Source organism: Panthera tigris, chromosome E2 (genome assembly GCF_018350195.1).
Source record: "Panthera tigris isolate Pti1 chromosome E2, P.tigris_Pti1_mat1.1, whole genome shotgun sequence".
In the NCBI taxonomy this organism is placed as follows: domain Eukaryota; kingdom Metazoa; phylum Chordata; class Mammalia; order Carnivora; family Felidae; genus Panthera; species Panthera tigris.
The window spans coordinates 17,822,833-17,927,602 of record NC_056674.1 but is presented as its reverse complement, the minus strand read 5'-3'; the positions used below and the strand labels follow the sequence as shown (position 1 = coordinate 17,927,602).

The window sequence follows — 104,770 nt, the reverse complement described above, 5'->3', positions numbered from 1 at the left end:
CCCTCTGAAGTAAATAATTTGTCTCTCCCCTACCAAACTTCGAGGCCTTTAGTGGTAGATATTCTGTGTTACAGACTGAATTGTGTCCCCTCCAAAATTCCTATGTTGAAGCCCTAACCCACAACATGGCTGTATTTGGAGAGGGGTCCTTTAAGGAGGGAATTAAGGGTAAATGCGGTCATAAGAGTAGGGCCTTAATCCAATAGGACTATGTCTTAGTCTGCTCAGGCTGCCATAATAGAACACCATGGGCTGGGTAGCTTATAAACAACAGAAATCTATTTTTCTGGAGGCTGGGATGTCCCAGATCAAGGCACTGGTGGATCTGGTTCATGGATGACGGTCTACTTACTGAACATCGCATGGTAGAAGGGGCAAGGGGGATCTCTGGGGCCTTTTTTTTATAAAGGCGCTAATCCTATTCATAAGAGCCCCACCCCTTGATGACCTAATCGCCTCTCAAAGCCCCCCCATCTCCAAATACCACATTGGGGATTAGGTTTCAATATGTGAACTGACACAAACAGTTTACTGACACAAAACAGTTTACATGGCACCTCATAAAAAGAGGAGGAGACACAAGGAGTGTGCGTGCATAGGGGAAAGGCCATAGGAAGACAGACATCTGCAGGCCAAGGAGAGAATCCTCAGGAGAAACCAACTCTATTGGCAGTTTGATCTTGGACTTCCAGCCTCCAGAACTGTGGGGAAAAAATTTCTGTTGTCTAAAGGACTCCCTCGGGTGCCTGGGTGGCTCAGTCAGGTAAGCGGCGACTGTAGCTCAGGTCATGATCTCACAGTTCATGAGTTCGAGTCCCGCGTCCCGCTCTGTGCTGTCAGCACGGGGCCTGTTTCGGATCCTCTGTCTCGCTCTCTCTTTGCCCCTCCCCCGCTTGTGCTCGCTCTCTCTCTTTCTCAGAAATAAACATTAAAATTATCCTTTCCCAGAATGCAAATGCATTTACCTAAAAGTTTGAGGACTTGAGCATATGTACTGAGTGAAGCCTTCAGGATCAGATCCTAGTCCAAAACCAAAACCCAGACACCTTCATGTATGGACGAGGTAAGCCAGGGCCAAGGTGATCACATCAGCCCCCACCCCACATCTACAAGATCAACCCTACTTAATCATGGTGTAGCTCGAATGCCGGACTCTCTAGAACAAGGTCGGAGTTCCAGCAATGCCGGCTCTCACTGTGGGCGACAAATGACCCTCGGAGGTTAATCGGCAGAGTAACAGGGTTATTTAGAAGGAGTCAGTGAGATGATGCACACACAGCGGTCCACCAAAAGGGCTCGGTGAGCGGGAGCTGCTGTTACTACTACTACAGCACCTGACTCTTCCAGCTTTTTGAGGGGTTTGCACCCGCCGGTCCGCCACTCGCCTCAGTCGGTCTCCATCCCGACTTGGAGCTGCAGCTACAGTCCCAGGTCCTCCTGCCCCCGTGTTCCCTCCCCAGTTCCTCAGCTAGCTGCGGGGAAGTAGGCGCCAGACAACACTCCACCGAGCCCTGAAGCTGAACTTTCGAAGCACAGGGACAGAACTCCCAACTGCCGCCTGAAACCGTTGAGCTGGGCTCCCGCCTCCCGCCCCTCTGATCGATCAAAAGAGAAGAGGCAAGCCCCTGGACCAATCAGAAGTGGAACCGGTCGAGCAATGCCCGCCTCCTGAAAGCGCCCTCGCTCCTCATTGGATGTGTCCCTGCGCGAACGCAAGGCTAAGCCACTTAGAAGAGAGTGGAGCCAGCCAATCAGCAGTGCAACCGCAGCGGAGCTCGTGGAAGGAGGCAGTAGTGCTCTCGGACTGGCGCCGTTCGAGCTAGTCGCCTGTCGGCACTACAGCCCTTCCTGGGTAGAACGCCAGCTGGCTGGGCTCTTAGCTCTGACCAATCTAATGGTGGGGCAAAGCAATGGGACATTCTCTCTGGTGTGTTGGCTGGGGTGGGGTTGTGGGGCGGGCAGGGGAGGCTGGTACGTGAAGTACGCAGTTAACCCTGCCTCAGCTGACAGACAACGAGCATTTGACCAATCGCGGGTCAAGGCACTGCCCCTCTGGTGCCTTCCCTGCCCCCGCATACTTCCAGGTGAGGCAGGGGGCGTTCTGCAGCCAATCAGCAGTGAAGCAAGGCAAGAGGCAGGGAAGGGGAGCTGCCCACAGGCACCTGAATCCCGGCTGGCTCTTGAGGGCCCCCCAACCAAACACAGACATACATTTCATAGGCTGTCAGGGATTGAGAGAGAGAGATGAAAGGGTTTGCAACGAGAGCCACTCGTTGGCAAGACAGGAGCAAAGAACTGGTGGTATCCTGAGCCCTTGCAGAGGAAGATTCCAAGGCTGTTAGCGAAGGAGGTTCGGGGCCTAGTTTTTTCATAGGGGGGCGGAGGGAGAGCAAATTCCTCAGCCAATTAGAAGGGATGGGGGACGGGCTGGAGGATAAGATCTCAGTCTTAGAGACCTGAAACCTGAGTCCGCGGTCCAATTAGACTCAAAGCCCTGCCACTCCGCACAGCAAGCAGGGCGGGAGGCTGGAGGGAGCAAGTGGAGCTGTCCTAGGTGCCGCCTAGGATGTTGAGAATGCTCGGTAGATGCGGTCCACACTGCAGCCAATCAGCGTCCGCCTCAGGGAGACAAGCGAGCTGTGCACGCGCCCAGGCTTCGAGCTCCTGGCCTCACGCTCATCCCTACTTTCTAACGGACACTGGATCTTGCACTGCCCTCAGTGTATGTGAGGCTGTGAGAAGAAGAACAGGGTCTGAGTCAGTGAGTGCCATGGTTTTTCTTACACTTCTTCAGGCCTGAGCTGACCCAGGCAAAAGCTGGGGTGTGGGAGCTTGAGTGGTGGCCGTGAGGGTCGGGAATTGAGGACTGAGGGCTTTTAGTCCCTGGAGACTTCCTTTGCCCCGGTGAGGCTGGGAACGGAGCCTCCTGGGCACCCTTGGACCCAGGCTGGGCAGAGGCTAGGCCAACATGCCCTATGAGTTGGTCCATGGTCCCTGAGGCTAGCTTATGAGGCAGTTGAAAGCCTTTGGAGCTCTGCATGGTGTCATTGGCCATGAGGTATGGCCTCTGAACTGTGAGAAGTTGTCTGAGGTCTCTGGTATGAGTCTGGATCTGGTGACTTGGAAGGAGAGACCTGTGACTCTCCAGAGGTTGTTGGGAGTCACTGGCCAAAAGATGAAACTGATGTACACTTGAGAGGTTTTCTGGAGCCTTTGGATCCAGCCTGGGCTGAGAGTGAGTGTTGCTGGGGTTGAAAGCCTGATGAGAAGTTGTCAAAGGTTATTGCATCCAGGCTGTGCTGAGAATATGTGGTTGCAAGGCTTTGCGGTGGGGGGGGGGGGCGGCAGCGGGGAGAGTTCGGGTCTCTGGACTCCAGCTTGAGGTGCTGTTGGCAGGTTTTCCAGTACCGGGTCCAGGTTAGACAACCTGGCTAGGAGGTTAGGCCCATGGTCTTCTGGAGGTTCTTGAGGAGGGAGTTTCTGAATCTCAAATACGTTGTTTGACCTCCATGATATACTATTGCCATGTGATGTCTCTGGGAAAAAAACAGGATTGGGTCACATTTAGAGCCTTTCACTCCCTGTCCCCACTCTTCCCCAAACTCTGGTCATTCCCAGAAGATACCAGGCTATAAAAATGGGGCCAGATGCATAAGGAAGATGGATATTGTACCGGAGCATAGAAAGAGGTGTGTGAGACATCCTGCTCCTTAGGAAATCACCCAGGTTGTCTTTACAGAAAATCTTTTATACTTAGGGGGCAGGGTGTTTATATCTAATTTCACTCAGCTGTTCAAATTCTACATGGTATTAAAGCTTTCAGAGTGCTTTCATGTACACCCAGAGTTCTTAAACCTTGGGTGGGGGAATGCAAGGAAGTGGTCTATGAGTGGATTTCAGGGGGGTTTGAACTCCTGGAAATCATAAGAAAAACTGTATGCATATTGTATTGGAGGGGGTGCAAGGCAGCCACACGGATGAGCAAGAAACATCTAACCTGTCCAAGGACTGACTGCAGAGCAATCTGTGAATCCCTTGTCATTCACATGCAAAATGGTATGAGTATCTACAATTTTCTAGTGTAAACAGTTGATTCCATAGCTTACAATTTTAAAAGGAATGGTGACCCCCTTAACCTACGAGGTTAAGAATCATTGGAATAAAGTAGGCTGCTGTATTATATACAGGGACCAGACAAGACTAGAAATGATGTCTTCTTTTCTTCCCAAACCTGGTGTTGGCACACACTTCAAGGCATTTCATATACTAGACTGCATGTCTGAGCTCAGTCTACCTACCAGGGCCTGGGGTGTGTACATCAGTCACACAATTCACTCATGAGTATGGACCTGGGGTTGAGGGCCATGTAGGTCCTAGAAGTGGGCCATTTGGGTGAGAAGGTTCAGGGTTCCAAACTCCTAGAGAATGGCCTAGAATTGGGGGAACATATGTTCCAGGTGGGGTCTTCCTAGATGTCCTTGGGATCCTTAGCCCAAGGCGAGGGACACAGCCAGAGGGGGTCAGAGTGGGGCCTTTTGCCTGGGTTTAAGGAAATATTGGCATTCAGTTCTGGTCTTGAAGACAGCCCCTGTGAGGAAGTTGAGGGTTTCAGAAGAGTTAGCTCCATATTAGGGCTGAAAAAACAAAGGCCATCCAACAGGGAGGATGCAGTGGAACCTAAGTGTTTTTGTTTTTGCTTTTTCACTTTAGTCTAGTTCTTTTCCACTTAATCCACAAAAGATATACTATGATAAGGTCTCTATGGCCTAGATTCAGCTCACTGGCTATGATTATATCTGGTTCTTGAGTTATATGAAACAGATTTGAAGGAAGAAAGAAACTAATTTATTCCGTGGTGTCTCTTCTCTGGTATATATTGGATGAACTTAACTAGAAAGAGTGGGCATTTGAAATTTTATGTTAGATTTAGATAATTGGTCTTAAATCTGTATGAAATGCTGTGGGGGAGTTTAACCACCTTAATTTGCAGAAAGAGTTGTGTTCCTGGAGAGTAGAAAGTTCATAGAATTTTTCTAATTTGAATCTTGTTTACCTTGGCTTTGGAGGTACTCAATATTTAAAATAAGTGAGATTGGGGCGCCTGGGTGGCGCAGTCGGTTGAGCGTCCGACTTCAGCCAGGTCACGATCTCGTGGTCCGTGAGTTCGAGCCCCGTGTCGGGCTCTGGGCTGATGGCTCGGAGCCTGGAGCCTGTTTCCGATTCTGTGTCTCCCTCTCTCTCTGCCCTTCCCCCGTTCATGCTCTGTCTCTCTCTGTCCCAAAAATAAATAAAAAAAACGTTGAAAAAAAAATTTAAAATAAGTGAGATAGGGGCAACCTGGGTGGCTCAGTCAGTTAAGCATCTGACTCTTGACCTCAGCTCAGGTCTTGATCTCAGGGTTGTGAGTTCAAGCCCTGTGTTGGGCTCTGCACTGGGCACGAAGCCTACTTAAAACAAACAAACAAATAAATAAATAAATAAATAAATAAATAAATAAATAAATTTTTTAAAAGTGAGATAAAGAGAGAACATTTTTCATAAAACAAGTAATCATACCTCTAACTGGCCTATTCTGATGGTTTAGTTTTAATTATATTTGAGGAGAATCCATACCTGTATTGCTGTGTTGACATTTTTATATAAAGCTGGATTGTACCTGCAGGGGCTTATGAAGGAGCTTATCATCAAGCCTATCAGTGAGAATAAAAAATATCAGATTTTAAACTTTATTTAGTAAACTTTATTAGGACTGAGAGGCAAAAATCATACCTCATTTTCCCACATACTTCCTTCCAGTTATGCCCTACCTAATCTCTTCTACTCACTGTACCCTCTCCCAGGATGCAGGTTTGTGTCCTCAAAACTCATGGTTTCCTGTGTCCACCCCATAAGACAACTGCAAGCGATTTCTACAGAGTCAACCTGGGAAGTGGAAGCTGGACAAGAGTTTTGAGACTGTGATGGGAGACCTTTCAAAAATAGACAGTTAGCAGTGTCCCTACCCTTCCAAGTCAAAGTGCAATTTGTTCATGCTTCTGCTGTTACTGCTCAGTGCAAGAAGTCTTGGGCTGTGTAGTCAAGAATGTAGGTAGAGAGAAGGGCCTGAAGTGTCGCCAGCGTAAGGGCTAAGGTGTAGAGGGCCCTGGAGATACCTCCAAGGAGGCGGTCTCTAAAAGGATATCCTTAGGTCGGGTAGACACCAGATGGGAGGCAAAATGAGGCTTCCCATTCTTGGGGGCTTTTGTTCACCGGATGGGGAATCTCCTTGCGCCTTCTCCATGTTTCCCGGAAGCCTGCTGACACTCCCCGTCAGCTACAATTGGCTTACAGAGAATTCTGCCCTTTGAGCACAGTTTCCAACATTCTTGATCATCAATGGGCAGATCATACCAGTGAGAGAGCTGAGTCATAGACCCAAGAAGTAGAGCTGGGAGGCGAGGGGTGATGATGTAATCGTCCAGACCCCTGTACCTTCCTTCTACACGTGGGGTTTCTCTCTCATGGCTTTCCCCACTTATTCCATACCTCCAGGGATTGTGTTTCTGTGTTGAAGAAAGGATGTTTTTCTCTGTATGCATACATATCAGGGATTGGTGCTTTTATATGTTCAGGCCAAGTGGCTTTAATATGGGTGTCTAATGAGTCCCTGGGTGTGGTGGTACGAGGAGTTAGAAAGCTCAGAAATGGAAAATATTTAACGTTCAGAGTAGCACATGAATACAGCCTGTCCATTTGCATTTTCCCTTTCACTCTGACTCATCTTCCCCTCTCCCCACCCTATTATTGCCCTCCACCAGCCTCACCCACTGGCACACCCTGTCTGTATAGAAAGGATTAACATCTGCCTGCACCCAAGCTAGAACAAGAAGTAGAGGAAAGGCATGTTTGGTCTGGAGGGAGAAAGTAGAAGGCTGGTCTGAATATTTTGGGGTCCTGAACGAAAGGGAGAAACAGGAGTTTAGAGACAGAATATTTGGGTCTAGGAGGGGACGAGGATCTAAGGGAGAAGCCCGGGGGAACCAGACTCTGCCATGTCACCAGAGCAGCCTACCAGTGCCTGACTTGCACATCTTCCAGTTATTTACTGGGCACATACGATGCAGCAGGCACATATCATAAATGATCTCTCTACGTTTGTTGAAAGAATGAAAAATGTGCCACAGGATGGGAGATAATGGAATAAGAAAAAACAGAAAAAGAAATTTGAGTCTCTCGGACCTCCTTTCCCCAGGTTAACAAGCACTAAAGTGTGAAAACAGGGGAAATCTCCTGAGAGCTTGACCCTTTTGGCAGGAAGTGAAAGAAACCCCAGGGTTCTGATTTCAGAGAAATGTCATTTGTCATCAACCCAAGAAAAGGGAGTTTTCTCTTCGAAGACCACCGCAGGCCCTTCCTGGGGTTGCCCCCTTCAAAGCTTGATGGGAGAATCTGAGTCACTTGCACATTCAGTCCCCAGTGGTGGCCCAGATGACAGGGGTCATTTCCACAGAGCAGTTAAAGCTTCCCTAGTACTAAGTCAAGGCAAGGAAGGACGATGCGTGCTTTTGGCCCTCTTTCACTCTCTCCTTGGAATCCAGATGTTTCAGCCCTTTTTGCTTCTGAGGTAGTAGAAACAGCTTCCAGCTGCTGGAGCTCTACTGATGCTTCTCAGTAGCAGGATTAATACTATTTGAATGATGTGAGGTACTGACAAACCACTTTCACATTTATCATGTCATTTTATCTTTATCCTCACCTCCAAATGCGGTCAGCAAAGGTTATCCCTATTTTGCGGATGAGGTAACTGAGGCTCAGAGAGGCGACTTGCTCAAGGTGACTCAACTAGTAAATGGCAGAGATGAGACTCAAATGCAGGTCTGATTATTCCAAACTCCTTGTTGCCTCAAATGAACTTTTTTTAAAAAAGATTTTTTATTTTATTTTTTTAAAGTACTCTCTACACCCAACACGGGGCTCGAACCTACAACCCAGAGATCAAGGGTAGCATGCTCTACCGACTGAGCCAGCTAGGCACCCCTCAGATGAACTTCTCTGACTCTAGAAGTTCACAAATGAAATAAGGAGACAGGGAGCCAGAATGTCTTGAATCTGGAAGTGGAGAGGGTGTTCTCTCCTGGGGAGAGGGGAGTGAAGCAGAGCCAGGGTTATAAAACCACACCCCCTTGGGGGACTGTGGCAGACTGGTACTTGGGACACCCAATGGAAGACTGTGAGGTCAGGGGCGGGGCTAGCTCCAGGGGGGCCCCAGGAGCCCCAACAGCAGTTCAGAGCATGCGGTGTCCAGGAGGAAGCTACAACCGGTGAGTGGTTGCTTCTCCCCAGCTGAGACTTTCCTCCCATTACACCCCCTCTTCTGTTCACTTCTTGCCAATTAGTAGCCTTCTCCCCGAGGTGTCGCAGCAGTAATTCTCCCAATAAGGGTCCTTACTCACAGTGAGCCCACGCTTAGGAATATGCCTGCTGAGACACTTAGGTCTGTTGATCTCTTAGTACCTCAGTTCCCAGTTCTCTTCTTAAAAGCCAACGTGGTAGTTTTGATATGTGATAAATTTCCACCTTGTTTGGACTCTATCTATTCTTTGCTTTTGGTTTGTGGGGAACAAAATTAAACCATCTCCTTACCCTAATCTGGAAAGGAAATCCCTCCCCCTCTACCGTTCCCATTTCCCTTTCTCCCACTTCCTCAGGGGTCAAAACCTTCTCCAAAATCTCTCTCCATCCTTGAGTTGGGAACCGTCTCTTCTGTGGCTTGTGCACCTGTTCTCTCAACCCACTGGAGGGGATTCTTTGGTCTCTTCTAGGTCCTTCTCTGAGGACATGTTCTAGAAGTTTCAGCCATAGGGAGATAATTTATTGATGCCTTTGAGCATGCCCTTCTGCAGCTATGACCTCAGTCTTGCTGCCCTTTCTGCCTCTCAGGACTACTCAACTTCATGTGATGGGCTTGGGGTGGGGGTGAGGGGATGGCACGCTAGCTTTCTAAACTCTCCCGTGAAGCAGTGTCGTGCTCCATCCCTAACTGCCAGGGCTGACTGGGTCTTATGGTGATTTCTTTGTCTGGAAAGAAGACAGCCTGGCCTGCTCCAAGGTCTTTCCCCACAGAAAGGCTTGGAGTAGCGTAAGTATCAACCTCTGCTATCTTTTAAGTCAGAGACTGCTAATTGACTGGACCCATCTTACGCCAGCCTTAAACCCACCATTTGATATGGTTGCTAACTGCTTGGTCCTTACTCTTTTAAGTCCCGAATTTGGTCTAATTTCCATTCTCCTGCCATCCCCACCCTCATCCCTACCCCCTGGTCTGTTATGATTCTGGGTAAGCTCAGATCCTCTCTTGGGTTAGTTTATGTGCCTCATTCAGGACACAGAGAGCTCTGAACCTGCAACTCACTCTTTCTCCCCTCACCTCCACAGGCTTGAGAATATGCCGTTGCTCTCTTCCCTTTCCACCATGGACCCCACACTGTGGCCTTTCTTTCAGATCCTCTGAGACTGGTACCCAGGCAAGGCACGATGCCCTTGTTCCGGACAAGACTGCCTAGCCCCTACAGCTCTGATCGGCTGGTACGGCTAGCAGCCAGGCTCCGGCCAGCATTATGTGATACCCTGATCACTGTGGGGAGCCAGGAATTCCCTGCCCACAGCCTGGTGCTGGCAGGTGCGAGCCAGCAGCTGGGCCGTAGGGGCCGCTGGGCTCTGGTGAAAGGCATCAGCCCTTCTACCTTTGCCCAGCTTCTGTACTTTGTTTATGGGGAGACTGTAGAGCTGCAGCCGGGGGAACTGGGGCCCCTTGAGGAAGCGGCCAGGGCCTTGGGGGTGCAGTCCCTGGAAGATGCATGCAGGAGGGCTCGATGGGATGGGGTTAGAGAGCTGGGTCCAGGGCTGAGGGAACATCAGGAGGAGCCAGAGAAACCCACAAGGGATTCTGAAAGAGGACTGGGGGGACATGGAGAGCAGAGACCAGAAAAACGTGTTAGTGCTGGTAGAATAGAATGGGAGACACTGCATGAGCAAAGGCCACCAAGAGAGAGCCCTGAGAGAGCAGAACCACTGCAGGAGGGTGAAGGGGAGGAGATGAGATCAAAGGAGAAACTCAAGCAATCCCCTCTTGGCCATGGGGGAATAGATGGAAAGCAAGAAGTGATTATGTGGGTGACAGAGAGCCCAGGGAGTTCTGATGAAAGACTTCGGGAGTTCCCTGGCCCCCTTCCCCCACCAGGCTCCCTCCAAAACAGCGTCATTCCTAGGCCCTGGTGGGCTGAGACCCCTTGGTTCGGGGAGGGCCAGCCTGCCCTGTGGAGCATCCTGCTGTTGCCACCCAGATATGGCACTCCCTTCTCTCATAGCACCCCCATCACTGGAGCCTGGCAGGAGGTCTGGCCTCAGGACCAGAGGTGAGTGAAGAGCCTAGTGGAAGACCTCCCTGGCTGGGAGGGAGTGGCTCAGGACAGGCGGACAGTGATGGGTGGAAGGGGTACCACATCTCTTATCTCTACTGTACATTTCCTGAGCTGGTGATAGGACAAGAAGCTTTCACCACAGGGGAAGTCAAAGCCCAGCCCCTGAGGAGGACTCCTGATTCCTCTCTCCCCAGGATGGGTCTGGCCAGGTTTTGCCAAGGCTAACTCTTCCCCACCCCCTCCCCAGGATCCCACTGTCCCTGAATCCTGAGAAAGGTCTCTGGAACCACAGCCAGTTGGCCTCCTCCAGTCCTGCCCCAGGTAAGCCCCTCAGTGACCTGTACAAATATTATAACATGCTCTCTCTCCTGAGGCTGGGGCTCCAGAAGTCCAGCTTGAGTAGGGCACCAACTTCACTCTGCTCTCTCCAGGTTCCCTCCCCCAGGGCTCCGAAAAGCTCAGCCCTGGGGACATGGAAGACTGTAATCAGAAGCACACAGGTGAGTAGGGTGAGGGCACCTTTGCCTTCAGTCCCACTGTCCCTCCTGATGTCTTGCCTGGGAGTACCAGTGATCCAGCTCTGGGATTCCCAGCCATGCCTTTTCTGTCCCCACAGGTGCACTTGCAACCTGTGTGAGTCAGGTGAGCACAGCAGGCCCGCCTCGCCAACAACCTCCCCCACCCCCTCCTGCTCGGTCTCGGCCCTATTCTTGTTCTGTCTGTGGAAAGAGGTTCACACTCAAGCATCAGATGGAGACACACTACCGAGTCCACACAGGTATGGGCCCCCCGCCCTCCGTGAATTATCTGCTCCCTTACAAACTCCAGTCTGTCCCTGAGTCCTTCGCTGGTTGCTTGGCTCCCACACAATTCCTTTGTCCAGTTGCCCAGATCACCCCCTAGGCCAGCCTCCGCCCCTTCTTTCCTTCACCGCCCTCCCCCTCCACTTGCCCTAGGAGAGAAGCCCTTCTCCTGCAGCCTATGTCCCCAGCGCTCCCGGGACTTCTCAGCCATGACCAAACACCTGCGGACGCATGGGGTCGCACCCTACCGCTGCCCTCTGTGCCGGGCGGGCTGCCCCAGCCTAGCCTCCATGCAGGCGCACATGCGCGGCCACTCGCCCAGCCAGCTCCCACCTGGATGGACCATTCGCTCCACATTCCTCTACTCCTCCTCTTCAAGGCCATCCCGGGCCTCGACTTCTCCCTGTAGATCCCCTTCCTCCACCACCTGACGGTGTCGGTACCTTCTCTGGCTTCATCCAACAACAAAATTAAATAATGAAAGACGGGCCGCCGGGCTGGATAGGCTTCTGACCCAGCACCGCAGGTACGGCAGCGTAGCAAATTTGGCTCCAAGAAGCACTGCAGCAAGGGCGCCGAGACCTTCTCCCAGATGACCGCTGGCCCTATGAGCCTGGGCAAGCGAGTCCGTGTGGGGTGTGGGAAGTGAAGTCTGCACGAGTGAAAATTAACTGTGCGGGGACTGGCGATCTCATCACCAAAATAAAGAGTTTTCCTGTGCCCTCCTCTCAGGACAAGCCGAGTCCAGACTTCAGTCTGTGCGCAGGGGAGAGGGAAGGACAGCCTTGCCTCTTGTCCTGTAGCGGCCCCTGGTGGCCGTGCATCCACTGTCAGCGGGGCGGGGCGGGGCGGGGAGCACCTCCATCTCCCGGGTCTATCAATCCTCCCCCAGAGGTAGGGGCCGAGGGCCGCGAAGTCCAGGCTGACTTAGCAGCAAGCCCTGTGGGGGAAGCCTGTGAGACACCCAAGTTATTCCCCCCTTCCACAGCAAGCAACGGCGCGCAGGGTCTGAGTCTGGGACCCCCAGTCCAGGGCTCGAGGAACGCGTGCTCTACCCTGCTTTCCGCCACCCGCCTCCACTCCTTGAGCACAGGGTGTGCAAAGCCGGGGTCTCTCAAGCACCTTCCCTCCATGCTGCGCAGAACGACCGCCGGGTCGCACCTCTAACTGACACTAATCCTTTGCCGCGGCCCCTTTAGCAGCCCACGCCTCTTGCAGTCGCAAACTTCATTTCCCAGTGTCTTTGGGATTTCCCAGGGTCCGAAGCCACTGCACCCTGGGAGTGGTAGTTCAAACGTGCCGCTGGCCTCTATAGAAACCATGGGAGGGGTCTGCGGCGAGAACCACACTTCCCGGCAGCCCCGGAGATGGCTTTCTGAACTCTATAGTCCCAGCTCTCGCGGCCCTAGCTCCCGGCGGAAGGAGCGAAGCGGCCGAACTACATTTCCCGGGGCCCCCTGCGCCTTACCCCTCTCGGGCCGCAACGCGGGGTCTATGCTCTTCAGGCGCGGTCTAAGGGTGACGGCCGACTGGTTTCGGACTCCCGCTCCCGTGGTGCCCCGCGCGTGGTCGGCCCAGCCCCCGGCTCCCGCTAGCCCCGCGGCGGCGCTGGTTGCTGTCGTGAGCCGCAGCCGCCCCGCCCCACCTCTCCCTCCCCTCCCCCCGGCCCTGCGCACGGGCCGCCCCTCCCCCCGCCTCCCCGGCCCCTCTCACGGTGCCAAGATGGCGGCGGCGGCGGGCGGCGGCAGTTGCCCCGGGCCTGGCTCCGCGCGGGGCCGCTTCCCGGGCCGGCCGCGGGGCTCCGGCGGGGGCGGGGGCCGCGGCGGACGGGGCAGCGGAGCCGAGAGAGTGCGGGTAGCTCTGCGGCGCGGCGGCGGCGCGACGGGGCCGGGCGGAGCCGAGCCTGGGGAGGACACGGCCCTGCTCCGTTTGCTGGGGCTCCGCCGGGGCCTGCGCCGGCTCCGCCGCCTGTGGGCCGGCCCGCGCATTCAGCGGGGCCGAGGCAGGGGCCGGGGCAGGGGCTGGGGCCCCAGCCGGGGCTGCGTGCCTGAGGAGAGCAGTGACGAGGAATCCGACGATGAGGTGAGGCAGTCAGAGGCGTCCCCAACGCCGGGCGGGGCGGAGGCCGGGGGGCTTCCTAGGGTCGGGGTGGCCCCGAGGGGTGGCGTGAGGAAGCGAGGTTCTCAGGGTCCTTGCGGAGGGATGGTGGGGCCCTGCGGATAGGCCTGGGAGGAGATAGGCTGCACGGAGGTGTCGGTGCAAAAGGCCTCCGAAAGTGGGTAGAGAAGCCGGGCTGCAGCTGGGCACTTGGGCCCGAGGCACATCCTGCTGAAGTGTCCTGGGATGATGATCTTGGTAGTTGGCAAAGCCATGCCAGTAGAGGTTTGAGCGAGAAGACTGTGGGTACCGCATGCCCAACCAGTGGTGGTTGACAGCAGCAGCGTGGCTTTAGTGGACCTAGGCTAGGGCTCTCTGGGCTCTTACCTGTAGGCTGCTCCGCCTGGCCTCACAATTTGACACATCACTGGTTTCACCCGTACCCTGATTCTTTCTCTTAAGGTGGAGGGATGGTAGCCTGGTGGAAGGCTTCCTCTCAGGGGCACAGATTGAAGAGAAATGGAATAAAGGCTGAGGCTGGGAGCTCTAGCAGGTCTGAGTTCAGCTCAGGATTTATCCTCAGCTTCCCAGAAAAGTCAGGAAGGTGTGGGTTGTATTACTTAGGACAGTGCGTAGTAACCTGAGGGCTCAGAGTAGAACCTATTACAGTAAACCATTTGAAACACACACCCCACTTGGGTGCCCCGTTCCCATCTTCATTCAGGAAGAAACTACATTCTGAGAGTGAGTAAACAAGTCCCACCGTTTTCTGAGTTAGAGGATGAGGGAATCTGAGGGTAGTGTTTACTTCCTGGCCTGGGAAGACCCCGCTCTCTTCCCTTTTGGGCCAGTGAACCACTGGTGGCTGTGCTGATGTGGTCCGGCACAGGGGATGGGGGATCAGAATACCCTGTGCCTCTGTCCCTAGGGAGAGACCCTGTTTTCTATTCCTCTCACATCTTCCAGTTTCTTAAGTTTTTCCGTAAATAGGTAGGCGTATGTTAAGAGGGAAACTGGGGATGTATCTCCATACCTGAGTCTCAGGTGAAATGAGGGCTTTGGCACTGACTGCTGTTTTTTCCCCTCCACCTCTGGTCCCCTAAATCAGGAGTTTCAGGGTTTTCATTCAGATGAAGATGTGGCCCCCAGTTCCCTGCGCTCTGCGCTCCGATCCCAGCGAGGTGAGTGATGGGGAAACTCTACCTCTGTAGTTTTACAGGAATGTGATTCTTGCTCTTTGTGTCAGCTCTTCCCTGTTCCGCTAGAGTCTCCATCAGTTACAGAGTGTGTTCTGTGTTCAAGCCCAAGCTAGGCTGGGCTGTGGGGGAAACAGACAAGTAAGACTTAGTCCTTGCCTTCCTGGAGTGCCTTCTTCGGTCTGCAGGGCTAGCTTGACCCATCTCCCCACACCTATTCTCCTTTTAGGTCGAGCCCCCCGAGGTCGGGGCCGCAAGCATAAGACGACCCCCATTGCGCCTCCTCGCCTAGCAGATGTTGCTCCTACCCCCCCAAAGACTCCTGCCCGGAAACGGGGTGAGGAAGGCACAGAACGGATGGTACAGGCACTGACTGAACTTCTCCGGCGGGCCCAGGCACCCCCAGCCCCCCGGGGCCGGACATGTGAGCCTTCCACTCCACGTCGGTCTCGGGGACGGCCCCCAGGACGGCCAGCAGGCCCCTGCAGGAAGAAGCAACAAGCAGTAGTGGTGGCAGAAGCAGCTGTGACAATCCCCAAACCCGAGCCCCCACCTCCTGTGGTTCCAGTAAAACACCGAACTGGCAGCTGGAAGTGCAAGGAGGGGCCCGGCCCAGGACCTGGGACCCCTAAGCGTGGAGGACAGGCTGGGCGAGGAGGCCGTGGAGGTAGAGGCCGAGGCCGAGGCGGGCTCCCTCTCGTCATCAAGTTTGTTTCAAAGGCCAAAAAAGTGAAGATGGGACAGTTGTCCTTGGGAGTTGAATCAGGTCAGGGTCAAGATCAACGTGAGGAGAGCTGGCAGGATGCCCCCCAAGGAAGAGCTGGATCTGGACAGGGAGAGGGCCCCTGCTGGAGGAAAGAGCAAAAGCTGGAGGAGGAGAGAGAGAAGGAGACAGAAGAGGAGAAAGGCAAGGAGAAGGAGGAAGAGAAGGTAGAGGGAGCTGGACCTGAAGAGATGATGCTAGCGGAGGAAAAGGAAGAGGCAGGGCTGCCATCCCCAGCCTCGACTCCTCCAGAGCCTCCAGCGCCTGCAGCCCCTGCAGCCCCTCCACCCGCTCCACCCCCTCCACCCCTTCCATCCCTTCCATCCCTTCCATCCCTTCCATCCCTTCCATCCCTTCCATCCCCTCCATCTCTTCCACCTCCTCCACCCCCTCCACCCCCTCCACCCCCACCACCCCCACCACCCCCACCACCCCTTCCCCCCCTCCCTCCTCCCTCAACTTCTCCTTCGTCCCCACTTTGTCCTCCACCACCCCCAGTGTCCCCTCTCCCCCCACCATCACCTCCACCACCTCCTGCCCCAGAGGAGCAGGAAGAATCCCCTCCTCCAGTGGTTCCAGCTACATGCTCCAGGAAGAGGGGCCGGCCTCCCCTGACTCCCAGCCAGCGGGCAGAGCGAGAAGCTGCTCGGGCAGTGCCAGAAGGTACTCCTCCCACTCCAACCCCCAGCACCACCACGGGAGGCCCTCTGGAAGACAGCCCCACTGTGGCCCCCAAAAGTACCACCTTCCTGAAGAATATCCGGCAGTTTATTATGCCCGTGGTGAGTGCCCGCTCCTCCCGTGTCATCAAGACACCCCGGCGATTTATGGACGAAGACCCCCCCAAGCCCCTAAAGGTAGAAGTCTCACCTACTCTGCGGCCTCCTGTCGCCATGTCCCCACTCGCCCCCCCAGAACCGGCACCAGCTCCCTCTCCACCGCGTGCCCCAACTCCCCCCTCTACCCCAGTCCCGCTTCCTGAAAAGAGACGGTCCATTCTAAGGGAACCCACATTTCGCTGGACCTCACTGACCCGGGAACTGCCCCCTCCTCCTCCTGCTCCTCCACCGGCCCCACCCCCACTTCCTGCCCCTGTCACTCCATCCCGGAGGCCCCTGCTCCTTCGGGCGCCTCAGTTTACCCCAAGCGAAGCCCACCTGAAGATCTACGAATCGGTGCTTACTACTCCTCTTGGGGCCCCTGAAGCCCCTGAGCCAGAGCCTCCTCCCGCCGATGACTCTCCAGCTGAGCCTGAGCCACGGGCAGTGGGCCGCACCAACCACCTCAGCCTGCCTCGATTTGCCCCTGTGGTCGCCACTCCTGTCAAGGCCGAGGTGCCCCTTCCTGGGGCGCCAACTCTGAGCAATGGGCAGCAGCCTCAGCCTCAGGCTCAGCTACAGCAGCCCCTACAGGCCTTGCAAACCCAGCTGCTGCCCCAGCCATTACCACCACAGCAGCCACAATTACAGCCACAGTTACAACTGCAGCCACAGCCGCCACCACAGCAGCCGCCGCCACTGGAAAAGGCCCGTGTTGCAGGCTTGGGTTCCTTACCACTGTCTGGTGTGGAGGAGAAAATGTTCAGCCTCCTCAAGAGAGCCAAGGTGCAGCTGTTCAAGATCGATCAGCAGCAGCAGCAGAAGGTGGCGTCTTTGTTGCCGGTGAGCATGGTGCTTTGGCCAGGCTCCTGCACCCATCGTCCAGCCTTGCTTCTCTTAACTCTCCTTAACTGCCTGTCTCCTCAGTCAGCCTCCAGTATTTCAGGGAACGCTCAGAGCCAGTCCTTGCCTGTCTCTCAGCTTCCTATATTCCTTCCCTGGCCCCGTCCCTCCCCCACGCTAGTCCGCTGGTCCTATCTTTCCTCACTTTCCAGCCTCTGACCCTGTTTATTCCCCCCACCAGCCGAGCCCTGGAGGGCAGATGGAGGAAGTCGTGGGGACTGTCAAGCAACTCTCAGATAGAGGTTCTGTCAGGTCTGAAGATGAATCGATGGAAACTAAGAGAGAGAGACCGTCGGTATGGAGTGGGAGGAAGGCCCTCTGAAGAAGGCTGGTTGCAGGAGCACAAGGGGCTACTTCCACATGTATTCCTGGTTTCTCCTCCCCTAGGGCCCCGAGTCCCCCGTGCAAGGCCCCCGCATCAAACATGTCTGTCGTCATGCTGCTGTGGCCCTAGGTCAGGCCCGGGCCATGGTGCCCGAAGACGTCCCCCGCCTCAGTGCTCTTCCTCTCCGGGATCGGCAGGACATCGCCACGGAGGGTAGGGGCGGGTGTGTTGTGGGAAGATTTGACAGCTGTGTCAAGTTTGGGGGCGAGCAAATGCACCAAGAGCCTAGGAGGGTGGGCGCTGAGTTGGATGCTTGGGGCAGGTGGCAAGTGGGTTGGAGTGCTGGGTCTTAGAGCAGATTTGGGGCACCAGGGACCTGAGCACTGTGGGAAAGTGGAGACCAGAGGGCCAATTGAATGGGATCTAGGTAAAAAGCCCAGTGGCTTTGTGACTCCATTCCTTCCTCTGCGTTACGCTAGATACATCATCAGCATCTGAGACTGAGAGTGTCCCATCACGGTCTCGGCGGGGAAAGGTGGAGTCAGCAGGGCCTGGGGGAGACTCAGAGCCTGCTGGGTCTGGAGGGACCCTGGCCCAAACGCCCCGGCGCTCGCTGCCCTCCCATCATGGCAAGAAGATGCGGATGGCACGGTGTGGACACTGTCGGGGCTGCCTGCGTGTGCAGGACTGTGGGTCCTGTGTCAACTGCCTGGACAAGCCCAAGTTTGGGGGCCCCAACACCAAGAAGCAGTGCTGTGTGTGAGTAGCCTGGGCGGAGCCTCTGTTCCCACCCATGGTTGTCAGTCACCCAGGCCTCCTGCCCCGCCAGAGCAGTGGGATTGGCATCCTTGTGGAGAGCTTCCTCTCTTCCCCCAGACCACCAGTCCCCTACCCTGGTGACGTGCTGCTCCCCTCCCCAGATACCGGAAGTGTGACAAGATAGAGGCTCGGAAGATGGAACGGTTGGCTAAAAAAGGTAACAGGACTTGAGGAGTATTTCTTTATACAACCGTGTTTAGATCCGTGGTGTGGAGGAAACTATGTTTTCTTTGTTCTCTTCTCCTTATCTTTGCAGTCTCCTACCTTTGTTGTCTTTCCATCGTGTGCTTTCATATCTCTCCTGTACTCGTTCTCTTCTGCCCCACTTCTTTTTGGCTTTTGTCCATCCCAGTGTCCCATGTCCCTGGCTGAGCTCAGATCCTACTAAGTCCCCTGTTCCCACAGGCCGGACGATAGTGAAGACGCTGTTGCCCTGGGATTCCGATGAATCTCCTGAGGCCTCCCCTGGTCCTCCAGGCCCACGCCGGGGGGCGGGAGCTGGGGGGCCCCGGGAGGAGGTGGTGGCCCCCCCAGGGCCCGAGGAGCAGGACTCCCTCCTACTGCAGCGCAAGTCAGCCCGGCGCTGCGTCAAACAGCGACCCTCCTATGATATCTTCGAGGACTCGGATGACTCAGAGCCTGGGGGTCCCCCTGCTCCCCGGCGTCGGACCCCCCGAGAGAATGGTGCGAATTGCTTGTTGCTTCCCCTTTCAGTTAGTCCCGTGTCTTTTGTGTAGAAGGGGCGGGGTTTCCAGACCCGGGGCCCTACCAGTATGTTAGAGAACACAGCTCACTGCAAGGAAAGGAGGTAGTTTGGTGTGGATAGGGAGAACTGGTGCGTGAGGTTTTCAGTAGCTCATTGAGCCGGGTCATCCTAGTGGGTCTTAGTTAAAGATGGCCCTGGGGATCCAGGTAACATTAGGGGGTTGTGGAGAAAGGGGAATAGGGAAGGAAGAACCTCACCTATTTAGGGTGAGGAACCTCTAAATAGGGGAACCTCACCATTTATTTGTCCTGCCTAGAGCTACCAGTACCAGAACCTGAGGAGCAGAGCCGGCCCCGCAAACCCACCCTGCAGCCTGTGTTGCAGCTTAAGGCCCGAAGGCGCCTGGACAAGGTCAGCAAGGCCCCACACCAAGAACCCTGAGCCCCGTGGAAGGCATGGCTCCTGCCCTTCGGGAGCTTCCTAGCAAGTCAGGGTAACGGACTCACCTGAGTGCCGTGTTTTCCACACCAGAGGACAGGCCCTGAGGGGTAAGGCAGGCCTGTCCTTCTGGAAAGCAAAGTAGGATCTGGGCAAGAGACAAGGCTGGACAGACTGGGGGAAATGGCAGTGTGGAGGGAAGTCTGCAGAGGGTGAGCCTTGGCGGCCTTCCGATCACCACCTCCCTTTCTAGGACGCTCTGGCCCCTGGCCCCTTTACTTCTTTTCCCAATGGTTGGACTGGAAAACAGAAGTCCCCTGACGGAGTGCACCGGGTCCGTGTGGATTTTAAGGTATGGCATTGAGGAAGAGGGTCTCAAGGACCGTGTTTGGAAGAAACTTGATCGTATATGAGAAACCAGGGCTTTAAGGAAGAATTTGGCTTGTGTTCCTGGCTGCTCTCTGACCTGTGTCCTCTCTTCCCCTCAGGAGGATTGTGACCTGGAGAACGTGTGGCTGATGGGCGGCCTCAGTGTGCTCACCTCCGTGCCAGGGGGGCCGCCAATGGTGTGCTTGCTGTGTGCCAGTAAAGGCCTGCATGAGGTTGGATCCCCGCCTTTTTCCACAGCCCCTCAGGTCTCCATTGGCCCTCCTTGCCTGAGTTCTTGGGCCCTCTCAGCAGGGTCTCATCCCTGGCCTCTTGGCCTCACACTGTGCCCATTGTTCACTCTCCCCACTCCCAGCTGGTGTTCTGCCAAGTCTGCTGTGACCCTTTCCATCCATTCTGTCTGGAGGAGGCCGAACGGCCCCTGCCCCAACATCATGACACCTGGTGCTGCCGCCGCTGCAAGTTTTGCCACGTCTGTGGACGCAAAGGCCGGGGATCCAAGGTTTGGGCACGGGAGCCGTGCGAGTGGGTGGAGGCGTGGAGGAGAGGGATGTTCTTGTGTCAGTAGGTTCTGCCATTGTTGTCTTTCTCGAACTTCCCAACAGCACCTCCTGGAGTGTGAGCGCTGCCGCCATGCTTATCATCCAGCCTGCCTGGGGCCCAGCTACCCAACCCGGGCCACACGCAAACGGCGCCACTGGGTGAGAGACGAGGCCCACGCCCCTTGCTTTGGAGCTCTAATTAAGGCTGCTACCACCCCCAGACTTACTCTAGGCCAGGGCTTCCATGAGGAGGGAAAGGTCAGAGGTCCTTGTGAGAGTTTATCTGATAAACAGCATTTTCTCTTCTGAAATTTCGTATAAACGAGACTTACGTGCAGAACTTACACAGGATGATTGCAGGGGCTCATGGATTCCAAGGTCCTGGGCTCAGAATCCCCTGCTCCTGCCTGATCTCCACTCCTCCCTGTCTCCCTGTGCCAGTCTCCCCCACTTCATTCCTCTCCCTCCTTCCTCCTTGCTTCTCTTGCTCACTTTTTTTCCTCTTACCCGTCCTTTCTCATTTGTCTCCTGCCTGCCATCCAGTCTTCTTTGCCCATCTCCTCCCACTGTACCCCCCAACACTGCTCCAGGCTGCTCCCCCTAATGTCACCCTGCCCCCCCTGCCCCCAGATCTGCTCAGCCTGCGTACGCTGTAAGAGCTGTGGGGCGACTCCAGGGAAGAACTGGGACGTCGAGTGGTCTGGAGATTACAGCCTCTGCCCCAGGTGCACCCAGCTCTATGAGAAAGGTGGGGACCTGTCAGGGGACCTGGGCCCTGGGGGACACCGGGCAGTGGGCCAGGCTCCTAGACAGGCAGGACAGATGTGTTTTTCTAGTGGCTTTGTATCCTCCTCTAGCCGCGGAACCTTTCCTTCCATTCATGGTACTTTCCCACGGAAGCCTAGCCAGTACCTCAGATAGAAGGACATACTTTCTCTGAGGGCAGTGGGAGTGGAGGGCCTAGATCCCATTGTTGTGGTGGTCCCTGACATGTCCCCTGGATCCTCAGGACTCCACTGAGCACTTTGAAAACCCAGGCTTTCCCCATTTGCTCAGGCAGCATATTTAGCAAGGTTCTTTGTGAGGCATTGGGGTCACAGGATTAAAAGAGGCTTTATCCTCAGCCAACGATTTGAGAATAGTAGGGACCCAAGATGGAACATAGCAAAGGCAGCCCTCACGGCAGCCAAGAGGTGGTGGCCCCAGAGAGACCTCCAGGGGACAGGTAGTGGCCCCAGCTCCTCTGACTTGCCCTTTTCTTCCCTCTTCTGCAGGAAATTTCTGCCCGATCTGCACACGCTGCTACGAAGACAACGACTACGAGAGCAAGATGATGCAGTGTGCACAGTGTGACCACTGGGTGCACGCCAAGTGCGAGGGACTCTCGGGTGAGCAGCAGAGTGTCTGGGCTGCTGCCTCAGCCCTGAGGGGGTCCCTGTCCTACCCACAGCACAGGCCCTTATGGGACAGGTGGGCTTAATATCCTTGGCAACCTCTAGGGGCTGCTGAGAGCCAACTCTCACGTCCTCCCAAACCATTCTCTCCTATCCTACTTTGGCTGTTTTAGATGAAGATTATGAGATCCTTTCTGGGCTGCCAGACTCCGTGCTATATACCTGCGGACCGTGTGCGGGGGCCACGCACCCCCGCTGGCGAGAGGCCCTGAGTGGGGCCCTGCAGGGGGGCCTACGCCAGGTGCTCCAGGGCCTACTGAGCTCCAAGGTGGCGGGCCCATTGCTGCTGTGCACTCAGGTCTGGGGGCTCGGGAGGTAGGGGGGGGTGGGGCCAGGCCCAGCACCAGCCCTGCTGACTTCCTGTCTCTGCAGTGTGGGCAGGCTGGAAAGCAGCTGCACCCGGGGCCCTGTGATCTGCAAGCCGTGAGTCGGCGGTTCGAGGAAGGCCACTACAAGTCCGTGGTGAGTGGGACACAGAGGAACAGGTGGGTGTCAGGAGGAGGGGGGTTGGGGGCGGGGTGGGGGCTCTGATCCTGACAAGCTCCCTTACAGCACAGCTTTATGGAGGACATGGTGGGCATCCTGATGAAGCACTCAGAAGAAGGAGAAACCCCAGAGCGCCGGGCTGGAGGCCAGATGAAGGGGCTCCTACTGAAGGTGAGAACTTTGGGGAAAGCCTATAGGGTGGCTTGAATGGAAGTGGGGAAGAGAGAGTGGGTACTTCAGACCCTGCCCCCACCAACTTGCCTGGGGAAGCCAGTTCTTCTCATTTTGTTAACCCACTCCCCAGCTGCTAGAGTCTGCGTTCGGCTGGTTCGACGCCCATGACCCCAAGTACTGGCGACGGAGTACCCGGCTGCCGAAGTGAGCAAGGCTGGGTAGCAGGAGGGGATCTAGGGGATGAGGGCAAAAGCAAGGGCACATGGGAATCCAGGATCAACCTGGGCTGAGAATGGACGAGGAATAGAGTTAGCATCTAGAGGGTGGTGGAGCCAGGAGGAGCGTCCTTGGGGATTCTAGGTCAGCAAAAACTCAGATTGTGCAGTTAGCCCGCTCTGTTTCTACTTTGTGCAAGGTAGTGTTGGGGACAGCAATGAGTTAGCCATGTTTGGGGGGTGGGAGTTGAGGTTGAACAGACATTAATGCCTGATAAGCCAGGTTGTCAGGGTGGTGATGGGAAAGTCCAAGGGGATATGAGAGCCCAGAGAAGGTTCCTAGGGCCTAAGACTCTCCAGAAGAGATGACAGCTGAGATGTGGAAAAAGAGTTATTACAGACATGAGGAACAGCATTTCACGTGTCACAGGTGGCATGGGGGGGGCCCCGGCTCATTTGGGAGACTGGGAGAAATGCCACATGGAGAGAGGACCAAGTGTGTCATGGCATGTTTAGGCTAAGATTTGGGTGGCCACCCATGTTAGACGTGTCAGATGCTGACCCTGCCTGTCCACAGCGGAGTTCTTCCCAATGCCGTGTTACCTCCATCCTTGGATCATGTCTACGCTCAGTGGAGGCAGCAGGAACCAGAGACCCCAGAATCAGGGCAGCCTCCAGGGGACCCCTCGGCAGGTACTGGCAAATGGGGGCTGGAAGCCAGGGCCCCTGAGTTGGTGGAACAAACTCTAGGTCCTGATTCTGGAACTTCCCTTTCCACACCCCTTCCAGCTTTTCAGGGCAAGGATCCAGCTGCTTTCTCACACCTGGAGGACCCCCGTCAGTGTGCGCTCTGCCTCAAATATGGGGATGCAGACTCTAAGGTGAGGGCTACCATGTGAAGTCCCGGGTTTTGGGGCTTAGTCCCTGGGGCCTCCCCTCACACCATTTCTCCTCTGCCCCCAGGAGGCGGGACGGCTTCTATACATTGGGCAGAATGAGTGGACACATGTCAACTGTGCCATTTGGTCAGCTGAAGTGTTTGAGGAAAATGATGGCTCCCTCAAAAACGTGCATGCTGCTGTAGCTCGAGGGAGGCAGATGGTGAGAGCCCGGGCCTAGAGAGGTGGGCAGCCCTGGGGTCTCAGGTAGGGCCCCCTGCAGGGGAGACAGCTCCTGTTTCACAGTCTTTACCCCAACGTGTCCTTTCACCGCTGGTCCTGGGTATCATTTTTTGGTTGTCCCAGGACTCTGGTGCTGCAATGATAGCGGCTACCCCCCCACCCCCATTTGAGCTTGAAGTCTGGGAGATTAAAAGTTGGAAGATCTTTTGTTGATTCAACCTGTTCTGGATGCTTTCTATGCAGTGTGGCACTTAGCTCTTACTGTGTCCCTATGAGATGAGGTATTGACTGGGCTAGAACCTCTCCTCACCAGTGTGGGACCTGGGTTAGGTGCCGTAGGATGCCTCAGGATTAGGAAGTGAAGCACGGGGGAGATCTACTTGGTGGGAGGTCAGTGAAGATTAAATGAAATGATACAGGTTTCACATTAAAATGGTGTGAGAGGGACATCTGGCTCAGTCAGAAGAGCACGCAACTCTTGATCTCGGGGTCTTGAGTTTGAGCCCCACGTTGGGTGTAGAGATTACTTAAATAAATATTTAAGAAATTATGTGAGAAAGATGGTAAATGCTGCTAAGTAAGCGTTAGCTGTCGTTATCTTTCTCTCTACTGCAACACTTTGCTTCAGAAAATTTGAAGTAGGTTTGATACGCACCTGGCATTGGATGCATCTAGGGAAGAGGTTATGTTTGGTGAATGCCTTTGCTATGCGAGGTGCTGGGCTAGACTGGGGCCCAAGCAGAGTCTCACAGACAGTGATGCTGAGCATCAGACCCTGGTCTCGGTCACTGGCTTCTCCCGTCAGCAGCCCCTTCCACCCGCAGCGCTGTGAGCTCTGCCTGAAGCCTGGAGCCACGGTGGGCTGCTGCCTTTCCTCCTGCCTCAGCAACTTCCACTTCATGTGCGCCCGGGCCAGCTACTGCATCTTCCAGGACGACAAGAAAGTTTTCTGTCAGAAACACACAGACCTGCTGGATGGCAAGGTGAGTCAGGACCGTGGGGGAGACAGCTCCACACTGCTCTCTCTTTTTCCACTCATTGGCCCCTTTAGCCCCTCAGCCCTTCCCAGCTACCTCTTGGTGTCTCCCTTGTTTTCCTCAGTCCTTGAGCCAGGCACCCAACTGTCCAGTCCTTGCGTCCAGAGCCTTCCCTCACAGCCCCCTCGCCCCCCCCACCCATCAATCCAGCAACCCCATTTGCCACCCACCTCCCAGGAGATTGTGACCCCCGATGGGTTTGATGTTCTCCGCCGAGTCTATGTGGACTTTGAGGGCATCAACTTCAAGCGAAAGTTCTTGACGGGGCTCGAACCTGATGCCATCAATGTGCTCATTGGTAAGCCTCTTGCTCTGTACCCTGGTCTTCCTGACCCTGCCTGGCCCCACCCTTCTGATCACTTCTTTGCACTATAGGTTCCATCCGAATTGACTCCTTGGGTACCCTGTCTGATCTCTCGGACTGCGAGGGACGGCTCTTCCCCATTGGCTACCAGTGAGCAGCCCAGGGGGCCTGGGTGGGGTTGAAGGACTCCAGGACTGGATCCCACTTCCCAAGTTGTCCTGACTCTCTTGACCCACACACCCACCTGACAGGTGCTCCCGTCTGTACTGGAGCACAGTGGATGCTCGGCGGCGCTGCTGGTATCGGTGTCGTATTCTGGAGTATCGTCCGTGGGGTCCAAGGGAAGAGCCAGTTCACCTGGAGGCAGCAGAGGAGAACCAGACCATTGTGCACAGCCCCACCCCTTCCTCAGGTATGGGTGTTGGAACTCCCTCATTTCCTTCCCTGAATGCTGCCCTCAAACGGTTTCCCACTACCCGGTTCCCCTCTCCCCTAAAGATACTCTAGGTTTTTTGTCGTTCTTCCGATTGTCATGATGTCAGTAACTGATAGCATTATGTGCTAGGGACCGTGCTCAGCATTTTGCAGGAAGTGAGGGAAGAGCACCATGCTACCTACTTGTGGGGGGTGGCAGCTTCTGGACAAACAGATAATGTTTATGGCCACCTGACTTGGGGTTATGTGCTCCCGTGGTGCTCCTCACAGCCTTACAAGGAAGGTGCAAGCTCTGCCAAACTGCAGCTTAAAAAGGGCGGTTGCTCTCTACATAACACAGTGGTGGAATCAGGATTCAAACCGAATTGGTCCCCTCATAGCTGTACCAGTGCTGAGGGATGTAGCCAAGCGCTGGATGGCACACCTCAAAGATTGGGCTTGGAGATCAGTAAAAGGAGAGGTTGTGAGCTGAAAGGGAGAAGGAAGAGATTCGGATTATGTTTGCAGAAAAGGAGTTTGTGCCAGGTTCCAATATGAAGCGGAGAGGGGAGGAGGGTGCAGCCACCCTGGCTGGAAGCAGGGGAGTGTTGGAGGCGGCAGCAGAGATTTGTTCTCACAGATTGGGTGGAGCCAGGTAATGGGGAGCCCCAAGCGCCAGCATGAGGCGGGTGTGTTTGATGTGGCAGGGATGCACAGTGCAGGTGAGAAAGTGGTAGGACTGGCCCTGCTGGAGAGTGCGCAGTGCCCCTTGTGGAATGTGGGGCCTGAGTCAGAGAACAGTAGGCAGCCAGGAATGGGGGAGATGGCAGAGATGGGTGAGGAGGAGTTACAGAGGGACCGTGACCCAGGTGTGTGTGGACATTTTAAAGAAACCACAGAGGGGTGTGGAACCTGGGTGATGACTGGGAACCAGTGCACATTGTGACCAGACCATTGGGTGGGGGTGGAGAAGCCTTGGTGGGCTCAAAAGAAGGGAGGGTGTGTGAGGAGAGGCTTTGACAGGGTCCTTGTCGTTCCTGATGCCATTCTCCTGCCTCTTCAGAACCCCCGGATCATGTGGACCCCCCGCCAGATACAGATGCCCTTATCCCTGGAGCTCCTGAGCACCACTCACCTGTTCAGAACCTGGACCCCCCACTTCGGCCAGATCTCAGCATTGCCCCTCCTCCAGCCCCCCGTTCCTTCTCAGGGGCTCGAATCAAAGTGCCCAACTACTCACCATCCCGGAGGCCCTTGGGGGGTGTCTCCTTTGGACCCCTGCCCTCCCCTGGTGAGTACCTGGGACTGTTGGGGAGAGGGGGGTGGGTGGGTGAGGCAGGAGCTTGTGGCTGACACTGACCCTTCCCCCCAACAGGAAGTCCATCTTCTCTGACCCACCACATCCCTACGGTGGGAGACCTGGACTTTCCAGCTCCCCCCAGACGCTCCCGTCGTCCCAGCCCCCTGACCCCAAGGCTGCCACCGTCGCGGCGGGCCTCTCCCCCTCTCAGAACCTCCCCACAGCTCAGGGTGCCCCCTCCTACCTCAGTCGTTAGAGCCCTCACACCTACCTCAGGGGAGCTGGCTCCCCCTGGCCCAGCCCCATCTCCTCCACCACCCCCTGAAGACCTGGGCCCAGACTTTGAGGACATGGAGGTGGTGTCAGGACTGAGTGCTGCTGACCTGGACTTTGCGGCCAGCCTGCTGGGGACTGAGCCCTTCCAGGAAGAGATTGTGGCCGCAGGGGCAGTGGGGAGCAGCCACGGGGGTCCAGGGGACAGCTCAGAGGAGGAGGCTAGCCCTACCCCCCGCTATGTCCACTTCCCTGTGACTGTGGTGTCTGGCCCTGCCCTGGCCCCTGGTGCCCTCCCTGGAACCCCCCGCATCGAACAGCTGGACGGAGTGGATGACGGCACAGACAGCGAAGCAGAGGCAGTCCAGCAGCCTCGGGGCCAGGGGACTCCTCCTTCGGGGCCAGGAGTGGGCCGGGCTGGGGTCATCGGGGCTGCAGGGGACAGAACCCGACCTCCTGAGGACTTGCCGTCAGAAATTGTGGATTTTGTGTTGAAGAACCTAGGAGGGCCTGGAGAGGGAGGTGCTGGACCCAGAGAGGAACCCCTCCCCCCAGCACCTCCCCTGGCCAATGGCAGCCAGCCTTCCCAGGGCCTACCCCCTAGCCCAGCTGACCCCACTCGGACGTTTGCCTGGCTCCCTGGGGCCCCAGGGGTCCGGGTATTGAGCCTGGGCCCTGCCCCTGAGCCCCCCAAACCCGCCACATCCAAAATCATCCTTGTCAACAAGTTGGGGCAAGTCTTTGTGAAGATGGCTGGGGAGGGTGAACCCGTCTCACCCCCAGTGAAGCAGCCACCTCTGCCCCCTCCCATCCCCCCTACAGCCCCTGCTTCCTGGACTCTGCCCCCAGGACCGCTGCTGGGTGTGTTGCCAGTGGTAGGGGTGGTCCGCCCCGCCCCACCCCCACCCCCTCCTCCACTGACCCTGGTGTTGAGCAGTGGACCCCCCAGCCCACCCCATCAGGCCATCCGCGTCAAGAGGGTGTCCACCTTCTCTGGCCGTTCCCCACCAGCGCCTCCCCCAAACAAGACTCCCCGGCTGGAGGAAGATGGAGAGTCCTTGGAGGATGCCCCCCAGGGTCCAGGGCTTAGTGGCAGCGGGTGAGTGAGTGTGCTGAGTCTGGAGGAGGGTGAGAGGTGGGCAGGGGAAAGCAGCTCAGCCTTCTCGGGGTTCCTCCCCCAGGTTTAGCCGAGTAAGGATGAAAACGCCCACAGTGCGTGGAGTTCTTGACTTGGATGAGCCTGGGGAGCCCACGGGGGAGGAAAGCCCAAGGTGAGTAGCCAGTCCCCTTTCCCTGGAGGCTCTAGGACCTCTGTTCCTTCCTTTTTCTGACAGGTCTCTCCTTACAGGCCCCTCCAGGACCGGTCCCCTCTGCTGTCACTCCCAGAAGGTGGTCCTCCTCGGGCCCCTGATGGTCCCCCCGACCTGCTGCTTGAGTCCCAGTGGCACCACTACTCAGGTAGGAACCGGCCTGTCGCTCTGCTTCCCTGCCTCGTGCTTGCCTTAGCTGGGTGATGGTCAGTTCAGAATCAGGCCACTTCCGAAAACACACGTCACACATCCACCTGGCTATGAGCCCGAGACTAGGTGTGAAGAGTTCTAGAGACACTCTCAGGGAGAGTGTGACCCGTGGCAGAAACAGTCATGGAGAGGAAGTTTCAGCTCCATGTAAGAGGCCCTTCGAAAGTACCCGTGCAGCATGCCCAGGAGCCCGGGGGTCAGCTTCAGAACGTAATCTGCCAAGGTCAGAGGGTTAGGTTCCTAGTAAAGCTGAGCAGCTGGCGGGGCTGTCAGAATGGGATGGGATTCAGAGCCATGCAGCTAGATAAGAGCACCTGGGTGCCAATGAGGATAGAGCTCACCTAGGACCCGGAGGGGCAGGAACAGTAGGAAGGAGATCACAGGAGAGTGGTGTCCCAGAGGCCCTGGGAAGGGAATAGTCGCTAGTCCTAACTGCCTCAGGGAACACCAGGCATGTGGGGTTTAGGATTGGTGTACCGACTGGGAAGGATGCTGTATCAGGGTCCAGAATTGAAGACTGTGGTTGATGAGGAAGCCAAAACAAGACTTAGGCATCTTGCCAGCAAGGTTGCGTAAGGGTCTGAGGGGAAGGCAGCAACCCAGAGGGGTTTGTGTGAGGGCTGAGACAGCAGAGCCACGGAGGAGGGGGAAGGGGGCTTGTGGATGGCAGCGGAGGTGGGAGGAGGCATGGTGGTTGGGTTTGAATAGGAGACCGCTGCGTTGGGGGAAAGGTGAGGTTAGCGCACTGGCAGAGACATCAGGACACAGGATGGGGGCACACAGAGTGGATTGGGCTGCCAACCTCAGTGAAGCTAGGAGGGCGGTGCTGTGTTGGTTACAGAGGACCGCGGCAGAGGGGTAGGCTACAGCCAAGCAAGCTGGCAACCGAGCAGCCTGAGGCTCGGAATTTCTCCTGGCCCGAGTCCTGTCCACATGTGTGGATTCTCTCGTTCCGTAGTGCTGAGTTACTGAGCGTGGAAGCGGAGCGAGGTAGACAGAGACCGCTTAACTGAAAGACCGCCTATGGGGGTCAGAGGTGGTGTGAAGTTATGGCAGTGACCATGACGGACAGGTCCCCACCCTTAGGGACCACGCCAGATTTTGGTAGAGGAAACAGACACGTACATTAGCAAGTGTACCGCAGCTGAGAACGAGCACCGTGAGAAAGAAGGCAATGAGAGCGCCTGGCTGAGGCCCCTGTAGTCAGCCTGTCGGGTTCAGGGAACAATGGAGGTGAGGATGGGGCAAGGGCAAAGAGGAGGTAGAAGAAACTGTCAGAGGTGGGTGCAGGGGCACTGAGGCCTGGAGAGGATGTGGGTCGCACAGCAAATCAGGTTTAGAGGCATGCCTAGGGCTGGGAGGGCACGCAGTCAGGTTGGCGCAGAGAAGTGGTGTGGGGAGAAAGTGCGGCCACAGTGGGTCCTGCCTCTCTCCTAAAGTGTACTCCACTCAAACGTAGGTTCCCCCCACGCCCGCCCCCCAGCCATGACAGTCCTCAGTCCACACCCTGCTTAAGCAAGCAGCAGCATTTGCACTGATTTCCCTCCTTGCAGCACTTCCTTCTCTGGCTTCCAGAACTCCACCCCTCTCCTCACCAATCTAGTTATACCTCGTCATTGCCCCAGCCTGTCACTTTGGCATGTCCCAGGGCCCTGGCTTTGACTTCTCTATCTGTACTCTCAGATGTTCTCAGCTACTGCGTGGCTCTGGATCCCATCTCTAATTCCGACAGCCCCCAGATTGGTTGCTGGGCTCCTAGGTCCTGCCACCTGTTTGCCGTCTCCCCCAGCAGGTTGCAAGGGCAGGTTCTCTAAGGGGAATTTCAGACTCAGCATGTCCCAGACTGAGCTCTTGATCTTCACCCCAAACTTGTTCCTGCCTCTCCCTCATCATCTCAGTCATTGGCAGTTTTATCCTTCTGGGTGTTCAGGTCCCAAACCTGAGCTGTCCTTGACGTTCCACTGTCTCTCATATCCACATCTCCTATAGCAACAACTTCTGTCTTCTGTGTTTTCCAGATCTTTGGCCCCTGAGAGATCCCTTAAATAGCTCATAAGATACACGTACTTGACTCTGTGGTTAGGGGCCTATATAATAATAAATTTGCAGTATTTATACAGATATGCTGTGTATATAAAAATACATGTGTATAATGCACCTCTCTGGTATTTTAAATTCTCTGTGAGAGAAAGAATGAGGGGTGTAGATGGGCATTTTTGTAAACTGGGTTTGAATGAACCAGAAGTGTGTCCTGCAGAGCCAGGGCACTCCAGGCCTCTGTGTAAATGCTCATCTAGCCAAGAACTCCTGTAGAAAAGGGACCGCAGGCCCTGTAGGAAAAAAAAAAATGTCCAGGGGCGCCTGGGCGGATCAGTCAGTTAAGTGCCTGACTTTGGCTTGGGTCATGATCTCACGGTTTGTGAGTTCCAACCCCGCATCAGGCTCTCTGCTGTCAGCATAGACCCACTTCGGATCCTCTGTCTCCCTCTCTCTCTGTCCCTCCCCTGCTTGTGCTCGTTCTCTCTCTTCTCTCTCCAAAATAAGTAAGTAAACATTAAAAAGAATAATAATGTCCATCCTGTAGGGTTCACTGGGTAATTAGAGCAGGAAGAGAGCCACCGACCAAGTATCTGTGCTTGTGCAGGGAGAGGAAGGGAGGGTGGTGGGGAACCGGGGACTCTGGAGTCCAGGAGTGGTGACCCTCACCTACTGTGACCTGCTGCTTGGGATCAGGTGAGGCTTCGAGCTCCGAGGAAGAGCCTCCATCCCCAGAGGACAAAGAGAACCAGGCCCCCAAACGGGCTGGCCCACATCTACGCTTTGAGATCAGCAGTGAGGATGGGTTCAGCGTGGAGGCAGAGAGCTTGGAGGGTGAGTCGGGAGTAGTGGTGACGGAGGGCAGGTGTCTGGTGGAGCACCGTCCTGACTGCTCTGGCCCTGCTCCCTCCTCAGGGGCGTGGAGAACTCTGATTGAGAAGGTGCAAGAGGCCCGAGGGCACGCCCGCCTCCGACATCTCTCCTTCAGTGGTAAGTGGGGAGAGTCCACAGGGATGCTGAGAGGACTCCCAGAGGACAAGGTGGGCCTCTGCCATGACCTGTGTGTCCTCACCTTTGACTCTCCCCAGGAATGAGCGGGGCAAGGCTCCTGGGCATCCACCACGACGCTGTCATCTTCCTGGCAGAGCAGCTTCCCGGGGCCCAGCGCTGCCAGCACTATAAGTTCCGCTACCACCAGCAGGGAGAGGGCCAGGAGGAACCACCCCTGAATCCCCACGGGGCAGCCCGTGCCGAGGTCTATCTCCGGTGAGAGGTCTGGGGAGCCCTATGGGAGTTCTCAAGCATGGGAATGAAGTCTGTAGAGATTGGAAACTGAGGCCTGGGAGAAGATGCCAGGCCACTCCAGGAATTATTCCTAAAGTTCACATCGGAAGAACGAACCCCCTCCATTCCCCTTTTCTCTGTCTCCAGTGGTAGCGGTATTTCTTTTGTCAGCGGCAGGCCCAAGCCAATGGGTAGGTAGGTGGCATCTTTTTGAAGGAATGGCTGTGATCCTCCCTTCTTTCCTCCTCTCTCTGCTGCAGGAAGTGTACCTTTGACATGTTCAACTTCCTGGCCTCCCAGCACCGGGTGCTCCCTGAGGGAGCCACCTGTGACGAGGAAGAGGATGAGGTGCAGCTCAGGTCAACCAGGTATGGAGGGCAGGCCAGGGTGCTGGGGGTGTTCTGGAAGGGTCCTAAAGAGGGTGACCAGGGGCAAGAGAGGTCATTCCTGGGTACCAGCCTGTGACACTGCTGACCCCACCAGACGTGCCACCAGCCTGGAGCTGCCCATGGCCATGCGCTTTCGCCACCTCAAGAAGACATCCAAAGAGGCTGTGGGTGTCTACAGGTTAGTGGGGTTGGGGGGAGGATGCCCCTTGGGTGGATGGACAGGTGCCCTGGTGTGGGGCTGCCTTGGTTCTGTCCCCCTGCCCCCTGAGCTCCCCCTTGCCTATCCTACCCCACAGATCTGCCATCCATGGGCGGGGCCTGTTCTGTAAGCGCAACATCGATGCCGGCGAGATGGTCATTGAGTATTCCGGTATCGTCATTCGCTCTGTGCTGACTGACAAGCGGGAGAAGTTCTACGACGGGAAGGTGGGCCCCCCAGGCCGTGGGGACGAGGGGATAGAGTGGGGCTGATCCGTGGGAACGGAGCACCTGACTGCCCTATCCTATCCTCGTAGGGTATCGGGTGCTACATGTTCCGCATGGATGACTTTGATGTGGTGGATGCCACAATGCACGGCAACGCTGCCCGCTTCATCAACCACTCGTGTGAGCCCAACTGCTTCTCTCGGGTCATCCACGTGGAGGGCCAGAAGCACATCGTCATCTTTGCCCTGCGCCGCATCCTGCGTGGTGAGGAGCTCACCTACGACTACAAGTTCCCCATTGAGGATGCCAGCAACAAGCTGCCCTGCAACTGTGGCGCCAAGCGCTGCCGTCGGTTCCTGAACTGAAGCCGTGGCTGCCCACCACACCCCCTGCTGCCATCTTGCCCCTCGTCTGGGGGCTCCCTCGTCCCTCCCAGAGCATCTCACCCCCACCCTCCTGTTCGGGGTGGATGTGGGCATGCAGGTGGCAAAGGCCCTGCCTCCACCCCACCCAGCAATCGCCCCCTTCCCGCCCTGGGGGCCCAGGATGTAGATACTGTACAAAGGTTTCTAAATCCCTTCTTTTCTATGCACTTTTTTATTTAAGAGGGTGGGATCCCAGGTGGGAACCTCCCGTAATAAAGTCTGTCAATGTTTGGAGAGGTGGTGTTCCCGTTCGTGTGGTGCTGGGGGCACGGAGGAGCTCCCGTTTCGCCATGCCTTAGCCCGGGAAGCCCGTCAGCCTCCATAGAAGGGTGAGGCTATCACTCAGAATTACAAGTAAATTGTGAGGGTCTGTTAAGGCTTCGGAGCAACAAATGTTCAACATGTTCCCAGTTAGAATCCGGCTGGGCCCCTGTGAATGAGCTCTCCCCAGGGTAGCGGGGCCATTTCTCGGGACCATGGGTGCCCAGAGGCACGAGGCCGGCTCCCACATCTGGTCTAGTTGCGCATGGTAGAATGAGGGGATTCCCGTTGGGTCTTGGCCCAGTTAAGACCGTATTTCAAAAGGGCACCTTAATGAGGCCCAGAGGCGGCAGGCAATTCACGGGAAACTTTATTGAGGAGGAGGCCGAACAAGCCCCAGGTCAGCCAAGTTTGGACAGCACCTGCAGCGCATCTGCCCGCCCCAGCTGGGCCAGGTGTGTGCCAAACTGCCCCAGAGAAGCAGAGGGCTCCCTTGCCACCACCATCTCGATCAGGGCCCGCAGTGGCGAGCGACTGGGTCGCAGTGAGTAGGCAAAGGTGGACCAGGCAGCGGGCACTCCGTACCTCGCCGCCAGGTGTCTCGTGGTGCCGCGTGCCATCCCCCCACCTGGCCCAGGTTCAGGATCCAGCAGCACTATCAGCTCCTCCAGCACCTCCAGCTCATCCAGGAGGCGAGACAGGGGCTGTGATGCCAGACTCGGCAGTTCTGGGAGACAAATGGAGGGGTGAGGAAGAGGAAGGGCAATCTTCTAGTCCACCTTTTCCCTCCCTGGCACGTCCCCGACTGACCTCTGCCCAGGAGTGGAACCAGAGAGACCTTATCCCCTGCGTCTGATGCCTCCAGGGAGCCTGGAGAGGACGAGGGCAAGGAGAAGACCGTATGGATACTGGTCTCGCCACAAACCAAGCCGGGGTAGGGATGGAGGACTTTTGCCCGGCGGTGACACCGCTGGGCAAGCAGAAGGATCACTGCTGAGGTCACCAGCAGAACCAGCACCATGAGAACCAGCACCACTGGCAGGGCAAAATTCGGCAAGGCCTGCTGAGTGACGTTGCGCTCAGGTATCCAGGAGACACTGGAAATCGCTGATGGGCTGGGGTCCTGGGAGCTATAGACTCTGGGTTTCCCAGACTTGAGAGGACAGGGCTCCTTGGGAGGGACCGGCTTCTGCAAATAGGTTGGAGTAAAGCTGGAGGCGTGCCCCACCCACTTCTGCCCCCCTCAGCCTGAACCTCCCATCCTTATATCCCTCAGTGGGACCAAATCCCCACCTGAGCCAGCGACCCACCCCCTAACCCAGGTAGGTCTCCTGATACTACTATTCCCCCAACCCTATTATTCTCTTCAGTGGGACTACACTCCCTCCCTTAGTCCAGACCCCGCCCACCTAACCCCAAAACCACTCCCCCCAGCCCCTGTCCCGCATCCGACAGGCTGCACCCCTTCCCAGGCCCTCCGGGGCCTACCCGCACCTCTCTGCAGCGACGCTGGGTTCCGCTCCTGCTCCCTGCGGGAGCGGGGGCCGTGGCTCCGGCGCCACAAGGGCTACATAGCTCCGCATTGTCGGGGTTGCACTGCCCAAAGGGACACTCTTTGAAGGGGTATGTCACGTGATCGGCAAAATCATTGAATCCGCAGTTTTCCGAAAACTCGTAGTCTGGTGGGAAACAAAGTCTCACGTGTGGCTGCCCAGCCCCTCCTCTTCTGCACTAACGACTCCCTTTCCCCTTTGTCCTATCCCGACCTTGTACTCGACTCACCCACCCTATCAGTGGACGTGCCACCCTCCCCGCACTGGCCAAGCAGGCTCAAGACCCTCTCTACACAGGCCCCGCCCCGCTTCGGCACCAAGTCCCACCCACTCCCGATTTAGCCACACAGCCCACCCTCTGAACACAGCCGAGATTCGGCCCCTCTCACTGGCAGGACCACTTCGCCTTGGCACTAACGTAACCCATACCATCCCTTCCGTCACAGGCTCAGCGCCCCTGCCGTCTTATCTGCATAGGGCCGGCCGCCCCCACGCAGAAGGAAGCCTCACAGACAATAATCCACAGACCTCGTCCCTTCCCCATCTCCTTATCACCTCCCGGCTCCGCCCTCATACCCCGGCCCCTGCTCCTCACCCGGGCAGGGGGGCGGCCCAAAGCGCTGCAGGCAGCTGCTGCAGCACCGGTTATCAGGGTTCCAGTACTCTAGGCGCCCGCAGTGCTGGGAGGCCTCCTGAGGCGCAGCCTGAGCCAGAAGTAGTGCCGCAGTCAGGAGGCGGCGTAGGGGCCCCATCCGGGCGGGGTCTGTAGCCTGGGGGGCCATGACCACAGAACTTCCGGCCACAGCGCCTCTGTCACACTTTCCAGGAAACCAGGGCAGAAGAAGGAAGCAGTGATGTGGGGGCTTGGGATACCCAAACCGTTTTGGAAGACGGGGAACCTACCCCCCACCCCCCCCCCCAGCCCCTAGTCCAGCTCCTGACCCGTTATTAGAAGGACCACCAAGGCCTCTAGATTGCTAGAATGAGGACTCAGGAACCACAGAGTGGATTCATATCCCACCGCTGCCATCTTCCTTACCTCTTTTCTCATCCCTAAAACAGGAGAACAGTACCTGTCTCAAAGGTTTATTTCGAAGACTTAAAACCATTACTAGAAGTAAACTGCTTAGAACAGCACCTAGCATACAGTAAGCTTAACTATTAGGTATCGCGAACTCCCACCTCAGGGGAGCTGGCATGGAGCACCCGGACCTCACCCTCTGGAGACTCCCACTCAACTCCCAGGGGCCTTACCTTAGCTCCTAACCCCAATCTCCTCCGGGCTGGGAATCCTCCAACCTGCCACAATCAGGCACCTCCCCCTTGAGAAGCCTTCGAGAAATGTCCTGAAGTTCCCAGCACAAAAGCGTCCCCACTGCTACCGGTCCCACTGAGGGGTTTCTAGAGCCTTGGGCCCGGAGCCTGCTGCTTTCCCACCTGTTGCTGGAAGTTCTTCAGCTGAAGTTGTGGCCAGAGCCCAGCCCGCTTCCCCTTTTCGTCAGGAGATGCGGGGGTGGAAGGAAACTCCAGCCCACAGCTAGGCTCAAGCTAACAGGTTCTAAACCCTCAATACAGAACTTTATTAGGGGAAGGGTGGTAAAGGAAGGTCCCTGTGTTTAACAGATTAACATCACGGAGCCCCGGAGCCTGGGGAAGACGGCGCTGGGGAGGTAAGGAAGCTTTCAGGAGGTGTTCTGGCCAGGAACATTTATGCCTGTCAGGGGTGGAGGTCAAGGGAGCCAGGGTCTCAGAAGCGGCCATGCCGGTGGTCTGGGGAACGTCTTCGGTTTCTTTCTCGGGGGCGGTGACCAGTATGGGACCTTGGGGGTGACCTGGGAACAGGAGAGGAGAGATGAGGGTTAGAGCTGTGAAAAATGTTGCACACTTCCCCAGGCCTGCCTCTCAGTTCTGGGGTAGGGCAGGGCAGGTGATGAAATAACCAGAGTTACTGAGTGGTATCAGGACAGGTGCTCAGGAACTGATCTCTGGATTGGAGATCCAGACTGGTCTTGGGTTTGGGGGTTTGGAGTTCCAGCTGGTTTTGGGGTTGAGATTTAGGCGCTGGTCCTGGGATGATGCTCAGAACTAGTCTTAGGATCTAAAAGAGACACGCTGTTATGGGGACATAGGATAAGGTCCATCCCAGGGTACAAAGGCCTTAGGGTATGAGACATCCTGACAAGCCGATCCTGAGGTACCTGCGCCTGGGTCCTCGCCCATACAGCTGACGTCGAAGATTCCGGGAGATGGGCCGAAGGTGCATGAAGTTGCAGAAGCCACCCCGGGTACATTCCCTGGGTAGGGGATAGATGGATGGAGGACGCTGCCGTCGAGGACAGCTTCCCAACACACAGGAGTCTGGAACTCCTGGTGCCCATCCCACCCCCGTACTACCATACCCCATCTCGTATTGCCGACAGCACGACTCCCGGAAGTCAGTGACAGGAGACAGCTCAGCATGCACTGCCTGCCCATTGAACCAGCGGTTATTGAGTTCAGCCACTGCCCGCTCTGCATCCTCCTCACGCCGAAACTAAGGGAAAAATCGATCAGGGCTGGCAAACTCAGAAGTCTTTAGGGAATCAGTTAGCAGCTCTGGGGCTGGGCTGGATTTGGTGATGGACCTCAAGCTGTGAGGCTTCAGTGGTGACACTGAAATGCCTCCACCTGTAGGCTCTATTGGGGGGAAAGCAGACACCTTGACGTAGACATTGCCCACGAGGTGGTCCCCCAGGTTGTCGCACACATTCATCTCTTCGATCTCCCCGTACTTCTCCTGCAGCTCCGTGAACACTTCCTGCGGAAGATCAGGAGGCATTCAGCTGAGCTCCTGGCCCACAGGAAACTCAACCCATCCCTTGCCAACCCTCACCTCGAAGAAGTTATCATAGTGTTCTTGCACCTCCACGTCGCTCACGTGACCTGGAGGAGGGGGCAGGATGAAATCAGGGGGTGGCCTGCCGGGGTCTGTCTGCCCTGCCCCCAAGACCGGCCCCTCACTCACAGTGTGATCCGTCTGCGGTTTGGGCGGTGTTCTGTGGATTCCGGTACAGGTTGAGCAGCACTATGGTCTGAACAGAATTTAAAGGGGGCGGGGGCCTGAGCTCATGCAAAGGGGTGGGGTATGAAGGTTGGGGCTGAGACCAGGCAACAGAGAAGAAGCCTAAGCACCTTGATTGAGCGCATCAGCGATGCTTGCGCTTAAGGAAACCAGAAGAGAAACCTAGCAGTCAGGGACAGCCCAGCAGTGTAGTTCGTAAGTACGGGGGCGTGGCGAGAGGGACCTGAGGGAAGGGGAGGAACCCGCAGAGGCCCGACAGGAAAAAAGCCGGTGGTAAGGTGGGCCTTTGAAATCCGGAAAAGGCGGGACCTCGTGATGATGGACAACAGAAGGGGAATGGCTGGGAGGCGTTAACCCTCAAGGCTCCGTGCCGGGTCTCACCTGGCTGAAAGTCGGTTTGTTGTGAAGCCGGGAGCACCGGTCCCCGTGCCGGCAGGCCCCGATCTTAAAGTAAAAAGAGCAGTTAACCCTGGAAGAGGTGCAAAGACAGAGGTGAACCGAGGGCCGGGGAGGCCGGACACCCCAGAAACACCGCCCAACGCCTCCCAGCCACCAGGGAACCAAATGTCCCGGCCCCGGTCCCCGCAGGGGGCCACTCCCTGCGCCCGTTCTCACTTGTCCTTCTCAGTCCCGAATATCGAAGCTAAATATTCAGCCATTTTTACTCGAACCCTCCAACTCAGTCGGCTCTTTACGTCATTTCCGTTGCTTTAGAGCATTGGGAAGTGTAGTTTGTCGCTGCCTCCCTCCACCGCACGCGCTCCTAGACCGTCTGCTGCGCTTGCGTGTTGGAGACCTGCGCCCTCCCCGCAAAATCACCGCCTCCCGGAGTTCCCCGAAGGCGCATGCGTGCAGCGTTGCCTCGCTGAAAAAGACTACAAACTCCAGAGATACTTGCGGTATCTCGCGCAAACGTCCGGAGTTGAATGTGGCAAAGGCTTCCAAGCGGAGGAAATAGGTTCCACTGGTGAGTTGGGGGTCGTTTCGCGTACCCCAATAAACGTGAAGAGCGTTCAACCCTGTCAGCTTGCTGGTGGGGGCCGGAGTACCCTTCTTTCAGCAAACCCACCCTTCAGTTTTATCTCCGTTTTGTCGTAATAGGGGCGTGGTTGTTCGCGATCCCTGCACCTGTCACCTGGGGTCAAGGCTCGGCTCTTGCCCTTACAGACCCTCGGGACGACTCCGCCTCAGCGCAACTATGAACTTGGAGCGGGTGTCCAACGAGGAGAAGCTAAATCTGTGCCGGAAGTACTACCTGGGTAAGGGCCGATTCCTAGAGTCCCAGGAGAAGAGAGGGGACCGGGACAGGACTAGAGCGCCCGAGGGAAGAGGACCCGGGGACTTGGATTCTTGGGTCTTAGTCGCGGACTCCTGGGTCTGAGGGAAGGGTCTGAGACCTGAGGAAAGAGGAAGCTGGGGCCTCAACTTCTGGGTCCCAAGAGACGGGGGGGGAGGGGGGGAAGCTGTGGGGCTGGATTCTGGGTCCTGAGAAATAGATGATTGAGGAGTCAGATTTTTGGGTCACAGGGAGGAGCCAGAATTCCTAAATCTCTGATAGAGATCTCCATTTGAACTTGGACATGGGAGAGGGCCTTCTGTCCTCTATGTAGAAGTTTGGGGCCGGGGTGAATGTCATTGCTTTTTGTTACAGTTTTGTTGTTGTTGTTGTTGTTGTTGTTGTTGTTGTTGTTGTTTTGTTTTCTCTTAGGTGGGTTTGCTTTCCTGCCTTTTCTCTGGTTGGTCAACATCTTCTGGTTCTTCCGAGAGGCGTTCCTAGTCCCGGCGTACACAGAGCAGAGCCAAATCAAAGGCTGTGAGTCTAGGACACAGATGAAGGGAGGCCATTGGGTGTCCAGAGGGAATGATGGAGGTTTCAGAATTCTGGGGCTCCCAAAGAGAAGAGAGGGCCAGTCTGGGGGAGACCAGAGGGCAGTTGGAGGCCAACCTTACCCATTCCTGTTCCTTCTTACAGATGTCTGGCGCTCAGCTGTGGGCTTCCTCTTCTGGGTGATTGTACTCGCAACCTGGATCACCATCTTCCAGATCTACCGGCCCCGTTGGGGCGCCCTTGGTGACTATCTCTCCTTCACCATACCCCTAGGTACCCCCTGATAGCTTCCTACACAGGCCTGGGACTTGCTCATTCTCTCATTCTCCCAGGATGGGCTCCTCTACTCTAAGCCCCTCTCAAGCCCCTAAGACTTGTTCCCATCTCCTGTGTTCTTCACTGACATCCCCCAATAAAGGACTCTAATTCTCTGTATTGACTTCCTGGATCTTTTGGAGGTTGAAGCATAAAATGGTTATTAATATTCAGAAACGTGTATTGAATGCTCACTTTGTGCCAGGCTTAGTGCTTCACACAGTAGTGCAATCCTTCACTCTATGAACCCTCTGAAATAGGAATTTTCCTGCTCAGGAACCCTATTTTACAGATGCAGAATAAGAAAGAAACAATGCTTCCTTTACTAGGGGCTGCTATCCTGTCCTGGGGGGGGGGGTGTGTGAATTTGAAAACTCTACTTTCCCACTTGGCCTCAGTACTCTCATCAGAAATGTGGATACTGGGGCACCTGGGTGGCTCAGTAGGTTAGGTGTCCAACTTCGGCTCAGGTCATGATCTCACTGTTCATGAGTTCGAGCCCTCCATCAGGCTCTGTGCTAACAGCTCAGAGCCTGGAACCTACTTTGGATTTTGTGTCTCCCTCTCTCTCTGCCCTCCCCTGTTCATGCTCTGTCTCTATCTTTCTCTCAAAAATAAAACATTAAAAAAAAATTTTTTTTTTTTTAAGAAATGTGGATATCAATACTACCTCTTAGAATTTATCAGACCCAAAGCATCTGTGGTAAACGGAAGTTTCCCATTTTCTGAAGGAGATGTTGTCTGCAGCAATAAACATAGCCAAGAGCTTTATCAGAGAAGGCTTCCTTGACCGTCCTACTTAAAATTTCAATGCGTAACGTTGGTACTCCCTAAGTGCCTTGAGGTTGTATTCTTTCTTTTATTACATTTCTTTTAAACTGTTTTACTTCTTTCTTGTAATCTTACATCCTCTGAAATACAAGCTCTATTACGGCAGGAATTTTTGTCGGTTTTGTTCTGTGCAGTGTCCCCAGTGCCTAGAAGAGTGCCTGGCACGCTAATAAATATTTGCTAAGTAAATGGTTGCTCCTGAGGAGAGATTAACAGGTAGCTGGCACCTGGCGAGGGCTCAGTGAGGTTGAACCCGGCCTAACTCCAGACTTGTCTTTTTCTCGGGGACAAGAAGGACTCCTACGGTTAGATAAATCTTGGTAATAGCTAAATTGGTTTTCCTCGAAGCGCCTAACACTACAAGTTCCAAGAAACCTCACGCAGCCCTGTCCTACGTCTCCCACCGTGCCTCGCGCGGCGCAGGCGTTGTTACCCTGGCTGTGTCTCGGACGTAGAACTACACCTCCCAGGAAGCACCCCGGGATGCCGTTGCTTTGTTTCCGGAAACGGGGCCTCAGAAAGGTGGGACTTACAGCTGGGAGCAGATGGCAGCGGTGTCAATTGGTCAGGGACGAGATCGACGGTGGCACTGCCAAATGGGAACAAGCAATTGCCAAAGGGACCCCGCCCACAGAAGGGAAACAGAGGAGGTGGCGGCTGTAGTGGCGGTCGCCGCCGGACACTGCTCAGCGCGGAGGACTGGTCGCACACAAAGCTTATCTTTGACCTCTTCCCGTCAGTCTTCGGCCTCCATTTATGACCCGGGGCTCTTTGGCCTCCTCTGACCCAGCTAGCCACACCTCAGACCCAAGCCATGTTTCCGGTGAAGGTGAAAGTGGAGAAATCAGGTGAGGACCCCGAGGTAGGGGGCCTGTAGGGGAGCACCGGACCCATCAGGGTATGGGAGTCCCGATAGATAAGATTGTCGCGATCAGACGGACCACGCGACTTGTTCCTGCCGCCCACCTGACTATCGCCATGTCAGGCATTGAACGATTCTTGCCATCTTCATACCCTCCCGGTCTGTGTTGAAGGTAGCGTTGAGATTGAATGGTGGTGGCTCAGACCGTGTGGTACAGTAAGACCCGGGGATCCTGAGACGTGTGACAATGAAAAGGACACTTCTTGCCTCTGCCTCGGTTTCCCCATTTCCAGCAGTGGTCATGAGTCAAGCATTGTGTTCAGCACTTGAAGTACAGAGAAGCCTTTAATCCTCCCGGTCCCTGTATCCCAGTAATGCTAGGAAGTAGGAAGTGTGGTAGACTGGGAAACCGAAGCTGAGAGAGAGGAAGTCATTTTGGGTTGCGTCCGAGCTGATGGGAACCCAGGACTGGCATGTTAATGAGGGTGGTGGGAGAGGCATGGAATCCAGACCCCCAAAAAAGCAAAATGATTTGTAGGGTGTTAGGTGGTATAAGTTCTAATAAAACGAAACAGGAGAAGGTAAGATCAGGAGTGAGGCAAGGTGGGGCACCTGAGTGGCTGAGTCCGTTGAGCCCTGTGACTTCAGCTCAGGTCATGATCTCAGGGTTCATGAGTTCCTGCCCCACGTCCAGCTCTGTACTGACAGCCCAGAGCCTGGATCCTGCTTAGGATTCATTCATTCTCTTTCTCTTTCTCTCTGTCTCTTTCTCTTTCTCGAAAATAAATAATTAAAAAAAAAAAAAAAAAAAAAAAGAAGGAGTGAGGACAGATGAGGGAACAGCAAATCAGATGTAGGAAATAGCTCTGAAAAGGTCCTGAGGTGGAAGACTCATCTGCCACGTTCAAGGCCCAGCAGAGAGGCCAGTGTGTCTGGAGCAGAGAGAGTCAGGTGGAGAGTGTGAGATGATGGCAAACAGGGAGAGGGAGGAGGACAGTTCTTGTGGATCCAAGTTAGGACTTTGGCTTTTGTTCTGAGGGAAATGGGAAGCCAAAGGAGGGTTTTGAACTGAGGAGTGAGTTAATAAAGATCTCCCCCAAATTCCAAAAAAAAAAAAAAAAAAAAAAAAAATCATGAGTGGAAGAGTATAATATAACGGCCTGACTACAGATGATGGTGGGGGCGGGGGACAGGCAGGGTCATTGGAGGCCTGTGAACACCCGGCCAAAGAGTTCAGACTCAGTCCTGGGGAACTACGGAGTGGTGGACTATTCTATGCAGGGGAGGATCAGGGTGGGTTTGGTTTTCCAAAGAGTCTCCTGGCCACGTTGTGCAGGGTATGTCAGAGGAGGAGATTGAGGCTGGGAGCCTGGGGGAAGGGAGAGAACCAGGATAGGGAGAGAGCAGAGAGATACTCAGGAGGCCAAGTGGACAGGCCATGGGGTTGGTGAGCTGGGGTGGAGGAGGATGAGAGGTGTCTATTATGAGGCCCAGTGAAGGACTGGGGGAGTGGGGCTACCCCAGAGATGGGGGCCCAGGAAAAGTGGTAAAGTTTAGAGAGACACTAGGCCAGTGTGGACCCAGTAGATGGGAGGGGCCTAGGGGATGTCCAGGGGGAGGTATCCAGGAGACCATGGGATCCCAAGGTCTGAGGTTCAGGAGAGAAGCAGGGCCTAGGGAAAGAGATGTGGGTATGTATGATTTATACCTGGGCTCTTGTCCAGGGCTCTCTGTTAGAATCTCAGCTGCCTGCAGCCCTTCACCCCCACCCTGCCTCTCCTCCATGCTGTTGGGAATCCCTGCCTCTTTCATCCCAGGGCTGGCAAAGCATGTCCCCAAGCGTCCTTCCAGGCTTTGAGCCCTGGACTAGAGTGATGCTAGGTACTGGTTGGAACGAGAGCAAACACCCCACAAAGGCGAGAGGAGAATATTTATAACATCATCACCTCTTTAAGTTCTATGACGAGGGGAGGCAAACACAGAGGCCAACAGAGCCAGGAATGCAGGAAGGTAGGCCCATATCTCATTTCGAGCGGGGCAGGGGGAGCCAAAAATGGATATTTTAGGTGCAGTCTCTCAATTATTACATGTTGTCCATTTAGATTCAGTTCAGATTTAAAATAACACCACTGCCTCAGCCAAACAGACCACATCTGGGAGCTAGATTCTGCACCCAGTTTGAGTCTCTGCCTTATAACTTCATCTGTGGAGTGCCTGAGTGCAAATCCTCAGTCCTGCAATTTCCTAGCCTAACTTGTCTGTGCCTCAGTTTCATCATCCATAAGATGGGGACAATCCTATCTACCTGCCAGAGTTATTGTGAGAATTTAAAGGGTTAATACGTGTAATGTGCTTGGGACAATTCTTGGCACATAATAAGTACTCTGTACATCTTATTGTAATTGCATCTTGCTAAGAGGTTCATATATAACATAGGTTTGTTTAAAAAAAAATTTTACATTTTATTTTTGAGAGAGAGACAGAGCACAAGTGGGGGAGGGGCAGAGAAAGAGAGGGAGACACAGGATCTGAAGCAGTCTCCAGGCTCTGAGCTGTGAGTACTGAGCCCGACACGGGGCTTGAACTCAGGAACAGGGAGATCATGAGCTGAGCCCAAGTTGGACACTTAACCAACTGAGCCACCCAGGTGCCCCAACATAGGTTTATTTAAACCTCAAACGGTCCTTGCAGATAGGTATCATTGGGAGACCTATTTTCAAGTTGAGGAAACAGGCTCAGTGAGGTAAGGTGACTTGCGTTTGGTCACACATGAGCATGTGGGACAACCCTGGAACCCGGAGCTCTTGCTCCTCACGTCAGTTGTCTTTGCCCACTGCACCGCCCAATGTGCCTGGGCCCGGCCGTAGGCTTGGATGTGGATGCCCTGCTTCAGCCTAGTCGGCTGCCCACCTGCGATGGGCCTTAGAACCGACTCCTGGTTGGTATCTTCTTCCCCAGAGTTGGAGATGGCCAAGGCCCGGAACCAACTTGATGCTGTCCTGCAGTGTCTGCTGGAGAAGAGTCACATGGACAGGTTGGGACCTAGCCCAGCAGGGGTTATGGGTCGTCCTGGGTGGATCTGGGTAGGACCCCAGAGGCTGGCTTAGGGAGGAAGGGGCCCAATGGAAAAGCTACTTGGTGCCTTCCCACTTGCCCCTGGGAACCCTGAGCCCACAGTTCTCTTCCACTAGCAGGGAGCGCCTGGAGGAGGAAGCTGGGAAAACCCCCTCGGACACCCACAGCAAGTAAGTTTTGTTAATGGGATCTGTATCTGAGGGCTTGTGCTGGATAACTCCCTTCTTCATCCAGGCTCTGACCACTCTGCCCCACACTTCCTCCACCGCAGTCCTGACCACCCTGCGTGTACAGAGACCCTGTGGCAGCAGAAGCTTAGGTTTCCTTATGGTTGGCACTTCCAGCCCTGGAGGCGTGGGTGGGATGCAGGGCCTAAGAGTTCGGTGGGGTCCCTGTGAACGTCTCAGTCTCCCCAGGGTACCTTTTGGGGTTTTAAGCAGGCATTTGTTTTAGAGTCACCTGCTGACATCTTGTGTCTCCCCACAGGGATTGTTCCATTGCATCTACCGGCAAACGGTAAGGTGGCAGGGGCCCCAGCCAACTGACAAGAAGTCTCCAGCCCCTGCCCTGGTCCTGATGTTCTCCTGCCCCACACAGACCATCCGCCCGCTTCCCCCACCAGCGGAGGAAGAAGAGGAGGGAGATGGATGACGGGCTGGCTGAGGGAGGGCCGCAGCGATCCAGTGAGTAGGCGGTGACTCTAGAGGGCTGGCCATGATGGGGAGCTATGGGAGGATGTTCACACACCTTCCCCTCCCGTCACCCTAGACACATATGTGATCAAGCTGTTTGACCGGAGTGTGGACTTGGCTCAGTTCAGTGAGAACACACCATTGTACCCAATCTGCCGTGCCTGGATGCGCAACAGCCCCTCAGTGCGCGAGCGAGAACGCTCACCCAGCTCGCCACTGCCCCCACTGCCCGAGGATGAGGAGGTTGGATGTGTGGTGGGCCCCCTCCCGGCAGCCAGGGGGGCAGTGGGTAGATAGATAACCACAGGGTGTCCTCCCAAAGCTAGTGGGATAGACAGGCACAGGTCTCTGTCCCTCAGTGATTTCTGGTCTGATGAGGCACACAGATATGAACATTTTGGCTGAGAGTATGGATGGAACTCCCTAAACCAGACGGACACAGCTACCTGGCCTAGGAGGGAGAGGGAACAGGGCTCCCTTGGGCAGATAGATGTGACCAAAAGCTGGGGGGCTCAACAGGGGTCCTTAGTGCAAAAAGGTGTAGCCACCTGGCCTAGGGGAGAAGATGGGGGTCGTTGGGCTGAGCAGGAGTAACTGGGGGTCCCTGGGCTGGGCAGAGGTGGAGGGGGGTCCCTGGACTGGACAGGAGACACTCCTTTGGCATGGCTCTTAAGACAAGCCCCTGTGAGACCCCCATGTCTATTGTCACTGGATGAGGCAGGAGGGGTGAAGTATATAGTGCTGGCCTTCTTTAACTCTCTTGGGCCCGGGGTGGGGCCCTTGTGTCCCCAGAGTTCAGAGGTCACCAGCAGCAAGAGTCGCGATGTGTACAAGCTGCCTCCACCCACAGCCGCTGGGCCATCTGGTGATGCTTGCAGGTCCCGAATTCCATCCCCGCTGCAGCCTGAGACCCAGGGTACCCCCGATGATGAGGTGGGTATGCAAACTGACCCAGGGCTATGGGGCATATGTTACGAGGCTCGGGCATGGCCACCCAGCCTGGCTTCTCTGTCCACTCAGCCCTCCGAGCCTGAGCCCTCACCATCCACACTCATCTACCGCAACATGCAGCGCTGGAAACGCATCCGCCAGAGGTGAGCATCCCCATCCTGTTCGCACCCCTATGGCCTCTGCCCCAACTGCTGAGTCCTCCCTCTGCTTCTCCACCCCCACCACAGGTGGAAGGAGGCATCTCATCGGAACCAGCTTCGGTACTCAGAAAGCATGAAGATCCTACGGGAGATGTATGAGCGCCAGTGATGTTCCCCTGCTCCCCACATCCCCCCAATAAACATTCCCCTCCTTCACACCTTCACACTGGCCTCTGCTTACTCCAGCCTATTCTTCCCAGCCCAGACATAAAACAGTTGGTACCAGCTCTATCACATTTATTCGGGGAGTGGGCCTAGGTAGTATGAGGGGATAGGGGTGGCAGGGAATTCAAGGAGGGAGAAGGATTGTGGGGAACCGAAGAAAAAGTGGCTGCTTGGTTGGGTCTTGGAGAATAAGGGGAGGTGTGTGGAAGGTGGATTGCCTGGGATATGTGGTTGGAGACTTAGGGGTTAAGACAGAATGACTGGGGGGTTCTGGGTAGAGTTGGGGATGGGGCTTAGGATATCTGTGCAGAATCTGGGGAGATGGGGTGGGTGTCTGTACAGTCTGAGGCTGAGGGTCCTGCTTGGCCTGAAATAGGTGTCCAGGAGTGGGGGTCAGAAAAGGGGCTCAAGAGTCTGGGGGTGGCTGGCTGGGGTTTCAAGTCACGAGATGGGTAGGGGGAGTAGTGTCCAGTTGGAACGAGGGGGAAGGATCCAGAGTCTTGAGGACCAGGCCTAGATGGTCTGGGGTGGGAGGTCTGGGCAGTCTGGGATATTTGAGGGGTGGAGAGGGATTATGCTTGACTGATCTAGGGTGGGAGCAGGGCTGGCCAGACCATAACATAGTGTCAGAGTGGGGAAAGGATCAAAATGGGATTTGGAGATGTTTTAACAGATGAGTCAGAAGGAAGCAGAGGAGGGAATTTTGAGTGGGTTTATATTGCCAAGAAAGTGGGGTCAGTGGGGCTGGGAGACTGTAGGCTGAAGGGTTGTGCTTGTAGGGCCTGGAAGCTAGGGAGGTGTCAGGGGGTTGAAAGCTGGAGGGGGTATGAGAGTGGGAGCGTCAGTGGAAAGGTCTAGGTTACCAGGGCAGAGCCTAGTTGGGAAGGGTCAGGGTAGGATCCCAGATTGGGTGGGTGGTTTTGGCGCGCTCAGGACATCTGGCTGGGCGGAGTCAGGTCGGCTTTAAAAGAGGGGGCCAGAGGCGGCTCCCAGGGTTCAGGCATGACCGCCTACTTGGCAGCAGCCTGCGGCGGCGGTGGAGCCTGGGCCGTCGCCTGGGCTGTCGCGGGAGCGGCCTGGATGGACAGGACGCCCTCAGGAGACAGCGCAGACGTCACGGCGGCAGGGTCCACACCAGGCGGCAAGCGGTAGCGGCGGTGGAACTCGCGTGCGATGTATCCATGCTCATCCTGGAAAGAGAACGAGATTTGACTGGCTCCGCCCTTTCCCTATAGACGCCCTGTCGCTCCGGCCGGTGGGTCCCGCCTACGCATTCTGGTCCCACCCCCGCCAGCGGGCTCACCGGGCGCTCTTCATGGCGCGCATGCACCTCCACGTGGTCGCCAACCACCTTGACGGCGATTTCCTCTGGGGAAAAGTGCTTCACGTCCAGCAGCACCGAGAAATGCCCAGGTTCCGTCGGGACCTAAGCACAGTCGATCGTCATGGCGGGGGGGGGGGGGGGCGGGGGGGGCGGGGCGGGGGGGGAGGTTCCCAGGACCCAGCAAGGCCCCTCCCCCCGCCCGTTCCGGGGCTGCCCTTGCCCCAGGCCTCCGGAACTGGGCAGTCTCCCTTCCCACTCCTAGCCCCAAAGGATGTCTTCACCCGGAATAGCTGGGATCACCCCTCCCCCTGTAATCACAGATTTTCCTCTCACACAGACTGATGAGGCCCTCTTGGGCAAAGCCAGGGACCTCGGCTCTCACAGGGTAACCCTGCCCCCTCCCCCAGTGTCAAGGACCCATAGCCAGCGTATCCTTTGGACACTGAGTCCCCAGCCCCCTTCCTCTCAGAACTCCTGGTGCCCTTATTGTACCCCCTCCCCACCACCACCACCAGAAATTGCCAAGATGCCTCTTCCCCCAGCCTCCAGAGTCTTCTCTTTACCCTCCCACTGGAGTCACGGGGCCGCTTACGCCCTCAACAGTTACCAGTATTCATCCTCCACTTCCCCGAGTGGCCAGGCCCCCCTTTCTCAAGTCACAGGACCCTTCCTCTGTCTCGAGACAGAGGGACACCACATACAGTCTCCAAACTCTTCCCCGAAAATGACAAAACATTCCTTCCCCTCAGGAGTCCCTGGGAACCCACACGCCCCCTTCAGAATGACTGAGCGCCCCCTTTTCCCCGGATCACCGGTCTCCTTCAGTCACCAACGCTCCCCCTCGGAGTGACCGCCGCACCCTATCAGTGACTCAGCCATTCCAGCCCCTCAGAGCTGAGCCCCTCCTCTGAGGGTCAGGGACCTCCCACCCCCTTCAGTAATCCGACTGCTAAGATTCCATACTACGGCAACTCTAGAAGCCCCTCTGAGTGGCCGGACTTTCCACCCCGCTCAAAGTCAGGGGGCATTCCTCACACCCCCCCCCCTCAGGATGACCGGGGCCCCAAGCCTTGGAAGTGGCCAGGTTACCGCCCTCCCCCAGGCCTGGCACCTGGGCGGCAGGCAGCGCCACGCTGGGTGCGCGCAGGTAGTAGGGGGCCAGCGTGGCGGGGCAGAGCGCAGCCAGCTCGGCCTCCAGCAGCCCCTCGCCGAAGCGCTGGTCGAAGAGGCGCCCGGGCAAAGGGGCCGAGGCGCGGCGCAGCCAAGACGGCTGCACAGGCACGGGGATCTCCATCCTGCTTCGCCGCCGCCGCCGCCCCTAGGCTCCGCAGTGCCCCTGCGTGCGCGGCAGCCGCTCTTATAGTACGCCTTGTGTCCGCCCCTCGGCGGGCCGCCCGGGGACACTGGGACCGCGGCCAGCGCCGGCCATTAATAGAGCCTTATTTAGAAAGCCCAACAATGACTTAGCCATTTATTAAGCGCCTGCTGGATGCCAGAGGTGATCCCCCAATTTCCCAAAGGGGAAAGAGGAGGCGCAGCCTTGCCGAGTAGGTAGAATAGCACGGTATTTGGGACCCAGGGCCACCGCGCGGTTCGCAGTCCCTTTAATCCATTCCCGCCCCGCAGGCAGCTCCCGGGATGACGTAGATGGCGGTCTTAGGAGCAGATTCTTGGGTACAGGGAATGTGATAGCCAGCCAGGCTGTCAGGAGGACACAAAACAGACCCTACTCCCATCTCAACAGGGCCTTGGGCCCAGCCCCCCGGCAAGCCAGGCCTAATTCTGGGCCTCTGACTCAGCCTCGGGTGCCCAGGGTAGTGGGGTCTGCCAGGTGAGCAGCAGCCAGAGGGCGCAGGCACGAACAGTCCAGGCTGGCCCCCCAGGGGCCGCGCGCCGGGCCCGAAATAGCTCATTTTGATCCCACCATTTCGGCTAGGAGCCCAGGCCTGGCACTTAGTGCAACCAGCTGCTCCTGCAGCAAGACAGAAGTGGTTAATGACCCCGCGGGACCGGTTGGCTGGTCCGACGGATGAAGGGGCGTTGGTTAGAGAGGGGACGGATTCTCTAATTGCTCTGCAACGCGAAAAGCGGTAGTTATATTGGAGTCCATTTCTGCAGCAAAAGGGGGCGTGGCTAGAACACCCGGCTGGACAGCTAGTGTACTTTGGAACTCTTCCTAACCGCGAGCTCACCCTCAGATCCTTTCCATTGGTCCGCAGCCTTGCCAATTACTGCCGCGCGCTACGATTCTCCAATCAAACATGCTCTCTCAAGTCAGGCCGACAATACAGCCAGTTGTGAGACATCTCCCTTTGGCCCGTTTCCAATTACTTTTATTTTCCCCTCCATCATTGGTCGCTTTGGAGGCCGCTCTCTTTAGCGTCGGCACTCCCAGAAAGGGGCGGGCCTGGCAAGGCATTGCTAAGCGACCAAGCTGTGCGCGGGGTCAGCCCAGTGAAGGAGCTTAGCAGGCGGAAGCGCCCAGGTAGCTGCGGGATGGACCGCAGGTGAGCGATCCTTCCCGGGGACCACAGGAGGCCTGGGGAGGACCTAGAGTGAGATTAACACAGCCTTGGGTCAGATTTGCTAGGGTCCGGAGTCTCTTTCTCAACCGCATTGGAACTACAACTCCCAAGATGCCCCACATCCTTTGGCTGCTCCAGCCTTGGACTTCATCATCTCGGGGGTCCCGTAGCGTTTTATGTTCCGCTTTCTAAGTGGCCCCAGGACTTTTCATTTTCCTCTAAAGATGCCCAGTGTCCTCTGGGAAATTAAATGTTTTAATTTTAAAATTTCCCCCAGACTCCTATGGGTGTTGGTTTTGACCTTTCTTGCTTAAGGCGGAGCCCAGTTACGGGGACTGTAGTCCATTTACTGTTTTCTCCTCAGTGTCCCAAGGACTTATGGGAAATGTACAGTGATAAGTTTTAGGCTTGTTTCTTTTCTTTTCTCTTATTTTCTTTTCTTTTATAATGTTTTATTTATTATTTTTGAGAGAGAAAGACAGCATGAGCAGGGGAGGGCGGGGGCGACAAAGAATCGGAAGCAGGCTCCAGGCTCTGAGCTGTCAGCACAGAGACCGTCTTGGGGCTCGAATTCACAAACTGTGAGATCATGACCTGAGCCGAAGTCACGGATGATGCAAAAGAGATACAGATGCCCAGCCTCCTTCCAGATATTATGATTCTTTTGGCCTGGGGTGAGGACCTCACATTTGTATTTTTTAAAGTCTCCTAGATTGGATTAGGGTTAAGAGCCACCAGTTAGCAGTTCCTTGGTTTTCTGAGACTGCTTCAAGGGCTGGTGGGAATCGAGCCTCTAGTATCATTATCTTGAATGTGCAGTGGCACTTCATGGGAATTATAGTTCATCTCTTCCAGGAATCTATGGGAATTGTAATCTGGTTCTGCCCTCCTCTTCCAACCTTGCAACCCGACTCCACCCTGCAACCCCCTAACAGGGCTGCACTGACCATGCTCCGCTTGCCAGCCTTACTCTCCCCTTGCAGTCTGCCAGTTTTCTCAGTCGGAGACAGCCCCTTTGAGGATACTCCCCTGGATCAAAGCCACTACTGGCCATCCCGAAGCCAGACCTGGCACCCCAAGGTGAGGACACCCCATAGAGAGTGCTGTATGTGAGCCCAGTGGTGAGGGAGTGACTAGAGGGAAGGAGGACATGTGATGAGAGATAGGGGTAGGAAATTAAGAGACAGTCCCTCCTGCCCTCCTTACAGCTCTGCCCTTACTCAGTCCTCTGTCACCTGGATCCCCTGTCATAGCCCCAATCACTGAGTTGTTGCCATTGTAGGATGTGTTTCCTCCCCTCTGGACTGAGACACGCTTCGTATGTGTCTTCGTTCCCCTACAGGGATGACCCTTCAGCCCTCACTTTCTTCTCCCCATCTCCGTATCTTAGACCCTGAGCCCGTCCAGGTCCCAGAAGTCCAAGCTCCCCAAAGTTCCTAAGGCTCTGGCCACAGGTCCCAACTCCTCTGAGCTGTTTGAAGAGTCCTGGCCATCCAGCTCAGAGACCCCTTCCCCACCTAGCACCACTGAAGAACAGAAGGGAGCCTCCCCACCACCCACCCTGGTTGACAGCCGGGAGTCCGTGGTGGCCAAGTAAGTACCAGGAGCCCTGGAGGGAAAGAAGGGTTTGGGTCAGGAGGGGGCAGGCATCCCATAATAATCATCATAGCCAGAGTTGTTAATGCAGCACTTTTAGAACCACACTTCATGTGTGTTATTAAGTGCTCTGGAGCTAGGCTGCCTGGGTTCAAATCCTAGCTCTGTCACTTACCCTCCAATCTGGGCCTCAATCTGTAAATTGGGATATTAATAGCATATATCCCCCTAGGGCTGTTTTAAGCTTTCAACGAGTTACTGTCTATAAAGCATCTATAACAAGTACTATAACATAGTACTTGGATTTGTATGCTGCAAGTTCAGCTGCTTTAATAAAGAGTACCAAATTAATTGGGGCTTAATCAAGAGAACATTTACTTCTCCCTCACCTAACAGTCCAGGTAGAAGCAACCAGGGCTGATATGGCAGCCCCTAGTTGAGATGTCAGGGACACAACACAGTTTCCTTCTATCTTGTTGCCTCCCATCACTAGGCTGTTGCTCTTTCCTTTATGGACCAAAATGGCTCCCAGCCACATCCACTTTCCAGAATCACATCTCCTCATACCCTGTTGGTCAAGAATCTAGTTACATGACCATAAAACTGTAAGGATCCCTGATAAATATATCTGTAGAAGACCTGTCCAGTCTTATATAGTCCTATATAATATTGCATTATTATATCAGAAAGGAGAACAGATGTTGAGGGACAAGTAGTAGGTACTTCCATGGTACTTGATAAACGTCACTATTGTGACTGTTATTGTCATTATTATGTGGCTCCATTCATTCACCCACCTCCCATTCTCTGATGCTCATAGGTACATAAACCGGTTCCGCCAGGCTCAGCCTACAAGCAGAGAGGAACGCCAGCCTGCAGGCCCAGCTGACTTTTGGTGGCTGCGGCCTGAATCTCCAGACACCAGCAGTCGACTTGCAGCAGGTACCTGCTTCAGTCCCATCCACTCCCAGCTGAAAACCTTTCCTGATCAATGTCCCCAGCAGACATTCCTCATACCCCACCAAAGTCAACTGGGGCTTCTCAGCAGGAGCCAGTGAACCAGAAGGAAGACCCGACATAGCAGTCTCAACTCTTGCCAAGGTGACGAGCACATCTCAGGCTAAGGCTGTGGCCCCCCTTCAGGAAATGAAGCAGGTGACATCCTCATCCACTTCCTTCCCTCTGTACCTGAACTGACAGCTCCAGCCCTGGGATAGACTTAGAGTCCATCCCACTTCAAGGAAGCTTAAACAAAAAAGAAGGATTCGTTGGCTAATACGATCAAGAAATCCAAATGTATATGCTCTCAGGCATGGCTGGATCCAGGTGTTTGGACAGTATTAAGAGGAACTCAACTCTCTTAAATCTCTGTTCCTCTTTGTTGGGTTCAATCTCAGGCAGGCTTTCCCCATGAAGTCATGAAGATAGCCTTAGTTCGCTCTAGGTTTCTAACTTACATAGTTAGCTTAGTGGAAAGAGGAGGATTTTCCAATAGTTCCTTCCAGAGCACCAGGGCTTACTCTCATTCGTTCATCTTTGAGCCAATCACTGTGGAACCAGAGAACAGATTGTTGCGATTAGCCAGTCTTGGTCAGGAAGGTGAGGTCAACCCTTCTCCCAGAACAATGACTATGGGGGGGGGGGGGGTGGATCCACAGAGGAACACTGGGTCCCCCTTCCCTGAGGAGGAGGAGCAGATTCTAAGCCAGCATGTGAGGGTACCAGGTAGAGTGCAGACTGGACTTCGGGCCCTCTGTCCACAGCCCCTTTCCCAGCACCCTTTGAGGTGGGGGCTGGCCTCTGACCCCTGTCACCTCACAGAGCCTCAGCACGTGGAACTCACCCCTGCTGGACCTGGAGACGCTGAGCCTGCAGAGCAGAGCTGCCAGGCTGCTGAAACGCAGGTGCCTTCCCTGCCCTCATCGTCCCCACTCCTACAGCTCCGGGCCCAGCCCACTGCCTCTGAGACCTCTGTTGCCTCACTTCTGCTTTCTCCCTACAGCAAGGCCTCAGTCTCCTCCTCCTCACTCAGCCCTAGCGATGCCAGCGGCTCGTCATGCCCCGTCAGCTCTGATGGCCTCTCTGCCTTCTCCATGACCTTCACCCCTGACTCCAGCAAGGGCTCTGACCCCAAGGCACACGGTAAGTTCTGAGGCCACGATTGAGGGCAGTCTGGATGTGAATCCCAGCTCTGACATTTACCAGCTGTGTCACCTGGGACCTTTCTGGGCCCCTCTGTTTCTGCAGCTTTAGAACAGGGGTAATAAATGAGTCGGTGAATAATGCAGGGTGCGCTTACCGCCGGTCTGTGAACAGTACCTATCATTAGTATGGCAGGCTCTCTCCCTGCATCCCGTTTGCAGTTCTGAACACAGATGTCCAAAATTGGAAATTAGCTCTTTGCTAATTTGGCACCATACCTGATTTGATGCAAAATCTGACCTGAAGAGTATGAAGGCTGTTTATGATCTCTGTGTATTTCATTTAGGGTGACTAGTCGTACAATTTTTGCTATGGTTGTGTTACATTGAACCACATGAAGATCTCTGTCTTTGTAAGTAAAAGGTGGTTGAATATTGGCAATTTCGTGTTGTTCAGCGAAATGCTAATGTGTTTGAGTCTGGTGTACTGACCCAGCCCCCTGGCAGTGCTGTTCACATCGTGTGACTCAGCTAAAGCATGCAAACTGTTGAACTCTCCATTTCTGCCGTCTAAAATTTTCAGACTTCAGAGGTGGGATGAAGGACCTGGGTTACTATTGTCATCATTGTTGTTACTGTTACTCCATGCCCAGGTCCTGGGATGATGCCGTGGTGCACAGGACAGATGCTTTCCATGTCTCACGGGGCTTAAGTGAGCGGGGACAGGCAGGCACAGTGAACAGACAGGCATTCGTGCCTGGTGCGTGACCCTGCCTCCTTGTCTGATTCTTTGCTCCTTTTCAGCTTCACTTCACCTTTTATTCACCCTTCCTTCCTAAGCCTCAGTTTTCTCATCTGTAAAATGGGGGTAAAACTAGTATGTACTTCATGAGTTGTTCTGCAGAAATGTATTCATTCTTTCATCTAAAAAACATTGAATACCGGGACGCCTGGGTGGTTCAGTTAAGCATCCGAGTTCAGCTCAAGTCATGATCCCATGGTTTGTGGATTCAAACCCCGCATCAGGCTCTGTGCTGACAGCTTGGAGCCTGGAGCTTGCTTCAGATTCTGTGTGTCTCTCTCTCTGTCTACCCCTCCCTTGTTCCCTCTGTCTCTCAAAAGTAAGTGTTAAAAAAAAAAAAAAACAAACACACAAAAAACATTGAATACCTGTTGTGGATGAGGCCCTGTGAGTGGGCTTGGCGATTCCACAGTGAACCAACCATACATGGTCCCACCTTCATGGTCCTCATAATATAGTCAGTGTAGGGGAGAAAATAGCTATATAACCCCACAAACAAAAGTGAAATGTAAGCAGAAATGAAGGCCATGCGATGGTTGTGATGCTGGGAAGTCACAGAAGGCCTCCGGGGAAGAGGGGCTATCTAACTGGAGACTTGAACAATGATGGTGGAGACAGTAGCCCTCTAGCATGTACTCAGGACCTGAGGTGGGAGGGAACATGGTACAGACAATGGACTAGAAAAGGCAAGGGATGCGGGGGGTGAGAGTAGGGTGGGGTAAGGTGGAAGAGACTGGCAGGAGTCAGATTACATTGGGCCAGGTAGGCAGAGGAGGCATTTGGTCATGATCTTAGTACTAGGGAGCCATGGAGGATTCTGAGCAGGGAAAGGATGTGATCTAAGTTGGGTATTAACAGACTCCCTCTGGCTGCTGTTGACCCCCTAGTGAGAGATGCTGGTAGTTTCACTTGGGCCAGAGCCTGAGGAGCAGAGTAGAGGGAAGTGGCCAGGTTTGGAAGTAGAGTCACGGGATATAGAGGGGAGTGAGGGAGAGAGATCCAGGGTGACACCCCCCCCCCTTCTCTGTGCAACATCAAATGACAGGTCTTTTAAGAGACAATGGTAGCCCTACTGATCATTTTTGATGAAGTTATGCTCTGAATGATCGGAATGATATCCATGTCCATTTGCCCCACTGAACTGAGGAGGACAACCAGTGGCCTTACCCTTAGTCACTGCGGTATCCCTAGCACGGGTCTGGGCACTGCAGTTCAATATAATCAGTTCATTTGGCATTTATGCCACAGATACTGGTGGCACCAGGCCTTGTTCTTGACACTGGGGATATGAGAACGGTCAGACAGAAATAATCACTGCCCTTGTGTAGCTGCCAGAGATACATAAACAAAGAAGCGCCATACTGAGTATGTTAGAATGTGAAAAGTACTAAGGGGAAAAATGGAACAAGAAAGAGGATTGGGAGTGGTAAGGCTGGGGGTTGTTTTGGTTTTAAATAGGGTAGCCAGGGAAGACCTCACTAAGAAGGTGATACTGAGCAAAGATTGGAAGGATTTGAGGGCCTGAACCCTGTACATACAGGAGGGAACAACATGACAGGCAGTGGGAACCACAAATGCACAGGCTTTTGCTTTTTACCAGGACAGGTGCAGCCTGGGGAGGGTTCTAATCCAGGAGGGCCCTGATCTGACTCAGGTGTTCCCAGGCTCTCTCTGGCTGCAGGGTGAATAGATTGGGAGGACAGAAGTAGAGAAACAAGAGAAAAGGTTCCTGTTGGGTTGGCCCCAGGTAAGGGCAGTAAAGAGGGGGAGAAGTGAAGGGCCCCTGGGTGGCTCAGTTGGTCAAACGTCCGACTTTGGCCATCATCATCTCACAGTTCATGAGTTCAAGCCCCATGTCAGGCTCTGTGCTGACAGCTCAGAGTCTGGAGCCTGCTTCGGATTCTGTCTTCCTCTCTCTCTGCCCCTCCCCACCCTCTCAAAAATGAATGTCTGAAAGAATTAAAAAAAAAAAAAAAAAAAAAGAGGGGGAGAAGAGAGCAGATTCTGGAGCATCTGTCTTGTTTACTGCTGTATGCATAATGTCCAGGCACAAAGTAAGAGCTCAATAAATACTTGCTGATGAATAAAGAATTGTATGATGGCAGCTTGAGAAGCCCAGGAGTGCTCTATCCCTGACTCTGCTTCTTTTCTCACTTCCTATTTGGATGAGGAGTTGGGACATTATCTGGAGAGCTTGTCTGAATAACTTTCTGGTACAGTTAAAAGGTATATAAACAGACTGTCCTTGGTTTGCTCATCACCCTAGCCCCTCTCTGCTTACCCCACAGGAACACCAGCACATGCCCCCATCCCTGCTCCAGCCCCGATCTCCTCCCAGGCACCCTTGCGTCCAGAGGATGACATTCTATACCAGTGGCGGCAGCGGCGGAAGCTTGAAAGGGCTCGAGGAGGGCAGGGTGATGGAACCTGGGTGCTACCCCAGACTCCTGCCCTCACCACTCCAGTGAGATGGGGGAGGGAGGAGCTTGAGGGGGCTGGAGGGAGGGATGCTAAGGAGAGCTGGAGGAAAGAGGAGCCTGGAGGCGACTGAGGACCCCTCTACCCTTTCTCTTTATCTCAGGTCCCTGTCCCTGTTTGTCGACAAGCTCCCGCTGCCCCTGCAGAGTCCCTTGCTTCCTTGGGAACCCAGCCTAATTGCGTCCCACTTTGGAGCAGTGTGACCCGGCCTGGTCCCCTGGAGGCCTTCTATACGGAGAGGCCTCCTATTCCGCCAGGGTTCTCTCCACACATCTTTTGGGGCCCCAGCCCCCATGGGTTCTTCTGGGCCCCGCAGCCTGGTCCCTGGGTACCTCTCGGGGCCATTCCTCCCACGCCCTTCGCCTCTACCCCTGCGCCTCCGGGTTCCACTCCGGTGCCCCAGGCCTCCAACGCGGCACCTTCAGCCTACACCTCCCCGCCCCCAGCCGTCCCCCAGGATCCGCCGGCTCTTGCGCCAAGCTGCCCCGCCCAGCCTGAGAAGCAGGGCCCCAAGCCTGGGAGTGGCAGAGCCCGGCGCCGCGAGTCCGCTGGGAGAGTCACGGCAGCTGACGAGGGTCCTGGCCTGCAGCTCAGAGGCGCCCTGGGCCAGGTAGTAGCCGCTCGGCTTTTCCCGGACAGCCTGGAGGACACGCCCCCTCACCTTGAGGGCCCACCTCTGGCAGAGACTGAATCTCAGAAAGTCAAGGCCACACAGCCCCAAACCAAGGTTACACCCCCTCTATCTGGATCCCATTTTCCCAAAGAACAGACCCCGCCTAGTCGGTCTAAAGCAGAGTCTCGGATTGCCAAGGCCAAGCTCCCCCTAGCGACGTCGGAGCCGAAGAAGGACAAAGACACTCCCTTGGCTGAAGCTGGGTATCTGAAACCCAGAGTCCCGCCCCCTCCAGCTAAGGAGGTGTCCGCTTGCATCGAGGCCCCGCCCCCTTCCTTCAGGGCGGGGTCTCTGGAGGCGGTGGCTACGCCCCCGTTCGCTGCTGACCACGCCTCCTCAGATCTGCTCTGCCAGGCCGCCCGACTTCTAGAGGCTGCAGAGGGTGAGCTGATGTGCGTGGCTGCCCGGATCTGGATAGTAGTCCAGCACCCCACGAGTCAACCTCCTGGCGCCCCCTCTTTTTCCCCTAGACTCTGACGGCAGCGAGTTCCAGGACGACCCTGTACTGCAGGTGCTAAGAGTTAAGAGGGCCGAGCTGAGGCTGCAAAAAAGGTGACCATCACCAGGATCTACAACACGCCTTTCCCAGAGCCATCCACAACCCCAGACCCCAATCCTGAGCACATAACCACCTCAGCTTCTACAACCCCGGATTTTTTGCAGGAAAGTGGCCGCGCAGTTATCGCTCTTACTGGACCACACTGAAGACCAAGCGACTTGGTCTCCTCCAACCAGATCACCTTCCAGGTCCCCAGAGAGGCGAATGCAAAAGGAAGGAGCTTCTCTTGAGACCAGACGACGCTGAATTATACAAATTGTATTTTTCCCAATAAAATGTTTTTTTCAAGTTACTTAGTTTCTCTGGGAGTTGTTCTGGAAAGGCTAAGAGTCGTGCTAATTAAGAGAAATGGCTCCCTCCCTCCCCCTATCCGAGGTACCTCTGCCCTGCCCCACCCCACTCTAGTTCCTGACCATTGGCACAAAATCTCTTCTGGTATCCTCTCTGAGGAATCCTCTCTGAGGTCAGGACAGGGAGGGGTTCCAGGACAGATTTCAGGCAAGACTGGACTTACCTTAGCTGACTCTCAACTCAGAGTGGATCCTCCTGTCTCAGCTGAGACCAAAGGGCTGTCCTTTGGGCATGAAACTAATGGGGGTCATCAGAGTGCTGGGCAATGGTCAATCCTCAGTCCACACCCTGCTTGAGCCAGAAACAGTATTTAGTGTGCTGATACCTCCCTCCCTGAAACACCTCCTCCTTACCCTTCCAGTGCCCCACCCCACTCCTCACCTCTCTGGTCACACCTTGTCATTGCTCCAACCTGTCACTTTAGCATGTCCCAGGTCCTTGCCTTTAACTATCTGTACTCATTCTCAGGCATCTCTAGCCCATCTCTATTCTAATAGTCCCCAAATTTCAATCTTCACCCTAGACCGGGCCACTGAACCTTAGGTTCCTGTATTCCGCTACCTGCTCCATTCCTCACCATTTCCATGCCAATGCCTACTGTCTCAAAGTTCACAGGTCTTAAACTGAGCTCTCAATCTTCCCCTTAACTTGCCACTCTGGTTTTCCTGTGCTCTATTCTAGTTGCCCAGGCCAAAAGCCATGTGGCCATTCCTGACTCCTCTCTTTCCCCCACCCCACAGTCAGTCAATTTGGCTAGCAATTCCTTTAAAATCTATCCGGAATTTAACCCCTTATTCTTCCACTGCCCTCACCCCAGCCTAAGCTATGGCACCTGGACTATTGAAAAACCTATTGTTTTGTCTGCAAATTATTTGACACACTTCCCATCAAAAAGTAGATTTTATGTCCCATCTCCTTGAAACTGGGTAAAACTTTGTGACTGCCTCAACAAATAGAATGCAGAGGAAATGATACTGCTTTAACTTTCTAAACCAAATTAGCCAAGATGATACAGTATCTCCCTGATCTCCCCCCTCCTTTTGTATGCTTTGGAGCCCTGGACTTCCATGTAAAAAGTCCAGTTGCCATGCTGGATAGGGATTTTGGTTACACAGGTGTATGCACTTGTCAAAATTCAGTGAAATTTCTGAATGTCATTGTATGTGAAGTTTACCTCAAAAATAAATATTGAACTCTAGTTAAAGATATGCATGCTGAAGTGTTTAGGGGACAGTATACCAATGCCTATAATTTATTTTGAAATACATCCAAAAAATAGTAAGATTAATGAAACAGGATGAATAGAGTAATAAGTGAATTGAGATAAAGCAAATACAGTAAAATGTTAATTTTACTGTAAGATCTAAGTGGTGGATCTATGGGTGTCAACTGTAAAATTGTTCAACTTTGCTGTATGTTAGAAAGTTTTCATGATAAAATGTTGGAGAATGTATGATCAGGATTATGTTGATATCTGTATTTATTAAAGAGGGAGGATAGGATAGGTTTCTATTAAAAGTAGCTTCTGTATGTCATAGACATGGCATATATTTGTCTTCAGCCTTTTTGAACAAACCACACAAGTAAATGAAATAAAAAAGAAGGAAATAGCTGTTTAGATATAAAGAGGATTTCTGAGGAAGTTACGTTCAGGCTGAGACAGGTAGGAATTAACTAGTTGACAAAAGACTATCCTAATTACTATCGCTGGATTTTAAATCATCTCCAAGCCTTAGTGACATAATGCAATCATTTTGTTATGTTCATGGATTCTGTGAGTCAGAAATTTGGACACAGCACAGTTGGGGACAGTTTATCTCTGCTCCATGTAGGCAGGATATATTTTCCCTTCCTTTGAATACTGACGTAGCCACAAATTAAGTGATTAGTTTTTGAATGAATGAGAGAATGAATCAAAGCTGTACTTTCTGAGGTGAGGGGCCCTGTTGAGAACATGACCAGTGAAAGTCTTCTTGGAAACAGCATTGTTATAGTGTTTTCTGGACCTGGCTCAAGTTAGAGGCGGAAAGATTGGGATTGGCTTTATAGGAGACCTGGTCATGTTCTACATTGCGGGCTAAACCAGGTCCTATGAAAAAGGAGTCAGAGCCGGAGGCCGGCCTGTAAGAAACAGTAGAGGAGGAGGTAAGGACAATGTGGGAAGGGCAAAGATTATGTCCCAGGCAGGGTATCTGAGCCAGTGAAAACCATCCATGGGCAAATGTCCTCAGTATTCTGTGGGCCGTGTCAGGGTCAACTGACAAAGCTGGAGCTAGAGGATTGAGACCTTGAAAAGCTACTTGGGGATGGAGAAAAGCCCTGAGGCCATGGAAGAACCCAATTAAGAGTGTCAGAAGGGGGAAAACAGTGTCAGAGGAGTGGTCACTGAGAATGGACTAAGGGGAGAGCCCACTGCTTAGTGTTAGAAGTGTTGGAAGCAAAGCATAAAGAACCTGGGGGTGTGTCTCAGGAGGGCAATGACAGCCAATGAAAAGCAGTCATGGGCGCGGCGCTGTCAAACTTCGCGGGGCGGGACCGAAGAGGCCGAGCCAGGGATGGGACCAAAACCCAAGCCAATGAAAAGCCGCTAGGTGGGCGGGGAGTCATCCTAAGGCCAAGGGCGGAGCCAATGAAAAGCGGCGCCGCGTCCCCCACTGCCCCGCCTCCGTGGGGCGCGCGCCGGAGCCACGGGCAGCCGTTAGGGGCGGGGCCTGCAGCCGCCCGCGCGCGGCTCGCGCCCTCCCCTTTGTGTCGCCATGGCGGCGGCAGCGGCGACGAGGACGACGAGCGACGGGCCGAGCGCGGCCGGCGCCTGAGGAGGCTACGCTACCATGGTGGTGAGGGGCCCAAGCGGGCGTCAGTCCGTCCGCGTGTCAGTCTGTCCGCGCGCGGCCCCGCCCCGCGCGCCCCGCCCCCGGCCCCGCCCGAGCCCGCGGCCTGCGCCGCCCCTCACCCCTCGTCGAGGTCCCTCTCGTCCCCCGGCCTGGTCTTGGGCCCAAGCCCTTACCCCAGCCCCGCCCCCTCAGTGCTCGTCCCCTTCCTTGTCCTGGATGGAGGTGACAGTGGCCGAGGACCCAGGCTTGGGGGGGAGGGGCTAGTCCCGGGAAGGACCCGCACCACGAAGTGGCCCCCGCAGGGGCCTGCTGAAGCTTCCCGGGTCCTTCGCCAATCCCCATCCCAGAGCCATCCTCAGCTTCCTCTCCCCACCTCCACCCTTTTCTGACTAGCCCACTCCCCCTCCTACCACCAGCCCCCTTCGCGTTCTTGAGCCCCACCCCCACCCGGCTCCATCCTCAGCCTGACCCTTTTCTTCTCTTTCTCTTCCATCTCATTCCGTTCTGTTTCCTCTCAATCTACGCTCCCTTACCCCCCATCAGCCTGAACCTTTACCTCATCCTCTCCAGCGTCTCCCCTCTCCTTACTTCACCCCAACCCCAAACCAGCAGTGTACCTCTTGCTAGATCCTTGGGTCCTTCTCCATCTTCTTGTCCTCACCCTCCCTCCCCCACCATCTCCCTCTCCCACCATGCTGCTTCTGCTCATTCATCCATTCATTCTCTCATTCGCTCGTTTAACAGACATTCCCTGATACCTCCGGGCAGACCCCATGTTCCACGTGCAAAGAGATTCAGATCTCATCCTGCTTTGAGGAGCTTTCTGAGCTGGAGGGGGACAGACCTGAGGGTGAGACCCAAGGATGAACTTGGGGTCTCAGGGATATGAAGGAAGGAGAGGCTAGAGCCCAGCCTGGAAAATCCCTATCTGGCAGCTGGTTAATTTATTTGTCAGGTTTTACTTGGTTCCTGCTGTGTAACTGGACACTGGGACCCACAGAGGAATCAGGCAACTTTCCCTGTGAGAAGCATCAATTCTGTGCCCAGCTATGTGCTGGAGTCCCTGATCCTGGGGAAGTCACAGTCCAATGGGGGAGATGGGCTTGTCACCAGTGACATCTCAGAGTGCTCAGGGCTGGAATGGGGATAGAGGAGTCCAGAAGAGGAGGCTGACACAGCCTGGGTCAAGAGGACAGCATGAGAGTTGAGACCTGAGGCATGAGGAGGAGTGAACCTACTGAAAGAATTAGGAAGAGTGTCCCATGCAGAGAGAACAATCTTTGCAAAGGCCTAGGAGGAAATGAGAAGGTCGTGCTTTTGTTGGACTCTAAAGTGTGAGCCCTGAGAGTAGAGGCCATTGGGGGGGAAGGCTGGGCTGGAGTGGTAAAGAGAGACCTGAGAATTCAGAGTTTATCTTGAAGATAACAGGGAGCCATTGAAGGTCTATGATCTATGGAGAGACAGGTAGATCTGTGTGGTAAGAAAATTATACCAGCACTTGCTAGGAAGAAGCGAGCAGGAGGGGAGAGGTTAGAAGCAGGAAGATTGATAAGATGGGAGCTATGATTGTCCAGACATCAATGAAAGGTGTGGAGAGGCACATAGGGGAGATGACTATACTCCGCAGGGGCTAAAGGAGGGCTTCAAACAGGGAGAGATGGTACCAGCGTGCGCTCTCCCTCCCTCACCCTCAGTCCCTTTTCTTCCAGCCCCCCACCCCAGACCACCCACAAAGAAACAGGCCTACCCTCAGTTGCCTTCACCTCCCCCTGACCTACCCTTCTGCTCCATGCTCAGGGCAGCCTGTGAAGCAATTCGGGCCTCTGGGCCCAGGCTCACAGATAACAATGCTCCCGTTGTCTCTCTGCTCCCATCTCTGGAGGCCTCTGATTCTTCTTTCTGCTCTACAGGCTCGCAGCACTGACAGCCTGGATGGCCCAGGGGAAGGCTCAGTGCAGCCTCTGCCCCACACTGGGGGGCCTAGTGTGAAGGGGAAGCCTGGGAAAAGGTGAGAGGTGAGGGTGAGGCTCAGCTTAGGAGGGGGCCAAGCACAGGAGCCACTAGTGATGTGTCACCTGTCCCCCAGGCTCTCGGCTCCTCGAGGTCCCTTCCCTCGGCTGGCTGACTGTGCCCATTTCCACTATGAGAATGTTGACTTTGGCCATATTCAGGTATGGGGGCTTTGCACCCAGGTGGGAGGGTGAGATCCTACCCAACCTTGAAGCAGTATCAGCCACTTTACCCCTGAAGCCTATCTCAGGAATAGCTGAGCAGTCGCTGGCAGGAGGTGCAGGGTGGAAGAGAACTGTTATTCATTTGTTCGTTTCTTTATTCATTCACCTAACTTTTTGTTAGGTGTACTCACTGTGCCAGGGCCCTGTACTCTGAGACATCAGCAGGCCCTGCCGTTAGGGAGCCCCAGGCAGGGGACACAGATCCATTTCCAGATAGTGCTAACCTGGGAATGTCAGGACTGGGACAAAAGTGAGGCCCTTACCTGAGCCTTTATTTCCCACTATAGCTCCTGCTGTCTCCAGAGCGTGAAGGCCCCAGCTTCTCTGGAGAGAATGAGCTGGTGTTTGGGGTACAGGTGACCTGCCAGGTGAGGCCACCCCTCCTCTCATCTAGCCTGACAGTCTGGTCTTCATGGTCTACACTGGCTCAGTGTAATAGGACTACTGCTCCTTTCTGTCCCTCCTGCTCCCTCAGGGCCGTTCGTGGCCAGTTCTGCGCAGCTACGATGACTTCCGTTCCCTGGATGCCCACCTACACCGGTGCATATTTGACAGGAGGTTCTCCTGCCTCCCAGAGCTTCCCCCACCCCCAGAGGGTGCCAGGGCTGCCCAGGTAAACTGTTTATGGTCCCAGCCTCAGCTATGGTGTGTCCTCATAAGCACTGTGTGAAACCATCAAGGGAGGATAGTTAAATATTTAAACACTGGTATGGCCCGAGTTCCGACCAATCAGAATGGAGAGGCCCAGAATAAAACTGCAGCAAGGTTCTGGAGGCTCCTTTCAGCTTTAGGATCATGGGAGTTCCAGGGGATTTGGTGGGAGAGTCGGCATGGCCAGACCAATGGGGGCACACAGGAGCTTGGCATAGCCTATTTACTAACTGATATGAAAATATTTCAGTGCTTACCAGTGGAGCAGCACCCATGCATTCAGGCTGAGTTTCAGCCCTGCCTAGAGGTGAGCTAGGGCAGTATAGGAGGGCAGTGACTCTCTCAAGTTCCCCTCACAAAAGCCCATCCTGACAACCTGCCCCCAGATGCTGGTACCACTGCTGCTACAATACCTGGAGACCTTGTCAGGACTGGTGGACAGTAACCTCAATTGTGGGCCTGTGCTCACCTGGATGGAGGTAGGCCCGGGAAAGGGGACTCGGGGTGGGGAGTGAGTGAGGGATGTCTGAGGAGTGAGAACCAGCCAGAGAGAGTGTGTGGGCACAGGAAAGAAACGAGCCAGAGTGGAGGAGGCACTGATATTTCAGTGTCTGTGTGGGCACATGCCTGTGAGAGAGAATAAGTGTGTGTGTGTGTGTGTGTGTGTGTGTGTGTGTGTGTGTGTGTGTGAGAGAGAGAGAGAGAGAGAGAGAGAGAGAGAGAGAGAGAGAGAGGCATTGGACTATGGGGATATGAGGATTTCAAGATATATCAGTTAGAAATAGGTTTTACTGTAACTCACAGAACACTCGGCCAACAGTGGCTTAAACCAGTCGGTTTTTAGATACCAAATGTGCAGTGTCATGGAGGATGAGGGTGCAGGGGTATCCCGGGACATGAGAGGAAGGAGGGGCTTTGTTGGGTAGGGGCAAGAATTTAGCTCTTTGACCGATAGCTCTGACTGACCGAGGCTTTTAGGTAGGGGACAGGTAGTGAGCTCCACTGGACATGGAGGAACCTCCTCTGCCTTTATTATCTTCTTCTGGCCTCTCCCTGCACATCCCTCTGCCCCCACCATCTCAGCTGGACAACCATGGCCGGCGACTGCTCCTCAGCGAGGAAGCCTCCCTTAACATCCCTGCGGTGGCCGCTGCCCATGTAATAAAACGGTACACAGCCCAGGCACCAGACGAGCTGTCGTTCGAGGTGAGGCTGTGGGGAAGCGGACTCCACCTGGGCTCCCCACTTCCCCTGTCCCTTCTGACCCTCCCTCCAATTACCTTCCCACTCTCAGGTGGGAGACATTGTCTCAGTGATCGACATGCCACCCACTGAGGACCGGAGCTGGTGGCGGGGCAAGCGAGGCTTCCAGGTGAGCCTGGCTTGGGGTGGACAAGTGAGGCAGGGCACTGTGCCAGCTAGGGTGGCCTACTCGCTGACCCCAAACCCTCTTCAGGTCGGTTTCTTCCCCAGTGAGTGTGTGGAGTTGTTCACAGAGCGGCCTGGCCCAGGACTAAAGGGGGGTAAGTGCCAGGGGCAAAATGTGGAGGCCTCCCTGCATCCTTTGCTTGCCATCCATTCTCTCCACCTACTGTTCACCCCACAGATGCCGATGGTCCCCCGTGTGGTGTCCCAACTCCCCAGGGTGTCTCCTCTCTGACCTCAGGTAATGGGAACAAGGGGCCAGGCCCCTGCCCCCCACCATAAGATCAGTGGCTGCACTGACCCTGTGTGGCCTGCCTTTACCCCCACAGCTGTGCCCCGGCCACGTGGGAAGCTGGCTGGCCTCCTCCGAACATTCATGCGCTCCCGCCCTTCTCGGCAGCGGCTACGGCAGCGGGGCATCCTGAGGCAGAGGGTGTTTGGCTGTGACCTTGGAGAGCATCTCAGCAATTCAGGCCAGGATGGTGAGGACAGGCCCTATGTCTCCCTGCCCAGCCCTCTCCTCCCACCCTGGTTGCAACCTGCCTAGACCTGAGCCCCTGCTTTTCCCCAGTGCCCCAGGTGCTTCGCTGCTGCTCTGAGTTTATTGAGGCCCATGGGGTGGTGGATGGAATCTACCGGCTCTCAGGAGTGTCATCCAACATCCAGAGGCTACGGTGAGGGCCCTCCACCGAGCCCTTCCTTCCACAAACTCCTACTGAGCATCATCTCTGTTTCAGGCCCTGTGCCGTGTGCTGGGGACATAGAGTTATCAGGGAGGGTTAGGAGGGCTTAGAGTGGGGTTAGACTGGGGCTGGGGGCAGAGAGGGCTTCCTTGAGGAAGTGATACCCACACTGAGACCTGAAAGGCAAGAGCAGAATAAGCATTGGAAGCAAGAGATCAACCTTCATTGAGTACCTGCCACATGCCAAGCATGAGGCACTGGGGACACAGTGGTGGATGAGAGACAACCAGAGATTCCTGCCCTCATGGGGTTCACATACTAGAGGGAGAGACAAACAAGGAAATGAGAGTGTGTACTAGCAGGTGACAAGTACTATGGAGAAAAATAGAATGGGGTGGGGAGGCTCATAATAAGTTGGGGAGGGGTATTGCAGTTTTATATAGGGTGGGCAGAGAAGGCCGCCTGGGAGAGAGCTTGCTCTGGTGGAGGTGAGGGAGTGAGCTGTGTGGACGTGCTGGGATGAACATTCACCATGGGGGGAACAGTTAGTGCAAGGGAAAGCGGCAGGAGGTCATGTCCCGGAAGGAAATGGGGGCAGAGCATACAGGGCCTTTTTGATGACTGTTAGGATTTTGCCTTTTACTCAGAATAAGGGGGTAACCACAGGAGGGTTCTGAGCTGAGGAGGGACAGCATGTGGGAGAGTCTAAGGGGAAGCAGTGAGCCACGAGCACTGGGGCTGACAGGAGGCATGAGGTGTCAGTGTGGAGCCTGAGACTCTGAGAGACAGGCATGAGGTCACATGATAGGATGTTTACCCAAGAGCAGTGGGACTTCACCAGAGAGTGGTGAGCAGGGGCTATTGGGATTTGGGCCACGTTTTTCAGTGACCTCCAGAAGCCAGGAGAATGACAGCTTCGTGGAAGGAGCATGGTCACACTCTGGATTCAGATAGCCTTGGGTACCCACAGCAGGGGCATCTCCCACCTGAGCCTCAGTGTCCTTCCTGTCAAATGAGGCATGCTCTCTGGGGCACACAGAGTTGTTGCGGGGGGGTGGGGGGGGGTGGGAGGCGGTCAGTAAGGTTCTGCCTCTGAAGAGCCCAGCACAGGATCCATGTGCATGCACCTATGTGTGGCCACTTTGGGAAGTGGGGGAAGAACATGGCCAGGTGGTTCGGCTCTGACCTGAATCTTTCTCCTCTTTGACCTGGTGGCCTCAGGCATGAGTTTGACAGTGAGAGGATCCCTGAACTGTCTGGCCCCGCCTTTCTGCAGGACATCCACAGTGTGTCCTCCCTTTGCAAGCTGTACTTCCGGGAGCTGCCGAACCCCTTGCTCACATACCAGCTCTATGGGAAGTTCAGTGTGAGTAAGGGAGCTGGCAAGGTTGGAGGGTGCTGGGATGCATCTGGCCCAGCCCCCATCATGCTTGTGCGTAATCTCAGGAAGCCATGTCAGTGCCTGGGGAGGAGGAACGCCTGGTGCGTGTCCACGACGTCATCCAACAGCTGCCCCCACCACACTACAGGTAAACCAGGAGGGGCAGAAAGGGCTGTGGTGGGGTCCCAAGGGAGTTGAGGCTCAGGTGTCCTCCTCCACTCCCACCCCCAGGACCCTGGAGTACCTGCTGAGGCACTTGGCCCGCATGGCAAGACACAGCGCCAACACCAGCATGCATGCCCGCAACCTGGCCATTGTCTGGGCACCCAATCTGCTACGGTAAGCTGGCAACTCACCAGCCTGCCCCCTCAGCCTTCTCCACTAGCTGGGCCTCAAGAAGCCCCCCACACCCAGAGCCCAACTTTTGCTCTCTTATTCATTTCATTCAACACATATTTCTTGAGTACCTTCTGTGTGCCAGTTCCTTTCCTCAGCACTGGGACACAGTAGTGAGCAAAATCCTGTGCTCCTAAGTCCACATTTTCATGGGGGAGATGAACAATGAACCATCAACAAGAAAAATAGAGACTATGGTCTGATAGTGATGAGTACCAAGGAGAAAGATTACAAAGCAGGGAAGGGAGATGCACAGGGTCATGGTATTTTGAGATTTTTAGAGTGGCAGGGAAGGCTTCAGTAAGAAGCTTCTGTGGCCAGTAGCAGCATGAGCCACAGAAGATTTGATGGTGACCAAGACAGGCAAGCTCTCTGTCCCAAATAAAATAGGTGGTACATCAGATGGTGGATATAAGAACTATGAGGACAAAGAAACAAAAAGAGAAGGCAGCTTACAATTTCAAATAAAGTGGGTGGGGAAGACTCCACGGAGAAGGTAACATTTAAGAACTTTGGAAGGTGAGGGAGGGACACATGTGGCTATCTGGGGAAGAACAAAGCAGACCGAGGGGACCAAAAGTGCCAATGTCTGGAGGCTGGGAAGGTGCCCGGTGTGCTGGAGGACCAGCGGGGAGGCCAGTGTGGCTGGAGCCCAGTGAGCAAGGGAGGGAGGGGTTGAGGGGAAGGAGATGGTGAGGTCAGAGATGCCAGGGGACCAGACAGAGGAATGACTTATGATTTGTGGGTCATGGTGAGGACAGACTTTACCAGGACAGGGGTGCAGCCAGGGGAGGGCTCTGAGCCGGGAGGGCCTTGACCCAGCATGGAGGGGCTACCTCTGGCTGCAGAGGGGAGCAGACTGCAGAGGGCAGAACACAGAATGGAGGGGGAGGGGGCAGGGAGGCAGGGAGGAGCTGTGGTGTCTGGGATGGGAAGGGTAGAGGCCAGGCCAGGGGTGGGGACAGTGGGGAAGAGTTTAGATTCTGGAGAGATTTTGTGGGTGGAGCAGGGAGGATTTCTGAGAGATTGGATGTGAGTGTGAGGCAAAGAGGGGGATCAGGAGCAACACCCGGAGGTGTTTGGCCTGAGCATCGACTGAGCTGCGGACAGGGAGGAAGGAGGTTTGGGGAAAGGTTGAGAGCCCAATGCTAGATGTGATCACTTGGGGAAGGTCAGAGGTGTTAGATGACAGTCATTTCTTCCATTGGCTCCCCATTTTGGGTAGCTAAAATCCACCAGCTGGAGCTTAAATCACCTGGCCTCCCTCTCTCTCCTCCCACCCAGATCCATGGAACTGGAGTCAGTGGGGCTGGGTGGGGCCGCAGCCTTCAGGGAGGTTCGGGTGCAGTCTGTGGTGGTGGAATTCCTGCTCACCCACGTGGATGTCCTGTTTAGCGACACCTTCTCCTCTGCTGGCCTCGACCCTGCAGGTACGCCCATCTCACCCGCTCATGTCCTGGCTACTGCCCCCTCATTGTTAGGGCTGCAGTGGGAGGGCAGGTGGGCTCCCAGCCCTATCCCTACCCCACTGAAGCTGGACCTCCCTCCTGGCTCCTTGAGGACCCCGCCCCGGCCTCTCCCTCCCCTCCCCCCCCCTTCTCATTTCAGCTCCTACGCTCAGGATCCCCACTTCTTGGCCCGGACATCGTTCTTCCTTCACCCCTTGTAGCTCCTGGGGGCTCTTGGGGCCATGGGTCCATCTGGGAGGAGGTGGGAGGTCCCCAGACTTGACCCCGCCCTGGCCCCACCCAGACTCCCCGCCCAACCCGGGACCCCAGCCCAATCAGGATTCAGCACGTCGGAGGGCCCACTGGCCCGAGGTAACTGAAGCCAGAGCCGCTGCCCTCGCTGGCTGCCGGGAGCTGCCTCCTCATCAGCTCGTTCTGCCTCACTCCTCCTCCTCACCTGCCTGCTGCCCACCCATTCCCGCCTGATCCGCCCTGGCCCCCTGCCTTGCCAGCCCGGGTGGGCACGCTGCGGGGCCGGGGCTTGGGCTGTAGCGCTTGGCTTTGCCCGTGGCCTTGAATGGCACCCTGAGCTGACAGCTGCCCCCTTTCCCAATTCCCTAGGCCGCTGCCTCCTCCCCAGGCCCAAGTCACTTGCGGGCAGCGGCCCCTCCACTCGCCTGCTGACGCTGGAGGAAGCCCAGGCTCGCACCCAGGGCCGTCTGGGGACACCCACGGAGCCCATAACTCCCAAGGCCCCAGCTTCACCTGTGGAGAGGTGAGTGGAATGCTAGGGGAGCATAGGATCAGCCTGGAGGCCCCAGATCCTCAAACTGTCTCCTGTGTCTCATGCAAACCCCAGGAGGAAAAGGGAGAGAGGCGAGAAACAGCGAAAGCCAGGGGGGAGCAGCTGGAAGACATTCTTTGCCCTGGGCCGGGGCCCCAGCATCCCCCGAAAGAAACCTCTACCCTGGCTGGGGGGCACCCGTGCCCCACCGCAGCCTTCAGGTCAGAGGCCGGCAGTGGGCGGTGGTGGTAGGGGGAGGCACTCTGAAGTGCCCTGTGACCATTGTACCTCTCCTAGCAGGTGGCCGACCTGACACCGTCACGCTGAGATCTGCCAAAAGCGAGGAGTCTCTGTCATCACAGGCCAGCGGAGCTGGTGAGCACAGGGTGGCTCATGCCTGTGCCCAGGTGGAACTGGGAGGGCCGGGGGCCCTGAGGTGGCCTCTAAATGTGCTTCAAATTTGGGGGGTTGGGTTTTTTTTCCCCTTAATCTGGACATTAGGTACAATGAGTTGGATAAAGCATCACCCTTGGTTCATGATGTACTGCGATCATTGGTTCAGGCAGGGCCCTTTCAAACAGTCTTCTATGCATTCCTGTTGAAAAACAAATCTAGATAATAAAATGAACACCCATGAACCCACTGGCCAGAACTAAAAGAGTCCCACGACCTTACCTTCAAGCTTCTCCCCTTGCATCTGCTGCCTCCCCACCGGAGGCGCCCTCCAGACTTGATGGTCAGCATCCCCTTGCTCTAAGGTCTCCTCACCTGTAGGCGTCTGCATAAATAACATACAGCACAGTCCTAGTGGTTTTGGATCTTTAAAGGTATCCTAAGAAAGGGGGTATGGTGTTGGATGAGGAACATCACTTTTCACTCACTGCCACCCATGTGGCCAAGTGTAGCCCAGGCTCGTTCCTCTCAGCTGCTCTCTGGTAGCCGTGTGTGGATGTCCTATCCAGAGCTGCATGTCTGTCCCACTCCCGATGGGTTGAGGGGCTCTGGTGAGCAATCTCTGCCATGCCCCACACTCTGGTGAGAGCGCTGCACGTACCCAGGAGTGGATGGAGGTGCATGCTGTAGGGTATGTTCATGTCCAACTGTACATGAGAAGGCCCACTTGTTTTCCAAATATGGCTGCCCCAGTCTGCACTCCCACCAGCTACGTGTGAGATCCCATTGGTCTCATGCTCACAAGCTATGTGGTTGTCAGACTTCGTTCTTGCCTTTGGGTCTGGAATGGTTCTCCTCATGGCCTTGCCATTTATTTCCTTTATCACTGTGAGTCTGAACAGCTCTCCCTGGATTCACAGCCATTGTGACCCTATCCAGGGAAGTGCCTCTTCGTGTTCCTCCACCAACCCACTGGGCTGCGTGCCCTATTCTCACTGATGTATGGGTACGTGAAGGTCTGGCCCTCGACACCAAACTGTCCCCTCTTCCAGGCCTCCAGAGGCTGCACAGGCTACGGCGACCCCACTCCAGCAGCGATGCTTTCCCTGTGGGCCCAGCACCTGCTGGCTCCTGCGAGAGCCTGTCCTCCTCCTCCTCCTCTGAATCCTCCTCCTCTTCTGAGTCCTCATCATCTGGATCCTCAGCAGCTGGGCTGGGGGCACTCTCTGGCTCCCCTTCACACCGAACCTCAGCCTGGCTAGATGATGGTGACGAGCTGGACTTCAGCCCACCCCGCTGCCTGGAGGGGCTCCGGGGGCTCGACTTTGATCCCCTGACCTTTCGCTGCAGCAGCCCCACACCAGGGGACCCTGCACCTCCTGCCAGCCCAGCACCCCCAGCCCCTGCCTCTGCCTTCCCACCCAGGGTGACCCCCCAGGCCCTCTCGCCCCGTGGGACCACCAGCCCTGCCTCGCCCACCGCCCTGGACATCTCAGAGCCCCTAGCTGTATCAGTGCCACCTGCTGTCCTGGAGCTGCTGGGGGCTGGGGGAACACCTGCCTCAGTCACCCCGACGCCAGCCCTCAGCCCCAACCCAGGCCTGCGGCCCCATCTCATCCCCTTGCTGCTGCGTGGAGCCGAGGCCCAGCTGAGTGACACCTGCCAACAGGAGATCTGCAGCAAGCTGTCACTGCCTGGTCCCCGGGGGCCCCAAGGCCAGCACGGTGAGTCCCGCTCAGTCTACCCTACACCCTCATAGACCCAGAAGCTGCACCCAAGACCTGCTTGACTCCTCTTCCCATTCCTCTCTGTGTAGGTCCTGGTACAGATTCTCCGCTGCTGCCCCCACCCCTGTCCCTCCTGCGCCCTGGGGGAGCCCCGCCCCCACCCCCCAAGAACCCAGCACGCCTCATGGCCCTGGCCCTGGCTGAGCGGGCTCAGCAGGTGGCCCAGAGACAGAGCCAACAGGAGCATGGGAGCACCCCTTCTGCTCCCCACTCCCCTTTTCACCGCTCACTGTCACTGGAGGTGGGCGGTGAGCCCCCAGGGACCTCAGGGGTTGGGCCAGCCCCCAACTCCCTAGCCCACCCGGGTGCCTGGGTTCCTGGACCCCCACCTTCCCTACCGAGGCAACAAAGTGACGGGAGCCTGGTGAGGAGCCAGCGTCCCCCAGGGACCTCAAGGAGGGGACTCCGAGGCCCTTCCCAGGTCAGTGCCCAGCTCAGGACAAGTGGGGGATGCAGGGGGTGTGGAGATGAGCCAGAGACAGCAGCTCAGTTCCTGTATTCTGTCCCCACACAGGTTCCTACTCCTGGCTTCTTCTCTTCGGCCCCCCGGGAGTGCCTGCCACCCTTCCTTGGGGTCCCTAAACCAGGCTTGTACTCCCTGGGTTCCCCATCCTACCAGCCCAGCTCCCCAGCCCCGGTCTGGAGGAGCCCCCTAGGTCCCCCTGCACCACTTGATAGGGGAGAGAACCTGTACTATGAAATCGAGACAGGTGAGGGATCCCCCTACTCTGGCCCCACTCGGTCCTGGAGTCCCTTTCGTTCTATGCCCCCAGATAGGCTCAATGCCTCATACGGCCTGCTTGGCCAGTCACCACCACTCCACAGGTCCCCCGACTTCCTGCTCAGCTACCCACCACCCCCCTCCTGCTTTCCCCATGACCACCTTGGCTACTCAGCCTCCCAGCATCCTGCCCGGCGCCCTACCCGGCCTGAGCCCCTCTATGTCAACCTAGCTCTGGGGCCCAGGGGTCCCTCACCCGCCTCTTCCAGCTCCTCCTCCCCTCCTGCCCACCCCCGTAGCCGTTCAGATCCTGGCCCCCCAGCTCCCCGCCTCCCCCAGAAACAGCGGGCCCCCTGGGGCCCCCACACCCCTCACAGGGTGCCTGGGCCCTGGGGCCCTCCAGAGCCTCTTCTGCTGTATAGGGCAGCCCCACCAGCCTACGGGAGGGGGGGTGAACACCACCGAGGATCCTTGTACAGGAATGGGGGGCAAGGAAGGGAGGGGGCTGGTCCCCCACCCCCCTACCCCACTCCCAGCTGGTCCCTCCATTCTGAGGGTCAGACCCGAAGCTACTGCTGAGCCACGGCTGGGGGAGACCTTCTTCCTTTCCCTTCCCCCTCACTGATCTTGGCCCAATCCAATCCCTTGTTTTGTATTTTCTTGAGCTCCTGACCCCTACCCTTGGTTTCTAACTTTGTAACTTGTTTCTGATGTGGGTCCCTAACCTGTTATAGCTTTCCTACCCTGGGCCGAAGGGCACACCCATCCCCCCACCGTCCTCCCATCCTGGGGGCTCTCGCACAAATCTGAGGGCTAGGCTAACAGCCTGTCTTCCCTCTCCCTTCAGGAGCCCCCAGCTTGTCCTGCCCTGTGCACAGGGGGTTGGGGAACAGCTCCTGCCCATCTCCACCCCCCTCCAACACCCCCACTAAACCATCTGATAAAATTAATAAAAATGGTGAAAATATGGCTGCTAGTGTCATGCTGGAGCCAGATGCAGTGAACAAAGAGGCAGAGACAGATAGGCTGCTTTATCACTTTATTATTTCAGCAAGTGCTGAACGGGGAACCATTCCTGGGAGGCTCTGAGCAGTGATATCTTCAGGGAGGCAGTCATGGGCACCCTAAGAATCTGTGTCAGGAGTGGGGTCGAGGCTGGGCTTGTCTCCGAGTTGGCATCCACCTTGCAGCTCTGCTATGACCTCCTCCAGCAGGTCCATCCTGGGGAGTAGTGGGATAGGGGTGGAGCCAAGGTTACCCCGGGGGTGAGGAAGGGGTCCGGGGTCCCCCAGCAGGGCCCATTTCTCACTTCTGCAGGCTGGAGAAGAGATCTCCTTTGATCAGCTCAGGACTGGGCACCTGCAGGGGAAAAAGGCTGGAGCTGCCACCCAGTGGCCATAGAGGGTGCCCGGGAAGGTGGCATGGGGCAGGGGATAGGCTCAGGGTCCTCTGCTTCACCTGCCCTCATGGCCTTCCCTGCCAGCAGCCTCCAGGGTGTGGGAGGCCTCCTTGTGGGTCAGCAGGCAGGGGCTAGGCTCACACGGCAGAGGGGCCCCGCAGGGCAGCCCTGTGTGTGTGATGCCACAGCCCCTGCAGGGCTTGAATCGTGACTGAGAACTTCCTCTCAAACTCCTCCAAAGAGCCCTGGGTCCCTAGAAGGGAGGCTGAGTCCTGATGGTTGGAGCACAGGACAGGGCCCTGGGTGAAACAGAGTTGGTCAGGGGGGCACAGGTGAGTGACAGGAAAGTTGGGGTGTCCTGTGAGTCCCTGGTCAAAGGGGAGGCAGCCAGGGATACTGGGGTTGGTGACACCTGGGGTGAGGGGTAAAAGATTAACAAATGAATGGTTGCACAGGGCCCTGCGGGTGTCCATACTGTTGAGCTGGGCTCCAGGCAGCGGTGCAGGCTGACCCTGGCTGCGGGGCTGAAGCCTGGGTAGAGGCTGGGGCTGGGGCTCAGGCTGCCTAGAGTCAAGCTGCTGCCTGAGTCCCAGGCTGTGCCCCTCTGGACTCTGCTGTGGCCTGGGGTCTCAGGAGTCTCCGGGGCCTGCAAAGAGCCATGGCAGAGAGCTGGCAGGGCCTGCCCAGGTGCCCCACAGCTCCCTTGGTCCTCCATGTCCCTGCTCTGGCTCCTACCTGGCATGGGGAGGGGCCTAGGGGCATCACAGGGGGCACAGGCCTGGGTATAGTCCTGGCTCTGGGAGCCACCTCACAGTACAGTGTCTCTGGGGGGACAGACCAGCTGGTTGGAATGGGGAGAGCAGAGCTGAGCTCACCACCTGCTCCCACCCACTCCCTGCCCTCTCACCTGGTGGGGAACCCTGGGATGAAAGGTACCGTGTGGGCCAATGCTTCCGGGAGCTCACCTCAGGAGTGGAGTCCTGGGGAAGGAGGCTGAGTATGGGACGTGGGTCCTGCCTAAGGCTCCATGGCTACCACCCACCCTGCCAACCTGCCCTGTACCTGGGCCATGGCCTCCCGCAGCAGGTATCGAGTACTCTGCAGGCTGCCCCAGCGGTCAGCGGGCCCTAGGCCCAGCCCAGCCTGAACCAGGGCCTGGTAGGGGGCTGGTACCAGGGGATCCAGGGCCGGGCTCTCACCTGCCTCCAATTTAGCCTTCACTTCAGGCCCCTTTCTCCCAGCCCAGGGCAGCTCTCCTGTGAGGAAGCATGACTGGGGGACCAAAACAGTACAGGTACCTCCGTGGGGCGGGGTGTAGGATCACTCACTGACCGGTGAAGACCTCCTGGGTCAGGATGCAGAAGCTGTAGAGATCTGAGGTGGCGGCAGGCACGTCACCGCAGATGAGCTCAAGTGGCAGCCATGGGTACAGTTCAGGAGGTGGGGGTAGCCCTGGGCCTGGGCCTCCCCGGGGGTAGCCCTGCTGTGGCCTGCGGAGGCCAAGGGGCCTGGTGAGCCAGTGACCACGGGACAGGGACACAGGGGCGGGCAGATGAGGCAGGCACTCACCTGGGCGGCAGCCAGCATCGGTGCAGTGGGCGCCCGTGCTCCAGGCTGCCCACCTTGGCCAGGCCTGGCCGTACCAGCTGCACGGCATGAGAGCTAAGGCCGCCATGAGCACGCCAGCGGGCCTGCAGGAACAGCAGGGCCTCCAGCACCTGCAGCAGCAGGTGGCCGGGCGGCAGGCCTGGCACAGTGCGGGGCCCTCCCTGACTCGGTCCCCGTGGGTGCAGCACCACGTGCAAGGAGCCCAGCCACACGGGTTCGAAGAGGAGGCACAGCCCTGACAGGTCCGCCGAGGGGCTCAGTGCCATCAGCAGCAACATGTTGGGGTGGTGCAGGGTGCTGGGTGGGAGGAGATCAGGCCACTCACAAGGAGGCCCCAACCTGCATGGTGGGGGCTGCCCCTGGGCACAGCTCACCGCGTGCCAGGGGTTGACGATCTGCACCAGCCACCAGACAGAGGAGACACTGAGACCTGGCTCGCAGGGCCGGCACCCACTTCACACCCCACCTGTGGTACCCTCCCTACATCCGGCCTGTAACACACTGCACGCGGAACGGGGAGCCACTTTACGGTCAGGGGGAGGGGTGGTCACTCCGGTAGGAGGGGTCCGTGCCAAGCGCTGGCCTGGAGGTGAAGACTATAACGGTGGCGGCTGTCACGTTCCTGGCCTTCTGTTTGTGAAACACTTGAGTAGGACAGGCAGGCAGGAGACTGGTCTGTGAGACAGGGCTAGCCTGAGGGCAAGGCTGGGGGTGGGGGTGGGGGTACCTGCAGTGTTGAAGGTCGGCCAACAGCACATCAGGCTGAGTTCCCGGTACCTTCAGCTGCCGAGCTGTCACAGGGTGGCCCCTCCACAGAAGGCTAGAGAATGAGGAGGTGGTAAGAGTGCAGGTCTGGGACAAGGGGGCTTTCCTGGTGAGGTTAGGAGGAGAGCTGGATACCTCCCAGAGCTCTGCCGGACAGTTAGGCAGGGGCCTGGGGGGGCTAGCTCTCACTTGGCCATGAGGGTGCGGGAGCTGCTCTCGTAGGTGCGGTCGGGCTCGCCCTGGGCTGGCAGCAGCTCCTTGGGGTCCGCGAGGGGTATGCCCGTCAGCAGCCCCAGTGGCCACAGGCTGCTCAGCTGGGGATGGGGAGTGAGACTATGAGGCAAGAAATGGACAGGGGTGGCCCCTGCTCCCCCAACCTCTCCCGCTTACCTGGCCAAACCCCAAGGCTGGGATTTGGGGGGGTCTTCTGGTCTGCTCCTGCCTCGGCGCCCTGGGGCAAAGGGACGTACAGGGGTGAGTCCAGGGTAGCTGGGAGCGGCGGGCGAGTGGGTTTCACGCGTGGATAGTTACCCGTCCGCACGCAGCAGCCGCGGCAACCACAGGGAGCCACACAGGTGGTGTACAGAGCTGGCCTGCAGCTGGCCCAGGGACGCACTGGCTGCCAACGCACCGCCATGCACCAGTGCTGCTACGCGGGCTCGGCATAGCTCTAGCAGCTCCAGCACCTGGATGGGGGCGGGGTGCGCTGGAGCAGATCGGGGTGCTGACTCTATACGCCCCCACCCTACCTGGGCCGCCGCTCACCTCCCGGCTCTGCCCGGCGCCACCCTGCTCTGCCCAGTCCCGAGGCGTGCGACCCTGCTGGTCATGTAGACGCAGGTCACCCCCTGCCCGCAACAGGTGCAGCACCACCGGGCGGCGGCCCGAGAAGGCACCTGCGTGCACAGGCGTGCTGCCATCGAGGCAGCGGCTGCAGCAGAACAATGGGGACAGAAATGGATTAGGAAAAGGGTGTAACAGGGACAAGAGGTGGCAGGATGGGATCACTGAGGGATGAAAGGAACGTGGCAGGTGGATATCAGAACAGGAGGGGTCACTTGGGGGACACGGTGGGGTCTTTGAGAGGTGAGAGTATCACCGTGAGCATGGGAGATACCAGGAGAATGGGAATAGTCACTGGAGGACAAGAAGGGGTTAATTCAGAGAAGAAGGGGGAGGTCACTGGGGATAGGAGGGTGTCCTGAGGGAGAGAGGTGTCTTCGGAAGAAAGCCCTGGCTCCCAGGACCTCTGGGACTGTGACTCAGAGACCTGGGAGCGTGGGGGCACCGCCATCCGTCCACTCACTGGTTAGGGTTGGCGCCGAAGGTCAACAGGAGCTGCACAGCAGAGCTGTGGCCCAGCAGCGCCGAAAGGAAGAGCCCCGTCTGCCCAGCAGAGTTCTCACCATCGACCTGGACAACTGAGGGGCAGCGAGGCTCAGGACCGTCCCTGCCCTCTACTCCAGAGGCAGAGGTCCTGAGGGCCGCTAGGCAACACCTTTGCCAATTTCCAGTCCCCACAGTCCCTCCTTGACTGGGTGACCCTTGACTCCAGGTTCTATCTGTACGTCCTGGAACCCCCCCCCCCCCCAGCCACTGGGGACTCTGCCTCAGAGTTCGCCTCGACACAGTACTCACCACTAGTAAGTGCACAGAGCTGCAACAAGGGGTGACGTCTACCTGCCACGCTGACACCCATCTGCCGTCCCAGAAGTGGTAAAATCACACAAAAGTACCCGGGGGCCAGGGGGAGGTGGACTTCTCAGGGACTCCGGCTCACAGGAGTAAGCACTGTCCACGGCAGGCAGCCTCTACCCAGCTTTAATTCAGTGTATGGATACACATCCCATGTGGCCAGCATCCAGTTCTTCAAGAAAAGCAAACTCTTTGGATTTTACCAGGAAATCTCTCAAGTTTATTTTTGAATATTGCTTCTAAGAGCTGAATCCAAGTAGCAGTCTCCTCTGAGCCTCCACGCCTATGCCAAGCCCTTCCCCCCCATCATCCTGCTCAGATCCCCCTGCTAACCCCTCCTCTCCCCACCCATCATCATTGCTGTGGCTGCTGCATGCGGACAGGTAACTAACCACACATGAAGCCCATTCGCCCACTGCTCCCAGCTACCCTGGACTCACCCGTCTCCCTCTAGGCCCTAGCCCCTATCCCTACTGAGGGAAAATGCGTGGTGTCTTTGTCCCTGCACTCCTATGTCCTTGGCAGATATGACTAAAATCAATCATGCACTTGGTCCAAACCAGCTTGGTCTCTGTCACAAAATCCCTCCAGATGTGGTCCTTTAGGAACATCCGAATATCACATTCACTGCATCCACAATGGCATCCTAACTGGGTTTCTGCATTTGTCTTGCCCTGCAGAAGGATCTTCTTAAAACACACCTCATTGCATGATACAATCATTACAGTGGTAATCATTTCATTCCATGTATAGGTAATCTTATACACGATGATCCAAAAACAAAAAAAGAGAAAAAGAGGGCAAGGCTCCCTTTATGAAGCTAGTAAGACTTTAATTCCAAAACCAGATGAACTTCCAGAACCAAAAATGAAAGTATACTTCAATTCCATTTATGATCATATATGCAACCCCCCTAAATAAAGTAAAAGGGATTACCCAATAGATTTATTCCCAAAAATCAAGGATGATTCAACATAACAAAATCAACGTAGGAAAAGACATTCATGGATTAAAGAACAAAAATCACATTTGACTCAGTAGATACAGAAAAAGCACCTGATAAAATTCAATGCCTACTTATGACTGGGGGTGAGGGGAATATCTCAAAAACTAAGAATAGATGGGAACTTCCTCACTTCATAAAAATTATAAACCAAAACCCAAGAGTAAGCACGATACTTAATGCAGAAATACAGATTAATTCCCTTTAATGTCAAGAAGGAAAGAGCTATCCACCCACAACAAAGTTCAGGGGTTCTGGCCAACACCTCACGTGAGAAAAAAAAAGAATTCGAGTTTAAAGGGCTGGGCCAAACTGTCACCATCCTCAGGTAACAAAAAATGTAAAAGAACCAAAAATTACAACGATTACTTAAGCTCAGAAAGTAGTAGCCAGATACACAACCGACTTACAAAAATCAATGAAAAAATGGAAATTGTAAATTAGACCTTCATTTCCTGCTTACAACTCCAATGCTTTCCCATCACACACAGAACAAAATCTAACAAAATTCACACACTACTTTTGAGGCCCTTTCCTGTCTGCACCCGCAGCCTCTTAGCTTCAGCCCTCTCTCTGAGCCCCCTCGCTCCAAGGCTACTTACACATACCCAGTCTGTTTGGACTTCAGGGCCTTTGCAATGGCTATTCCACCCTTCTGAAGTGCCCTTCCCCAGGTTTTTGCATGACCAACTTTTATAATGTGGGACAAGTATCACCCCATCCAAAAAGCCATCCTTTTCAATGTATCTACTTCATCTTCACCATTCTCTTAAATTCTCTTAATAGATTCCATTTGAAATGACCCAGAAAGTTAGCTTCACCCCTAAATCCCCATCATGGACAACAGGTGCCCGCTACACAGCCGTTGACTGGCCAGCTAAAGTCACACCTTCTGTACTGCCTCCTGATCTTGCCCCACAGGCAACTGCAGCAGCCAGACCCTCACCTCTGCGCAGGAGCCGCGAGAGGCCCCAGCCTGGGCCCCCAGCTGCAGCCAGGCGATGCAGTTGTCCCACCTGGGCTTCTGGATCCCTAACAGAGCCCAGCTCCACGGGGAATCGAGAGCGCGGGGAGGGCATCTGTGGGCTCCGGACTCAGTCAGCTCCTGGGTGGGGATCACCTAGGGGGTCTCATGAGGGCAGGAGAAAGTGAAGACAGGACCTCTGGGGGCAATAAAAACAGAGCCGGCTGGGAGTCCTGGAGGGCAGTGTGAGAAAGGCAGGGGAGTCAGGAGGGGTCTGATTTGTTGTCGGGCGTTTGAAGGAGCAAAGGGGTGGGCTCTGGGAGCTACAACCAGCAGGTCTGGGGTCTAAGGGAGTCTGAGGGCTGGGCACTCCATCTCAGGGAGGTGTAAGGACCTCCAGGAATAGGATCTGAGCGTAGGAAAGGAGTCTAGGGGGTTAGGAAAAGGGTCTGGAGGAAGAGGGGCCTGAGGGTTGGGACCGGAGAAGGGGCAGGGTCTCCAGGCTATGCAAGGGGATCGAAGGGAGGAAGACAGTCTGAGGGCAGGGTCTGCGGGCTGGGAGAAGGTCTGAGGTCCGGGGATGTGGACTAAGGTTCAGGGAAACCTCTGGGTGCTGGGTTGGGATCTCCGCGCTGGGGGAAGGGACTGAGGAAGAAGGGGATCTGAGGCCTGTGCCTGTGGGCTGGGAGCCAGAGTCTGATAAAGGGTAGGGTCTGCGGGCCACCAAGGATGGGAACGAGGGAGAGGGCGGCCTGGGGGCGGGTCTGGCCAAGAGCTGAGGGCCCAGTAAGCTCTAGGAAGGTTTGGGGGCCTAGAGCCCAGCCCAGGGGTCTTGGCACCTACCGTTGGGCTCTCACAGCAAGCACTACGTGACTGCCACGTGACCCAGGCACCCTAGCTCTGGCGGGCCGAGCGGGAAGCAGCGGCGCATGCGCATCAGTGCCCCCTCCCGCCACGTTTGCGCTTGCGCAGTAGCCCCCACCCCTGAGAGGCGCCCCTCCAGCCCTGAAGTGACGCGAGAAAAGAAAAAGCGATGTCCACCCCAGAGCTGTGGGCTGTGCCCTACGTTACCCCCTGATTACGCCTGCCCCAGGACTTGTTGGAGGTGGTGGGCCTTTCCTCATCCCTGTCCTTGGCTGTCTTCTTCCCACGCTTCTCACCATCCCCGTGGGCTGTTTCCTCCCTTTCCTTGCCCCAGCCTCATCTCTTTGCCCCAAACCTGGGGCCCGCAGTGTCCTGGACACCTCCCCCTGGGAATCCCCTGGGACCCTCACATCCACTGGGTCCCACGCTTGCCATAATATCTCCCCCAAACTGCACTTCTTCCCCAATCCCCATCTCAGGGTCCCCCCTCTTCAAGCCAGAGCCTTGGGCCTCTCCCTGCAATGTCTCCCTCCCATCCAGTCTGTCTGCTGAGGGCCTATCCACTCAGCCTCCTGAGTGTCCTTTCCATCAGCCAGCCCCCTTCTCAGTTTGTTACAGCCCTGCCATGCTCCAGCTGCCTGCAGGGATTTCTTACCCCAGCTTCCTTCCGGCTCCCAGCCTGTCGCCCCACTATGGTACACCCTCTCCATGGCACCAGGGAAATCTTATTAAGCCAGGCCTAACTCTGTCCCTCCCTTACCTGAAACTGTCCCGACTCCCCAGGGCATCCTGACGCCCCTGGGACAGAGTCCAAGCCCTGAAGTCTGGCATCAAAGATGGCATCATCTGGCCTGCCTACCCTTCCATCCCTGTCTCCCCACTCCCCCGTCTGTTCCACACTCTTCTGTCTATGCATATGCCCTTGTTTTTGAATGCTGTGCTCAGCATTCACTTGGTTAGTCTTATGAATGCTCTGGGAAGCCCTCTTGATCCACCAGGCTGTCATTGTGTGAAGACGGATCTGTCTACCACTACTGACTAAGCTCTGCGAGGCAGGGCCTGCAGAGTTGTCTTCGGCACTGTTGTGTCCTCAGCCTTGTTCACCTCAGAGTGTAGCTCAGAAGGAGCCTCAGTAAATGCTTACCAAGTGAATGGGTGGTTTGCCTCTTCCCTCTGTCCCTCCCGGCCTCTTGATGCAGTACCTCAAAGTCTACTCTTTATCTGGACATCCACTGGAGTTAAGAAAGCACCCACATCAGTTACTTGACTGATCCCAGGCCCATTGCAGGTTAGGGTGCCTTGGGGTTAGGGAGAGGCATCATAAGTCTTTGATCAATGCCCTTGCTGGGCTCCAGGGTCAGCTAAAGGTCTCCCTAGCATGGGCTGACTGAGGTTGAGATTACTCCTTCCCCAAGGAGGCGGCTTCAGTGCAGGACAGCGGCCTGGGCAATAGCTCTCAGGATCTTTATTAACCACAGGACCCCTGAGGGTGCTAATGGGGAGCCCTCAGGCCCCGCCCCAGCAGCCTCCTCCGAAGTTCTTGGCTGAGCAGCTTCTGTTCCCTGCGGGCACCATGCAGCACACTCCGGTTCTCCTGGGCCCTCCGGATCAGGTAGGGGATCACCTCCTCCAGGGAACCATAAGGGATGGACTTATACACGGCATAGCCGGCCTGCCCTGTGGGGAGAGTGTTGGCAGGGTATGAACACCTGTTTGGGGTGAGGCCCCATCTGGAACAGAGACTTTCATTTCGGAGAACATGGCAGACTAGGTGAGTTGGATAAAATCTCCCACTTAGAAAACTAGAAATCCTGCAGTAAACGTTTAGAAAATCTTCTTTTTTTTTTTTTTAATTTTTTTATTTTTGGGACAGAGAGAGACAGAGCATGAACGGGGGAGGGGCAGAGAGAGAGGGAGACACAGAATCGGAAACAGGCTCCAGGCTCCGAGCCATCAGCCCAGAGCCTGACGCGGGGCTCGAACTCACGGACCGCGAGATCGTGACCTGGCTGAAGTCGGACGCTTAACCGACTGCGCCACCCAGGCGCCCCTAGAAAATCTTCTTAAAGTTATAAAAATACTGCCAAAAGAGTAAGGAGCTTACTAATCCAAAATTAAGAGAAAGTGAGCACCCGGAGGGAAGGGATGCGCAAGAAGTCCTTCCACCCTGAAGGCAAAAGTGAGCTGCTATTTTATGACTTTGCAGAGTTGAGGGGGTGCAGAGATCGAGGCCCAGAGCCTGACCAGGGTGAGAGTTGTAATGGGGAACTCTCCCAAGTTAAGCTGCACCCTCCATGTAAGAGCTAACCAGAAGTCAACCCTCCCACCTTCCCCCACTCACAGGGAATGATGGCCTTGACCATAAGTGGAGCACAGAAGAAAACAGAAACCCATCTCTGAGAGACTGAGGCCTTGGATCAGCCCTCTCACATATTTGTAGCTCAAAGTTGCATCACTGAGATGCCTCAAGAAACCTCAAGCTCTGAATTTAGGGTAAAGTGGTTTTGTACCCCTTAGTGCCTGCAGAAGAAAACATAAATCTTCTGGTCTCAGACCCAGGGGAACAACACAGGAAAGATAACAAAGCACACAGGAAATAAGACACCATGTTCAAGAACCAACAAAACCAACAGACAGCAGGCTCAGAGACAGGCAGGCAGGGCCTTCAGATAATGGGAACAACAGATGTATCCGGAAAGGTCTGGATGGGAGGTTGGCCAGGCATTGGTTGGGAATGCGAGAAGGGATGTGGCTGGGAGGGAATGAGGCCTAGGACTGGGTGGGGCATGGTGGTCGGGTATGGGGAGAAGGGGCCATTCACATACCTAATGCCAAGGAGACGTGGTCACACATCCCAAGAAGTTGTCCAAAACAGACGGGCCCATCCAAAGGAATGCCCAGCTCCCACATGCTACAAACAAGGCCACATCGTCAAGTCAGACAGTGGCTGGATTCAGAGCTGAAAGCAGCCATTATGCAGTCATATGGCTGTTTCAGTTACTAAAATTTTGAAGTACTTCCAAACCCAGTGATAGATAACCACTGCTCTCAAGCCCCTGGAAAGCTCTCCAGTGAGTCCCACCTCCTTCCCTGGGACCCTCAGACCTCTCTATGCCCCAGCAAATAAGGAGCAATGTCTTGTTTAGTCTGAACAGCCTCCCCAGAACCCCTGTGGACCTACTGGCCCCTCACCGTTCCTCCCCCTATTCCACGTCCACCACCCACCCCTCTGCCCACCCCGGCATGTGAGCAAGGGAGAGGAAGGAAGGGGGCCTTCTTGTGGGTACCTATTTCCATTCTTCTACATACCGCTTGGTTGCCTGGAGAACAGATTCCTCATTGTGGGAAGCCACCATGAGGTGGCACATGGGGCCACGGTGGGACACATGGGTCAGCATCAGCTCCAGACAGCGGCTATAGCTGAAGGGAGATGATCTCTTCAGCTTATGGCACCCGCTGATTAAGGGTCAGTCCCCAGGGACTAAGGGCTCCTGTCCTTGGGAGGTGGGGTGCCTAAGGGCAAGTACTCTGGAGTCAGAAAGTCCCTCCGTTCCACCTGCACCAGGTGCAAGGGTTAGCCCTTCTCTGAGCCTTTTTCCTCTCCTGTAACAATTCAAGTTCACCTAACAGCGCTGCTGAGGATGGAGTAAGATGAGGGTGTCAAAGCCCCTGGCACAAGGGCAGTCTCACAGCAAAGGGCCACATCACGTGCACAAGATGAAATTTACCTAAGGTCATTCACTGCAGCATTATCTACAGAACACGAGTAGCAATAACCCAACTGTCTGTAAGTGGAGACTGGCGGAAACGAATGGTGGCACACAATGGAGAGTGGAGGGCCGGGCAGCCGTGAGAAGGGATGAGGACCCTCTTGGGCACCGATGTGGAAAGGTAAGATGACTGGCAAATGCTTTCCCAGCTTGCTGCAGGCCAAGCGCTACCCTAAGGACTTCATGTACTAGGCTAGTTGAGTTGGACAGACTGCCAGATCTGTCCTCTGACCTCCTCTGCCCCCTACCCAGGAAACTGACGTTTATGGCCTGTATCACCCATGGTGTAATGGGCAGGAGATCAGGTGGGAGGAGAGAGTAGTTCACCCCTCAGCCCCCTCCCTGGCTCACCCTGTCTGCTCTGTGGGTGGCCACATCTCCTCTAGGGTGGCCCCTCTTCCTCAGCTACGGCACAAGGGCCCTAAGAGCCTCATGCTGTTGTAGGTTCCGGGCTTCCTCAATATTCCTATTCTCTATAAAGAGAGTGCATTTTACTACGTTTCTTTGTAGTTAAAGCCCTTTGCTTGGAATTCGGTTTCCTCTGGGGTCCTGCCTGACACACATACATTCACTCTTCTGACTCTCAGGTCAGCTCCATGAGGTAGACGTTCTGGTTATTTCCATTTTACAGAGGGGAAGACTGAAGCTTGCCCCCAGGTCACACAGCTAGAAGTGGCTGGGCTGGGATTTCAACCCAGGCTGTCTGATGCTTCAGGGCCTGCGTTTATTATCATTAGACTGTTCTTCCTTTAAAATAAGCAGTTGAGTGGAAAAACAGGGAGCGGTGTGCAGGCATGATACCTTTCGTACACTGACACACAAAACCTTTGCGTTTGCCTATTTATGCATAAAGGAACTTAGGAGATAAACATCTCCAAAATGAGATGGGGATTTGGGTGGAAGTGAGGTATGTCTGTATTCATTTTTGAATCATTGTGATTTTTAATCACACAAATTTATTATGTATTCAGAATGTATAATGTGTGAATGTAAAAAGGTGCAGCAGCTTTGGAAAACCATCTGGCAGTTCCTCACAAAGTTAAATAGGGAGTTACTGTATAACCCAGTGATTCCACTCCTAGAGGATTGAGCTGTCAAGCGAATTGGAAGTGTATATTTGCACAAAAATGTGCTCAGGAATGTTCATAGCAGCACTAGTCACAATGGCCCAAGGTGGAAGCGATCCAAATGCCTGTCAGCTGATGAGTGGCCAAACAAAATGTGGTACGTCCATACAGTGGAATATTATTTGGACGTATGAGGGAATGAAGTACTGATTCATCCAACAACATGGTTGAACCCTGAGAACATGGTGCTAAGTGAAAGGGGCCAGGCACGAAAGGCCATACATTCTACGACTCCGTTGATAGGGAATGTCCAGAATATGCAAATCCACAGAGACAGAAAGATTAGAGGAATGGGGAGTGACTGCTGCTAATGGATGCAGAGTTTCTTTTGGGGGGTGATGAAATGTTCTGGAATTAGTGGCGACGGTTGCACAACCTTGTGAATATACTAAAATGCACTGAATTGTATACTTTAAAGCGGTGAATTTTATGGTATATGAATTATATCTTAGTAAAAAGAAATAATGGTGCCAGCGATTAAGCCTGTGGGGCACAACCGTATGTAGGAGCCCTCATGGGCCTTGGAGGCAAGCCTCAGTTCCAGCCATGGCTTGACCACTTGCCTCGTAAACTTGGGTCAGTCCCTGCGTCTCTAGAAACCTTTTCTGGATCCAATGTGAAATGGAGGTAGACTTTGTAAGCTTTACACAGACAGGGCCTGGGGACCACCTTGGTTGATACTGGGACCAGGGTCCAGCACAGGTCCTGATCTAAATTAGGTGATCAGAGAGTATGTGGTAAAGGAACAATTTCCTCCTTCCTAGGGTCCTGGGATGGGGGCCCAAGGAGCTCACCCATATTTTGCTCCCAGCACACTATGATTTGAGGTGAGTAAGAATGCAGGTTGTAGGGCCAGCCTGCTGGGTTCAAAACATGGCCCTGCCACTTACGAGCTATGTGACCTTGGGTAAGTGATTCCATCTCTCCGTGCTTGGGTTCCTCCCTCTGAAATGGGGGGTAATAATAATAGTACCTACTTCTTGGGGTTGTTTATTTATGTTTTGAACAGACCTGTACAGAAGCTACCATGTGGAAGGCATGATTCTAAGCACTGGGTGTTCAGCAATGAACAAAACAGAAACCCCTGCCCTCCCAAGCCCGCACTCTAGAGAGGGGGGAGACAGACAATGTGCAATTGAATACGAAAGTGTATAGAACCTCAGATGCCAGTAAGTAAGGGCTAAAGAGAAAAATAAATTCAGGAAGAGAGTAGGTGTGGGCGTTCTAGTTTTTGATAGGGAGGGCAGGGAAGGTCCCCTGAGAAGGTACCAATAAGTGAAGATGTAAGGAGGTGAGGGATTGAGCCATGCAGCTGTGTGGAGGGAGAACATTCTAGGCAGTGGGAACAGGAAGTGCAAAGGCCCTGTTGATCATCGAGGAGGCCAGTGTGGCTGGAGTACAGTGAGTGAGGAGCAGAGTGGGAGGAAGAGAAGTCAGAGAGGTGACAAGCTCAGATCATGAGGGAGCTGTGGGCTGCTTTAAGGATTTGGGATTTATTGAGGCGCAGTAGGAGCCACGGAAGGGTTTTGAACTGAAGAGGGACAGGATTTGACTTCAATATTAATAGACTCCCTCTGGTTGCCGGTAAGGAATAGACTGGGGAGGGGGAGGGACAAAGGAGGATGCAGGGAGCCCGAAGAGGAGGCTGCTGTTCAGGGTGGGAAGGGACGATGTCCCAAACCGGGGAGAGGAAGTAACACATGGACATACACAGGAAGCTCAGCATGATGTAGTGCGTTCTGATGAGAGGTTAGAGGTTATCGTTTATCTCAGAGGCCTGTCTGGCCCAGTCCTACCTCCGATTGGTAGCCTCATAGTCAGGCTGAGTGGGGTCTTCTGTCCCTTGGTGCCGAGCCGTCGCTCTCTCCTTGTCCAGATATGCCCCTCGTACCAACTTCACTCCGAAGGCCAGGCCAGCCCTGTCAGCGGCCTCAGCGGCCAGCCTCAGCCGCTCATGTGTGTCCTGGTGGAGGACCCCGGCAGCTTCGGGTCAGGACACCGGGACCCCCACCCTCCGTCCCCCAGAGCGTGCCACACACCTGCAGATAGGCCTGGTAAGTGTTCCACACCCAGGGCCCGCCTTCGCCGGGGCTGTTCCAGCGCACGGCCAGGGCATCCACCAGCAGAGAGAGCGCAGGGTTCAGGAAGGTGTACTCAGCGTCCACCAGGAGCCTCACGTGCTGGGCCCGGGCGTGCTGAGGGTGAGAGAGGCCGTGGTCAGGCGTCAGGGTGCCCAGGAGGTGTCGTGGGGCCAGGCCACAGAAGATGTTACCTGTACTACCCGGTGCAAGCGGCCCAGAGAGGCCTGGAGATGCCGGTTTTGCTCGGCGTTGAGGCAGGAGACCTGAAGGTCCTGGGGGAGCAGGAGGGGAGGCGAGAATGGCTCGGGTTACTGGATCCTTCCAGGGCCTATGCCTCCTCTCCCCACCCACCGAGAAGGGAAGACTGTTTAGAAATCGTTAGAAATATGAAAAGTAGCTGTATCACACAGGTACTATTTATTGAGGGAAATAAAGTGGTCAAGAACCCAGGATCTGGGTTTGAATCCTGGTTCCACCACTTACTGTATGGCCTTGGATGAGTGGTATAACCTCTCTGGGCCTCATTTGTTGTCTATTTTTTCAATGATTAGATGATAATGGCACCAACCTCATGGAGTTGCTGTGTGGAGTGTGCCTTGACAGAAGAATGGGAGGGGCCCAGCGCATGATAAGCGCTCAATATATGTTGTCATTATAATAATAAGTGATTTCCGGGGTGTCTGCGTGGCTCAGTCGGTTAAGTATCCGACTCTTGATTTTGGCTCAGGTCATGATCTCAGAGTTGTGAGATCGAGCCCCTTGTCAGGTTGTAGGCTGAGCACAGAGCCTGCTTAAGATTCTCTCCCCCTCTCTGCCCCTCCACCGCTAGCACTGTCTCTCTCTAAAAAAAATTATGGGGCGCCTGGGTGGCTCAGTCAGTTAAGCATCCGACTTCAGCTCAGGTCACGATCTCGTCATTCATGGGTTCGAGCCCCGCATTGGGCTCTGTGCTGTCAGCTCGGAGCCTGGAGCCTGCTTTGGATTCTGTGTCTCCGTCTCTCTCTGCCCCTCCCCTGCTCTCACTCTGTGTGTCTCTCTCTCAAAAATAAATTAAAACATTACAATTTTTTAATAAAAAAGTAAACATTAAAATTTTTTAAACAATTTGTAATAAGTGACTTCATATACTAGCTTATTGATATAACCTTCACAACGATCCCAGTAGATAGTTATTCCAAGCTCCATTTTCCAGGGAGAAGACTGAAGGTTGGTGAGTGAGGTAACTAGGAATTAACACATAGAAAGTGCATAGAACAGTAGCTAGGTCATAGTAAGTGCCATTAAGTGTTGTCTGTATTAGGTCTCTTAGGACCTCAATATCCTCATCTAAGGCCAGAGCCTCACTGCAGCCCACAAGGCTCCACCCATCCGGCCCCTCTGCTTTCCTCTCCTCAGCTCTCCGAGCTCACTGCCCTCCAGGCACACTCGCCTCCCTGCTATTCTTGCAACACGCCTGGCACCTTCCTGCCTCAGGGCCTTTGCTCTGGCTGTTCCTTCTGTGGGAAACACTCTTCCCCTAGATGTCCACTTACCTCGCTCCCACCTCTCCTCCAGGTCTTTGTTTCAATGTCACCTTCTCAGAGAGGTTTTCCCTGGTTCAAATTTGCAGCTCCCGATCTGGGGCTTTCTTTTCTCCTTCCTCAGCCTTACTATTCCCTATGATGCCTACTGACACATGTTCCATATCGGCTTTGGTTTTAATTATTGAGTGCCTCTTGCCTCTCCCTGACCAGCAAGGACAGGGAGTTTGTCTTGGTCATCGTCCCCTCCACCCTCCACCCCTGGAGGAGCACAGCACCTGGTACATGGTAGGTGATCAATAAACATTCAGGGAATTAACACATCTGTGATGTGGAAATAATATTTGTCCCTAACTTACGATCTTGTTATGGAGATTCCAAGGGTCAATCTGAGCCGCTGGTGATGCAAGGAGTCCAGGTGAGTTCAAAGAAATTGGGAAGTTAAAGAAGGAGGAACAGGTGGGACTTAGTTCTGTTATATCCAACAGAATCCACATGGAGATGTAGGCCTAAGTCCGCTAGTGGAACTCCCTCAGAATTGGGCTGGGAGAACATGGCAAACCTCCCCCGGATCTTAGTGGAGAAAACTCTCCAGAAGGAGGGAAGAGATGGGGCACCTGCCCAGCCATCTTTTCCTCAATCGGAGGATTGAGGGAGAGTCTCGGGGGAGTTCTGGGGTAAACTGGCAAAACTCGCTGTATGCGATGGCCACCCTCATCGAGGTCCTGCGAGGTGCCTGGTGCTATTTCACATACTTCACCAAGAATTTACCTCCCTTAATCTTCACCTCCTTGAAGTAGGGACTATTATCATCCCCCATTTTACAGAGAGGGAAACTGAAGCACAGAGAGGCGAGACCGCTTGTCCAAAGCCACACGGCTTCCTCAAACCCTGAGTTATTTTTTTTTACGTTTATTTATTTATTTTGAGAGAGAAAGAGAGAGAGAGAGCAAGTTGGGGAGAGGCAGAGAGAAAGGGAGAGAGAGAATCCAAAGCAGGCTCCATGCTAACAGCACAGAGCCTGACTTGGGGCTCAATCTCACGAACTATGAGATAATGACCTGAGCTGAAATCAAGAGTTGGATGCTTAACTTGACAGGGCTACTCAGGCACCTTCAGACCCTGAGTTCTTAACCATCACTCTATATACCCACTCACAGGCAGGGTAAACATTTCCTTCAAACATATATGAGCCACTTAGGACAGTGTGTGGTGCATTGTGAGTGATCAGTAAGTTCTTCGCTAGTAATTTATTGCTTAAAAATCACTTGCTTCATTTATCCATCTATTTAACATCTATTTATCATATCTCGTCTAGGTGCCAGGGGCTGAGGATATGACAGTGAACAGGACAGTTGTGAATTGTACTGTGGAGACCAGGGAGGGTAGGGACTCAAATCTGAGACATGGGATGGTAGGGTTGTCTCTGAGATGGGGACAGGAAGGGCAGCAGCCTTGGCGAGACACTCAAGCCAGGGTAGGACCTGCTAGGTGTGAGGGGTCTGGAGGATATCCAGGGGCTCAGGGAAAAAGCTAGGGCTGGAGATAATCGTGGGCCTCATTAGTACAGACTTCGGAAACTGAGGCTATAGGGTGGGTAAGAAGGCCCCATTGAAGGGATTAAGAAGGAGGAGGGAGCCAGGACCTAGCCTTGGGGAACCTCCATATTTAAGAGACAGGCAGAGAAGAGCCCAAAAGGATGGAGAATGAGCCAGCAGAGATGAAAAAGGAAAACCAGGTGTGATGCTCTTAGGGATGCCAAGGAAAGCAAGTGACCCAGGGAGGAGGAGGGCCCCTCTGTTCATCACGAAGCCAGATGCCAATGGCAGGGAGGGTAAAAATAGTGTATGCAAATAAAAAGAAAGGAATGGATGAATTAACCAAAACCCCACTGGCCTAATCACAACTCCCAGCCATTCAGCACATAGCATAGCTGAATTGATTGACCAAATACTGATTACTTTCTTCTAGTTGGTAAAGAGCCACTATCTCACTCCCTCCTCTGAGAACTCCCAGCCCCCAGGCCCCTCCCCAAGACCCCCAGATGACCCATATTCCATCTCTTCCGACCAGACCCCAGGGCTATAGCATACTTATTCTGATTATTCTAAGCCTGGGGAGTAGCAGTAGCTACACAGTTTGAATATCCCGCTTACAGGTGGTTGCTACATCCAAGTACAGAGAACTCCGCTCCCCCCACATTCCACCAACCATCCATTCTCCCCCAGCCTGAGGTCTTTACCTGCCCAGAGTCCATGGCTTCTGCCAGCCTCTCAGGACTCAGCTCCAAGGAAGCCCCTGGTCTTCTGATCCACGTGGTTAGCTCCTTCTGGAATAGGGTAATGGGTGGAGTGGTGAGGAGGACCTGGTAGGCAGCCATACCCCCCTCCCCCATCCCGTCTGTCCCTTACACAGAGCCGAGTGCTGGTCAGCGCCGTCACCTTCAGCTGCATAAGGATGTTCCCAGTCGGGCCAGGGGTCTCCAGGAGGCCTCGTGACAGGTCCACACACCGAAGCATAGCACTGAGGTTCCCCTCATACCAGGCCTCACTGCCCAGCCAGCAGGCATTAGCTTCTGGAGCCCGCCACCCCCCTTCCTGCCAACCTCCCAGGGCCTGGCCCCTACTCACCCAGTCTTGACAGCTGAGTCAGGCTCCTCCTCAGTGGGCACGGCCAGCAGGGGCCGGAGGCCCAGGGCCTGGAGCTGCCGGACGCAGCCCCTCACCTCCTCTGCTGTCTCACCAGCTACAAACTGCCCGTAGACAGACGCTCGGAGAAGTGCGCCCGAGAGCCGGGAGCCCAGGAGCCGCTGAGACCAGGCCTGGAGCTGGAGTGACACAGAGCAAGGGCTCAGAATCCAGCCCTGGGGACCCCCCAGGCCCGTCCCCAGGGTCACTGCTCACCGCCAGGCCATGTGTGACCAGAGGGGGCCAGGCACACAGCCGCAACACCAGCAAAGCCCGTGTCAGCTCTCCCGTGCCCTTGAGGTGAAAAGCCCCACCATCAAAGTTTAGGGCCTGCCAGCCCCCAGTGGAGGGCCCAGCCTGGGAACAGAGCGCACGACAGGTCCGGAGCATCATGAATCCCCAGCTGCTCCGACAGCAAGTAAAGAGGTCTCCCAAGTGCCCCTTGCCCGGCCAGGGACAGTGACTGATTAACCAGGCAGTAGCCAGGGAAAGGCAAATCTTTTAGGATCATAGGCTCCTTGGGGGGCAGTTAATTATTAACTGAGGGGGACAGAGTTCAAAATAACGGGACAAGAGAGGACAGTCCCAATAATAGCCCCCAACCACCCTCAGCACAGCGGCTCACAATTCCTAGGTGCTCTCCACGCTAAGTGAAAGTGCGACTCTGGAGCCAGGACCCCTGGGTTCAAGGCAGTCTGGTGTTGGGATCTTGGGAAAGTTACTTAACCTCTCATTGCAAGTGCTTCATCTTCAAATGGGAAAGATTGTAGCGTTACTTACTGAATAAATTTACAAATGCTCATAACCCGTAACCCCGCTGTACCCTGCTGAGCATATAGCGTAGAGAACGTAGAGAAAGAGAACCTCGAGAACATCGCCATCGGGAAACATGAAGAGGAAGGAACGTTTACAACTGCACTGTGGGTAACAAACCATCCAGATTTCTGTCAGGTGGAGAATGGATAACTACATTGTGGCCTGTTCACACAATGGACTACTATACGGCAATAAAAAAGAACAGGCTAATGATGCGTATAACCACATGGTTAAATTTCACACACGGAGAGGGGCGCCTGGGTGGCTTAGTCGGTTGAGCGTCCCGTTCTTGGTTTTGGCTCAGGTCATGATCTCACAATTCATGGGCTCGAGCCCCATGTCGGGCTCCACGCTGACAGTGTAGAGCCTGCTTGGGATTCTCTGCCTCTCTCTCTCTCGCTCTCTCTCTCTCTCTCTCTCTGCCCATCCCCACCCAAATAAATAAACTTAAAATATATATATTAATAAAATATCTCACACCCAAAGCGGTGAGTGAAAGAAGCCAGACACCAAACAGGATATGCTGCATTCTTCTGTTCAATACACCTGAAAAAGGAAAAGGAAGTGACAGCAGTGTTAGGAATATGTACATGCGTGGTCAAACTGTAAAGAAAACACAGTAAATGAAATGATTATCCCAAAAGTCAGAGAAGAGGCGCTGTAACTGGGCAGGGGCACACGGGGGCCGTCCTTTCTTAACCTGATGATTCAGTTGTTCACGTTATTAAGTATTTTTTAATGCCCTACATTTGCATTTTATACCCCTGAATAGACAATACATTTCACAACAAGATAAAAAGGAAACATTAATCCGAGTATCAGTCTCATGGGGCTGTTGTGAGGATCCAGTGACTTCATGTGCACACACAGCCTGGGACACGACATGTGCTCAGTAAGTACCGGCTGTGATCTTTAGGTACTGTGTGTGCAAAATTCCATTGGTGCCTGTGCTCCTGGTGAGGTATATACTGTTAATCGCTGCTGTGTTTGGGGATCTCTAAAACCACCTCAGGTTCAGTTATTGGCTAGAAGGATCCGCAGAACTCAGAAGAGATGTTTTACTCACCGTTATGGTTTATTACAGTGAAAGGAGATACATTAAAAATAGCAAAGGCAAGCAGCCCCTGGGTGGCTCGGTTGGTTGAGCGTCTGACTCTTGATTTCAGTTCAGGTCACGATCTCACGGTAGTGGGATTGGGCCCCGTATCGGGCTCCTCGCTGAGCACGGAGCCTTCTTGAGATTTTTTTTCATCTCTCTCTGCCCCTCTCTCCTGCTCTCTCTCTCTCTCTAAAATAAAAAAAAAAGTGTGTTTAACTGAAAAATTAAAAAAATAACAAAGGGAAGAGGCCCGTGGGGTCTCTTGTGCCCCAGGCACAATCTTCTAGATCTCTCCCAGTGCCACCGAGCAGCGTTCAAGGCTCCCGGCCACAATACGTGACAACATGCCTGGAGTACTGCATCCAGGGACTCTCACATGAGCCCCTAATCCATGGGTGTTAAAAGCAGAGGCTCAGAGAGGTGGAGATACCTGCTTGAAATCACACAGCCAGTTGATGGCCAAGTGTGGGCTTAATGACCTTGTCCCCCAGATCTCAGGCCTCAAGATTTTTTTAAGTTTATTTTTTTATTGAGAGAGAACACGTGTGTGTATGCACAAGTGGGAGAGCAGCAGAGAGAGAGAGAGGGAGAGAATTCCAAACAGGCTCCATGCTGACAGCCCCAGTGCAGGGCTCGATCTCACCAACTGTGAGACCCAAGGCCTCAAGATTTTAACCACTTCTTTGTGTAGTCTGTTTTCAGGACTCAATTCACAGAACACGTGATTGGAATTAGATTATAAATCCAGCAAAGCTTGAGCTAAAAAAGTGTTTGTTTTCTTTAATGTTTTCTTTATTTTTCAGAGAGAGAGAGAGAGAGCACGAGTGGGGGAGCAGCAGAGAGAGAGGGAGACACAGAATCTGAAGCTGCCTCCAGGCTTCAAACTGTCAGCACAGAGCCCGATGCGGGGCTCGTACTCATGAACTGCGAGATCATGACTTGAGCCAAAGTCGGATGCTTAACAGACTGAGCCACCCAGGCACCCCTAAACTGTTTTTTTTTTATTCCATGAACAGTTCATATTTAAAAATTAAAACAATCCAAAAGGGGGCAGAGTGAAAAATTAATATTTCTCCAGCTCTTGAATTTTAGCCCCTCAATTTCTTCCTTCTAAGGCAATGGGGTATCTTTGCAAAGACAGAATATACTACACATAGAAGTGCACCTATATATCTCCTTTATTTATTACAAAATGAGAAAATACTACTTATTCCTTTGTACTTTGATTTTTTTTTTTACTTAGCAATGTATTTTGAAAGATCATTCCCATCTCAGCGTGCATAGCTCTATCTCAAATTTGAAAGGTTCTGTGTTGTTTCTTCTTTTAATCTTTGATAGAATCCACCAGTAAGGCTATTTGGGCCAATTGTTTTCTTTATGAGAAGGTTTTCAATAACGGATTCAATTTTTTAAATAAATATAGGACACTTCTTATTTTCTATTTCACAAGCTTTCATACCTTGCGTTTTTCAAAGAATACTCACTTCATCTAAATTGTCAAATCTAACTGCAGAATTTGTAGAGACAACCTCTCTTTCATTCTTGATATTGGTAATTTCTGTTCTTTTTTTTTCTTGATCAGTCTAACTAGGGATTTTATCAATCTTGTTAATCTTTTCAAACAAGCAACTTTGGCTTTGTTAATATTCTCTGTGGTTTGCTGATCTGTCTTATTTTTAACATTTGCAGAATGTTCAATTGTATGGGCTCTCATTATTGATGGCTTCATTTTTCCTGACACTTAACATGAAAAAATTGCAGATACAGTTTCCAGAATGGAAACAGACCACCTATACACCTTCCACCTAGATCCAATAACCTTGCCATATTTGCTTTTTCTCTCCTCTTCCCCTATCTCTTAATGTAAACGTGTCCCCCATACCATTTGAAAGTAAGTTCTAGGGGCGCCTGGGTGGCTCAGTCAGTTGAGCACTCCACTCTTGATTTTGGCTCAGGTCATGATCCCAGGGTGATCGACCCCTACATCAGGCTCCACACTGAGCACAGAGCCTGCTTAAGATTCTCTCTTCCTCTGATCCTCTCCCCCCATCATCTCTCTCCAAGATTAAAAAAAAAAAGTTATAGACCTTGTAACATCTCAGCATGCACGTCTTAAGAATAAAGAATAAGAATATTCTCCTACATGCCCACGTCACCATTCTCACATCTAAGTAAATATCAATAATTCTTTAGTGTCTAATATTGCACTCATGTTCAGATTTCCCCAATTGTCTCCAAAATGGCTCTCATAGATGTTACTATTATTTTTAAACCAGAATCAATCCAGGTTCATGCTTTGCATTTGGTTCTTATGTCTCTTTAGCGTTTGAGGTATATTTGTGGTATAGTCCTCATGATTTTTTAAAAAAGCCTTCCAAAAAAGCCCATGCCAGGTGTCTTGTAGAATGCCCCTCATGTTGTATTTGTCTGATTATACTCTTGTGATGTCATCTAATATGTTCCTTTATCCCATGTATTTACTGTAAATCCAGTGTTCTGGTCAAGAGCCATAATTTATTAGTCCAGTCTCCTACCAGTGACAATTTAGATTGACTCTGGAGTCCCCGATTCTGGTCTCTTAACCATCATGTTATTAGGCCTTCCAGGCTCCTCAAGAGCTCTGCCAGAGCAGCCTCAAGGGTAGGAGACAAGCTGAGGGTCTAGGTTCAAAGCCTTCCTACACCTGCGCATTGGGAGATTAAGAGGACTAGAGTTTAGGGAGGTGTAGAGAGAGGAGAGAAGCCAGGAGCAAAATTGTATTTCGGGAATAGATTGTGAGGAACCTTAAATATTTGTTATAAAGAGCCGATTTTACCTTGAGCACACTAGGGAGCCATGGAAGATTCTAGCTGGGGAAGAGAAACTCAGATTTAGGCTTTAAGAAGATCCCCCTAGATACACATGTGCTGTTTCGAAGGGGCACATGCACCCCAATGTTTATAGCAGCACTATCAACAATAGCCAAAGTATGGAAAGAGCCCAAATGTCCATCGATGGATGAATGCATAAAGAAGATGTGGTGTGTATATATACAATGGAATATTACTTGGCAATCAGAAAGAATGAAATCTTGCCTTTTGCAACTACATGGATGGAACTAGAGGGTATTATGCTAAGTGAAATTAGTCAGTCAGAGAAAGACAAATATCATATGACTTCACTCATATGAGGACTTTAAGATACATAACACATGAAAATAAGAGAAGGGAAGCAAAAATAATATAAAAATAGGGAGGGGGACAAAACAGAAGAGACTCTTAAATATAGAGAACAAACAGAGGGTTGCTGGAGGGGTTGTGGGAGGGGGGATGGGCTAAATGGGTAAGGGGCATTAAGGAATCTACTCCTGAAATCATTGTTGCACTATATGTTAACTTGGATGTAAATTTAAAAATAAATTATTTAAAAAAAAAAAAAAGGAGATCCCCCTGGCTGCCCAGTGGAGAGTAGATAAGAGAGGGGGTCTAAGGCTAGAAGCCATGGAGGAGGCTGAAGCAGGAACAGGGGCTTAATAATGAGGAAGAAACAGAGTGGAGGAGGAGAAGGGGAGAGATACACAGGAGACTGCATGGATGGGTAATGGGACATCCCCTCAAATCTTCATGGAAACCCCAGTCCCAAGGGTGACAGGCACAAAGACTTTGATCAGGTGTGGCATCTGAGGAACACTGTCCCCTCACTCTGATCCCCAAAAACTTTTCCATAAGAATCCCAGATTCCAGGAATCAAGCCCAGAGACTCTAGCCAAGTGGGGAGATCAGAGATACTGGCTCTGACTCCCTTCCCAGATTTCCCCTTGCCATCTTTAAACTACTCCTTTCTCCTTCCATGATAGGAGGAAGGAGTAGTTTAGTTTTTTGTTTTGTTTCCCAGTGAACTGCAGTCTCCAGACACAGGCAACACAACTTAGGTGCTGAATAGCTATTGAATGAATGCATGAAAAAGCTCAGATATGTCTCATCCCCCTGGCGCCTTCAGACCAATGAGTGTTCCACTCCCTGGACCAGCCTTAATGTATGAATCATCCTGGGGGGTTCCCATCTCAGGAATGCCCCTCCCTTGCTCCCCATGGTTCTGAAGAGAAAGAAAAAACTCCTTCGGATGGCCTTCAAGGCCATCACCAGTGTCTCAACATTGACTACACACTGAGATGACCTGAGGAGATTATTTTAATTTTATTATTTTAATTATCATACAATAAAAATAACTTTCCCCCCCCCTTTGGTGTACAGTTCAATGAATTTTAACACACGTATAAATCCATTTCATCCACCTCCCCATTGCAGTCAGGGCAAGGACAGTTGCACCATTCCAAAACACTCCTTTTGCAGCCACACCCTCTCCCCACCCATAACTCCCCATGACCGCTGATCTCTTTTCCATCACTGTAGTTTTGTATTGTTGAGAATGTCAAATATATGCAACCGTACAGTATGAGCTCTTTGAGACAGGCTTATTACACTTAGCATGATGTCTCTGAGATCATGTAAATTGTTGCATTTATCAATAATTCTACTCCTTTTGACTACTGAGTAGTATTCTGTTGTGTGGATACACCTAAACTTGTTTATCCATTAACCTGTTGTTTCCAGCATCCAGTGAGCTTTTAAAAATTCTGACATTTGGGCCCCCAACCTCACAGAGTCTGATGTAATTTTCTCTTTTAGGCATTAGGAATGTCACCAGCTCCCCTGGTGAGTAAATGTTCACCCCAGCTGAGAACCCTGGCCCCCAAAGTCTAGCCCCTTCACTTCTCTCACTTAGTTCTTACGTCTCCCCCACTCCCACCCTCTTTTACTCCTTTCTGTCCCTTGAACACACCAGGTTTCGTCCAGTTCAGGGCCTTTGCACTTGTTGTTTCTTTTCCCTGAAAACGCTTTCCTTTCTTATTTGCCTAATTAACTCCCACATGCCCTCAGTTCTCAGGATTTAAGACACACCTTCCACGAGTCCTGCCCTGAGCAGCTCTTGCTGAGAGGGGAAGTTTAACCATTCCACCCTTTACTTGTAGTTCCTGACACGTTCATTCTTATTTGAGCAAATACTTAGTTAATATGACACCTAGACTGTGAGTGTCATGAGGGCAGGGACCACATTTTTTATGTCATTAATTTATCCCCAGTGATTAGCCCAGGACTTAATTTTTGTGGCACAAATGAATGATTTAATGGATTTATTTGGCATTTGTTGGATACAGGACTTAGAGTTTCCTTCCTGCTGAAGTACGAATAAATTGCCCTCTTCTTGAGTCGCTGTGATCTTGCAAGAAGTAAAACAGTCCCCAAGAATCACCTCCTCAAAAAAATCATGACCTGGAAGGGGATAGAGCAGGGGACAGTTGAGACAGGTAGAGCTGCCCTGAGAGTGCTGAGGACAGCATTGGTATTGAGATGCTAAGTCTTGGGCTATCAGAGAGGTGGGGCATCTGGACTTGATACTCTCAAGTTCAGCCAAGACCCTGAGAGGACCTGAGATAGACCCAGGTTAATTGTGCCCCTCTGGAGGAAGGGCTTGGAGGAAGCCCTCTGGAGGAAGGCTTCCCCAATTTAAGTTTGTAGGACTCCTGGTAACTAAGATCAAGTAATAAGTTCACATTCAAAGATCACCAAGCACACAAGAAAAAAAGCCACCATGAGTGAGAGTCAACAGAAGCAATTCTCCAGTTATCTATCGCAGCAAAATAAACTACCCCTAAACTTAGTGGCTTAAAACAACAGCAGTAATTTATTTTGCTTACAGATTGGCAATTTGGGCAGGGCTCAGCTTGGCCAGCTTGTTTCTGTTCCATGCAGTATGAGCAGGGACAGCTCAACTTGAGGCTGGAAGATGCACTTTCCAGATGTTGTACTCACATATATGACAAGTTGGTGCTGGCTGTTGGCTAGAAGCTGAGTCAAGGCAGTGGGCTGGGAGGCTCAGTTCCTCTCTGTAAAATGCTTGGGCTTCTTTACAGCATGGTGGTCAAGTTCTTAGAGTGAGCATCCTAAGGGAATGAAGAAGAAGTTGTGTTGCCTCTTATGACCTAGTCTTGGAAGTCACACAGTGTCATTTCTGCCACAGTCATAAACCTACCCAGATCAAGGTGTGGAGGGAGGGGGGCACAGATTTTATCTTTCAGTGGATAGTGTCAAGTCACATTGTAAGAAAAGCAAATCTTGTGGCCATCTTTGAAAAATACAATCTGCCACAACAACAACAAAAGATTCTGACCTACCCAAAGGACAAATCTAAGACTGGGGTAAAGTTAGGTTGAAAATAACAGGCTGGGAGGGGGAGAACCTAGGTGGGGAATCTTGGGTGCTTGGCAGAACAGACAGAACACAGTGGTTTGCTCAATAGTAGCCATGGAAGATTCTTGAATGAAGTTCCAGATGGTCCTGTGGGTGGTCACCCATTTTGTGGTGAGAGGGAAAGGGGATTTAATATTAGCAAAGATAAATAGTTCTAAGTGGGAGAACAGCTTTGGGGTCAGAGTCCTTTCATTAGTTCTGATTGGGTTCCCTGATGACCTCTAAGCCAATCACTGGGGTTGGAGTGTTAAATACTTTGGCCAAATCCGAGTGGCCATTTGCAGGAGCACCAGGTAGAGGTCTACATCCATCCAATGCACAAAGCCTACCTAAAGTGAAGAAATAGGCATTGCTGCTTCCAAAGAGTCAGCATGGAAAAGGGTGAATGGACACTAGATGATAAAACAATTGGGCTCATGAGTGGTAACGGTTCCAGGAGAAAACCCACAAAAAGAACTTAGAATAGGGATTGGCATGTGCAGACGGCTCATGAATGCTGTTTGCTGTTATTTCAACTATTTACTGGCTTCCTACCATTCATAGGATAAAGTACAAACACCATAAGAAGACCGTCGTGATTTATCCTGGTCCATCTCAACTAGCCTCAATTCCTACCACTCCTGCCTTGACAATTCTCCAGCAATAATTTTAGGAAAATCTCTCTCTACCCCGTACTCCTGAGATTGTCTGTGTCTCAATGCCCTTGCACACCTACTCAGCCTTAAATATTGGGGCTCGGCGACCACTTAACATCAGAGGACGCTCCCATCACCACCACCAAGTTTTTATCTCCAGCACAGACCAAAATATACAAACCACTTTAGAATCCTAGTCTAGATTTGTTCTTCTCCAACGGGGCGGTACCGCCCCCTGGTGGAAGTTTTGGAAATTTGCGCAAATGTTTTTGGTTGCCACCTTGTTTGGAGGGCGCTACAGACTTTTACAGGTCAGGAACCAAGAATGCTAGACCCTACGTCCGCACCCTAAACAAGTTGAAACCTTCTTTAAAGGAGTTAAAAAAAAGTTTATTAATTATCTGAAGTTATTAAGACAACATATATACAAATGCATAAAAATTTTCGGTACTGTTTGAAATATACTGACTTTTTTCTGAAATAAAATTCTAAATTAAGTAGAGTGAAAATGATAATTTTTTGTTGTTCAGAATGGCTGCAAAGATTGTTCATCATACAGGAAAATTGCAAGTCCAACCATAATGCCACTTAAGAGATATAATGTAAAATTTTAACAGTGTAAAACACACATGAAGAAATGTGTCCGTATCACAAGTGTTCAGTATGATAAATTTTCAGAAAGTGACAACATCTGTGTAACTAGCACGCTGGTCAAAGAACATTATCATCTCTCTGGAAGCCCTCCTTGTGTCACATTCCAATCACTATTTCCGTCTCTCCCAAAGACGACCACTCTTGATTTCTAATGCTACAAATTGTTTTTGCCTGCTTTTAACTTTAAGCAGATGAAATATAATGTGTTCTCTTTTGGGTCTGACTTCTCTGATTCAATACTATGTTTTTGAGATATGTCCACGTTGTTGAGTCAGTAGTTCATTTATATTCATTGTCATAGTATCCGTTGGATGAACATACAACTGAGTTATCTGTTCTCCCTGATGGACCCTTGGGTTGTCTCCGGATTCTGATACCAATGAACATTCTAGTTTATGCCTTTTTTGTTCACAGATATAAGCATCTCTATTGGGTATATACCTAGGAGTATACTTATATGTTAGTAGGGTATGTGTATGTTAAGAATTAGTAGAGGGGTGCCTGGCTGGCTGAGTCAGTTAAGCATCTAACTTCTCCTCAAGTCATGATCTCACAGTTTGTGAGTTCCAGCCCTGTGACAGGCTCTGTGCTGACAGCTCGGAGCCTGGAGCCTGCTTCAGATTCTGTGTTTCCTTCTCTCTCTGCCACTCTCCTATTCGCACTCTGTCTCTGTCTCTCTCAAAAATGAATAAACATTTTAAAACTTTTTAATAAAAAAAAAAGAATTAGTAGATAAAGCCAAACAAAGTGGTTGTATGAACGTATGCTCCCATGAGCACACAGTTATGCCTGAGCACTTTTGTTTTGTCCTGTTTTTCTTTTTTCTTCTGGACCCCAGGGACACTGAATGGATTAACCATTATCTTCGGTTTATGATGTGTTCTTGTCCATGCAAAGCCCCTTCTTTGATGGTGAGAAATCTAGCTGTCATTAATATATTTATTCCTTTGATCAATCCCTCCGTATTTCACTGATGTCCCATTGTTGCTGCTACCCTTGTCCTCCGTACCAGCCCTTTCCACTATGCTAGGGCTCTAACAGCCCACTCTGGGCAACCCTCCTGTGCATACCCCTCCCAGTCTGGTTAGGCTCTGACCCCTAACCCCCAGGGCTGTCATGGCTCTCCATATCCCCCCCAAACACGTACACATTCTTACAGTTTCCAAGCTTGCTTTAGCCTCACAAAGCACCTTTAGGACTGAAAGCTCTTTATTTTTACTTCTTGTTTTTCACAGTTCTTTTCATTCATAGCTTCGATGACTTCTTTGTAATAAGATTTGTATATTTTGTTAGTTTCAAAGAACATTGTGTTGGCTTTTTAAAGAAGAATCTCTATTTTACATTTTTCATTAACTTTATTTTAATTTTCTTAAAAGTAGAGAAATTTTCTATTTTCTTTGGGTTTATTCTATGGTTAATTTTCTAGTTTTTTCTTCTTTTTAAACATCTTCCAACATTTCATTATTATTATTATTATATTAAATTTTAATGAGTTTTTAATTTTAATTCCAGTATAGTTAACATACAATGTTGGGGCGCCTGTGTAGCTTAGTCAGTTAAGCATCTGACTCTTGATTTCAGCTCAGGTCATGATCTCAGGGTTTGTGGGTTCGAGCCCCATGTTGGGCTCCACACTGACAGTGAGGAGCCTGCTTAGGATTTTCTCTCTCTCTCTCCCTCTCTCTTCCCCTCCCTCACTTGCGCATGGTCTCTTCTCTCAAAATAAATAAACTTTAAAAAATATATATATATATATA

General features: G+C 53.9%; 11 protein-coding genes and 1 long non-coding RNA gene across 48 annotated transcripts; 6 read left to right on the top strand and 6 right to left on the bottom strand.

Annotated features, from left to right (window-relative positions):
• The first annotated feature begins 1,895 nt into the window (after positions 1-1,895).
• On the top strand, positions 1,896-11,940 carry ZBTB32 (zinc finger and BTB domain containing 32). Of its 10 annotated transcripts, XM_042969017.1 has the most exons (7): positions 2,704-2,761; positions 3,956-4,056; positions 9,482-10,394; positions 10,648-10,721; positions 10,832-10,900; positions 11,017-11,178; positions 11,357-11,940. In XM_042969017.1, the coding sequence occupies exons 2-7, from the start codon at positions 3,978-3,980 to the stop codon at positions 11,632-11,634; spliced, it is 1,575 nt and encodes a 524-aa protein (XP_042824951.1). In that variant the 5' UTR covers positions 2,704-2,761; positions 3,956-3,977; the 3' UTR covers positions 11,635-11,940. The 10 variants fall into 10 exon arrangements, with proteins under 10 accessions (XP_042824955.1, XP_015399603.1, XP_015399602.1 ...); XM_042969021.1 differs by lacking the exons at positions 2,704-2,761; positions 3,956-4,056 and adding an exon at positions 1,896-1,927 and having other exon boundaries at positions 10,248-10,394; XM_015544117.2 differs by lacking the exon at positions 3,956-4,056 and having other exon boundaries at positions 2,578-2,761.
• A 985-nt stretch (positions 11,941-12,925) lies between these two features.
• On the top strand, positions 12,926-33,290 carry KMT2B (lysine methyltransferase 2B). The gene is made up of 38 exons (XM_042969114.1): positions 12,926-13,285; positions 14,409-14,481; positions 14,726-15,485; positions 15,657-16,920; positions 17,162-17,275; positions 17,368-17,518; positions 17,785-18,064; positions 18,226-18,281; positions 18,530-18,808; positions 19,147-19,241; positions 19,522-19,620; positions 19,757-19,870; positions 20,011-20,157; positions 20,261-20,356; positions 20,828-20,945; positions 21,472-21,585; positions 21,765-21,949; positions 22,024-22,113; positions 22,204-22,308; positions 22,442-22,515; positions 23,104-23,219; positions 23,316-23,407; positions 23,490-23,627; positions 24,472-24,630; positions 24,862-24,982; positions 25,060-25,138; positions 25,240-25,400; positions 26,466-26,693; positions 26,778-28,074; positions 28,157-28,246; positions 28,324-28,433; positions 31,229-31,366; positions 31,448-31,522; positions 31,621-31,798; positions 32,077-32,184; positions 32,300-32,383; positions 32,502-32,631; positions 32,721-33,290. The coding sequence occupies exons 1-38, from the start codon at positions 12,926-12,928 to the stop codon at positions 32,994-32,996; spliced, it is 8,154 nt and encodes a 2,717-aa protein (XP_042825048.1). The 3' UTR covers positions 32,997-33,290.
• A 379-nt stretch (positions 33,291-33,669) lies between these two features.
• Positions 33,670-36,210, bottom strand: IGFLR1 (IGF like family receptor 1). Of its 3 annotated transcripts, XM_042969064.1 has the most exons (6): positions 36,125-36,210; positions 35,910-35,923; positions 35,466-35,688; positions 34,812-34,996; positions 34,128-34,506; positions 33,670-34,044 (listed from the first exon to the last, which is right to left on the bottom strand). In XM_042969064.1, exons 2-6 carry the CDS (start codon positions 35,919-35,921, stop codon positions 33,719-33,721), a joined length of 1,125 nt encoding a protein of 374 aa, XP_042824998.1. In that variant the 5' UTR covers positions 35,922-35,923; positions 36,125-36,210; the 3' UTR covers positions 33,670-33,718. The 3 variants fall into 3 exon arrangements, with proteins under 3 accessions (XP_042824998.1, XP_015399623.2, XP_007096851.2); XM_015544137.2 differs by lacking the exon at positions 35,910-35,923 and having other exon boundaries at positions 36,125-36,203; XM_007096789.3 differs by lacking the exons at positions 35,910-35,923; positions 36,125-36,210 and adding an exon at positions 35,813-35,905.
• Positions 36,211-36,610: 400 nt separating this feature from the next.
• On the bottom strand, positions 36,611-38,694 carry U2AF1L4 (U2 small nuclear RNA auxiliary factor 1 like 4). 2 transcript variants are annotated; one of them, XR_001511842.2, is made up of 9 exons: positions 38,547-38,694; positions 38,313-38,400; positions 37,875-37,941; positions 37,743-37,792; positions 37,569-37,667; positions 37,270-37,403; positions 37,069-37,164; positions 36,820-36,968; positions 36,611-36,702 (listed from the first exon to the last, which is right to left on the bottom strand). XR_001511842.2 is itself a non-coding variant. In XM_007096787.3 (8 exons), exons 1-8 carry the CDS (start codon positions 38,588-38,590, stop codon positions 36,618-36,620), a joined length of 663 nt encoding a protein of 220 aa, XP_007096849.1. In that variant the 5' UTR covers positions 38,591-38,694; the 3' UTR covers positions 36,615-36,617. The 2 variants fall into 2 exon arrangements, 1 of the variants encoding a protein (XP_007096849.1); XM_007096787.3 differs by lacking the exon at positions 36,820-36,968 and having other exon boundaries at positions 36,615-36,702.
• Positions 38,695-38,744: 50 nt separating this feature from the next.
• PSENEN (presenilin enhancer, gamma-secretase subunit) lies at positions 38,745-40,194 on the top strand. 2 transcript variants are annotated; one of them, XM_007096785.3, is made up of 4 exons: positions 38,745-38,898; positions 39,033-39,190; positions 39,640-39,744; positions 39,904-40,194. In XM_007096785.3, the coding sequence occupies exons 1-4, from the start codon at positions 38,858-38,860 to the stop codon at positions 40,041-40,043; spliced, it is 444 nt and encodes a 147-aa protein (XP_007096847.1). In that variant the 5' UTR covers positions 38,745-38,857; the 3' UTR covers positions 40,044-40,194. The 2 variants fall into 2 exon arrangements, with proteins under 2 accessions (XP_007096847.1, XP_007096848.1); XM_007096786.3 differs by having other exon boundaries at positions 38,843-38,898; positions 39,099-39,190.
• Positions 40,195-41,397: 1,203 nt separating this feature from the next.
• Positions 41,398-46,849, top strand: LIN37 (lin-37 DREAM MuvB core complex component). 2 transcript variants are annotated; one of them, XM_007096784.3, is made up of 9 exons: positions 41,398-41,753; positions 44,726-44,801; positions 44,962-45,012; positions 45,329-45,358; positions 45,440-45,525; positions 45,611-45,777; positions 46,327-46,467; positions 46,555-46,628; positions 46,713-46,849. In XM_007096784.3, the coding sequence occupies exons 1-9, from the start codon at positions 41,720-41,722 to the stop codon at positions 46,792-46,794; spliced, it is 741 nt and encodes a 246-aa protein (XP_007096846.1). In that variant the 5' UTR covers positions 41,398-41,719; the 3' UTR covers positions 46,795-46,849. The 2 variants fall into 2 exon arrangements, with proteins under 2 accessions (XP_007096846.1, XP_007096845.1); XM_007096783.3 differs by having other exon boundaries at positions 44,959-45,012.
• Positions 46,850-46,905: 56 nt separating this feature from the next.
• Positions 46,906-49,525, bottom strand: HSPB6 (heat shock protein family B (small) member 6). Its single transcript, XM_042969095.1, has 3 exons — positions 49,286-49,525; positions 48,154-48,276; positions 46,906-48,040 (listed from the first exon to the last, which is right to left on the bottom strand). Exons 1-3 carry the CDS (start codon positions 49,466-49,468, stop codon positions 47,861-47,863), a joined length of 486 nt encoding a protein of 161 aa, XP_042825029.1. The 5' UTR covers positions 49,469-49,525; the 3' UTR covers positions 46,906-47,860.
• A 1,060-nt stretch (positions 49,526-50,585) lies between these two features.
• PROSER3 (proline and serine rich 3) lies at positions 50,586-59,211 on the top strand. Of its 12 annotated transcripts, none has more exons than XM_015544129.2 (11): positions 50,586-50,681; positions 51,683-51,779; positions 52,090-52,292; positions 53,116-53,237; positions 53,344-53,450; positions 54,117-54,199; positions 54,298-54,437; positions 57,527-57,702; positions 57,820-58,771; positions 58,860-58,941; positions 59,053-59,211. In XM_015544129.2, the coding sequence occupies exons 1-11, from the start codon at positions 50,671-50,673 to the stop codon at positions 59,192-59,194; spliced, it is 2,115 nt and encodes a 704-aa protein (XP_015399615.2). In that variant the 5' UTR covers positions 50,586-50,670; the 3' UTR covers positions 59,195-59,211. The 12 variants fall into 12 exon arrangements, with proteins under 12 accessions (XP_015399615.2, XP_015399614.2, XP_042824841.1 ...); XM_015544128.2 differs by having other exon boundaries at positions 53,341-53,450; XM_042968907.1 differs by having other exon boundaries at positions 53,323-53,450.
• On the bottom strand, positions 53,571-61,927 carry LOC122234079. The gene is made up of 3 exons (XR_006211805.1): positions 61,753-61,927; positions 59,463-59,587; positions 53,571-53,843 (listed from the first exon to the last, which is right to left on the bottom strand). It is a non-coding gene; the product is annotated as an uncharacterized LOC122234079 (long non-coding RNA).
• A 116-nt stretch (positions 61,928-62,043) lies between these two features.
• On the top strand, positions 62,044-75,005 carry ARHGAP33 (Rho GTPase activating protein 33). 3 transcript variants are annotated; one of them, XM_042968881.1, is made up of 22 exons: positions 62,045-62,136; positions 64,044-64,141; positions 64,220-64,304; positions 64,655-64,735; positions 64,843-64,980; positions 65,405-65,497; positions 66,102-66,224; positions 66,313-66,390; positions 66,475-66,541; positions 66,625-66,684; positions 66,773-66,925; positions 67,015-67,117; positions 68,348-68,492; positions 68,573-68,655; positions 68,739-68,846; positions 70,188-70,333; positions 70,973-71,126; positions 71,211-71,356; positions 71,436-71,510; positions 72,581-73,252; positions 73,345-73,736; positions 73,830-75,005. In XM_042968881.1, exons 1-22 carry the CDS (start codon positions 62,131-62,133, stop codon positions 74,613-74,615), a joined length of 3,792 nt encoding a protein of 1,263 aa, XP_042824815.1. In that variant the 5' UTR covers positions 62,045-62,130; the 3' UTR covers positions 74,616-75,005. The 3 variants fall into 3 exon arrangements, with proteins under 3 accessions (XP_042824814.1, XP_042824815.1, XP_042824816.1); XM_042968882.1 differs by lacking the exon at positions 62,045-62,136 and adding exons at positions 62,285-62,355; positions 62,878-62,983 and having other exon boundaries at positions 73,345-75,005; XM_042968880.1 differs by having other exon boundaries at positions 62,044-62,136; positions 73,345-75,005.
• A 55-nt stretch (positions 75,006-75,060) lies between these two features.
• On the bottom strand, positions 75,061-82,350 carry LOC102965275 (inactive serine/threonine-protein kinase TEX14-like). 10 transcript variants are annotated; one of them, XR_006211788.1, is made up of 16 exons: positions 81,453-82,307; positions 79,115-79,229; positions 78,574-78,739; positions 78,340-78,494; positions 78,199-78,259; positions 77,998-78,122; positions 77,771-77,863; positions 77,005-77,340; positions 76,768-76,925; positions 76,498-76,691; positions 76,343-76,415; positions 76,171-76,259; positions 75,911-76,081; positions 75,495-75,734; positions 75,346-75,395; positions 75,216-75,257 (listed from the first exon to the last, which is right to left on the bottom strand). XR_006211788.1 is itself a non-coding variant. In XM_042968926.1 (15 exons), exons 1-15 carry the CDS (start codon positions 81,583-81,585, stop codon positions 75,161-75,163), a joined length of 2,016 nt encoding a protein of 671 aa, XP_042824860.1. In that variant the 5' UTR covers positions 81,586-82,307; the 3' UTR covers positions 75,061-75,160. The 10 variants fall into 10 exon arrangements, 8 of the variants coding, with proteins under 8 accessions (XP_042824860.1, XP_042824861.1, XP_042824862.1 ...); XM_042968926.1 differs by lacking the exon at positions 75,495-75,734 and having other exon boundaries at positions 75,061-75,257; XR_006211787.1 differs by having other exon boundaries at positions 75,213-75,257; positions 75,346-75,734.
• Positions 82,351-83,769: 1,419 nt separating this feature from the next.
• Positions 83,770-93,919, bottom strand: PRODH2 (proline dehydrogenase 2). Its single transcript, XM_007096794.3, has 10 exons — positions 93,736-93,919; positions 93,463-93,659; positions 93,244-93,382; positions 93,075-93,161; positions 89,504-89,584; positions 89,271-89,426; positions 89,028-89,194; positions 85,644-85,754; positions 85,160-85,245; positions 83,770-84,011 (listed from the first exon to the last, which is right to left on the bottom strand). Exons 1-10 carry the CDS (start codon positions 93,910-93,912, stop codon positions 83,827-83,829), a joined length of 1,386 nt encoding a protein of 461 aa, XP_007096856.2. The 5' UTR covers positions 93,913-93,919; the 3' UTR covers positions 83,770-83,826.
• Positions 93,920-104,770: the final 10,851 nt, after the last annotated feature.

Excerpts from the sequence above, each read along its gene's own strand:
- ZBTB32 (XM_042969017.1), top strand. The coding sequence starts at position 3,978 with ATGAGCAAGAAACATCTAACCTGTCCAAGGACTGACTGCAGAGCAATC. Across the intron at positions 4,057-9,481 it reads TGTCATTCACATGCAAAATG|ATCCTCTGAGACTGGTACCC; the intron begins GTATGAGTATCT and ends CCTTTCTTTCAG. Across the intron at positions 11,179-11,356 it reads ACACTACCGAGTCCACACAG|GAGAGAAGCCCTTCTCCTGC; the intron begins GTATGGGCCCCC and ends CACTTGCCCTAG.
- KMT2B (XM_042969114.1), top strand. The coding sequence starts at position 12,926 with ATGGCGGCGGCGGCGGGCGGCGGCAGTTGCCCCGGGCCTGGCTCCGCG. Across the intron at positions 16,921-17,161 it reads AGGTGGCGTCTTTGTTGCCG|CCGAGCCCTGGAGGGCAGAT; the intron begins GTGAGCATGGTG and ends TCCCCCCACCAG. Across the intron at positions 24,631-24,861 it reads CAGACCTGCTGGATGGCAAG|GAGATTGTGACCCCCGATGG; the intron begins GTGAGTCAGGAC and ends CCCACCTCCCAG.
- IGFLR1 (XM_042969064.1), bottom strand. Across the intron at positions 34,997-35,465 it reads TGGGCCGCCCCCCTGCCCGG|ACTACGAGTTTTCGGAAAAC; the intron begins GTGAGGAGCAGG and ends GTTTCCCACCAG. Across the intron at positions 34,045-34,127 it reads GGTTCCACTCCTGGGCAGAG|AACTGCCGAGTCTGGCATCA; the intron begins GTCAGTCGGGGA and ends TTTGTCTCCCAG.
- U2AF1L4 (XM_007096787.3), bottom strand. The coding sequence starts at position 38,590 with ATGGCTGAATATTTAGCTTCGATATTCGGGACTGAGAAGGACAA. Across the intron at positions 37,942-38,312 it reads ACAAACCGACTTTCAGCCAG|ACCATAGTGCTGCTCAACCT; the intron begins GTGAGACCCGGC and ends AATTCTGTTCAG. Across the intron at positions 37,404-37,568 it reads TGGGCAATGTCTACGTCAAG|TTTCGGCGTGAGGAGGATGC; the intron begins GTGTCTGCTTTC and ends TTTTTCCCTTAG.
- PSENEN (XM_007096785.3), top strand. The coding sequence starts at position 38,858 with ATGTGGCAAAGGCTTCCAAGCGGAGGAAATAGGTTCCACTG. Across the intron at positions 38,899-39,032 it reads GGAGGAAATAGGTTCCACTG|GGGCGTGGTTGTTCGCGATC; the intron begins GTGAGTTGGGGG and ends TTGTCGTAATAG. Across the intron at positions 39,191-39,639 it reads GTGCCGGAAGTACTACCTGG|GTGGGTTTGCTTTCCTGCCT; the intron begins GTAAGGGCCGAT and ends GTTTTCTCTTAG.
- LIN37 (XM_007096783.3), top strand. The coding sequence starts at position 41,720 with ATGTTTCCGGTGAAGGTGAAAGTGGAGAAATCAG. Across the intron at positions 45,359-45,439 it reads ATTGCATCTACCGGCAAACG|ACCATCCGCCCGCTTCCCCC; the intron begins GTAAGGTGGCAG and ends TGCCCCACACAG. Across the intron at positions 45,526-45,610 it reads GGGAGGGCCGCAGCGATCCA|ACACATATGTGATCAAGCTG; the intron begins GTGAGTAGGCGG and ends CCGTCACCCTAG.
- HSPB6 (XM_042969095.1), bottom strand. The coding sequence starts at position 49,468 with ATGGAGATCCCCGTGCCTGTGCAGCCGTCTTGGCTGCGCCGCGCCTCG. Across the intron at positions 48,277-49,285 it reads TGGCGCTGCCTGCCGCCCAG|GTCCCGACGGAACCTGGGCA; the intron begins GTGCCAGGCCTG and ends GACTGTGCTTAG. Across the intron at positions 48,041-48,153 it reads CGCGCCATGAAGAGCGCCCG|GATGAGCATGGATACATCGC; the intron begins GTGAGCCCGCTG and ends TTCTCTTTCCAG.
- PROSER3 (XM_042968901.1), top strand. The coding sequence starts at position 51,528 with ATGGGAATTATAGTTCATCTCTTCCAGGAATCTATGGGAATTGTAATC. Across the intron at positions 53,238-53,322 it reads CAGCAGTCGACTTGCAGCAG|TCAACTGGGGCTTCTCAGCA; the intron begins GTACCTGCTTCA and ends ACCCCACCAAAG. Across the intron at positions 53,451-54,116 it reads CCCTTCAGGAAATGAAGCAG|AGCCTCAGCACGTGGAACTC; the intron begins GTGACATCCTCA and ends GTCACCTCACAG.
- ARHGAP33 (XM_042968880.1), top strand. Across the intron at positions 66,225-66,312 it reads CAGACGAGCTGTCGTTCGAG|GTGGGAGACATTGTCTCAGT; the intron begins GTGAGGCTGTGG and ends TCCCACTCTCAG. Across the intron at positions 66,926-67,014 it reads CAGCAATTCAGGCCAGGATG|TGCCCCAGGTGCTTCGCTGC; the intron begins GTGAGGACAGGC and ends GCTTTTCCCCAG.
- LOC102965275 (XM_042968921.1), bottom strand. The coding sequence starts at position 81,585 with ATGCCCTCCCCGCGCTCTCGATTCCCCGTGGAGCTGGGCTCTGTTAGG. Across the intron at positions 78,740-79,114 it reads TTCGGCGCCAACCCTAACCA|CCGCTGCCTCGATGGCAGCA; the intron begins GTGAGTGGACGG and ends GTTCTGCTGCAG. Across the intron at positions 76,416-76,497 it reads TGCGGGAGGCCATGGCCCAG|GACTCCACTCCTGAGGTGAG; the intron begins GTACAGGGCAGG and ends CTCCTTCCCCAG.
- PRODH2 (XM_007096794.3), bottom strand. The coding sequence starts at position 93,912 with ATGATGCTCCGGACCTGTCGTGCGCTCTGTTCCCAGGCTGGGCCCTCC. Across the intron at positions 93,383-93,462 it reads GACTCAGCTGTCAAGACTGG|TGAGGCCTGGTATGAGGGGA; the intron begins GTGAGTAGGGGC and ends CTGGCTGGGCAG. Across the intron at positions 89,427-89,503 it reads GCTTGCACCGGGTAGTACAG|CACGCCCGGGCCCAGCACGT; the intron begins GTAACATCTTCT and ends TCTCACCCTCAG.